At 45.4% G+C, this 144,179-nt stretch overlaps 1 protein-coding gene and 1 long non-coding RNA gene across 7 annotated transcripts; one reads left to right on the plus strand and one right to left on the minus strand.

The window, feature by feature from the left end:
- Positions 1-26,088: 26,088 nt before the first annotated feature.
- Positions 26,089-95,532, minus strand: ZBTB40 (zinc finger and BTB domain containing 40). Of its 6 annotated transcripts, none has more exons than XR_010383946.1 (19): positions 95,354-95,531; positions 61,332-62,083; positions 60,744-60,877; positions 52,932-53,124; positions 52,168-52,310; positions 48,345-48,540; positions 46,509-46,645; positions 45,895-46,096; positions 45,394-45,527; positions 43,607-43,775; positions 42,826-43,293; positions 41,931-42,137; positions 38,311-38,475; positions 35,412-35,626; positions 34,019-34,181; positions 33,274-33,360; positions 31,825-32,051; positions 28,967-30,104; positions 26,089-27,044 (listed from the first exon to the last, which is right to left on the minus strand). XR_010383946.1 is itself a non-coding variant. In XM_010979827.3 (18 exons), exons 2-18 carry the CDS (start codon positions 62,008-62,010, stop codon positions 29,910-29,912), a joined length of 3,669 nt encoding a protein of 1,222 aa, XP_010978129.2. In that variant the 5' UTR covers positions 62,011-62,083; positions 95,354-95,531; the 3' UTR covers positions 26,089-29,909. The 6 variants fall into 6 exon arrangements, 2 of the variants coding, with proteins under 2 accessions (XP_010978129.2, XP_010978128.2); XR_004140629.2 differs by having other exon boundaries at positions 27,212-30,104; XM_010979827.3 differs by having other exon boundaries at positions 26,089-30,104; positions 31,870-32,051.
- A 156-nt stretch (positions 95,533-95,688) lies between these two features.
- On the plus strand, positions 95,689-105,583 carry LOC116156782 (uncharacterized). The gene is made up of 4 exons (XR_010383948.1): positions 95,689-95,765; positions 97,537-97,623; positions 103,914-103,990; positions 104,081-105,583. It is a non-coding gene; the product is annotated as an uncharacterized LOC116156782 (long non-coding RNA).
- The last annotated feature ends 38,596 nt before the right edge of the window (positions 105,584-144,179 follow it).

Genomic DNA, 144,179 nt, shown 5'->3' on the forward strand with positions numbered 1-144,179 from the left:
GTTCTCTGTCAGAGACCTGCTCCATATCCCAATCCTCTTGAACAAAATAAGAAATTCATTTCACCAAATGTCCCACAGGCTAAAAGCAGCTTGCTTTTAGTTGTCTCCTGACGCCTCTGAAACGCCCAGGGCCCCAGCCCAGGTGTTTGCTCTCCCCTGAATCTATCCAGGAGAGAGAGTTCTCCCACAGCTTCCCCTCTGCCTGTCCTGTGTTTCCTGTGTTTCAAAGTACCAAGTTGCCAATCTGCCAAGAAGCCATTAGCCCCTGCTCTTAGAGAAATGGGCATCTCTCCAGGAGCTCTGGGGAGATGGTGCCTCCTGTCCTCCCTTGAGTGGTCAAGCGGCGGCGGGCAGCTGAGGAAGGCTTTCGGTGGGCCGGAGGTGAGGCTCCCCCAACTTCACTCCACCTGTAGCTGTCACTCACTGTGCACCTCCCAGGCTGGACTCTGCATCCCTCTCTCAAGGAATCCCTGCAACTCGGGATTCAATCCCTGAACTTTCACTTCATTTTAAAGACAAGGAGAGTGAGTTTGTGAGGACTGACTGATGGAGTGGGAAACTCTGTGAGGTGTATGAGTAGGGCCCGTGATGGTGGTGGAGTTTGTCTCTTCTCCTGACTGGATTCTGAAGGTCCACGGCAAGGTCCTGGCTGGGTGCCGCTGGGTCCTCCTGGTGCACAGTACTTGCTGCTCCGGGAACATTCGCTGAATGATTGAGCAAGTGACGACCAGACGTCCAGGGGCCCACAGCCTGCTGAGCCAGCTCTGAGACTATCATTGCTGGAAAGCCATTACTCAGTTACAGGACAGCTTGATTTCTGGATTGCTGCACAGCTGTGCTGGCTGGACCTGCTACGTGAGCTTGACCTCAACTCTCCGGGGGTGCATGTGAATAGCGCTCACCCCCTCCCATCAGCACACCTGCACCTCGGGACCTTGCTGTGCGGAGCAAGGTTGGGGTGGGGCGGGCAGGGCTGGACTTGGCCAAGAGGGGTGGCCTCTGAGCCAGTCCTTTCCCACCTTAAGCCCTTCTCCAACCCTTGTCTTTTCCTTCTGGGAATGGGAAGGGGAGCAGCAGGAACATCAGACAAGCCCCCATTATGTTCTCCATTTCCAGGGAGAAATACCCTCCCAAGAGTATTTCTTCTCACTTCACCTTCTGAGCCTCAGTTTCCCCCACCTATAGGAGACGAAAAAGGAGAGTGCATACTGAGGATGTGCCACCAACTCAGAGGGCTGCTGTGAGGCTCAGGTGAGTGCAAACATGCTTGAATACCTGCGAAGAGAGCTAAGATTCAGGGCATTTCTGTATGTTAAAGGAGGGGCTGGAGTAGGGCTGCCCTGCATCCTGAGGTATGAGAGCTGAGCAGGGTGCCTCTTTGGGCACAGGTGGAAGAGGTGTCCTGGCTGGAGATAGGTATGGTGAGTGTGCAGGGTGTGGGGCAATGGCTAGTGGTTAAACCTCACTCATCCTTGAGTCACCCTAACCTCTGCCCTGGGCGTCTTATTGCCCCAGGCTGTCTTACTCAGGGCCTAGACTCTGGCAGAGAAGCCCCCACCCCGCAGCCCCTCTCACCCTCCGCTGGTTTGTGAGGGGACTGGAGGGGCGGGTGCTCCTTGCAGGTGCATAGAAACGGCTCCTTTCCCCTTGCTGTTGGGGAGCCACTGAAGATCGTAGGGAGAGTGGATTCCTAACATGAGGCCCATGTGTTTCCTCACTTCGGGTCTCAGTCTTCCCTTCTGTGACATGCCTGCTCTCCCTGTTTTTAACATGCATGAAGAGAATGTGGCACTGGTGCTCCTGGGCTGGTGCTGGGGTTCCCAGCTCATAAGATATGACCCTGCCCGTGAAGGGCCCCCAGGCTGGAGGGGAGGCAGCCCCCCAGGAACGAGTGAGGAAGTAGCTTACTCTCCACAGGAGAGATTCACCCGGACCACTGGGAATGTGTTTAAACTTTGTGAGCTGGCACAGGAGTGCCTAAGACAGCGTTATCAGATAGAAATATAGTGTGTGTCAAATATATAATTTAATTTTTTTGTAGTAGCCATATTAAAAAAGTAAAAATAGGTGGAGTTAAGTATAATAATAAATTTGTTGAGTGCATGTTGCCTGGTATGTAATATTAACATATTAATCGAGTCACTAATTCAACAGCTCTGTGTTGAGCCCTGCTGTGGTGCTGGGTCAGGTGCTGGGTATAAGGCCGTGTGCCGCACAGGACTTCAGTCTCACAGGGAAGCAGATCATTAAATAGGTGATTACAAAATCCCCTTCCACATAAGAGAATATTTCAGAAACCGTAGGCACCAAAACTTAAAATTTACGATTTAAAAAATATATGTATTTAAAGTCCTCTTTAAACAAAAAATACTGAATGCCGTTTAGCCCTTCCTCGGGGGCTCAGAGTCATCCCTGTGAACAAAGAGTCACTGAATCTTGATGTGGGAAAGGACCTAGGGGTGAGTTAGTCAAGCCGTTGCTTGTGGGACAGTAGGAAACAGAGGTGCCTTCAGGGCCGCAGAGATAGGTGGACTTTTTTCCCTTATCCACTAAATGACCTTGGGCTTCTCTGATTAACAGTGTTCCTAGCTCCTCCCTCTCTCTCTCTCTCTCTCTCTCTCTCTCTCTCTCTCTCTCTCTCTCTCTCTCTCTCTCTCTCTCTCTCTCGGGCTGGGGCTGTATCAGCTGCCTCTTCTCTCTGCTGTAGGGCTCTTGCCTCTGAAAAGTTCACAACTGCCTTCTAAGTTGCTGCTTCTAATCTGTTGCAGACTTAAAAAAAAAAAGAAATGCTAATTAGCATTGTATGTAAAGTAAGAGTCAATGGGTTCTAAGTGAGTAAAGAATACGAGTTTAGTGTCAATGGTTGTGGCTGTTCTGAGGTCCCTTCTGTTTATTCCTGGCTGGTCTCAGGATATTTGTTCTCAGGTTGGAGGGTAAATGAGGTGTTGTTATAAATACAGAAGAGGCTTATTAATGACCAGGCATGCACAGACTAATTGCTTCCTCCTGTTTACATATAATCAATCACTTCCACAGTTTGGAACCGCTGGCAAGCAGCAGAATGGAGTGGGAAGGTGGCTAGATTGGGATGGGCGTCAAAGGTCTGGGCTGCTCCACCCGCCCTGCTCAAGTCTTTCCTGTCCTGAAAAAACAAAACCAGCCATCCCTCTATCCCTCAGCCTGCTTGCCCACCCCTCTCTCCTCCCGCTCCCGGCTAACTTCTTGAAGGAATCATCTGTTCTCAGGGACTCCATTTTTTCCTCTCTCTGTCCCTCCTCATCCATGATCACCTCCACAGCCCCCCAAACACCACCTGCCTAGACCCACACTCCATGATTCTTTATCCTGCGCCTGGTCCTCCACTCGGATGTCCAAGTCAGGAATCAGAACTTTATCCCCCTTCCTCCTTCTCCATCAGCCGTGTAGACAGGACATCCCAAGACCTCTGATTTTACCACCAAAACATATCTTCACCCCATCCACTTCTCACTGCCAGCAGCTGGGTCAAGCCCCCATCAACTCCAATGGGGACAACTGCGGTGGCCACGTCACTGTCCTCCGTGCACACTCTCTGAGCCCCCGTCACTGCAGCCAGAAAGACCATTCAGTGCAAAATATCGTGCTCAGGTCCTGTCCCTATGCCCTCCCCTCCCTTGATTGGAAACTTTCCAGAGCCTTCTACTGTTCTCTCTGGATAAAGACCCAAATCTATACCATGCCTGCAAGGCCCTGTCCAGGTGGTCTGGACCCTGTCACCTCTCCAGGCACCACCCTCTCCCTCTCTGTACTTTCTCCAGTGCCTGGTGCCCCCTCCCACACGCAGCCTTTGCCACTGCAGCTCTCTTCGGGACACCCGCCACCTCCAGTAACCCCTGCTTGTCCTTGGAGAAGCCATCCCTGAGCCTTGGCCTGAGTTAGCTCTCTTGCAGAACCTTCAGCACTTGGCTCAGTTTGGAATCCAACCTGCACCTTCCTGTGAGAGCAGTGACCACCTCTCTCTTGCAGGGCACCAAATCCTCAATATCTGGCACGTAGGCAGCCTCCATGAGGACTTTTTGCCTTGGCCCCAGCACCCTTTTGAAGCCTGGCTCAGTCCTGGAACGGGGGCTAGATTCTCGTTGCTACTACCTGCCTTTGTGACTCCAGGCAAATGACGTTACCTTTCTGGGACGCTGCTCAGCATGGGGGAGGCTTCTGAGGGCTCTCAACACCTGGGATGATGTGGCAGAATATTCACTATTCTTGTTAATCTTAATAACAGCCCTTTGAAGTAAGTTCTATTATTATCTACCCTTTATAAATGGGGAGAATCAGGTGGGGGCAATTTTTTCCCAAGATGCCACAACTACGAAGTGGCAGACCTGGGATTCAACCCCAGATCCGTGGTCCCAGAGCCCACGCGCTTGGTCCCGAGGCAGCTGGGAGAGGGGAGAGCAGCAAGCACTCGGCTGAGTGGGAAGTCTGAACTCGGGGTTGGTTGGGGGCGAGGGAGAGCCGACGCCACACTGGGCAATGATTTGTGGGTTCCCCTTTCCTGAGCTGTGTGTCTTTAGGAGGTCACTTCACCTCTCTGAGCCTCAGGCCTCAGTGTGGTAAATGGGACACCACCACCTGCTCCATGTGTGCACTGTGTGTGCCTGGCCCACCATGGGCCCTTGTGCATCACAGCCCTTTGCCCACTGCTCCCCGCCCAGCCCTAAGACCTTCCTTGGGAGCAGGAGGGCTTGGGCTGTGGCTCATTATCTGAAAGAGGAGCGTTAATATCCCTGATATTAAAAAATAACCTTATCTTCATTCTGCTTTGTCGGGAGGAGATGAGCCCACATCAGCATTCTGACAGATGGGAGCAGCTCTCTGTGTTTGCGGGTGTTTGCGGGAGAGTCAGAGAAGGAGGGAGGGAGAGATGCAGAGAGACAGAAAGAGAGAGAAAGAGAGACAGTGTGTGCGCGTACGTGCGTGTGTGTGTGTCTGTGTGATTATGAGAGAGAGAGAGAGCGAGCCTGGGTGATGTGACTTGCTGGGGGTGTGTGGGGGTGGGTGGGTGATGGCACCTCTCCAGAGCAGGGAATAGCTTTAGAAGGGTGACTTGGTAATACCCAATATTGAATGTATTGAAATGCTAAGCAGCTCTAAAGATCTGTGTCTGATTTTCATTAAAGCCGCTGAGGCAGAGGGTGTGATGGGAGGGGCAGTGGCTCCCTCACTGCCTGGGAAGGTCTGATTACAGAAGCTGGAGCCAGGGTCATGACCAGCACCGAGGCCACTCCCACCCACACCACTGCTGCCACCTTCCCTTCTGCCACAGCCGCTACCGTCACCACCATCACCACAGTGCTAGGGAAGCCCTGGCCGTACGTTTCTTGGTTGCTGGGCAGCCTCAGTCACTGCTGCTACAAACCAAGGGATGCCTCCCGTGCTCCACTTGGCACATCCCCCTCTGCCTGCCCCCTGGGCTCATCTGCTCCTCTGTCATACGGGCAAAGAACCCTGTCTCACCTCCATCCCATTCTATCCATCCACATTTTCTGAGGCCCAAAAGCATGAGGATGGGGGTGCTAAGCTGGCTGTGGGAAACACATCAACTGCCCTTTGGGAACTGCTTGTCTGATGGTACAGATAGATCTAGAATAGATCATTTTATGGCCATGGGGTGGGAACGCCAACAAGCTACTGAAGGGCCCAAAGAAGGGAGCGCTAAACAGTCTAAACAGGGTGTTGATAGTGTACATGTGGGGCATCATGGGCCCAGAGAGGGCAGGTGATTTCCCCAAGGTCACACAGCCAGCAGCAAATCTGAGAACAGAACCCAATCTCCTGGCTCCTTGTCCAGTGCTATCTCTGCAACATGAGGCCATGGATTTGCTCACATGTCAGCTGCAGGGAGAGGTGAGATGGGTCTGTGAGCTGCTTCCCAGCAGGGCAGGGGAAATTAGCAGCCAGGAGGGATAGTCAGTCGTGAGGTGCACGCTGGGGGCTGAATGCTTTGCAATTCCCCTCTCCAGTAACCCCACACCAAGGCTGCATGAGTATCATACTGTTTACAGGAGGCTCCCTGGAGGCTCAGAGAGGGAGAGCAAACCATCCAAGGTCACCCAGCCAGGAAGCAGCAGAACTGAGATGTGAACCCAGGGTTATCTGACTCTCAAAACCCATGTACATCTCAAACTCTGGGCCAGGCAACTCCCTGGGGCGGGGGTCTTGGGAAGGAGGCAGAGTGTAACTCAGAAGCTGGATACCATCAGTGGCTGGGGTCACCTAGAAGGAGCTCCCAAGAGTCTAGTTTAATTTGGAATAGTCCCCAGTGCAGACTGACTCCCTGGGATGCGCCTGCAAGAGGGGGTGAGAGCCCAGGGCTGCCGGGGCCCAGGCTGCTTGAATTCCGGCCAAGCTGTTCCCGGCCCTGGCCCAAGGTCATTTGTTCGGGGAAGAAAGGCAGCTTCTCAGCCCTGTGCGCCCCGCCCTCCCTGCTCTGAGCTGGGAGCTGGGGGAGGCTGAAGGACGATGATTCTGGGGAAAGCAGATTACCCAGTGAGGGGCCGGCTGGGCGGGTGGCACCGTGGTGACAGGTCCATCAGGCGCCTCGCCTCTCGGAGGGGATGTTTCCTGGGGCTGCTGGTGACAGGCCCGGGCTGCGGAGGGAGTGCTGATGAGGTGGAGACAGGCTGGCCCCTTGCCTGGAGATAGCGATGGGCAGGGGCTCAGCTTCTCTGATGCCTCCTCCCGAGAAGCCTGAGGAATTACCCGGCCGCCAGCCCTGTTCTGGTTTGGGACCATCCAGTGACTGTCCCCCCCTTTAACTCCATCACCTCCCTCTCTCCTTGCCACAGCCTCCTGGCGGGTCTCTCTGCCACCAGGTGACTCACCTCTAATCCTGCAGGCAGGGTAATCTTGCCAAAGCACAACACTCCGCGGCTTACCACTCGCAGCGACCCCGCTGTCCCAGGAGAAAGCCCCGGCTGCTTAGCCCGAGAAGCGAAGCGCTTCATGGTCTGGCTTCCGTTCTTATAGTCACACCCTGTGCTCTTCTCCTGTCTGCTCTGGGCCTTTGCACGAGCCGCTCCCCTAACCTCCTCCCTTCTCCCTGCCACATCCCCGTGGGGCCTAACTTCTACTTCTCCCGCAGGTCTCAGCTTGGACATCACCTCCTCCTTGAAGCCTTCCTGGAACTGAAGCCCGGAAGTCTGGGTCCGGTGCCCCACAGTGTCCCCGGCACTTACCCCTTGAGCATCCTCGTCATCCTAACAGCTCGCTGTGATAGATTCTCAAGGTGTGCAGGGCGTGTGCTAAGTGGTGTGTCCACGTTGCCTCATTCCACCCTGCACTGACCGGAGTGTGGTAAATGCCTGTTTGTCCACCTCACCCACCTTATGATTATCTTGAATGCCTTATGATCACCCACTTTATAAAGGAGGAAGTGGGGCTCCCAGGGGGAGCGGTGTGCTCAAAGGCACCAGCAGGTGAGTGGCTGACGTGAGCCACGAATTCAGGGATCCTGATTACCTATGTTCTGTCTCACATCCTGCCCTTGATACCTCGGCTTCTGGGGGCCGGTCCCCAGTCCTGGCTGAAAGCAGCTCTGGTAAGTCAGACTTCAGCCAGGTCCCCCCTCCCCCAGCATCCCTGGGCCTCTGGGGCCCTGACAGCGCTGAGCAGCTTCCTGTTGGGGGCATGGAGAGGCTGTTCCTCCCAGTGCCGCCAGGAATTCCCAGGCCTCTCCTCTGACTTGGCTCCATTTCTGCAGTCCCTCGGCTGACTCTGGAGTTCCTGACTCACCCAGTTGTGACCTCCTGGCTTCCGACCTCACCTCCTGCTTGCACCCCATCCCCATCGCCTCCTGGCTTCCGACCTCGCCTCCTGCTTGCACCCCATCCCCATCTCCTCCCTCAGATCAGCCTCCGGCCCCACCCCACCTCCAGCCTGCTGGTTCTATGTCTGCAGCTGGGGATAAGCCTGACCCTGGACCCTGCCCTCGGCCCTGCCCCATCATCAGTCTGGGCTCTGGGCTTGTTCTGTCAGCCTGTTCTCCCACCAGAACTTTGAACCCCATTGTGGGAGCTCAGCGCTCTGGCCCCGCCTCCTTTCCCCACCGCTGCTGAGGGGCTGGGGGGCTGGGGATGATGAAGTCGTCTCCGAAGGAAGAAGCTAAAGATGTAAACGAGACCGTGAAATCCCCTATGACAGCTGTGACCACTGTGGCTCCAGCCATTAAACACGGAGCTTCAACAGCCCCCGAAATACACCTGAGGCACTTGTCAGCAGCTCCTGCTCATCACACGTGCACACGCGAGCCATGCACACGCATGCAAACATATGCATGCATGCACAGGCTCAACGAGCAGCACAGAAGTGTAGGATAGGGAACCCCAGCAGATGGTTCCAGCAGTCTCCTTGGCCTCAGGATGGGGAGAGTGGGGTCCAGGGTGGGGGCCCAGGCATCCTTCCAGTCTGCATCCCTCGTGGCCTCTTCCTCTTTCAGATTGTACTTTGTATTTGCATAGCACTCACTCATCCCCTGCATCCTTCTGAAACGGCTTTGATGTGGGTCTGATGCGATCTGATATCTTCCCCTCCCCTTGTCCTGCAGCATAGCCTCCAAACGTGCAGCACGGTGCCCGGCATGCAGCAGGCACCGGGAGGGGTGTGTTAGCTGAATACATTCAGTTGCAGCAGCCATCAAGGAAATTCCTACCCAATACCCTTGTGTTTTGTCTGAGGCACACTTGGTTGAGTTGAAAGCCCTGGATGGGGAGTCTGGGCTTTGAGTTTGGCCTTGACACTAACTCCTGTGTGTCTTTGGCCTCCTGTGTGACCAAGGCGTCCCCCTTCTTGCTGTCAGTTCCCCTATCTGAAAAGCCTTTGTCCTAGCCTGGTCCTCGGAGCATCCATGATGGCTGTCTGAGTCCTGTGGTGAATGCTGGCCGGCCTGTGGTCCCTGCAGCCTGGCCAGGGATGCTGGCCCCGAAGCTGTGGGAGCTCAGAGCCTATAGGCCCTCAGGGCTGAGGAGGTGCTGTTAGGGGTGTTTCCTCCGCTGACGATTTTTGTTCTCGCACTAAGCCCGCAGCACACAGTAGATACTCAGGGAAGTGTGATTAGTCTGAACTCAGCCACCAAATCTTGTAAGAGTGAATTTTCAGGAAGTGTTTGGAAATCCCTTCTTCCATGTCAGTTCCCCACCAGGGAGTTCTGTGTCCTGGCCCTTGCTTACCTCTTCAGCCATGGGACTCACCACTCCTGCTTCCCTGCGCTAAGCAGTAACCATTCTGAACTTTGTTTCCCCGGCCTGCTGGGGTCTCCCCCCCATCCGTCGGCTGGCACGCTCCTCTTCCCTGTGCCCTGTCCCTCTGCCTAGTGGACACAACTTCAAACTACTCGAGCCTTAGATGTTGAAAAAGCCTTCCCTGGTTCCCCACATCTGGGTTGGGTGTGTCCCCAGGCTGCTCTTCCTCCTGAATGTCTGCTGTCACAGAACGTACGACGCTGACATGTCCCTGCCGGGTGTGCCTCCTCCAGGCACCTTGAGGGAGTTGGGGTGGTGTCTTCTCCAAGGGAAACGCAGGGTTGGCTGGTTCTGCCTTGCACTCCCGTGGCCCCGCTGGTTCCCACCTCACGATCTTAGCGTCTACTTGGTTCTTCAGGCACCAGAGGGCCAGTGGGCTCCACCCTTTGTGCCACAGGCCCGCTCAGCTGGGGACTGTCCTTCCAAAGCGCCAGGCACAGGGCTGGTGCATGGATGCCCGCCATTCTCTCCTGGGTGCCTTTTCCAAATGCAGCTGGCCCCTCGCTCACGTTCCCAAAGGCCTCGGACCCAATCTTCCCATCTCAGCCTCGTGACTTTTGCTCTTTGCAGGGGTCGTCTTTCAGAGATAATGGGAAGCAGAGTCCAAGCATTTTTATTTTAAAGCTCCTGAGCAGAAAACTGCCCGTCCTTGCCGGTGGTGGCCTGTGACAAGACCAAACTCGAAGGATTATCTACAGTAGAAAAGGTCAGACTTGGGTAGTGGGGGACAGTCACGGTGGAAAAGCAGGCAGGCCAGGCAGGCATAGGGAATGGAGACCCGCCTCGTCCAGCCAGACACTCATCAGAAGGCAGGCGGAAGGTTGCAGGCCGTTGGCGAAGGGCAGGCTCAGGACAGACCCTGGGGTTGGGGACACTGGAGTGCCAGCCGAGGAGGGCAGGGGAGAGCCTGAGCGAGCTGCTCAGCTTCTCTGGCCCCCTTTCCTCCTCTGTGAAGTGGGGGTGATCCCAGCAGCTCCTCACAGGGTGGCTCTGAGGAGGAGATGAGTCGCATGGTGCAGCTGGTGGAACCGTGCCTGACATGTGAGTTTGCCGCTATAGGGATGCTGGCTGACCATCCACGTCCTATCCTGGCTTTCACTGCTGTAGAGCGATGGTCATTTACAGAGCAGCATCCAGGCACCAGTCATGGGATGACTCACTCTTCAGTACACCTCAGGGGTAAATACTCCCACCCCGGCTTGTGGAGGAGGCTTGAGGCCTGAGGCCAGCTTTCTGGGGTCACACAGCGAGGGAGCAGCAGAGGGACGGGCCTGGCAGCAGAGTCTGTGGAGAGTGGAGAGCCCCAGTCAGACCTCCCCTCAGGGCCCCAGGCTCCCCGTCCAGGGTTCCTGCCTCTGATTCTTGCTGCCTCCGCACAAGTCCAGGGTTGGGTGATATCCGGGGGGAGAGGTGGGGGGCCTGTGGGGCTGCGGGCCCTCAGCTGAGTGAGGCAGGTGGCTGACCTAGGGAGCCCCCAGGAGGGACCATGTGGCAGGGCCTGTCTGGGGGTGGCCCTGGGGGAGGCCCCCCATGCCCAGGCCCTGAGATGGTGGCCCTGCCCAAACCCTCTGCCCAGCCCTCATTTCCAACAGAGACTCATTTAAGACCAATGACCAGCTTGCTAGGGGACTTCAAAGATAGTATTTGATGAGTTTTAGCAGCTTCAGCAAAACTCTAATTTGAATTTCAGGCGCTGGTGTGTGATTTCCTCGGTGACAGCTCCGAGGGAGGCTTGGGCTCAGCTGTCATCCAGTGGGGCCTCTCGCTGGCTGCCACCACCGCCGCCACCCACCTTCCCGGGGAGGAGAATCTGGTGGCTGAGAGGAGCCGGGGCTCTACTGAAGCTCAGGGAAGAGGGGAATAAACAAGTGACAGGAAGAGAGGGGAGTGAGAGGGAGGGGGCTGAGAGCAGGGACAGGAGCACACAGTGGGGAGGAGGAGGGAAAGCAAGTAGGAGGATGAGGGTGAGGTTAGAGACCCCGGGAGAGACAGCATCCCAGAGAGCAACCCAGAAATGAGGGGAAAGATAAGTCAATCCAGAGGGGGAAAGGGGAGAGGAGGGGAGTAGAGGGGAGAGAGAGAGAGAGAGAGAGAGAGAGAAAGAGAGAAAGAGAGAGAGAGAGAGAGAGAGAAAGAGAGAAAGAGAAAGAGAAAGAGAGAGAAAGGGACCGAGAGCAGGCGGACAGGCCAGGAGCTAGGCTGAGGGAGGGAGGGAATCAGAGGCTCATAAAGAGCCTGAGGATGGGGTGGAGGTAGAGACCATAGGGGAGGGCAGGAGGGACGGCTGGGAGGACAATGGGAGGGGGCGAGGAGCCCCGAGAAATATGCTCATTCACTAAGCACCCTCAGGCCAGGCCTAAGGGCCCTGGGATCCCAGTGAACAAGTCAGGTAGATCCCTGGGGTGGGGAGGGGGCCTGGCTCAGGGCACTGGGTGGGGCAGGAGAAGAAAGTTCCGTCTCCCAGCCTCCCTTCCCCCTCCCACCTTAGCTGAGGCAGGGAGGTGAAGTCCTGTGTCTCCTGATTCCAGAGTCCCACTCTGAACCATCCCCCACCAGCTGCCGTGACCCCCAGCAACGGGGCAGCTTGCAAGCAGGAATGATAATATCCAGTACCAAGGCCGTGGTGGGGTCCCATAGCCCTCCACCACACACGTGCGCGCACACACACACACACACACACAAACACGCAGACACACACACACGCACACGCACGATGGCTGGGAAGGGTAGAGAAACGGAGGGGCAGCATGAAAGAGCGAAGGAGGAGTGAGGAAGGGTCACTTCATCTCTCTAAGCGTCAGGTTCCTCCTCTGTAAGAAATCGGGATCAGAATATCACACATCTCACTGGGCTCCTGGGAGGATAAAACATGATTTATGTAAAGGGTGGAGCCCAGCACTTGGCTCAATTGAATCTGAGCTGAAGGGACACGTTCCCAAAAACGGAACCCTGGTTCTGAGATATATATTCCCATGATGTCATCACCCTTCCTGTGGAAGAGGAAGGCAGGGCCCTTCTCCCCTCGGTCCTCTCCTCCCAGGCTCAGCGGGGAAGGGGAGCCTTACGGCACTCACACACCTTCAAGGCCACATAGGACTCCCCCAGCCTCAGAGCTGAGCGCTTGGTGTCACGGGCCCTGCAGCTGCCGTCCAGACTGGCCCTCGGCCAGGTAGGGAGGGAAGAGGAGAGAGGGGGCAGCCCACAGGCCTGGGCAGCGGCCACAGCTCTCCTGGGTGCCCGAGAGCAGAGGCTGGGAGACAGGACAGGGTTTAAACTCAAGCACAGCGCGGTCTGATACGACAGCCACCAGCCACACGTGGCCGTTGAGCACTTGATAAGTAGGTAGTCTGAAATGAGATGACTTAGTAAGAAAAAAATGTCAAATATCTCATTTAGTATTTTTATATTGATTTACATGTTAAGATGAAAATAATTTGGAGGTATTAGGTTAAATAAAATATATTGTTAAGTTAATTTCACCTGTTGTTGTCTTATCCTGTTAATGTGGCTATTAGTAAATTTTAAATGACACATGTGACTCCTGTTGTATTTCTATTGGTCTCAGGACATCTGAGTTGGAAGAACCATTAGACATCCCGTACTCCGAACCTCTGTGGCGCAGGTGGGGAGGTTGAGGCCCAGGAGCGAAGGGACTTGCTCCAGGTCACACAGCCAGACAGCAGTGTGCAGAAGATGGAACTTAGGTCTCAGGGACACAGTTGGGAAGACAAACACCAGTCTCCTCTGGCATTACCCAAGACACTAGCTCATTAGCACAGGGTGAGAAGACATAATTTTTAAGAATTCTAACAACTGCGAGGTGGATTAGGAGCTTAAAAAAGGCTCCTACCAGGGCTGTCAGAGGATCCTGACCTCAGGCTTGAGGCCCTCACCACGGCTGGGGGCCAGAGAATTAATGATGCCACAGCCGCTGAAGGAATTTGAAAAGGAAAAGAAAAAAAAAAGGCCAAATTGAATTGTGGACAATTGTGAAGGCTGCAGCCCGTACATACTTGATGGGAGGCATCACAGGAGGACTGCAAAGAGGACCTGCCTGGGCCTAAGGCCCCCAGGGGCCCAGCAGAGGGCTGTGCCAAGAACCAAGCCCCCGTCTTCAGGCAAAGCTGGGTAGGGGACCTGGGGCCTGTCCGTTCGCCTCTCTGGCGCCAGCTTCCTCGTCTGTGGCCTAGTATCTAAGAGTGCAGGCTTTAGAATCAGGTGACCCTGGCCGCTGGCTCTGCCACCTACCAATGGCCCTGAGCAAGTTCTTAATCTCTCTGGGGCCCCTCTTGCTCATTTGAAAAAAAACATGCCTAAATCCTACCCCCAAGGATTGATGGGAGGGTGGGTGGACGACAGATGTGAAGGGCTTAGGCCCTCTGGGCACTTGGGCACAGGAAGTATTCATTTGTTTAGCAAATATCTTCTGGGCACCTGCACTGTCCTAGGTACTGGGGATCCTGGAGTGAAGCAGACAGACCAGGTTCCACCCCTGCGGCGCCTACAGTGTAGGTGAGGACACAGACCAGCGAGTAGAGACCTTTATACAGATTTAGACGGTGACAAGTGCTCTGAAAACTACTGAAGGAGGCGAAAGGACAGAGAGCGGCAGGGACAGTTTGGGCAGTGTGGGCAGGGGAGGCTCTCTGAGAAGGTGACATCTGACCTATTATTAAAATGATTAGAATCTGAGAGCCCTGGCGCTGGGGAGGTCTACGAAGACCACAAAGACCACAGATCACACAGCCCTCCGCCTCCCGGGGCCCCTCCAGGCGTGTGCTTCCAGGAGAGCGGAGATGTCAGCTCTGACATTCGACTTCTGGGTTCCAACCCTAGTTCCACCTCCTAGTGGCCGTGTGACCTTGGCTAAGTTCCTTTGCTTCTCCAAGACTCTATTTCTTCACCTGTGCAATGGGGATAATAACACAGAATGAAGCTGTGCTGGCCTCTTGCGAGGGCTAATTGGGCAGTAAGTCCACCCATAGATGTGGACTCTGGCCCGGCCCTTTGCTGGCAATGCAGACCTGGAGACGGCTGCCTTATGGCCCGAGCCCCAGGGTCAAGGAAAGGATAGGGTGCAACAGAGGCATGAAGGAGGACTTCCTAAAAAAGCTGACATCAGCTTCACAGCTCACAATGTCCTCAAGCAGAAGCAGAGTTGCCTGGGAAAAGGGGGCACCAGCATGCTGGCCTGAGGGACAGCACAGGGACAGCAGAGGCTCAGGGAGCAGGGGCCCCCTCTTCCTTCTGGCCCCAGAAATGGGCCAGGCACAATGTATGGGGGCTACTGGCAGTTTGATAACCAGGAGAGTGAGGTCTGAGGCCAGAAGTCGTGAGTGACGGGGCCGGTGAGGCCGGCCAAGGCCAGATCGCGGAGAGCCCCGTCCGGCCGGCTGAGCTGCCAGGACTTCATCTTGGGTGGTATGTGTGTGTAGCAGGGGAGCTGGAGCCAGGGCACAACGTGATCCCCTCCGTGCCCTAAGCAGATCCCTCTGACAGCTGAAAGGTCTGTGAAGACAGCTCTGGGGCCCTGTGGGCCTTCCCTTTTCTGGCCTGGGATCTCCAGGGCCTCCAGCCGCCCCCGAGCCCATCTCTTCAGTGTGTGCTCTGCTTGTAAATGGCTCCCAGAAGAGTGAGGGGTCGTGGCTCTCAGATGGACAGCCCAGGCTACCCACGGGAAAGTTGAGCACAGAGGACCTGGGGGCCTTGTGCATCTGCCCCTCCCTAAACCCACCCCTGTCTGTATCTTCTCACCCAACCCATGCCTGCTTTCAGCCAGTGGGTTCAAATCCTGGCTCCTCCACTTACCGTGTGGCCTTGGGGAAGTGACTAGCTTCTCTGTGCCCCAGTCTCCTCACCTATAAAATGGGGGGGGGGGGGAACTGCCTCATCACAGGGTGCACGTGTGTGAGTGAGCAAATGAGCTCATGTCTGCAGGTTGTGACTGATGGCTCTTATGTGCCTCCCCCGTCCAACACCCTTGTGAAGTAGGCCCAGGAGGAGATCACGCTTCTCTCCCATTTTAGAGATAGGGAAGCTGAGACTGAGAGGGAGGTGGCTTGTCCAAGGATGCTGACTCAGTACATCAGGGGCACTGCTGGCACCAGGATTCAGGTATTTTGGCACCTGGTCTGGAATTCTTTCCACTCAATCAGGTTGCCATCATGAGCAATATTTCAGGTTGAGGGATGAAGCTCTAATGGGAAGATTCCAGGCATCCTCCAGAGGAGATATGCTATTTTTGAGCTAAGAATATGAAAGAAGGAAATTCTTAGCCTCCCCTCAACCCACTCTGTACCCCATTTACCCAGAGGAATCACTATGTAGGCATCTGCTCACTCTGCCCCCAGACAGCGAGCTGGGGTCCAGTAGGCTGGCCTCCTCACCCAGAGCTACCTAGTCACCCGTCCGGCCCTGCTTGGCCAGTCTCTGGAGCCTTCCTGATGCTCAAGCCCCACCCCTCTCCCATCCCTGGCCCCAGCTCTCATCTTTGAGTATAATGATTGCCTAGGGTCTTGCCTGCCCCTCACTAGATCGTAGCTTAAGGGCAGTGCCTGTGAGCTTGGCCACCTCTGTCCCCAGCACCAGGACTGAGCCCTGTTACTGTGTGGCCAAATGAGCATGTGCTCCCAGCCCTGACCCTCCCCTCCCTCTCTTAACCTGGTGCTTCTCACTCTTTTTTTCAGGATTGCTCCTCAAGGAAACTTTCAAGACATTTTCTCCCCTCATCTCCACACGTGTGAAATGTTAATACTGTAGATTTACTGTATATTTCTGTATGTACCGTACACCTATCTGTACTTTATACATAAAAAGAGTAAGATTTTTTTTGCCCTCCGATTGCCAATTATCACTCCCCTTAATTTTAACCCAAGTCATTCATGAGTCCTGTGGACTGCAAACCACACTTTCTAGGTTAACTTAATTGCTTCACCACAGTTCAACACTTCTTGGAGGAACACAAACACAGCAAAATTTAGGTTAGGACACATGTGTTGGTCAGATGGGTGTTTTGGGACCAGGATACCAACATGGACCCCAACCCCAGCTCCATGCACCCCAGCTGTGGGGGCCCAGCTCAGAGGAGGGTGACGGCACGTTGGCCTCATGAGGTTATAAGAGGTCTGAGTTGGTAGGGCCCTTCAAGATTGTCTGGTCCAAACTGATTTTACCAATGGAGGGATTGAGGCCAAGGGAGGCATGGAGAGTGGGAGACCTAGAGAGTTTGTAATGAGACTGTGAGCCTGTTAAGGGGAGGATGTGTCTTGCTAATTTCTGTATCCCTGGCACCTGACACTGTGTCTGACACAGGTTAGACATGCAGGGCATGGTGGATAACCAGATAAACAGATGGATGGATGGATGATGGGTGGATGGATGAACAGACGGATAGATGGACAAAGGAAGGGCAGATTGTGACACCTAGGTCTCTGAAAAGCTCTGGTGATGCCAGGTGCCAGCAGGGCCTCAGAAAACAAAATAGGAATGCTGGACAGGGTGATCTCTGACATCCCTGACTCTAGACTTACGCTTCAACTGCCTACTCCACATCTCTCCTTGGGTGTTCGACTGACATGTCAAACTTAACATGCCCCCCACTGAACTCCTGTTTTCCTCCAGAATCTGCCCCTCACTCTGCTCCCCACCACAGCATATGGCAACTTCATGCCCTTACTTTCAGACCAAAATCTTGGGGATCATCCCTGAGTCCTCTCTTTTTTTCTCAGCTCCCACACCTAATCCATCAACAAACTCTGTCTACTCAGCTTTCAGCATCTGACCACTCCTCACCAGCATCCTGGTCCAAGCCATCATCATTTTCCTTGCTTAGCTAACAAATGAGCCACTCAGAAACTTATTTAGGTTGCAGCCTCATTTTAATTTTTAATCTTTATGAAAGTCTTCTGTGATGAGACATTGCAATAACCCTTAAGTAATCTCCCAGCATCCACCCTTTCTCCCTGTGTTTGTTCTCTGCACAGTGGCTGCAGCACTTGCTCAAACCCCTCCACTGGCCAGATCCTGCAGTGCCCCAGAAGGTCCTCTGTAATCTGGGCCTGATTACTTCTCTGCCTTCATCTCCTACTGCTCTCTCCCTTGTCCACTCTGCTCCAGCAACACTGGCCTCCTTCTGAACTCCTCACACAGGCCACGTGCACTCGCCCCGGGGCCCTTGCATGGGCGGTTCCCGCTGCTGGGGATGCTCTCCTGTAGCCAGTCACATGGCCAGGCCCTCAAAGCCATCAAGTCTTTGCTCGAGTCGTTTAATAACTGAGGCCTTTCCTAGCCACCCTATCTAAACCTCCACCACGCCCCCCTGCCAATTTAATTTTTCTCTTTGATGCTTAGCATTATCTAGCATAATATATACTCATTTATTACCTGTCTTTCCTACTAAAATGAGTCCAATGAGAGCAGGGATTTTATTCTGCTCTGTTCACTGTGTGTCTCCAGCACCTAGAGCCCTGCCTAGGCCACCCTGAGTGCTCAATAGATGCCCGTGGAATGAACAATTGTAGGAGGCCAGTGCTGTGAGGGGGCATGGCAGGGGACCAGGCCTGCCCAGGAAGCCTCGGGCATTACCTTTGTTCTTTGGCTCCTTCGTTTGCCCCTTTCACTCAGGCACTCAGTAGGAGCATAGGGCTCTATGGAGGGTTAAGACACAAACACACAAACACATACAAATACAGTGTAGCTGCACTTCCATGAGAAGCCTAGCCGAGTTCGGAGACAGGGAGCAGAACGGTGGTTTCCAGGAGGACGGGGGGATGGGAGTGATGCTAACAGCAACGGGGCTTCTTTCAGGGGTGATGAAAATGTTCAATGGGTGCAGGGTTTCCATATGCAATGATGAGAGAGTTCTGGAGATGGACAGCGGTGATGGCTGCACAACTACGTGAATGTAGTTAATGCCACTGAACTTTACACTTAAAAATGGCTAAAATGGTAAATTTTATGTCATGTATATTTTGCCACAAAAATATTAAAAAAAAAAAAGACATGAACACATATTACCACATGCTCGATATTGTGGGTCATACAAGGTGTCAGAAAAGTCCAGGGGAAGACACTTTTGGCTGGGGTGACTTTCTGGAGTGGGAGACATTTGGACTGGGCTGCGATGGATGGGGAGAAGCTGGGCAGAAACGGCGAGCAGAGTGGACGACAGGGACCGCTTGGGCCAAGGCCTGGAGGTAGGTTTGGCCCTGAGTATGTACGCTTGTTGGGGTACACAGGGCCCAATGCTGGGAAACTGAAACCCTGCCCCAAGGCAGCCTGGGTGTCAGCCCTCAGGAAGGCTTGTGGGGAAGCTTCTGACCAGGGGATAGGGGGCAGCTGTGGAGCCCAGGGGATCCTGTCTCTTCAGGCCTCCTGAGTGGTGGGTTGAGGAAGGCCCCCATATGCCCGGGGTTCTGGTCTCGATTGCCCAGCCAGCCAGCCAGGCCTGGAAGACACAGGGCATAGAAGCACCAGCCTTCAAGCCTCTCCTCTCTGCTGGTCAGGGCTGGGCTCCTAGCACGGACGCCCTCTTCCTGCTACCCTATGCCACCAGAGTCCAGATATGAAGCACAGCCTCCTCCTGCACCAGCTGGCCTTCCTGAGGTCAGGCCCAGCGGAGCTAGCAATAACCATTTACTGAGGCCCTTCTCTGCCTGGCACATAAGGGCCTTCATGGGTATTATGTTATAATCCTAAGAAGCAGGCAAGGACTATTATCCTCCCCATTTCATAGATAAAGAAAATAAGGCCCAGAGAGGTTAAGAGGTTTGCCCAAAGCCAGAGCGCTGGGCAGTGGCAGGGGTGACATTAGACCGTCTGACTCCCCAGCCCTGACTCTCAGCCCTTGGGCTGCCCCGGGCTCTAGGCTTGTTTCAGGGCTCCCAGGGACGGCAGAGACACTGTCCTCATGCCCCTCCCTCCTCCTGGGGCAGCTCTTCCCCACAAGTTCCAGGAAGCTGCCCTCTTCCAGGCCTAGATGCTTTGGTCACATGTCACCTGTCCCTGCCAGCTCCTCCAGCTGTGCCAGGTGGGCCCCGAGGCCCCAGCCCCTACTGAGGTGAGGGAGGCAGGGCCGCACCAGACGGAAGCTGCCTCAGGAGGCTCTCTGGTACAGCTCTCAGCACTTGTGCTGGCATCTCAGCATCTCGGCCGTGCTCCCCTCCCACCCGAGAGCGAGAGCAGGGTGACAAGGTACCACCCGAGAGCGAGAGTAGGGTGACAAGGTACCACTGGGTGTTGTGCCTGCAGCACAGAAGCCCATCAGGGCCTCCCCGTGCACTTGCCATGCGGCAGCCCTGTGCCGGGCTCAGTCCTCACGACACTGTGGGGGCAGCACCATTACAGACGAGGAACCAGAGGCTCAGAGATCCGTCACACACATCAGCATGAAAGTAGCAGGGTCAGGCCCAGAATCCTGATTTCTCTGCTACCTGTGCTACATACGGAATCACAGAATACTGGAGAGGGTTCTTAGGGGTTATCTAATTCACTCGCCCAGGTGGGGCGGGAGAGACCTGTCCAAGGTCACACAGCTCATGTGCGACAATGAATTTAGTATTCCCATGACTCCCATTATAAATGTGCCAGCAGGTTACCACAAATCTTGTCATTTCCAAGATAAACAAAACTTGCATTTAAGGTTGTGGCAGGATTTTTAAAAATGTGTTTAATTGAGGCAAGTGCCTTCTACTACAATAGTTGTCAGAAAGCCACAGACACACGAAGGTGAGCCTGCCTGCCTTCTACGTGGACAGCGGCTGGTGCCCTGGCTGCACACTCAGTGTCATGTCTTCTCAAGGACAGGGAAGGCACAGGGCTTCCGGCTGCCCCTGTGGCACCTTCGAATTTCAGTTTCGCTCTGGTCTGGAGCTGAACAGAAACAGGAGCAAGAATTGGGCCTTTTGGCATAGGGAACTATATTCAGTATCTTATAATAATGTATAATGATAAAGAATATAAAAAAAAAAGTGTAACTGAATCAATATGCTGTACACCAGAAACTAACACAACACTGTAAATCAACTGTACTTCAATTAAAGAAAAAAGGAACTGGGAATTTTGTATTTGCACCAGTGTGATTCTTCCAGCAAAAGATCACCCAGCTTGGACAAGTTTCTCAACCCTTTAGAGAGTAAACGTACTCATCTGTAAGGTAATTATTACTCACTGAAGAGTAATTATGAGGATCAGCCACAATGGACGCGGAGCCCCCGGCACAATAAATGGTACCAACGATGACGAGGGTGAAGATGGAGGAGGGACAGCAGTGATGGTACTAGCCGTACGAGCATAAAGCAAGGGATGGCCTTATTGAATGAAACTAAGTGTTCTGAACCTTGCAGCCAAGGTTTACCACGCAGGTGCATTTCCCTCCTGACACTGGGCATCAGCGGAAATGTTGTGGGGTTCGGAATCTGACAGATCTGGGTTTGAATTTAAGCTCAGCCACTTCCTGTATGATGCTCATCCCTGAGCCTCCATCTAGTTCTGTGCCATCCAAACCGATAACCACCAGCCATGGGCAACTACTTAAATTAGCATTTAAAATTTGGCTTCTCACACTACGTTTCAGGTGCTCACAGCCACATCTGACTAGTGGCTCCCACGTGGGACAATGCGGAATAGATCACTTCCCTCATCACAGAGTCCTGCTGGATGGAGCTCAGCTGCGACCCGAATGTGGACGTGGTACCTGCACTTGGGACGCTGCACACACGTGGCCTGGCCAGGGCAGAGGGTGACGAGGGGAGCGCTCAGTCTGTCCCTGCTGTGAGACTCCGGCTCAGCCCTGAGTCCCCTCGCTCACCTGGTCTCCCTTGCAAAGCGGATGTGATGCTGGGTCCAGCTGCTCAGACTGCAGTTCTGCTGCTGACTTACCAGTGTGCCAGTGACGTCACCTCCTGCAACCTCAATTTCTTCATTTGTAAATTAATAACTCATGCCCCTCCAGCCTCAGGGCAATGCTGCCAGAGTTGAGCAAGTAAACGATCGTAAGTGCTCTGAAATGTGGGGACCACAGAGTTACAGGGACAGCAGAGTGACGGGGGAAAGCCTACATCCGGTGTCAAAAGCAGACTGCAATTCCCCCTCTCCTTAGCTGAAGATCCCTAAGTCCTCAGAGGAGGCTGCATCCAAACTCCTTCACTGTAAAAGGGTAACAATGAAGATACTTGCTCTAAACTCTCATGTTACTGTGAGGATCAACGATGCATATGGAAGTGATCTAAAAGTAGCAGAGTGCTGCTCCAGAGTGAGGCATCATGGGAGTGCTGCTCTGTCCAAAACGAGGGAGGCCAAGTTGAGCCAAGCACAGGCCACCTCCTCTCCTTTCTGTGCTCTGCCTGCCTAAGAGCCTTGCTCCCACCAGGTCAGGCCTCTCCTGCTCCAAGCCAAGGGATGAGGTTGGGGCAGAAACGGGGTCACCAAATGGGTCAAGACAACCTGTTCTGATGCCAGAACAAGACACCAAACCCACTGGGGCCACACAGCCAGGACCTTAGGGCACTGTCACTTCCAGGAAGTGCTTCTGTGACATGCCCCCTGGGCTGTAGGATCTGGCTCTAGGTGGCTCCTCAGTGCAGCAGAGAGCAGCATGAGGAGCATGGCCCCCAGCATCCAGACCCCAGCCCTGCTGCTTTGCTGCTCACGAAGTCATACAGCAGGTGTTCCCTGGACGCCAGGGAAATGAGGGCTAGAGAGACGGCTAAGACCGGGCGGGCCATCACCTATACCAGAATCTTATATGCATCACTTTTAATCTCCACAATTACCCTAAGAGTTTTTATTACCTCCTTTAGAGACAAAAAACAAAATCAAGGTAAAGAAAGTTAACATGCCCCAAACACACACCTAACAAGGGACAGAGCAGGGGTTTGAACACAGATCTGAGTAACTCTAAAGCCGGGCTCTCAACCATTACATTTTATATTGTCTCCTGATCTGATACTCTCCAATAAAATTGCTGTTATTCTAGAAAACGTCTTTTCCTTCAGGAGCCCAGGATAAGGGGAGATGGGGAAGTTGGAGAGGCCACCATGCTTCCCAGAGCTGCACGGGTGGGGGACCACCCTTGCACACCCGTGTCAGGTGCCACGCTGGGCTCAGCTGCCCCACGGGTGCTCAGGCAGGACCTGTGGCTGTCCTCTGCATGCTAAGGAAGAGCCCAGATTGAGCTGACAAGGGTCGACCAAGGACAGGTGAAACTGTGAGGGCCATCATGGGTCCCCAAAAGTGACAGTTCCTAGGCCACAATCTAGTACCCAAAACAGGCAAAGGACACAACTCTTGCTGCTACTGGACACATTTCCAGCTGATAAAAGCAGGGTTTTAGGCCTGGCTGTCTGTCTCAGGCAGGATGGACAGAGGAGAAGAGAAAGGTGAGAGAAGGTCTGTGACAACAGTCCAGGGGGCACAGACCAGGCGGCTTAGGGACTGGGAAGTATGGCTGACCAGGTCGCCCCTTCTGGCTAACTGGGTTATTAAATGCTTGAATGTGGCTTGGGGTTTAAGAGCCAACTCTGGAGTCAGGCAGCCGGGGATGTCACCCAGCTGTGCTGCTCACTGGCCACGGGACTCGTCAAGTGGCTCCTCCGGGGTAGGTCTCCTTGCCTGTGACTTGGGGTGACAGCACCTACATCAAGGTGTTGGTGAAGTAAGAATTACATAAAACTCTTCGACCGGTGTCCAACATGTGGTAAGCACTTAATAACACTGGTTATTAATTATGAGGCTACTTCTTAAAAACATTAACCCCCGCCAACCCCACGAAAAAGACAAAAATAAAAAAAAATAGCATTTGTAGGTATTTAGGTCTTGTGTTTGGACTGGCAGGATGTTGGTACCCGTTTCTCATATGTAATCCTTGCTTGGCCAACCGGGCTAACAGTCCCCGAGGAGCAGGCATCACACACTATTTTAGACTGAGATGGCCCCAACCTCTACAGCATCGCATGGAACAAAGCATCATTAGGACCTCGGAAACTCCAGAACTTCTGGTCTAAAAGACACCTGATGTGCCAGGCTAACTGTGTGTGTGTGTGTGAGCGCAAACAAGAAGGATAACACACAGTTCTTGTCCTTGAAAGGGTCACAGTTTAGTGAGGGAGGATCTTAAGTCATCCTGTGACAATCTAATAATCCCATGCTCCCAAACCCGCACGCGCTCTCACCTGACATCTCGCTCACCCCCACAGTCATGCCTGCATGCACACTTCGCTTCAGTTCCCTGGCTCACAGGCAGCTCTAGCCCTGGCCTCTCTGGAAATGCTGGCTCTGGTCTGGACCCTGTGTGGAGCACAGAGGTTTCAACCTTAAATGGAGTGAAAAGCTGTTCGGTCCTGTGCCAGCCCCATGGGCCCCTTTCCCCACCCTACCCCCCGCCCATTTTTATCAGACCCTCCTGATGGCGGGTCTATGAAATCTCCCCTGGAGGGGACCATGGGTCCCTGGACTGACCTTGTCCTGATGTGTTTGATCAGCTGTTTCTGGCCTGCGCTGGGGGAACCAGTGCAAGAGGAGCCGGCAGGAGTGGTGTTTGATCAGAGCAGCTGGGGAGCTCTGGGCCGGGCTAGCTGCAGTTAGCCTTCTGCTAATCTCTCCTCGGAGGACAAAGAAAGGAGGATGTTCTGACAGCCCAGCCCATAGGTAACTTGGGGAAGGCTCGCTGGCGGGGTCGGGGGAGGTGGAAGATGGGTTCAGCCCCAGCCGCATGAGGGTCCACACGAGGGGCACTGCTGGCTCCCGGCCGAGCAACAGCATCTCCTGAGCACCTGACCTCAGTGTCTGGTGCCAAGTCTGGGGAGGAGATAACAAGCGTCTCAGTGAACATGGGCCCTACGCTCTGGCAGCCCTGTGTGACAGGACAGAAGAAAGGACACAAAAAGCCTGGAGGACACTCACAAGATGAGCTCGGCCTCTATGCTCATGTCCTAGATCCTCTCTTCTCAGTGGAACCTGGAGCCCTGGGGTGTTTCCCAACAAAGGGAGGAGACTCCTGGTCTAGGACAAGTCCATGTGGAGCCATAGGTACTTCTCTTTTTTCACCAAACACACACCCAAGTACAAGCTCTTGGAGGGTGAGATAAACCATGAATAACACGAAAGCTCCAGAGGCAGGGTGGGAAGGCGGGAAGTCGCCACATACTCAGTGTTTCTGTCTCCCTCGCTCTCACTGGATGTGCTCCCACCTGACACCCGGTCTGTGCTGTTGCTCAGACACAACCCCTCGGCTGTGTTGCCGAGGAACCAACTCTGAGAGTCTGGGATCCAACCCGGGAGGTCGGTCCCTTTGCTGTCACTGTTCACCCTGGTCTGGGGCAGAGGCTTGGGTTCACTGTATGAGCTCCATCTTACCTCGGTCAGGGGCTCCCCTGCCCTCCACTCCAGACCCTCTATCTCAGATACATCAGGCATCCTCCTTTCCTGCCCACATCTGCCCTCTCCCCCAGGTTCTTTTAAAGTATAAGAAACATTAACAGGCACCATTTACAAAGCATTCATAGTCTGTTAGACATGTCACTAATGTTGACTTTCCTCCTCATAGTCATTGTTAGGAATGACAGCCCAAGATCACAGTCCACTCAGAGGTGGGGCTGGGAAGCTCCCGAGTCCATGGCCTTTCCACTGTGCTGCTCTGCCTCTTGCAGAACCCTGCCCAGGCCCCCGGCCTGAGATAACTACACCACCAGGGAATCACTCGGCCCATTTGCTACTCTGCTCAACCACTCCTGACCCGGAGCAGCACTTCACCTCTGTGCACATTCACCTTCATGGCTGGAGCCCAGCCGCATGTTAGAATTACCCCTTGCAGCTGCCTGGGACTCTCAGGATTACTGTCCCAGATATGACAGACAACTCTAGCTTCTCTCTCCAAAGGCACTGCTTCAAAAGACCCTGTGGGCTCCGGGCAGAGGTCAATTCGTGCTACTCCAGGACTGTCCCAGGTGAAGTGAGCGCAGAACCACCTCCACCCCTGCTTTCCCAACCTCAGGGCAGACCTGAGCTTAGGGGGCTGCAGGGTATGATGATCCTCCCACCCCCGCCGCCTCACACGCGGGACTCTCATTGCAGAAATTATGTACATCCTATCCGTGTGTCTGCCTCTCTTGTTTCCTTGTTGGCTGCCAGCAACATGACATTTTCAGCTGTTTACCACGAAAGGTTTCTCCTTATTTTATAGTTATCTACTCAGCACTTTGTGCTCTGGGGGCAGCTGAGATTCAGGAGATAAATGAAAAGTGGTCAGTGTTATAAAGATCCCTATGGTTTCAGAGAGAGGGAGGAAGAGGAGAGACAAGTAAAGGCACAGGAATGAACACTCTCCCCAGTACTAGACAGTGCAGGGAATGGCTGACCTGTATATGAAGGGCTTTATTGATAACAACTAAAATGTTCAACACCAGATTCATTAAATCCAGGCTTTTAGTTAGTACCACAATTGTGTGTGGTAAATACAATAATTTCGTCTATTTGTGGATGGGAGCTGGGAGGAAGGCACTCAGAGAGGGTAAGTATCTCACCAAGGTCACACAGTCACAAAGTGGCATAGCTGGGATGTACCCGGGTTGGACACCAAGGACTGTCTCTGAAAACCTGCAGCACATTCGTTGCCTGGGAACGAGGGTTTAGAAAATGAGACTTCACATGACAGGAGAGCTTTTTGTCCTCCCCAGGCCATGCTAGTATGGCCCAAGGGTATACAGTAGCCCCTAGGAAATCAGGCCTCTCAAGCCTGGTCCCATCCGACAGCTGCCCAGAACCAAAGAGAAAACAGTCTATGTCATCAGTCCATTTGAAACTCATGTAGCACTAGTTTTTGCAAAGTACATATTTTATTTATACAGAGTAGTGCAAGTTGAACATGAAGAATGGTCTGTAGTCCAGTTTACACAGCACCGTGTGCTGGCTAGCTGCCCTGACCATGGGTGGCAGCAGGTGTGGCTGGCCTTTGTTAAGGGAAACGATAAAACATTTCTACCATCTGGAAGCATCTAAATTAGCTTTATGGATAATCCGCCCTCCCCTCCAATGTAATCCCCATAGCACAGCAGCTTCCCCATCTCACAGGCTGAGTCATAGGAGCAGCAAGTGCCTGAGATCTGGCTGTGCTTCTGAGCTCCTGGCCCAAGTGCCACCAGCTCCAAGGCTTTCCATGGCACCAAAACACTCCCTTCAACTGCAAATCTTTCTTTCACTCCCTTTGTCTCCCCACCTCCCAAGTAAGCCTGCAATGCACTGGGCCAAGTGCAGCAGGGCTGGGGCTGCTGAATTCTACCTTTGGGAGCATTATTTTCTCCATCGTCCAACTTTCTTGTCCCAATTTAACAGAAATATTGCTTGTCCCCTAGAACCATTCTATGTAAGGCTGGCAGTTCCTCCATCCCTTGGTCAGTTCACAGATCTCAGGCACATGAAATGTAAAGGCACCCCCTACCCCCCCACACACACATCAGTAAGTCATCAGCCTATGGGGACCACAATGTCTCCTGGGCTGAGGGAAACTCTTCGGGCCCATCACATCCTTCTCCACAATTTAGACCCTGAGCAGAGAACAGAGTCCTCGTCCCTCCAATCACACTTGTTGGACTGGGTCTGTTTCATCCTCAGCCCCTGACTACCAGGGCTCCTTCCCGGGGGCATGGGGCTGACGTGCGTTCCTAGGATGTGGGAGGGGAGACTCAGAGGGGACCTGAACGACCAGGGGAGCCGAGTATTCACACTGCAGACCGTGGTACTCCCTGGGTTCAGTGTTTTCCAAACATAAAGCTTCTGAAACAGAAGAGTAAGGCTTTATAAAATAAATGAGTAAAGACCCTTGTCTCTGCCCCTTTGCCGCCCATCTAGTTCCAGGTGTTCTGCTCACATCCTTGGACAGCCCTGTCCTCCCACGGCAATCCTTGCTGTTGAGTCATCTGTTTGCTGTCTGTCTGACTTACCTGGGATGGGCAAATGCTGTTTCATAAGTGGTCTCTATTATTCTCATGGAATGAAACTCCAGCTTGGAATCTGCCTGCCTTTTCCTCCTCACCAGCTGCTTCATAAGCTCTGGGGCAGAGAAGGATTGGGGCCCCACTGAACAAGTCCAGCTGTTACAAGAAGCCCACAGACTCCTCCACGCCACTGCAAGTGCCCCCGGGTTCAGTCCTGAGGCCAGAATGGCAGCACCCATGGCAATGAGGCAAAGAGACCACCACTGCCACATGAAAGCAAGCGACACGGATAAGGGGACCATGATAAACAATGCCCTCTGTGGCAGCAGTTCAGGTCTCTTGGGCAGAAGTGGGAGAAAAGAATAAAATGACCAAGTGGAGCTAGAAAAAGTCCTTCTACAATAAAAACCAGGTGTGGGCATCTCTAGGGAGCGACACTGTGAAATCATGGCCAGTGCGGCATCTTGCAGAGGTCCGCTGGGAGCAAAGCTAAACTCAGGACAGACCTCTCCCTCACTGTGGACTAGACCCAGCCCAGGGCTTGTGCCTCCCGCCGGCTGTGCCCGGGGGGAGGGGGGAGAGCGTAGCTGGCAGCCGCCCCCTCTCTGTGCTCTCGGCAAAGCGACTTGTGAGTCTGGTGACTGTGAAGAAAACGAGTGTCCCGCCACAATCTGGGTCTCCGTGGGAAACCTGAGAAGGGTTTCTCAGTACTTGAAAGAATCTGAAAGTTGGGTTTAAAGCTTATAGACTTCTTTATTCAGAAGACTCTTGAAAAAGAAAAATCACTTTCCCCCATAGGACCTCAGCAACTAATTCTTAAGTGTATTTTGTTTCTTGGCGGAAGAAGCTCTGACGGCGCTGCGATTCCCAGCCACCCATGGCCTGTGTGGAGCTGCACCCTCACCTGCTGGGCTTGGCCTCCACGCCCTGCGAGCATGGCCACGCCACCCTCCTTCTGTGGGTCTTATCTGGTGCCAAGGGGAGATTCAGTGCCACTGCATCACTTGCAGATCAGCAGCTCTCCTGGTCTGACAGCTCCCAGGACTGAAGAATCGTAAGACAGAGACAGCCTTGGCAGAAGCAGTGAGGGCCTCACAGGGAGGCGAAGTCTTAAAGGTTTGAGCACCATCTTCTGGTCAGTTATTGGCTTTTGAGGCCAATTTGCCTCTGAAAACTTCATTTATTTCGAATGGGAAGAGCCCTGAGCTGACAAGCTCTAGTGATGTGCGTATCAGAACAAGCACACTACTGGAGCAGGAGCAGCTGCTGGGAGAGCTGGCCTGCTGCCTACAGGAAGCAGGAGGGCCAGCCAGAGGACATACTGCCAGAGTCAAGGATCCACCCCCCCAACTTCCAGCAGAGTGTGGTGGTAATAAAAATACCGACCACGACCCAGATCAACTCCCTCCCCTGCTTGGACCTGGTGATGTGAGGTGTGCTTGGAAAGAAGGGGTGGGCTTGTCTTCTGCCAGCCTGTATTCTGAGGGTGACTGGTCAAACGGGCATTGCGCTCTGTAGGGGTCAACCATACAATGTGGCAGGGAGCTGTGCTTGGTGTGTGAACACTGCACTAGCAGACTTCAACCTTCTGGCATCAAGGAAAGGAAGATAAATGCTAGTCATTCCCTCCGAACGGCGGGAACCTACATCCCTCTAATTGCACTTCATAATGGATTCCATAAACCATTAATTATCAGATTATATTTTAGGAACTGAAGATAAAAAAGCTTTGTGAAATTCAGACTCCAGAGGATCACTGACCTGCAGTAACAGCGGAGCCTGGAAGAGCTCAGACAGCAGGCCACTCACAAGGCATGGAAGATCGCGGCAGGAGAAGAGCCAGGGGCCATCACGGGCGCCCCCCTCCCCACTCCAGCCGGCGCTGGTTCACTGGCTATGTTACATGTATTACATGCGCCAGAGGGAGGAGGCGAGGCCTCCAGGCTGGGTAGAAGTTTCAGGCTTTGATTAGGGACCGGGGATGAGGACAACATGGAAAAGCTGTGGGAACCAGCCTCAGGTGCAGAACACCATGAGGAATTTCCTGGAAAGGCAGAGATGGTTTGCAGCTAGATGGCCTCACACTGAACACTTTCAGCAGGAATACTCCAAAGGCTTCGCTGTGGGAAGGGGACTCAGCATGTAGATGAAGCCCTCCTGTGCTAACATGCTGCCACTTGTCCTACTGCCAACATGGGGGGCGGGTGCTGGAAGGATGATAGAAGTGAGGAAAGGCCAAGTGTGCTCAAGCCTGGGGGTCCCAGGATGGTCTGTCGGTGCTTTTCTCTCATTTTAAAAAATGGCCAGAAGGCACCAGCAGCGTCTGCAGCCTCGCTCTGTGGCCACGGTCTGCACCCTGAGGGCTGCCGGCAGCTCACACCTCTCTGGTTACTCTGGTCACCAGCTCCTATCCTTTTGCTCTTTCAGACCCTATTTCAGAGGCTACACTCCACTTGGAGATGGACAGTCAGAGGCCGCAGCAGCTGGCCTGTGGGGAATAGATCTGCCTGCTTTGGAGGGCAGTAGTGTTGATGTTGATGCAGATGTGGGTTTTATAACAATGATGCTTCTGTTTTCCAAGTGAGACCATTCTGGTTGGTGCTAGGCTGAGATGCTCAGGTTAGCCAGGGAGGAAGGGTGAAGGGCAAGCTGTGGAGCTGTTCTCTCTGCTGCAAACACAGGACCCTCCACAATGAGCAGCCACTCACTTGGCCTCCCCGCAGATAAGGGTCACCGTACCGTCCAGCAAGTCCTCCACGGTCACCGCCACCAGCTCAGAGCTGGTCTGAGATGTCTGTGAATCTGGCAATGTCACAAACACCTGTGAACCAGCAAGCTGGGTCTCCTCCAAAGTGATCACCTGCTCCGCTGGGGCCACTGGCTCTGGGGTTTCGATCACCTGAAAGAGAAAGACCGTGAGGCTGCTCTGGGCAGTGTCCACAGCTGGCTCCCCAGAATTTACATGGTTTTCATCTCATGCTGTAATGATGGTATTTATGTTCCCACCTGAGGAGAGCAATTACATGTGCCTAATGGGAAGAGGCAAGCCTAACACACCAGTGATGCAAAAGAGAAGGCAGGCAAACAATTTAAATAACTGTGTGCTAAATTGCTATAATTTAGCTCAGTACGCTGTCTCAGGGCGCCTGGACTCTATGATTACACACCGGTGAACGCGGGCTCAGTTTCTCACACTGGGTTTTCTTGTCTTGAGGATTACACCGCAGAGGGAAGTGCTGTGTGAAAGGAACGCCACTGAAAGTGGTGAGTCTCCTGCTTGAACCAATGGTTTACCAGAAGCTTCAGCCTGCCAAAGGTGGCATGTCTGGACCTCGATTAGGCTAAGAGCCTTACCTGGGGGGGCTACATGGCTACAGAGCTAATGGCCACGGGAGGAAGAATGTGGGCAGGACGTGGCGTCTATCAGCTCACTCATGCGGCTCACCAGGCTGGAGGGCAGGCACCGGCTTCTCTCCTCTGAATCTGCGTCATCTGTTAAAGATGACCTTCCCATCTCCCATCAGGGAGAACTAGTCCATGGTTAAGTGCACTCAGTTCCTGCCTGAACCTCCAAGCTGATGCTTCTGAGCCATGGAACTCAGGACAGCTGGATGCTGTCAACCAGAGAGCCCACGGTGGGTGCGGCCACCCTGGCTCCTGCGAACTGGCCGAGAGTGGAGAGCGTGCTCCACTAGACCTGGGTAGGCAGGCGTGGGGATGCCAGGCTCAGCCATGTCTGTGCTGCGGGAGCGAAGAGGCCAGTTGTGATGTTCAATCAAATGTTGTCTAGGATAGCAGTTTTTGGAACTGTTTTTCTTGTAGCAATAGAATCTTTTTTATTCCCCCAAAGGACAGCTTACCAAGAATTCTGATACATAAAAAAGATGAAAGCAGAGCTGTTCTCACTGACATGGCAGCAGGAGTAGTACCCAGAGGCCTGTAAGAACACGGCTGTAAGGGACAGCTCCGTGGGACAGGGCAGTGGGGCGGCCCAGTCGGTTATGGTCCCTCTCTAGTCCACCCACAAGTTTCTATTAATCGACAGAACTGAATTTCTTATCCTCTCCTGCCCACTCACTCTGGAGAAGATAGGAAAAGGAGCCAGAGAACCAGAGACACAAAGAGGGGCTAGAGCAAGCATAGCTGTTAAACATCAGAAGAGGCGGGCCTTTCATCCAGGTAAAGGGGAGAGGCCCTGACACTCAAATGTGCCCAGCCCAGCCCAGAGGAGCTATCAGAATGTTTCCACTGAAGGTGGTCCCAACAAAGAGCTCATCCACCCGTCTCCGAGGTTCCCTGCAACTCTCACTACACCCCATAATGTTTCGCAGGTGGGGAAGCATGAGAATTGGGAGGAGAAGCCAAGGTCATTCTGCTTTTGGAAATTCTTATTCCAGCCTCCCTCTACCCAGGGGCCACCATGTGACCACCAGGAGGCCAGGATTTTCTGTTCTGTTTGGTAAGAGGTCCAGAAAGACTCTTCCACAAGACTCTCTCGGTCACGAGTGCATCACTCACAGGACCTTTGAGAGCCCCGGAGAGAAAGGCTGGATGTTGTGGCAGAGCTGCCTCTAGGAGCCCCGTGTTAGCACCCTCCTATCTGACAGTCCCAGAATCACCTGCACCACCTGTGAGGCGGCTGCTCGGGTTTCAGTGCCCATCACCTTTGGGTGTTCAGATTCCAAGTGGCAGTCCAGCTGGGCCTGGGAGGTGAAGAGCTCCCCACAGAGCTCACAGGGGAAGGTGCTCTCCGACTGCTTGAAGTGCTCGGTGGTGACGTGGTGCTGCAGTGCTCCCGGGAAGCGGAAAGTAGCTGCACAGTACAAGCAGCGGAACGGCTGCGACCCTGGTGGAGGGGACACAGACCGGACTCACTGAAAGAAATGAGAGCAGGGCAGGGAGAGGAGGGAGCCAAGAGGACTGAGGCATTCGGGAAGATCCGGAGCCAGAGCTTCAGCTTCTGTGGGGCCTGAAGCTTGCATAATTTGGGGAGCCTGCCTTAGGAAAAATAATACTAAATTACACACACAGGATTAGGGGTAGAGCTTTGGAAGGGTCCTACCAAGTGAGAGGCCCCTACCAAGTGAGAGGCCCCAAAGCCACAGCTTCATCAGCATCAGATTCAGGCTAAATCTGGCTCTACCGAAGCCCATTTTTCATTCAAGTGTAATGATGCTGACAATGCCTATTTCTAAGAAAAGCACATTTTAACATCTCTGAAATGGGATCAATGGCGTCTTACTACTGCTACGGGCCAGGTGGAGTCTGGGTGTAGTTGTCAACACTGCACGTGCGTGAACACCTAAAGGGGCAGCACTACGACTTGCAGGATGCAAGTCCACAGCTCTAAAGAAAAGCCCTGAGACAGGAGCGGTGCATGTTTATAACTCACAGGAACTAAATGGCTTAGGGGGGAGGAGGCAAGGGTTGGCTGCTCAGTACTTTCCCTAAGTGGGAAGCAGAAGTAGACCAGTTTTACATGATGCTCAGGAGACCAAACCCACTGGCCTCACTACGTGCTCCACCACCAGCGCTGTTGATGCCTGAGCACAACACCGTGTGGAATAACACGCATGCCAACGATCTGAACTGAGAGCTACTCTGAGGAGCCGGATTCTAACCTTAATCAACTTATTCCCCCTTTTCTGAATGCATACAACAGTGTGTAAAATCTATGTCAAATTAAGTCCAAAACAGCACTTAGGATAACCTGCAAATTCTAGGTAATAAGAAAGCACAGTTTAACTGGCAGCAGGTTTTCTTCTTAAAGGTTCGTTAAAATGGTGCCTCTCGTGGGCGGCACTTTAGACTTGATGAGCTGTTACAGGAGCGATGATCATTACAGGCAAGAGGTGCTCACTGGCGCCTGGCCGCAAGCGTTTCCTGTGCAGTAACGTGCCCAGTAACGTGCGTTACCCTAGGAAGTAGACACAGCTGTCCCTGATTTGCAGATGAGGAAACCGAGGCAGGAGTTAGTTGTTACTTAGCCTGGGTTGCAGAGCTGGCAGCAGTGCAGATGAGAGCCACTGCTGGGCGCCCCAGCCTGGGCGTCTGGGAAGGGCACTGACCTGAATGCTGGCACTTGATGTGGACCTGCAGCAGAGCCGGCGTGGGGAAGAGCTCCTTACACTGGTCGCACTCGTGGAACTTCGTATCTGCGAAGCACATGAGGACAGAAGTGGTGGGAAAGAACAAAAGGAAGGCTCTCTGAGTCTGGGGAGTAACAGGGCTAGGGGGCAGGATGGTGGCTCACACCTAGCAAGCATCTGCCAAGTGCCAGGAGCCTCATACCCACAACACAGTAGCGCAATCTGTGGTAAAGAGCACAGATCTGGATCCAGAATGCCTGGATGCAAAGAGGACTGTCGTGAGAATTAAATGAGAAAACACTCATGTGGTGCTTAGTGTAGCGCCTTGCACTGGGGAAGCGCTTCCTAACTGCAAGCTGTTGTGATTATCCCCCAATTTACCTGCAAGGTAAGTATGAATAACTGACTTTCCGAAGAGAAGGAAACAAGCTGTGGAGTCAGGATTTCCGCCCTGGCCTGTGCCACCCTTCCCTGTGCCACGACCCAGGGCTGGTGGGAGTCCCATGGCTCCAGGTCTCCAGGTCAGAACCAGTGCCAGTCAAGCTAGTGTTACTGGTGGGCTGATGTGGCGTTCTCAGGTGTGCTGGGTGGAACAGGTACTTACCACTGCACATCGACTGTAGCACTGGAAGCCAGGACTTGGGGACAGAATCTAGGATGCTATGTCACCAAACCCCTCCCACTTATCAGCTCCCACTCCCCGTCCAGGGCTCCCCAACTTCACCTGCGTGCTCTGCTTTGATGTGCTTCTTGTGTTCGATGGTATTGGAAAAGGTTTTGTCACAGGAGCTGCACTGCAATGATGAGAACTTGGAAGACCGATGGTTCTGAGCAGCAAACACATCAGGGTGGTGGGTCCGATTGTGGTACCACAGACCAGACAATTGCTGAAAGGAATGTGCCAAAGGTTAGGTCTCAGATGCTCCAGTGAGTCGGAGAGTGGGCAAGACCTCATGAGCCAGAAGAGCATTCCCAGGGGAGCTTATGGATCTGGAACCATACTCTTACCTACCACAGTGAGTGCTGACACGAGACGGGGGGTGGGTGTTCACGGGAACAAGGCACCCATGTCCCTACTGAAGCCACTACCGAGCAGGGCTGAGTCCTCCAGAAACCCACTCCTCACGAGCAGCCTAGGAGGGAGGTGTTAGGATCTTCCCAGTGAGGTGGAAGCCAAGGCACAGAGGGGTTAAATGACTTGCCCAAGGTCACGCGATTAGTAAACAGTAGGACCAGGATTCAAACCCTGGCCTTCCAATGAAAATCTCTCTTTTGCCACCGAGCTGTCTCACTGCCTCTCAGAGGCCCAGGGCGCAGCAGAGGAACCTGCTGAGAGGGGCATGTGCTGTCCCTGCTCTGTAAGCAAATGTCCCCCTCCTCCCGATTCCACAGCAGCACTGATACACTCTCCCTACAAGTCCACGGTTTCCTAGAGACCAAGCCCAGGTCTTACTCAGCTCTGTAACCCTAATGTCACAGCACAAGGCTTGGTGCAAAGTTAGCTCTGTTTTTGTTGAACTGAAGTTAGGTGCTGGGCTTCTCTGTCTGTGCCTGAATGTTAGAGATCCCAGCAAGAGCCCTTCTCTTCTCTGTGGTTTTAGAGTTTCTCACAGAAGTGATTTCTTTTTAGATCTATATGGGGTTTCACTTTATTTACATACCAAACTCTATGGGAAAAAAAAGCAGAGTTCTTCCCCAGGAGTTAAAAAAACTCACAAAACACCAATAATTGTGCTGAACAAGATTAATTCCAGGCAGTGTTATACACCCCATTGTCATTCCCACATCCTTTGACACATGGATCAATAGGTTCTAAAGAATGTGAGTACCCAAGGGGACAAGCAGCTTCAGTCCAGGACAAGGCTGAGCTCTAAGAGAATTGCAAGACCTGTCCACTCCAATCAAAGCTCTGCCACTGCGTCACTCTGACCGGGTCACCGCAGAGCATCTGAGTAACTTACAAGCTGCATTCTTCATGAGAACCAGCCAAATGGTCAAATCCTGGAGACAAGATGTGCCCTGCAAGCCACACACATGGAGGCCAAGGAAGACCAAAGGGAGAGTGGGTCAAGGACCCAGCTGGGGGAGGAGCTCCCGCAGAACCTGAGCTCGCTCACCTGGTAGGCCTTGTTGCAGATCCCGCAGCTGAAAGGCTTCCCTCCCACATGGGTCACCATGTGCCGCTCCAGCATGGAGGGGGCGCTGAAGATCTTCCCGCACGTGGGGCAGGGGTGGTACTCCTTGGAGTGCACCTCGTGGATGTGCTTGCGGTGGTCCTGCAGCGTTGGGAAGCTCATCCTGCACTTCTTGCAGTCATAGGGATCTTCTATGTCTGGTTCCACGAGAGGAAAGGGGAGGGGGGACACCACAAGAGTCAGTCAGTGAGAAGTGGTTTGTTGGGTACAGCTCCAGAAGCAAGGCAGTTTAGAGGTCAGGTAGGGCCACAGACTCCCAGGACTGCATCCATGGCTAACTACCCCCACCTTCCTCCTGGGAGGTGGGACTCCTCTGAGGCTTCTGGATTAACCACTTCTGCAGCATCAGATAGTTTCCCTCAGTCCCCCATTTTACAAATCTTACGAGTTACATTCTATTTCACTGCTTCCCACGGAGCATCACCCTTGCTCTTCTCCTGCTTGCAGTGGGCGCTCTGGAGTATTCTAATTCTCTATAGAGATTTCCAGCCTACTCCCCAGAGCTTCAGCATGACTACTGAGTGGTCAGTAGTACAACTCAGAGGAGGAGTGCCTCCTTGATCCCACTTTAGATTGAACAAGAACTTTTCCTAAGTAATGTTTAGTAAGTGCTATACGACAGTACATATATTAACTCACTTACTCCTGCCAGTCCTGTTTCATAGATTAGAAAAATCAAGGCTTAGAGAATGCCCAGTGTCACAAGTACGGTGTTGCTGCGCTGGTAACAATCCCAGCGTTCACTCCCAGGGCTATGTTCTGAGCTGCAGGCTTAACTGGACAAAGCAACTCGTCAGTGGGACCTCAGAAACAAGAACTAGCACTGATGAAGAATACAGTTGCCATCCCTGTGGCAGGAGACTTCCGTCTTTATCTGAAAGCAACAGAAACTGAAATGTTTTAATAATAAAATCCTTTGCCCACAGAAGAGGCTCAGCCCACAAGCCAATCTCATGCGTGCAACGACTCAGGTTAATTCAGGAGTTCTGACATACAAAAGCACTTGGCATCATTAACTAGTTTCCCTGTGGACACCAGCTCTTGAAATCCCGGTTTTGTACTGTCTTGTAAGATCCTCTGACGCAGTTCTCCGTAAGCAATGATGAGCTCCTGTGAAACGGGCGAGGGACTGTCAGTCAGCAGGAGAGGCCCTGGGAGCTGGGCCTGCTTCAGATGATGCACTCTAAGGTATGGCAAAGCATTTCAGGTCCTCTCCATTCTGAAAACTGGCAATGTCTTCTCTCTCCTGACTCCATGCAATGCTACTGGGAGAAGGAAACTGAAGCAGAATATCACTGAAAGAGGCCGAGGGGGTATCAAACTTGTGGCACTGGACCCAAGCCAAATCTCACTCATCCGGAAGTCTACTGCAACTGGATTTTTTGGACAACCTCGCAAACTCCTTGCAGGGAGGGGCAGCACTTTATGTTTCTCCTGTGTTGCCCAGTGTCCAGCCACGTGCTGGGCACATAGAAGCTTTCGCCAAGTCCCTTGCTGGTGGGATGACAACAAGCTTGAATGTGCTGACAGAAAGCACATGCTGGTGAGACACTGTATTCACCGACACTAGAAACTGGTGCGTGGGGAGCAGAGGGAGGGAGGGGAGAAGTGTATGCAAGGTGCATGGCATGAAAAAAAGATAGGTTCTGACGGTGACAGATGGCCCTGGAGAGGGCTGCTCTTGTCACCACAACTATCTGGCATTGATCGAGCATTTTCTAGGTGTCAGGCACAGAGCTTCATGCTTCACATGTGATATCTGTTTTAGTGAAACAATCTAAGTGGTAGCATTACTATGTTCTCTAGTTTACAGAAGGAGCACAAGAGGCTTAGAAAGGTAAAGACATCTGTTTGAGGCCTCAGGGAAGTAAATGGCCGAGTCAAGATTCAAGTCCAGGCCCGTGTGATTTCAGAGCCCACGCTCTTAGCCCCTGCTGCTGTGCTGTGCTGGCCACACACCTGCTGTGTAACAAGAACAGCTGGAGAAGATGTGATGTGACCAGCCAGATGCCACCCTGGCGACTTCCTGATGACTTCACGAGGAATCACAAAATCTTTTCCTCCCCTGTGTGTGTGTTGAACAGAAGCATGTTTCTGTATAAGCTTTAGTAGGAGTGGACAAAGAAGGGAGCAGACCCTACTGAGTGAACACCATGGCATTTGGAAGAGAATGCTGGGCAGGGCACAGCTCAGTGGCAGAGTGCATGCCTAGCATGCATGAGGTCCTGGATTCAAGTCTCAGTACCTCTATTAAATAAATAAATAAACTTAATCATCTCCTCCCATATTTAAAAAAAAAAAAAGAAAAGAAAAGAAAAGAAAAAAGAAAAAAGAAGGCTTTTAAGGGAGTATGACGAGGGACCACTCACAATGGTACACATTAACTCAGAAAGTGTCCGGGCTGCTCCAGTGGGGAAAGGCAGGTTATGACCACAAGATGAAAAGTGGGAGAGGCGGAGTTGGCGTCGAAAAAAGAAGCTCACAGACAAATGGAAATATTCTGGTGTTCTACGAGCCTGTCTGTTACAAAGGCTCTTTCCTTCAAACATAATTGGTCTCTGTCAGCCAAAAAGAGCCAGGTGGGCTAAAAAGGAAGACAAGGAAATAGCCTGGACAGAGAAACAGGCATCACACAATGACACGTTAAAGTGAGATTCTTCTTGAAATAAGAATGAGACTGGCCCTTGCAGGGGTAAGGGGAGGGGACGGCACTGTATGGGGCCCAGCTCTGGTGGAGTGACAGCCTCTGTTATGACAGCTGCACGCCTTCCCAGGGCCAGGCTGGTGCTGAATGCCTGACATCCACAATCTCAGTACGTACTGTGAAAGGTGTGCAGGTGGATGGAGAGGCCATTGGCTTGCCGGAAGCCCTTGCCACAATCCCTGCAGACATACGGCTTGTCCCCGGTGTGGGTCCTCACGTGGCGGGACAGCTCGATGGACTGAGCAAACACCGCATCACAGTACTGGCACGCATACATTTTTCCTGGAAATATACATGAGTTTACTAGAGCCAGAACTAAACATTTATGGCACTCCTAAAAACAAAATCACATCCTAAGGCACAGGGGAGAGAAATATAATCTGGGAGATGCTGTTAAAACATCAGGCAATTTGTAATACACTGGGTGAGAGGTCTGAGCTATCCTGTCAGATGGCACTTCACAAACACAGCTGATCACACAGAGAGGGTATCAGTGTGGTCTTCCTACCCTGAGGGATAAGGACAGAGTTCTCATCACACAAGACTACCCATCTGTTAGCCTGGCCACCATAAGTATGGAAGAGCTCGTTCCATTCCCAGGAAGCAGATACATCCTTGTGCCCAGAAATAGTGGAGTCTGGATCTGTTGAAAAACATACAGGGCAGAGATGCAACTGCACATAAAAATGAGAGACATGGATTTAGAGAAGAAAGCAAGCCTTTCCCAGTGACTTGCTATAAGGATTCTCTTGGCTTCCCTATTTTCTCATGCACATAATGAAAATATAATGATCAGACTGCTAAATACTGTTTAAAAATATAGGTAAAGAGCTAGTCTGGAAAACTAGCATTTGTGGAAAAAAATGCCAGACCAACTGTACCTCTAATCTCCCTCATGGGCCAATAGAGAAGTGGGGAGATCAATAAGGTGAGGGTCCAGAACCCCCAGATCCTAGGGCTGGCCTCAACAAGAGCAATCGACCTCATTTTCATTTTTCACAGGCCACACTTTGGAGTAAGATTTTGTTAGGGAAAACAGAGAGCTTCTTGAACCAAGAGTTGAAGTGACTGAGAAGCCAGGACCCAGCCCTCAGCCTTCCCTAGCCCCACTGCTCTTATCTCAGAGCCTCATGTCCCATCTGTACACTAACAGCTCCCAGCTTCTCCCAGAACTCGACTTACACATCCAACTGCCTGCTACTCTACTTCCCCACTTGGAGGTCTGACAGGTATCTCAAATCGATCCTGTCCAAACCAGAGCTCCTGATTCTCTGGCCCCACCTCCCCTACAACCGCCCCCCCCCCCCGCCCCCACACACATGCTTTCTCCACTTCGGTAAATGGCAGCATCCTTTACCCAGTTGCTCATACCAAAAACCCCAAAGCCATCCTTAATTTCTCACTTTCCCTCACATTCCACATCCAATCTATTATTAATCCTGTCACTTCCACTTTCAACAATATATCCTCAAACATGAACATTTTTTACAACCCCTCCAACACAGCTCTAGTTGAAAAGTCTGTCACCTCCACACTAGACCACTGCAATGCCTCCTAGCTCCCTGTTTACACTATACTCTTATCCTATTAAGGTTTATTGTCTAGAGCAGCCAGAATTAACTTTAAAAAATATAAATCAGATCTTATCACTCCTCTGCTCAAAACTGTCCCTCAGCTTTCTGTGGCAGACAGAATAATGGCCCCTCAGATGTCCACATCCTAATCCCTGACACTGGTGAATATGTCACCTCACATGGCAAAAGGGACTCTGCAGATGTGACTGAGGATCCTGAGATGGGAAGCTTATCCTGGATTACACCAGTGGGCCCGAGGGAACCTCAAGGGTCCTTCTAAGAGGCAGGAAGGAGAGTCAAGGGGGAGGCATGATGACGAAGCCGGGACTGGAGTAGTGTGACCACCAGCCCAGAAACGAAACAACCTCTCGATTCTGGAAGAGGCAAGGAACAAGTTCTCCCCTAGAGCCCCTAGAAAGGATACATTCCACCAAAACTTTGGTTTTAGCATCGTAAGACCCATTTTGGACTTGTAACCTCCAAAGTGGTAAGATAATACATTTGCATTTTTTAAGCCACCGTTCTGGGTAATTTTTTACAGCAGCAACAGAAACTAACACATCTTACATAAAAACCAAAGTCCTTACCTGCGAGGCCTTCGGTGACCTCTAACTGCATTGCTCAACACTTCCCCTCGTTTACTGTGCTTTAGCCCCTTCTAGTTGTCTCTGGCCTCTCAAACAGGCGAGGCTCGTTCCCACCTGGGGAAGGGCCTTCGCACTTGTGATGGTCTCCCGGATCTTTCACGGGTTCCACCTCTCACTGCATTCAGGTTTCCACTCAAGTCTCACCCGCCTCCTCTGATGATACAAATAAACGGCGCCCACCCCCGCCCCTGCTCACTCATCTACTTGTGTTCACTGCATGACTGCTGTCTAAATTAGCACCACACGTTTATATGTGGTCTGTTTATCCACTGGAATGTAAGTAGTGCCTGGAAGAATGCTCAAAAAATTTATTCACTCAGTAAATGTTTATTGAGGGCCTGCAATTGCTAAGTACTGTTCGAAGTTCCACAGATATCGCAGTGGGAAGGGGGAAAGAAAAGACCCTCATGGAACTTGCATTCTAACAGGGAGAGACTATGAACAAAATAAATTACTGCAGTAGATTACAGATCATATGATAAGCAATATGGAGAACAGTAATGCAAGGGAACTAGGGCTAGGGCGCTAGGATTTTACACAGGGTGGTCAGGAGAGGCCTCGTGGCGACAGTGAAGTGTGAGTAAAGAGCTGAAGGAGGTGAGGAGGTGAGGCGTGGGGCATCTGCAGGGAAGGCATCCAAGCAGAGGAAACAGCAAGAACACAATTCCTAAGGCAGGCACCCTGCAGGTCTGGGGCCTCGCAAAGAGGCTGCAATAGGTAGGAGAGGGCGAGTGAGGGGAGGGCAGTGAGAGGTGAGCTCAGAGAGGTATGGGGGTTGATCACGTGCGGCCTGGCAGGCTGCCGTTCACATTTTACACTGAGCGAGATAAAAAGCCTTCGCAGGGTTTTGAGCAGAGAAGTGACCTGATACGGTTCAGAAGGACCACGTGGACCTGTGTATTAAGAATATTGGTCAGGAAAGGGTGAGAGGAGGAGACCAGTAGGGGGCGACAACCACCAAGTAGGCAAGAAGATGGTGGCATTAGTCCTTACACGTAAATGCTCCAAACAACACACAGAGTCCTCCGAGAAGCCTGTCCTGACGCTGCGCCTCCTCCTTCCGACTGCACTGGAGGCCCCTACTTCATTCTTCCACATCTCCTCGTAATGGTGCTATTCCACACCACACCACTGATGACTCTGCTCTGTAACTGTCTCTGTCTAGAGACACCCTAGACCGTCAGCTCTGCGAGCACAGGATTCCAGCTTTGTCACTGAGCATCTGCCACTGCCCGATCCACAGCAGGTGCTCAACTAAGGGTTTTCCTGTGCTTGAACTACACCCCAAAGCCCAAGGCATTCCTGGCTTCATGCAATTCTCTAACTATAAAGTCATGATGTTAGGTGAACCAGCCTCTCTTCAGAAACTCTCAGCATCTTACATGTCTGTGCACACATGTACTCTCATCACATGTGCACCCAGAGAGGCTCTGCTCTGTTTCCATGAAATGGGCTGCCAGGTAACTCACATTGTGAAAAGTCTGCAGGAAAAATGAAGCAATTCCCCTGGCCTCACCTTCTGAGTGCTTCTTCTTGGTGTGGTAGGCGAGGGCAGAGGCCTGGGTGAAGGTCATGAGGCAGTGCTTGCACATGAACGGGCGGTCCCCAGTGTGAAGGCGAAGGTGGTTCTTCAGGGTAGAATTGGCCGCAAACTTGGCCCCACACTCTTCACAGGAGAATGGCTTCTCATCAAAGTGCTCTGTCAGTTTGTGGTACTGCATGCCTAGGGAAGCCGTGCCAAGGACCAGAGATACCAGTGATCAGTGACATGAATCCAGCAAGACGACACACCAGAGCACCGTCTCAGGCCAGGCCTCAAGAGGAAGCACAGCGGGAAGGACAGGACGCCAGCATGCCAGGGCACCCCGGACTCCCCACTGGCCGGATCGGGCGTGCAGTGCTCTGGGCTTATCTTTTCTATCCTCTCTCTCTCTCTTATATAGGAGCCAGTCACCCAGAAAGAGTGAAACAGAACTCATTTTTCTGTTTCATTAGGTTTATCCAACATCTAGGGCAAGGAAAAACAATTCTGACTCTACATCCCCTGGTTCCTCTGACTCTTATTTACCATCAAGAAACAAGTGGAAACCTAAGAAGTATTAAATAGCTCGTCATTATTATGAATAATAATAGCCGCAATTTACTGAGGACTAACTCTATTGAAGGCACTGTACTAGGTGTTCTAGCTGTTTTAGCTCACATCTTCCTAACAATCAGGGAGCCTATTTAACAGAGGGGCAATTAAAGCTCAGAGAGCTGATTCCGAAACACTACCGAGCCTCTGTGGGAACCTGCTCTACCTTCTAAGCCCTTCCACGCTCCTTACTGCATACAACTGGAGGCAAGGCCTGGAATCCAAACCACAGTCTCCAGAATTATCATCCTCTATCACTTCACCTTCTTGAATGTACCTGAGGCATGAGCAAATTCTCTTCCACAGAGGTCACATGTCACCGGGAGCCTCTTCTTCTTCTTCTTGGGGACGTCAGGCTCTCCACCTGCACCATGAGCCTCCAGCTGATGCTTCTCCAGCTCCTTCTTAGAATCCTTGGTCTCATTACACTCCTTACACTGCACCTGTTTGCTCTTGGCCACCCGACAGCGCTTCATGTGCACCTTGAGGCGGCAGTAGAAATGGAAGCTTTTGTCACAGGCCTTACAGATGAAGCTCTTCTTGGCAGAGTCTGGGGAGGCAGAAGTGTCTTTCTCTTGTTGCTCTGGCAAGGAACCTGTCTCTCCTTGACTGTTCTGCTTCCCAGGCTGGCAGTCTTCTTCAGCTGGCTCAGCTGTCTTTTCGTCTGCTTTGTCCTTGGCTTCAAGGTGAAATTTACTACTCACCGCCCACGTTTCCTTCTCTCCCTTTTCCTGAGTAAGGAAACCTGCATAGGAGAGAGATTTCATGGCTCTGGGAATTCTCGAAGTTTCTACTTTGCTTTCTAACTTTCCTTCTTAGGGGAGAATGGAGACTACCTGGGATCCTTATAAAACTCTGAAGTAGTATCACTGTCATCTTTAGTCTCTGATAAACACAAACAGCATCAGTTTACATCCATGTCTGACTTTTCTAAGTATTGAGAGAACATAAAATAAATAAGGTAGCGACAATGAACTCTTCCATGAACTGCTGCCTCTTCTCTCCAATAAGGAAACAACTGGGGGACCTAACAGGACCCCACCCGCTCTGTTTCTTACCAGTGTTTGCTAACTCCTTCATGACAGGCTGTAGGCCTGGGAAAGACCTGTGGACGCTGCACAGAAGCTGACATATTTCAATGGCTGAGATGGATTTTTCCATGGCTCTGCTCAGCAATGCTCTCAGGGAAGCTTCAGGGCTGGTTGTCTCAGAGGAAATGCTCAGAATCTAAATGAATACCATGAGACAAAGGTTTATGGTTAATATCAGCAGATTTCTTCCATGGTTTTCAATTAGAAAACAAAGCTAATTTTAGGGATGCATTGCTCCAGCTATAACAAGGATGGATTTCTTGTGATAAATATAGTGGAGACCACTCCTTCTCCAAGAACAGGGAAATTAACAAAATTTAAACGAGGAGGCACACGTGAAGACAAATGTGCAAACACAAAGAAGGTGCAAGCGAGGTAGCACTGAGGGTTTTCTGCAAGTATCTTCCCAGAAGCCAGGAGTCTTCCAAAGACCTTTCCTAGATCTTAATATTAAAAGCTTAAAAAGCTATAGGATTTGGTTGTTGGCATTTCTGTTTTGAAGATCAAGATAATTTTTCATAATATATAACTGTCTCAACTTCGGGAAGTAATTCAGCACGATCAGTGGCTTCACATTTTTAGATACTTAGATGTACCCTTTAAACATCATTTTCTTTCATAAAGAAACTCAGCTTTTTAAAGAAGGTTCAAATAGGGGCTTTAAAGAGGCCAAGAATATTATTTCAAAGCCATCCTCTCAGAATGTTAGAGCGATCAGCAGAAAGAGTCAGAACACTGAGAAAATAAAGCTAAACCATCCACAGATGGCCACATGGAATTTTCATTTTGGAAGATATTTTATTTCTGCTCTTTTCAAGTCTATCTAAATAAACCCGATGTCCCTGGAGGCAGGCATGAGACTAATTAGTGAGGCTAAAACTGATCAACTGCTGAAGCCCCATCTCTGAAGTACGAGGCACGCTGGAGAGAGTCTAGCAGATGAATCTCTCCTCTGAAGCCCCCAGAAGAGTGCACCATCGTCCTCCCATCTGAGAGTCAGACCAAGGCTGGGCTGTCACCTGTGGATCGAGTTAGAAACCAGACCTTCCATACACCATCCGTGTCTACTTGGATCAAGAAGCACGACAGGTGAACTTAGTTTAATTTTATGTTCCTTTATGATTCTTTCCCACTCAAGATGCACATAATCCTGGGATGAATTCGTGAATCCCCCCCCCCCCCCCCAGTCCCCACCTGGTTTTTCTGGGATGCTGGCCACACTGTGAGAAGCCTTACAGAAAGTGAATTGGCACAATTTGCTACCCCATATGGGCAAAGGCTTTGTTCTTTCTATGTTTATTCTGGCTCTTTCTGGAAGCCAGAACAGAGCATGTAATAAGACCAATTTTACTTTTATTCCTCTGGAAAAAGTTGCTTCTTAGAACATGGGAGAGGGCAGTGTCACGGTTCCCTCTGAGTTTCCTAGGTTGAGACAAATGCAGTAAATCTGGGTTTGAGTCACATAAACCCGAGTTCAAATCCTGGCTGCTTCCCCGTCTAGCTGGCGCGTCCTAGGTATGTTGCTGAACCCCTTGATGCCTGAGCGCCCTTATCAGTAAACTGTGGACGATATCAGATACAGTTAAAGCTGGGAGGATTAAAAGAGCTGAAGTATCACAAAGCATCACCTAGCCCAGGGCTTGGCCCACAGCAGCCGCCCCGCGGAAGCTGGCTCCTCCCTCAGGAGTGAAGACAGTTCCAGGCATCAGCGTCATCAAACTCCCCCAAACGCTGCATCTTTATTCCCACCACACCTCTTTCACTGTCTCTGCCAGCTGCTCCTCCTCTGAGGTCAAGCACCTGAGCTCAGCCCTTCGCTGGGCAGCCTCTAGGATCAGTCTGTGATGCCTCAGGATGGTTTCAAAGGCAGCACTTTCTGGTGTGGCCACTGAAAAAGGAGGGATTGAAAAGTCATTAGTGAAACTAAGAGCACCATTTTTTTCCTTTCGCTTTTTCTCAACTCAGTTCTTCATACTGAGAATATACCTCATCTATCTGCCACCTGGGGCTGCAGTGAGGAAAGTGGCAAGGAGTGCTGTAACTGGAGTATAATTGCTAACGTAAGCTTAGAATGACTGCTGCATATTTTACTTTAAAAGGTTTACAAACCTCATGTCCCTGAACAAAATCGCCAGTCCTTACTTCTAATGGTCGGGATGTGGAAGGCCACCGTAAGAAAGCTCCCTCTGTTTTCTGGGAAGACTGACGATAATCACCGGTGGGGGCAAAGCCACCACAGAGGTCAGGGAGCCTACCTGCCCGGAAGAAAGCATCGGCGCCAGGCTCCCTTCGTATTTCCTCCAGGAGCAGGTTCAACGGGCAGGTCTTTGTCTCCTGAGCCACCAGCAGCAGTTGCCAAATGGCTGTTGCAGAGAGAGCCTGCTTTTCTAGAGCTGCTGACATCAGAGCACTGAAACCACCCGAACCAGAGTCACGTTTCACGAGCTTCTCCATGACCTTCAAGATGCAGCACAAACATACAAGTAAGGGACTTTCTAGTCACTGGCCCAGCTGCTGAGCTGCAAGTCTGAGCACTGGATTTTAGTGAATGTATCTGGGGAGGAGTTTTTCAACATCCTTCACTTCTTTCAACCGAAGAGATTTTCATACATGACAAAGGCAAAGTTCTTCGTGCCTCCTTTTGAATGTGTTTCCTTACCACTGCGGAGATAGCAACTAATCCTACTTGTCACTCTGCCTTAGAAGTTAGATCACCTATTTCTCCTCCGCTGCTGATTCCTTAACATTTCTCAACATGGCTGGTTTCGGCGTATGTTTACATAAAACATAAACATATATTTTTTAAATATGTGTTCATCTCTTTTCCTTCTTTCATTTTACCCACCCTCCCTCCCTCCCTCTCTCTTACCTCTCTTTCTCCAGGGGCTAAACTCTTCACGTGTGGGATCATTTTTAGTAACATCTGGTTGTCTGTGAAAATCTCAGAGAGGTTTTCATGATACCGTCTCAACAGCTCAATCCCATAATCATCAGGGCTTGCTTGGACTGTAAGGATATTAGCAAAACAATAATGTTTGATACAGCAAAACCTCCTTAAGGGCTTCTCCTACAGAAAACGAGAGGAGTTACAAATGAAGGCAGGAGAGCGCTGTCTCCTCTGGAGAGCAAGTGCAGCTCCTGGCTTGGGGCCTCACACACATGTGTTCACATCTCCTTTGGTCTACACTTAATCACTCAGCGCTTCAGGGTCACAAAACCACTACCACTTTGAAAGTTAGTGCCCGGTGGTAGAAGCTAGTGATTGCTCAACAGGGGGGTAATTAGAAGGCTGCACTTGTAAGAGATTCAGATGTACAGATTCAGGGGATATTATCCGTCAGGCCTGAGGTAAAGGATGCATGTGGCGATCCAAAATACAGGCAGGCATGAGTCAGGACTGCTGACCTACTGCTCTTCTGTTTATATGCCCTCTGAGCCGATCTTTTAAAAGGTCATATTTATTTGAAAGTTAAGTCAAAACTATCAGGCATTCCCCTTAGCTCTGCAGATATTTAAAAATTTATTCTCCTCTTTGGCCCAGTAACTTCACTTCTGGGAATCTAGCCTTAAGAAATGATCTAAAGGTTAAAAAAAAAATCTGTGTACAAAGATATTTGCCTGTGTATAATTTGTGATTGTGATGATGAAGATAACAGCTAATGTTCACTGAGTGAGTGCTTACTATGTGCAGAGCACTGTGCTAAATATTTACATATATTATCTCACAGTAGCCATAAAAATGAATGTGATAGGTATCATTCTTATCCCTGTCTCACAGAGGAGAGAATGAAGTTCAGAAGGGTTAAGTCACTTAGTCCGGGTCACACAGCTACCAAAGGAGTCAGGGTGCAAATCCTGATAGTCACGACAGTCTTAAGCGTCATGCCACATGTGCCCCGGACGAGGGTAAGAGTGATACAGCATACGTGTCCTTATGATGGAAAACTGCATGGCCTTAAAAAATAGAATGCTAGGGAGTATTCTGAAATGTGGAGAATGTTTATGTCACACTGTTGAATGGGGGAAATTATAAAACATGGTAGTGTCTCAACATTGTAAAAATAATGTGATAGATACAATACATCAACGTATTAATATTGAAATAATCAAGTGGTGGGATTTGAGGTTGTTTTCTTCTTTATTTTTCAGATTGTTCAAGGTTGTGTAAGTATACATTATTTTTATAAGCCAGTAAATAAGTTCTCTCATTTCCCAAATACCCTTTTTCTGAAAACCACCTGAGTCTCCAATGCACCGAGATGGGAGAGGGTTGGCTGGAGTTGGGCTGTTTTTCTAAGAAGTGGGACATGGACTCATTTCCGCAGACTGGATTGACACGAGGGGCAGTTAATTCGGGGACTGCTGGTGCTGGAACCACAGCACTCAAGTGGGAATGGGGACATCAAGGTGTGAGCTTCCGTCCACTCCATGGGCAGGTGACATGGGACAGCGTGGGAAAGCCACACATTAATAAACCCTGAACCATGGGAACACTGTGAGGGAGCTTAATGGAGAAGAGCAGTTCTCAGGTTTCAGAACTTAACTCCAGAAACACTGAGCCTCACTGATTTGTGAGCTAGTTTCTCTTTCGTAATGGCTTTTCTTAACACTGTCTTATCTCCCCAGCAAGGAACCAGAGGGTGTTTCAAGCTGCAATTTTTTGGAGGGGTAGTTCCAGTCCAGAGAGTCAATAATTAACTAATACCTGTGGTGCTCGGCAAAGTGGCTAATTTCTGCAAATTCTCCAGCAGAAGGCCCAAGTTTGGGAATGTCATCTTCACTGCCTGAAGGAGTTTTACCAAACTCTCAGCACTCAGGGTCTTCTCTTCAGACATTCTGTACAACAAGTTTTCTATTGTCTCCTTGGGTGTTGTTCCGCCCTCACAGCAATTCAGAATCACCTGCAGTGGCAAGCAATCAACCCGACACCAGTTACTGGCAATTCTAAATGTATCTGACGCACCACTGGAAACCCAGCAAGACAGCATTACAAGACGCCTGCCTCCAGGTCCTCTTCTGCTGGTCTCTAGTGCCACTTTTGTCATAGTCTTTTCCTTATTCTGTTTCAATAAAAATCCAAAACATTCTCCAAACAGCTCTATGAAAATCTTCCCTTCTCAATTGCAGGTTGCCTCCAACATTTTGCATTTTGTGAAAATATTCTTAGGCTGGCCAGTATGACACAGTGAGTAGCTTACATCTAACCTGGTTCTTTAGATTGAGTTTGTTCAGACAAGAAAATTGAGAAACAGCCTGGCAATTAATAAACACAGTTACAATGTTTTTCAATCTTTGTTCGTTAGGTAAAGTACATGACAGTGGTAGATGTTGCAAGTTCAAAGCAATTCTATTATTTTACTTTCTTTTACTTTATTTACGTAGCAATTTGAATACCCAGATACTTCATACGCTTGTCTGTGGCCTCCAAAATAATAGATTTAAAGTGCATTTCTGGATTATTTTTTCCTGCAGACTCTGTATTATCTATCCTTCTCCCTCCCAGTGGCCACATGTACCAGCTCCAGTCATCTTCCCAGAGTTCTACTCCCTTGTTCTTCCTTGCTGTGCTAGAGGGCTTTCTGAGTCAAGAGGGCACAGGCCTCTAGCAAAAGGTTGAAAATAAAACACATGACAGTTACTTTATAGATATTTTCCTATTATAATCAAACTATTTCTTAATGAATTGTAATTTACTATGCATAACTTGGCTCTTATGGATAAGGGAGGGGATTACTTCAATACATGTAATCTATAGATTCACAGTAACTGAATTTTGAGCTTTCCTTTGGGAAGATGCCAGTTCTCAGGAGAAAGAGTCAAGCAGATCAGTCATGGTAGCATGCCAGAGGACACCATTATCAAATTAACTCCCATTTAAAAATAATAAATTGAGCCACAAAACAAAATTGGTTTTATATATGGGGAAGGAATATCTATACTACATAAATATGGAAGGAATATGTATATTACAAATTAACTTGTCATATTCGTTGTCAGTGCAGAGCACAGCCATTCTCTTTGTCTAAAGTATAATATGTATTAGATTTCTACTAAATGAATCATAATTTAAAACTCAAGAGCTTGTGTCTAAAAACCATACTGATTTCTGTGCTATCTCTTATTTCCTAAACCATCATCTGATACAAAATGAGGCAGCCAGACAGTGAGCATGGGCTTTAAAGCCACGCAGGCCTAGTTTGAATCCCAGTTCTAAAATCTATGGCCTGTATAACCTTGGGAAAGTTATTAAATTCTTTGAAAAGAAGGTAACAATATCAACTCTTGCACAGTTGTTCTGAGGATTCTCTAAAATGAGGTTGCTGTTTATAGAGCCAAGTGTAACTCCCAGGACGTATGTGATTGTTAATAAGTGACAATGGTTACTGATATTATTAGGAAGCCGGATGCACAGTGGTTAAGAAAATGTGCTTTGTTTAGAACTCTGAATTCCAGTGCTGATACCAAGCAGCTGTGCCTTTGGGTGAGCTGCTTACCCTTCTTAAGCTTCTGTTTCTTCATCTTTAAAATCAGGATAATATCCATGACTTCATAAAGTTGCTGTGAGGGTAGAATTTGGTAATGCTTAAAAGGTCCTGAGCACAGTGCTTGGCACACAATAAACAATAAATTAATGGCAGCTATAGCAATTACTATTTTTGTATCTGCTCCCAGTCCTGAAGCAGAGAAATTCCTATTTACCACTTCTTACAGAACCCACAGTGTGTATACACAAGGGTCAGGGTACCTAGCTAGCATTAGCAACACTCCATAAGAGAAAAAGTTCCCAATGGCCTGGGAGCACGTTCCACATGATGTCAAAACACTGTGACTATTTGATCAACATTCACCTCTACACTCCTGCTTTATTATTTTGCTTCAATTTTCGTGAGAAAGAGTAGCTTAATGAAGCTCTGGTGGATCCCCAATCTTAAGAAGTGTTTTTGTGACTTATAACTAATTTAAGTTCTTTCTGCTTCAGCCCTTTCTGTCAAGTAAACTGAAAGTGACAGAAGAAAATGACAGTGTGGTCTGTCTTGCTGCAGAGAATAAGGCTGAGTTTGGCTCTACCTATAAATGCTGTTTTAGCAAGATAATGAAACAGTTCAAAGGACAGATTCAATCTAGCTAATAAGGAAAAAGTTTGAATGAGTAATTGAAGGGAATCACTAAATAAGGAATTAGGTACTTCTAGAGCTATAAGCAACTTACTTAAACTGAGTGCCTAAGTTTCCACTTAATTTGAAGACTAAGGAGAAAACAGGGCTTTAATTTTATTCTGTGCGTATATTATCTTTCTCTAAGAAGTTCAAGGAAGGTAAACTTTTAAAAACATAATCTGCAAAATATAATTTTGAGATTAAAGGCTATTCCCATGTTATATGAAAAAGTAGCAATATAAGATCATTGAGAAGAAGGAAATCTAGGGTCTGGCCCTCACTATCCACCTAGTGCTTAGCCATCACACCAGCGGTTTCCAAACGTTTTCTCTCCTGAACATTGAAGTCACTTCCCACAGTTCGATGCCACAAAAGTTCTCTGTCCCTATTTCTTCCTTCCAGATAAAAAAATATTTTTAGCACAAAGTTGAAATCAATAACACCAACAAATACAGTTATCTAGTTGACTTGAGAAGTCATGCTAGCAGTTTTATGAGGATTTTAGCAGCTGGCTGGTGGCAGAGTAAATCAGTACAACCTTCCTGAAAGGCAATTTGGCAATATATCTCAAACACTTGAAAAAATTTATACTCTCTATTCCAAAATCTCACTTCTTAGAAATTATTCTGAAGAAATAATCTGAGAAGTATGCAGAAATTTGTGTGCAAAATGCTCCCTGCAACATCATTTATAACAGCAAAATATTGGAATAGCAAAAACTTAGGAAAAAATGCCCAAGAATAAAGAATTAATGAATTTTAGTATATCCATTAGACAGAAGACAATATAGCTACCAAAATCTGTATTGTAGGTGTGGAAATGTATTCACATGTACTAAATTAAAAAATAAAGTTATAAAACTAATGATAACCCCATCCCAGGATGACTCAAATGAGAAAAAGTGAGAGCACATGCTCCAAAATGTTAGCAGTGATCAGCTGTGAGTGGTGAGACGGTGGGAGATTCCGGTTTTTCTCTTTCTACTTGTTTTCCCAATTTTTTAAAGATGAACAGTGTATCATTTCTGTTAAGAGGGAAAAAATGTGAAAACAGTTACAAATGTGCCTAAATACTTTAATTCTTGGGGCAAATGTTTTATATTAAAATCTCATTGAGTCAGAGCAGGAATAGCCTTCCAACCATCCACGCATCTAAAGCTTTAATGTCTGACTACCATGTGCAGGGTGCTCAGCAAGCTGCTGCAGGGGATGGACACACAGAGGCATGAAGCAAGAACCTGAAATTGCAGGTGCTTACTATGTAGTCTGTGAAAAACCCTGCAAGATAAAAAGTGCTCTGGGCCACAAAAGAGGTTTAAAAAAAAGTGCTATATGAATTCAGAAGGGAGGAAGAGACACTTGACACAGTTACCCTTTTCTCAGTGCCAGTCAGGAATTCCTCCTTGGCTGTTTCCAGGAACTCCATGATAGGTCTCAGCTGTGTTACGCACTGGATCAGGTCCTCTTTGTGTTCTAGTAACAGAACAGACAAGGTCTTTCCCTCCTCTGTGCTCCCTGGGGGAGAAAGAGTTAGAGAGGAACAAGAGAAGCTAGTCAATTTGAAGGAAATGACAGCATGGTTTGTCAGGAGAGATCTAACAGAATAGTAAAGTGATTCCCAGCCTGTTCTGAGCACTAGAATGCAGAATCTCTTTTTGGAGAGGAAAATACTTTATTATTCTGTTTAAACTCTATGAAAGAAAAAATGTTTCATTTATCTTTCGAAGCACAAAGCTGTAGAGCCAGCCAGAGGTTAACTTCTGGTTGGCAAGGCCACTGCTTTGTACCGAACCCAAATGAGAGAAAACTTCAGTCTTTAAGTGCTGTCAGCAAACCAGTTCACCCTGGGCACTCAAAACATTGATTTGGATGTGTGGCTTTTTGAAGGGCAGGAGAACACACTGATGGTATTCTCCAACTTCAAGGTGTCAGATTAGTTAACTAGTGGGTAGAAGAAATGAAGACTCTTATTAGTTTGTATATATTTAACATGCAGCCTCTGAAACTACAGGTAGGATTTATGCGAAAATCACTTAACAATAGCTAAGCCACTGAAGAAATGCATCACTGGAGCAAACTTTACAGCATCTTCCCAGAATAAAACTCAGCCCCTCAGGTGGATAAGGTTTCTCCTACCTTTTGGCTGTGCTGCTTCTGCGTCTGCGGGCTTTCTGTCTTGCAGGGCTGACTTTACTGCAGGATTAGAATCTTGGTACAGCCTCAACAGGGACACAACAGTCTGAACATCCAGGCTCTCATTTCTTACTTTATCCAGGATTCTCTGGAATGCTGATTGTCCTTCTTCCCCCTCAAGACATCCCATTAGGGTCTGTGAAACACAAGTGCCCAGAAAGAGAGATCAGCCAGCCACAGGAACCCCGTGCTCCTTGGATTTGCAAGGAGGCCCTCAACAATTCAGTCCCCGCCTACTTGACCTTTCCATGGCGTTTGATATTCCTGTTGCCTCTGCACCACAATTCTCTGACTTCTTAACACTGAAGCATTTTAGACCAGAACTTGCCTTTCTAATGACTCTTCTTCTGCCTTCCTCACTGGTTCTTCTTCCAAATCCATAACCAAAAGCAGCTCTGGTTTCAACTATTCCCCCCTCCACTTTATATATGCTCCCTTTTGAAAAGCTCTCACATGTACAGCTTTAACCATCACCTCTATGAAGATAACCCTGAAAACTAGCTCTCTAATCCTGAACTCCAGAGCCACAGTTTCTGTTAGATACGCCTTATCCTCCAAGGGTCTCAGCACCACATGCCTAAAACCAAACTCACCATCTTGACTCTTTGAAACCTAGAGCACTAAAATATCAACAACTCCATGGGGTAAAATAAGCAAAATTAGCATTCCTTTCTTTGGTCTGACAGAGCATCTCTCTCACAAATGGGAGGAAGGCCAACTGGAAGGCAGAATTAATATTTCTATTTCAGCGGTAACGAATGTATTCGAAAAAAATCTGGGAATCAAAACTTAATTTCAAGTGGAATGTCTTATGTATAGTCTTTATATCCCTACTTGGCAAATCTACCACCTACTTTTGATGTTTTGTAGTGTTGATACTATAAAAGAAAACTGTTTTCTCATGGGAGTATTTAGAGAGCAAAAAGTTCAGGTTTTCTAGACACACACAAACATGCACACACAGTCACATATACAACACAAAAGGATCTCATGAATATGTACACTGGCGAAGTTCACCTAGACAGCTATTATAAATTCTGACAGTAATTACATGTTTACAATTGTTGTTTAGAGAGATTTTATCTTCTATGCTCTTCCCAAATACAGAGGATTATAATGAGTTAGACTTTGTTTCTTGAATTTGCTCTAGCTTGTTTTCTGATCAGAGAGGACTGCTAAAGCTAAGTTAAACTGAAAACAAAAAAGTTTCTATGTTTTTTGGTCATCTCCCAAAGTAAACATAGTAAAACACAATTTAATAATCCACATTAAGATTTTACTGGAATAAATAACTTTTATGAACATAAAATAATTCATCTTGTCTCTATTTTTAAAGTAATAAACAAATGAGATAAAGATTTCAGTTGAATGCTTATTTCCTTTTGGCCACATTTATTCAACCTTTCATACTCTCCTTAGTTGGCCTAAAATCTCTTTAGAATGCCTTTTCCCTGACAGCTGTAGGGACCTGAGGTAGGCAGCCTCCATAGTGGCTGCTTCCCAGCATGCCTGCCTCCAGGTTTCCATGCCGTTGGGCTGAACCTAATGCCTTGCTCCTATATGGCAAAAGTAATGGGAACCACCAGTTAGGCTAGGTTACTGAGATTTCCATCTTGCCTACGTGTGAGCTCTCTGAGTGTCTTTGCTCTGGGGGATGCAAGCTGCCATGTTGTGAGGTGCCCTCCAGAGAGGTCCACGTGGCAAGGAACTCACGTCCCCGGCCAACAGTCAGTGAGTGAGCTTAGAAAGAGACACTCCGCAGCTGAGCCTTGACATGTCTGCAGCCCAGGCTGACACCCTGACTGCAGCCCTGTGAGGGACCCTAAGCCAGGGACTCAGCGAAGCTATGCCTGAATTTCTGACCCATAGAAACTACGAGGTCATAAATGTTTGTTCTTTTAAGTTGCTAAATTTTAAGGGTAATTTGCTTAACACAGCAATAGTTCATTCATAAAGACCCACTATTGCTAATGCCCTAAGTTTTAAACCTGGTTCTTCCCCTTTATTTTTCCTTTCCCTCCTTCCTTCCTTCTGCGGATCTTAGTCGATACAGCATACAGCTATCTCATTCTTAGGCCAGTTTTTGTTCACCCGAAGCTCTCCGAGTATCCCACAACCACCTCTCTCAGTTTCCCATTTGTCTGGCATTATCATTTGAGCCAGTGGGGAAGAGAAGCTTTCATCAGTGGCGGCATCTGATGCACTTCTCATTATCCCCTCTGCTGTCTCCTCCTCTGCAGAACTGCTCAGCAGTGAAATTAAAACATTTGTTAACTTCACTGCTCAGCAGTGCCACCAGGGTGACCATCTGGGAAGAGAAGCAGGGGTGGGCTGATGAAAGGGCCAGGAGGGAGCAGTCGGCTGCCTGGACAGCCCTGCTCTCTGCTCTTTCTTTCAGAACCTACTGGGGACCTGCACCAGAGCCAGCACTGTAACTGTTACTCTGTCAGTCCCCTAAGATGCCTGGGGCTCTACACTGGAGTGAGCCCTTTTCTGAAACAGTGTTATCTGCCTAAACAGAAGAGTGTCACATATTGCAACAGCCTGGAATTCACTGATTGCTATCACGTAACAGAACTCTAAGAAATGGACCAAAACAGAGTTCTGTGCTTTAACCATAATTTGAAACTCTTTTAACTCTTAGAGTTAAAGGTACTTTAATAAATTCATATCAAATCATGGTCACACAAGGACTCAAAGAACTCTTATCTATGAATTAAATATAGGTCAATATATTTAAAGATGGGACAGTTTTCTTTCCATTATATGTGAAAAACCATTTAATCTTTCCTTTACACTCAGTCTTCTAATTGAATTTACTTATTTTCCCAACTGTTTGTTTGCTTACTGCCTTCGGATTTGTCTAGATTACATTGTGTTCTTGTTTGCTCATGCCTTCCCTGAATGTCGAGGACCAGACAATGGCAAGAATGACACCACAGCAGCTCCACACCATCCTAGATACTGTGTATACGTGCCATCTACTTTACTCTCCATCTCAGACCTTGGAGGCATTACTATGACTACTTGAAGGAGAGTCAGAGAGGTGAAGTAACTCGCCCAAGGTTGCATGGCTAGTGAGCAGAGTACCCGGATCAAACACTGAGCTTATTCCACTTATTCCATCAAACACTGAGCTGGCACCCCCTTCATCCAGTTCCAGTTACTTTTAGTGTAACCAAATCCATTTCACTGGATTCTATTGGACTTACTGGAATCAACGTCACACTGAACACTGGGTTCAATCTCTGTTCAACATAGACAATCTAAAAAATCTGTACGATTCCTCCTGGTCTCAGTGATTAGTGTAGAGACTGGTATACAATAGGTGCTTAATAAATGTTCATTTAACTGAATGAAATTCCCTTCCCATACAACCACTAGCTCTTCTAGCTACAGCTGCATATCTTAGACTTAGTAATTAGCAGAGAGGGGATCTGAAAAACCAACAATTTATTTCATCTCTCATAGACCTGACAAGTGAATCCTATCAACTCACTTCTCAAGATTACCCTATACTGTCAGTGAACACAGTCCACAAAACACAGACCCGCACTTCTTGACAAACCTCCGAAGCAATGGCACAGTTGAAAATATCAGATTCAGTAAGAGCCTTCAATTTTGTTTGCCTTTGAAACAAAGTTGAAGGGGAAAAAAAGATGCTACCAGGTCTTCAGCTTTGGGAGTCTTTCTAGAACTTTAGGTAGAAAGTGGATCAAACAGCAAGGAAATCAATAGCAGAAAAAGTTATCTCCTTATTCTAGTCAAAGACTCACTTTGCTATATACACAATTAATTAAAAGCTGGGACATGGCTAGGAATAAAGAGAACAGACAATTAAAAGTTCTAGCACAAAAGCTGAAAAGAAGTGTAAGTCTGCCTTTAAGTATAAGTTTTACTCAGCTCAGTCACAAAGCCTCTTAGGTCAGTACCTGATTTTTCTAATGGGTAAGGGATATCACACTGAGATAAAGACAGGCGGAAGACACTCTCCCACCCCAGCACCCAAGAGATTTCTCCTTAATCAGTTTTGGCTTTGGTTTCACACAATTCAAGCAGCCCAGCCTCTTCTCATGTTGCTGCAATCACTGCTCAGGGAATGGCTTTGCCACCTTTCATCATTCATCTCAGGAAATAAAATAATCAGGACACTGGTTCATGGTGTCCTCCCTAAACTCAATCCAGGCCAACTGCATATCTCATGTCTGTTTTTCAGAAAAGGAACAGGCTGGTCCATCTCAATCAGAACATCACTCACAAGCCTTAATAGGCTTCAAAATTACACATCTAAGTGTAGGTTATTTTTAATGTTGAGCTGTCTTTTTAATATTATGATAATTAACCAAATAACAACCAACAGCAACAAAAAAATTCAAAGCTCTCTGGGAGCTAAAAATATGTAAACAGAACAGCAATAACAACAGACAAAATCCCCAAACAACCTTTACAATTGTAGCTGAAATGCAGAATGATGTTCCAAGTGAACAGTTTTTAAATACATTCAGCACTGAAGTCTTTTGGGGATTCCTGCAATCGGGTGACTTCTGTGCATACTTTCCCCCAAATTACACGTGTGGCAGGATTTCTTTCCTCTCAAGACATTCCATAAGGATAGGGAGCCAGTCTTATTTATGTTTATTTTCCTAGCAATCAGCTCAATGCCTGGCACAAACCAGTTGCTCAGTAAATATTTGCTGAATCAAAAGGAAAGCAAAGAGTAATGCTTGGGAAAAATGGGTATTTAGCAGCTCCTTAAAACATTGAGAGCTGTCAGCATAGACATCGTGACATCTGCCATCATACATTAAGAATTTTGTAAGCCATTAACTTTTCCAGCAATGCTTCTCAAAGTATAGTCTAGAGATACCACAACAGCAGTCCATGGGGAAGTTGTTAAAGATGGAGATTCCCAGGTCACAACCGAAGAATCAGACTCTTGGGAAATGCCGTCTGGAGATGTGCATTTTAACGATGGCACCAGATCATTTTTATGTACACTGAACTGTTGTTCTGGAGACTAATGGTTTTGTAGGAGACACCAATCCTGCTGTGCAGGAAGCTACTTCTAAGTGTCATGGTACCTATTTGAAAGCATGATTTGCAAATTAAGCTTAAACACTAACATGTTTAACATTAAGAGAAACAACAAACCTTCTTGTGTCAGAGTAAGTGATCGTGCTCTCGAATATTTATAAGGCATCATGCAAAAAAGGGTTTCAAGGCTAAGTCTGAAAGTCCTGAGTTAATGTGTAGGCAAACGATAGCAGTCATCGCCTACTGGGCTCCTTCTATGTGCCTGGCATTTTAGTATAAGTTTTACATAAATCTTAATTAATTTCACAATGACCCTGTGATATAGGTGATAACATTCCCAAATTTTACAAATTAGAAAATTAAGCATTACAGAGATTAAGCTTCTGCAGGTCACAATGCTAGTGAATGGTAGAGCTGGATAAATAAATGATATATCCGTACAATGGAACCCTGCTCAGCAATTAAAAGTAATGAACATGCAACAACATGGATAACACTCAAAACAGTTATGCTGAATGCAAGAAGCCAGGCCAAAAAGAATACAGACTATATGATTCCATTCATATCACACTCTAGAAAATGCACATTAATCTATACACAGAGAAAGCAGACCAGTGCTACCTGGGGAAGGGCGAGTGGAAAGGGGAGGATGGAGGGATTACAAAGGAACGTAAGGAAAATTTAAGGGGTGAGGGATATGTTCACTATCTTGATTGTGGTGCTGATTTCAGGTTTCACAATTTATCGAACTGTACAACTTTAAACAGGCACAGTTTTCTGTATGTCAATCATACCTCAATAAAGCTGTCTAAAAGAAAGTGAGAGAGAAGGACAAGAACTAAGTACAAAGCAGTACCTCCCCAACTCTGTATTTTATTTAATTTAATCTTATGTTCTCAAGGTATTTTTTCCCTTTTTCTTTCTGTAGCTGAACGATATATTATGGAATAAAACAATCAGTTTTAAATACAGCCATCAAGTGATTTGTAGAGCTCTTACACTGACCTCTAAAACCGAGGAAGAAATAACATAAGCCTATAATGATCACCAACAGTGAATCAGTGCTATTGCAAAGTACTATTAATGTTATTGCCATCAAAAGATTAGGACACAATCTGGGGGCAAAATGTTGAATGAATCCATGTACAGCAAACATTTCTTGAGCATCTGTTATCTGCCAGACACTTTTTGGTACCAGTGTGAGGAAAAAAACGCATAAGACACAGTTTAAGGAAGTACAGAGGTGACACTAATAATTCCAGTACTGCTGATTTAATAGTTTGAGTATTGTTCCTCTGCAACCAAAGTTAAGTGGAGAGGAAGTCTTGAGAGAGAAAATGAAGAGGAGTGTCTATAAGCTACCACGGTAACAAACTAGTGACAAAAATGATGGATTGAACATTTAAGAGAACATCCAAGTGCAAAAATATAAAACCATAATATCCTTCAGCATAATTAGTACAAAAACGATTTACAAGTTGAAACCTCCCCTAAGGAAGTCACCAGGGTTAGCCCAGTCTTGTAAACAGCTTAGCTCTCAAGAAAACAATTTAGAGCCAACAACTGATTAGCCATGGCTAAAAAAACACTTGACCTTAAATTTGTTTTTTTAAAAAAGTAACTTGCTATGAATCAGGGAAATATCTAAATAGTAGAAGGCATTTATTGCTTGGATTAATAGTAACTAGCAGACACTAAACTGTCTGCAGCAACATTGGAGAATGCCCCACGTGACCCCTCGGATCCGATGAGCAGGCTGCAGGGACAGTGCCTGCACCTCTCAGAATGGGAGGCATGGCTGGAAGAAAGGGGAAGCAAGGGGAGCTCCGAAGGGGCCTTGCAGGGCCAGGTGTGAGGAAGCAGGCAGGGAGGGAGCCCACAGGTGGGGACGTGTCTCACTGAGACTGTGAAAAGGAGAAAGCATCAGCTCGGAAGCAGAACATGATAACCACTGGGCAGTTACCTAAACATTTATACAGACATGAAATACATGTATCATTTCTCACCCTATTGGGAGGCAGGAACTCAATGGTAAGAGAAGAGCTCTGAAGTCAGAATGCTTAGGTTTGAAGTCTTGCTCAGAGTTTAGTTTGATAAGCTCTGCAACCTTGGCCAAGTTACATCAGTTCTTTGAGAAAGAGCTTCTCACCCATGAAACAAGGCTAAAAACCAAAATAGTATCCACCTCAATGATTTCTGTGAGGATTAAGTGAGATAACATATGTACCAAGAGCAGCACAGTAAGTATTCAACCAGTGTTCACCGCCATTGTCTTCACGTCTGAAAATGGCCACTGTATTCCTAAACATCGATGCAATTCACTAGTAAGTTTATAGTGTTTTTGGTACCATGTTTTGAGTATTTATTGTTGTTTTGTTTTTTGTTTTTATTATTTAATGCCTGATTTGGGGTTATCCATGACTACCTTCTGCCTCATTTTATCCCTGATTAAGCAGAAGGAAACAGTATGCTCAGCTAAGTATCCTGGATCAAAACTGGCTGTATACTGGGATTCACCTAGTGATCAAAATATAACTTCATTTTGAAAGTATCTTCTCTAGCACTTTTGCAAGACTGTCCTTTAGTGAATAAATTTTTTTTTTAAGGTTGAACAAAATTGAGACCCTGGAGTATTTTGCATTTTTGTGTTTCTGTCCCATATGGGAAGTTGATTTGCTATCCTGAGACACTAAACCAGCAAACAAAACTCATGGTACCTACCTCCTTCTGTGTGCCTTTAATTTCTGAACATTCTTCTAGTCTTTTTAAAACATCCTGGGTAATCAAGAGTGCATCTGAGAAGGTATTTTCATTTTCTAGAAGAAAATTCAGCTGGTAATGTTTCCCCTCATACTCTGAATGTAAAACAAAACAAAATTTTAAAAAATCAGTGACTACTTGGAATGATTTTTTAAAAGTTTAAGCTGAGAACCTTTAGGTCATATACTACACTTATAACTGACATCTAACATATCAATTACAAGTAACAGAAAACCGCTTCTCTAACAGCTTCCTCTTTTGTGCCTCCCTCATCCTGGTTAAAATAATGGGTAAGCATCAAAAACGGTACATCATTATTTCAATACTGCTTTTCTGCTCTGTGGCTCATCTTCAGGCTTCCAACACTCAAAACCACTTCTTTTAAAAGAAGAATGCCCTAATATGACTATTATATTGGATTCTGGTTTCCCACCTAGCAGTGGTCTTTGGTAAATTTATCAATGAAACAAAAGAACTCATAAAGATCACTGAATCTAGTAACTGACAACAGAAGGACAGATTACAGAACAACTATGAAATGAGTATCACCTGGTTCTGTGCTGGCTTCCTTTGCCCCACTAAAGGTCTGCACAACAGGGGAGGGGGAACAAACTTCAGCTGGGGTGTCTGCATTGCCCTGAATCTCCTGGGCAGTGGAGGGATCCACACTCAACTCTTGTGCAACCGTCTGGATTGCCTCCTCCATCTCAGCTTTCACAGGGCCCCCTGGAGGGGTGGAAACCTCCAGAGAAGAATGAAGCTCTCCAGCATCCTCGGAGGAAAGGATTTCTACTTCGGGCTTCTCCGACTCCTTCTTGGATGACTCCAGGGATGGTGTGGAGGCATCCCTCACCACCTGACCCTGAACAGAGCAGTTTACAAGGCTAGTCAGAAGATTTTTACAACTGACAGCCACATCGAACATCTGCAGGCTGTCGGCTAAAGAGATGATTTTGGAGAAGTTGTGCTTGCCCACAGGTAGCTTGCCTGTGTACATCATTTCTAACAAGAGGGCAAACTCCTCAGGGCTCACGACAGAGGCATCAATGGAGATGGTGTCTGTGTTGTCCAGCAGGGTTTTGAACAGCAGGCTGGCAGCGGCCAGGACAAGCTTGTGGGCCCTGAAGTAAATGGTACCAATGGAAATGGTGCAGTCACAGAACTGCTGCTCCTTGCACAGGGTGTAGAGCTGCTGCAGCAGCTGCCGGCTGTAGTTGGGGAGCTCCATCGCATCAGCTCTGCCCGAGGACTTTTCTTCCTCTCTTCTTTCAGAATCGCTTTGTGAGGATCAGTATTAGATCCTGGAGAAACCCCAAAAATGCCATGTTAATACTTCACAAGCACACAGGGCAACGCCCCAAATGAAATGTTAAAATGAACAAGCAATTCACTGGTTCATTCATCAAATGTTGCTGAACAGGAAGAGGCACTGTGCCAGGGAGACTAAATTACTAATAATGATAATAACTGCCATGTGTTTAACTGCATGAAAGGGACTATGCTTAGTGTTTCACCTGGATGCTCCCATTTGGTCTGCACAACCTCTCAATGGAAGAGATACTATATTCTCCCCATTTTACAGATGAGACTGAAGCTCAAAGGGACTGAGAGAACCAGCCTAAGGACAAACAGCCATCAAATGGCATTCCTGGTACTGATTTCAAGGCTGTAAATAACTACATCGCTATATGCATTCCTGCTCCCGAGTTCCCCGCCAACTGAAGGAGACATATATATAAACGGAGATTTATAATACAATGTCCTCATCTTACTCGGGCTCTCTGCAGCACTGCATGCAGGCCGTCATTCCCTCCCTCTTAGAATGCGTTTCTCACTTGCTCCTGTGCTCCTTGAGTCTCCTACTATCTCACCAGCCACGCGGTTTCCTTTGCTGGTCCTCCGCATCACTTTGGCCTCCAAAGTTTGCAGTGCTCCAAAACTGTCATCTCACTTCTTATCTTCCCTCTCATCTGATTCCATAGTTTTGAAATATCTAAATGCTGAAAGCTTTCAGATTTATATCTCCAGTTCAGACCTTTCCTCTGAGCTCCAAATGCGTACTTCTAACTACCTACTGAACATCTTCAGCGGGAAGCCTGACAGGTTTCTTAAACTTAAATCCAAACTCTCCTGCCACCTTCCCCATTTCACAGCAATTCTGTCCTTTCCAGTTGTTCAGGCCAAAAACCCAGAAATTACCCTTGATTCCTGTTTTTTCTCATACTCCTTATCCAATTCTTTATAAATCCAATTGGCTCTACCTTCAAAGTCTATCCAAAATCCAATCACGTAACACCACTTCCACTGGCTCTACTCTGGTCAGCCCAAGCCACCATCACCTTTTATCTGGATGACTGCAGCAATCACCTAACTGGTCTCCAAGCCTCTGCCCCTTCCCAGCACTACCCCTACCCCACCTATCTGTAACCCAGCAGTCAAAGTGATCTTTTTAAAAAACACATAGCCAGATACTGTCACTTTGCACAAAAGCCTCCATGGTTTCTGATCGCAGGGTAAAAGCCAAAGTCAAAATTCTTACACAGTCTGCCATTAGCTCTCAAATCTCATCTTCGGCTTCACCCCCTCTCACTCATTCTGCTGTAAGCACCGCACCTTCGTTGCTGATCCTGGAGCACACCAAGCACACTCACCCGCAGGTTTCTTCACGTGTGTGTGTGGGGTTCACTCTCACTCCCGCCAGGGCTCTGCTCAAAGGCCACATTATCAACATGATCCCTGATCATGTTCTTTAAATAGCAGCCTCCCCTCCAACCCAGAACATTCCATCCCTCTCATTCCATTTTTCATCAGAGCCTATGGACATATATTTTTACTTATTATGTATCTCCCTTCACTAGAATATAAACTCTATTAGGAAAGGAAATTTTTTTTTCTTTATCATCTGTTGTATCCCAGTGCCCCAAATTCTGCCTAGCACAAACATTGCTGGTTAGTTGCTGGAATGAATAAATGAATGGGAGGAAATGTAATGACAGAGATTTGTACCTAGAAGCCCAGTTTGGGGAGTAGGGGTATCCAAGGGTTAGAGTGAGTTCTGAGGAGGAGCTAACAGCTAACCTCCTTAACAAATGAGTAGGCACTAATGAGGTGGGAAGAGTGGGAGAAAAGGCATTCCTCTGTGAGGCACATAGTTAAGAAAGTATAATGTAGTGACGGGAAGGAGGTTTAGGAGGGGGAATTATAAGAAGTTCCATGATACTGGAACATAAAAAAGGGGACAGGGAGTGTCAGGAGATGAATCTGGAGAGGCAGACAGAGGTTCTGGCCACAGAGAGATCCACAGACCATGCTCAGGAGCTTGGACTTATCCTAAAGGCAATGAGGAGTCAATGAAGGGTTTGAAGGACTTTAAGCAGGAAAGTCATATGGTCAGATACACATTTTAAATATATCATCCAAGTGACATTTGTACAGAATTTAAAGGAGATAATGCTAGAGACAGGCTCTATTACTGCAGGAGTTCAGGGAAAAAATCAATGAGGGCTTTGACCAGGAGAAGTGGTAATAGAAGAGAGAAAGAAAACAGATAAAAATATTTAGAAAAGTGTTAACTATCATGATTTAGGATCTAAATATATGTGAGGGAAGTCAGAGACAGCTCCCAGGTTCCTGGTTTGGTGAGTGGGGGTAGATGATGAAATGATACAGATAACACAAGAAAAAGATATTCGAGGGGAGGAGATATCTCGTTCCATTTGGGTTTGAGGATCTTATGATGATAGCAAAACTGTATAATCTCATTTGTATAAATTAAAAAAAAAACACCAAGGATGGAAAGACATATATCAAAATAACACTGCTTGCCATCGTTAGAAGGATTATGATTCCCTATCCACTCCACCACTTCTTTATTTCCCCAGATTTGAAACTGACAAATAAAAATAAAAATGAAAATATTTCCAAGTTCTGGTTTCCAGGTTTCTGGTCTGGTATGTAAAGAGCTTAAAAAGGAAAATGGGAAAATCAACAACCCTTCTGAGATCTGTCAGAGGAGTGAGGTCACAGGGCAAAACTGCTGCCCCCCCAAACTGGAGAGACAGGCAGATACAGAGACTCACAACTGCTCAAGCAGAAACCCACCAACAGAAACGCACAGGAACCAGGGCCAGAATAGAAGAACTAAACTTAAGCTGATGAACTGCTGGAGGCTCAGGGTGGACAAATCTGAGTGTTAAAAACTCCAGAGGGACTGAGTCATAATTTTGTGAGTTTTACCTCCACGAGCTCTACTGGGTTCTTGCAGTGAACACTGAAGAAAAATTCCTCTCTGCTTCTGGCAGGCGAAAGGAGAAAGTAACTATTTTTAAATACGACAGAACATTCTGTTTTTCTCAACAAGGACTAGAATCAGAAGAAACTATTCTACAAGAGTCTAACCTAATTGGAGGAAGGGAGGGAAATACCCTATTTCAGCTCACTGTAGCCATCCTGCCATGCTGTACCACTTGCAGGGGGGTGCAGGGAGGGGGGCTGAAAAGCATTGGTGAAGTTCACAGGCCAGGAGCACAGACTTACCAAAAGACTGAGACCTAATAAAAGGTCTATAAAACACTTCCTTCCTCCACACCTTACCGTCTCATCACTACAGGCATACTTACCACAGTTCCTTTTACCCAGTATTTTATGTCTACCTTTGAAAGAGAAAGTACAAGGCATACTAAAAGACAAAAACACTTTGAAGAGATGGCATAAGCATCGGAACCACAGTCAGATATGTCAGGAATTATTAGACCAGGAATTTTTAAAAAACCATAATTAATATGCTAAGGGATTTAATGGAAAAAGTAGACACCATGCAGGAACAGATGGCAATGTAAGCAGAGAACGAAAAAGAAAAGCTAGGGGCAAAAACCACTGTAACAGAAATAAAGAATGCCTTTGATGTACTCATCAGTAGACCAGATATGGCTGAATAAAGAATCTCTGAGCTTAAGGATATGACAATAAGAAACTTACAAAATTGAAAATCAAAGTGAAAAAGGTCTGAAAAAAACAGAATAGAATACCCAAGGACTGTGAGACAATTACAAAGGTAAAACATATGTGCAATGGGAATATTTGAAGGAGAAGAAAGAAAAAAATAGAAGCAATATGTGAAACAATAATTACTAAGAGCTTCCCCACAGATGCAGAACTGTAGACATGGAGGGCCCACTGTAAAGTTACGTGCAGATTTTTGACTGTGCCAGGGGTCAGTGGATAACCCCTGCATTGTTCAAGGGTCGGTCAATTCTATATGCTTATGGGTAAGTGAAATGAATGACAGCAGTGATACAGCGGACAGAAGAAGAGAAGAATTAGGATTATTTTATTATTATAAGTACTTGCACTTGTGAAGTGGTACAGTATCTTTTGAAAGTGGATGTGGATTAGTTGTAAATGTACTGTGAACTATAGGACACTACTAAAAAAATGTAAAAAGAAATATAACTGATATGGTAAAAAAGAAGTGAACGTGGAATCATGCCAAATGCTTAGTTAAAACCACAAAAGAATGAGATTTCTGGTCAAGATGGCAGAGTGGTAGGACCATGAGCTTGCCTCTCCTTGAGACTACAAGGAAACCACAACTGAATGCTAAACAACCATTGAAAAAAAGGCTGGAACCTAGCAAAAAAGATCTTCTGCAACTAGAAACATAAAGAGGGAACCACAGCGGGACGGTAGGAGGGGTGTGCTCACGATATAATTGGGCCCCATACCCCTCGGGTGGGCGACCCACAAGCTGAAGAATAGTTAAGTTGCAGAGGCCCTCCCACAGGAGTGACAGTTCTGAGCCCCACGTCAGGCTCTAGCCTGGGTTCCAGCATTGGGAGGAGAAGGAGACCCCAGGACATCTGGTTCTGAAGGCCAGCGAGGCTTGGCTCTGGGAGCCCCACGGGACTTGGGGAAATGGAAACTTCATTCGCTTGGGAAGCGTTTACCAACATACTTCTAAGTAACACGTAAGTCAAGGAAGAAATTTCAAGACAAATTCAAAAACATTCTAAACTAAATGAAAATGTAAATACAACTTGTCTAAATTTGTGGGATGCAGGAAAAGTAATGTTTAGAGGGAAATTTATAGCACTGAATGCGTATATTAGAAACAAAGAAAGATCTAAAACCAATAATTTAAGCCTCCACTTTGGGATACTAAAACAAGAAGAACAAAGTAAATCCAAAATAAGCAGTGGAAAAAAATCAGAGGACAAATAAATGAAAATGAAAAGAGTAGATCAAAAAATAAAAATTCAACAAAACCAAAACCTGGTTCTTTGAAAAGATCAACAAAATCAATAAGCCTCTAAAGAGGTTAACTAAGAAAAAAGAGAGAACACAGATTCCTAATATCAGAAATGAAAGAGGGGACATCAGTACAGATCCCTTGCACAATAAAAGGATAAAAAAGGGATAATATGAGCAACTTTATGCCCACAACACTTGATAACTTTGGTGAAATGGATCATTTACTTGAAACGCACAGTCTGCCAAAACTCATACAAGAAAGCACTAGACATCTGAATAGGCCTATTATCTATCAAAGATACTGAATCAGTAATGAATAATTTTCCAACACTGGAAGCAGCAGGCCCAGAAGGGTTCACTGGTGAATTCTACAAAACATTTTAGGAAGAAATTACAGCAAGTATCCACAATCTCTTCCAGAAAATAGAAGCAGAAGGAATACTTCCTAACTCATTCTGTGAGGCCAGCGTTACACTAATACCAAAACCAGACAAAGACATTATAAGAAAAGAAAACTACAGACCAAAATATAAAAATCTTCAACAAAATGTTAGCAAATCAAATTCAACAATGATAAAAAGAATTACACACCATGACCAACTGGGACTTATCCCAGGTATCCAAGACTGGTTCAACATTTGAAAATCAGTACATGTAATCCATCATATCAACAGGCTAAAAAAGAAAACTCTCATGTTCACATCAACAGATAGAAAAAGCATTTGACAAAATCCACAAAATTCACGATAAAAACTCTCAGCTAACTAGGAACAGAGGGGAACTTCCTCAACCGGACAAAGACCATCTACAAAAGCCAGTAGCTAACATAATAGTCAAAGCTTTCTACCTAAGGTCAGGAACAAGGCAAGGATGTCTCATTTCACCACTGCTTTTCAATATCATTCTGGAAGTTCTGGCTAGTGAAACAAAAAGAGAAAATAAAAGCTATATGGATTCAGAAGGAAGGAACAAAACAGTCTTTGTTCACAGATGATATGACTGTCTGTGATGAGAAGATATGTAGAAAATCCAAAAGAACTGACAAAAATAATAATAATAAGCAACAACAGCAAGGTTGCAGGATACAAGGTAAATATAAAAAAGTTAATCACTTTCCTATCAGCAATGAACAATGGAATTTGAAACTAAAACATTACATTTAATTAGGACCCCAAAAAATGAAATTTAAAAAGTGAAATACTTAAGGATAAGTCTAATGAAATATGTACAAAATGTACATGAGAAAAACTACAAAACTCAGATGAAAGGTATCAAAGAACAACTAAGTAAGTGGAGAGGTATTTCCATGTTCATGGATAGAAAGACTCAGTGGTATCAAGATTTCAATTTTTCCCAACTTGATCTATAAAGTCAACACAATCCTAATCAAAATCCCAGCAAGTTATTTGTGGCTATTGACAAACTGTTCTAAAGTTTATATGGAGAGGCAAAAGACCCAGAATAGCCAACTCAATATCAGGGGAGAAGAACAAAGTAGGACTGACATTACTCTACACTCAACTTCAAGACTTATCTACAAAGCTGCAGTAACCAAGGCAGTGTGGTATTGGTGAAAGAAAAGATAAACAGACCCACAAAAATACAGTCAACTGATCTTTGACAGTGAATTAAAGACAGTACAGTGGAGCAAGGACAGTATTTTCAACAAACGGTGCTGGAATAAATGAACATCTACATGTAAAAAAATGGATCTAGACACAGACCTCACAGCCTTCACAAATTTAACTCAAAATGAATCACAAATCTAAATGTAAAAGTACAACACTGTAAAACCCCTAGAAAATAACATAGAAGAAAACCTGGATGAACTTGGGTATGGCAATGACTTTTTAACTATACCACCAAAGGCATGATGCCTGAAAGAAATAAATGATAAGCTGGACTTCATTAAACTTAAAAACCTTTTGCTCTGAAAGATAATGTCAAAAGAATGAGAAGACAAGCCACAGACTGGGAGAAAAATATCCTTCTGTGGCAAAAGACACACCCTTAAAGGACTATTATCCCCAAAATACAAGGAATTCTTAAAACTCAACAATAAGAAAACAACCTGATTTAAAAATGGACCAAAGACCTTAACAGACATCCCACTAAAGAAGAGATACAGATGGCAAGTTAGCATATAAAAAGAAATTCAACATCATATGCCATAAGGGATTGCAAATAAAACCTATTATAAATGCCAAAATCCAAATCACTGACAACACTAAATGCAGGTGAGGATGTGTAGCAGCAGGAACTGCTATTCATTGCTGGTGAGAATGCAAAATGGTACAGCACTTTGGAAGACAGATTAGAGGTTTCTTATAAAACTAAACATACCCTTATCATACAATCCTGCAACTGTGCTCCTTGTTATTTACCCAAACTGAAAACTCACGTCCGCACAAAAACCTGCATGCAGATGTTTATAGCAGCCTTATTCATAATTGCCAAAAATTGGAAGTGATCAAAATGTCTTTCACTAGCTAAATGGACAAACAAACTGTGGCACATCCAGACAATGGAATATTATTCAGTGCAAAAAGAACTGAGCTATCAAGCCATGGAAAGACATGGAGTAAACTTAAACGCATATTAGGAAGTGAAAGAATCCAATATGAAAAGGCTATATACTGTATGAATACAATCATTTGACATCCTGGAAAAGGCAGAATGATGGAGACAAAAGATCAGTGATTGCCAGTGGCTGGGGGCAGGGAGGGATGACTAGGTGAAGCACAGAGGATTTCTAGGGCAGTGAAACTATTCTGTATGAAACTACACTGCTAGATTCATGTTATTACATCAAAATCCATAGAATGTATGATACCAGAAGTGCACCCTAATGAAAACTATGCACTTTGGGTGATAATTATGTATCAATGTAGGTTCACTGATTGTAACAAATATATCATTTTGTTGTGGGATAGTGGGAGAAGTTGCCTGGGGACAGGGTTACATGGGAACTCTGTACTTTACTCTCAATTTTGCTGTGAACCTAAAACTGCTCTAAAGAATAAAGTGCATTTATTTAAAAAATATTTCCTAAAGCAAATGTAAAATTTTTAGTACATCACCCCAACTCCCATCTATACCATAGTATCATGGATTCATTTAAATTTTTTTAAAGTTTACTCAAAGAATATCTTTGAGAACATCTATGCTTACCATCTAAATAAAGCTTGTTTTAATATCTGTATTATATGCATTTTTAAAAAACAGATAAATTGAGGTCTAGGAGCTAACTGACTCACTGTAATAGTAGTAGCAATAGGAGCACGATTGGAAATCTCCTGGTTCTTGTGGAAAACAGTAAAAAAAATTCTTTTAAGATTTAAAACAGGCAAAAGTAAAAAAAAAAAAAAATGAAAAAGTAGAAGTTATCTTTAGAGCAAAAAAATTAGGTAATTCTGAAAATTTGTAAATTAACCTATTTTAATATCTGATGAAAAATCAGAAAGAATTCAATTTGCAAATAACAGAAAGCATAAACTACTAAACAGGCAATGATGTAATTTTTCTAGAGAACAAATGATACCTGGAGAATGTGATTTTTTTTCCCTAAGACAAGGCATAGGCCTTATGGATTACAGTAAATCAAAAGACTTATCTGAACATAAATCTTTTCAAACATTCCTATTAATTATGAACAAGTTATTGGGATTAGATTTTCAGGACAAAATAAAACTTACTTAAAATGTTGCTTTGGGGCCATTTTTGGACAATCTTACATCGATTAAAAAATACAAGTATCTACCAATGATCCAGAAGGAGGTATTTTGAGCACTAACTGCAGGATTTTGTGGTCATAGCCATTTCATATTTTTGTTAACAACAAATTAGATAAGAAAATAACAGAGTAACTATAGCAGAATAAGCAACCGAGCAAGGTTAAAAAAACTAAACCAAATTATGTGACTTACCAATATACAGATACTAAAAATGTGGTTATAAAGTTGAGCAACAAAAGGAGAAGGGGGGTAGCTTAGGCAGAATACATTCAAGGGTGATCAAGGGCTACTTAATGAATCTAAGTTGGTAATGCTGAAAGTTGTAATTTTGCTGAAATTAATAGGAATACTAATTTAAAGCACACACTCTTGGCAAAATGGCACACTGAACTGATGTAAATGGACCTTTTCCTCCTACTTCACATACATAGAAACACTGGATAAAACATACCAAAAATGCTTTTAAAATACATAGTCAAGCTAAAAAAAAAAGGAAATCCCCAGGCACCTGAAATGAAAGTGACATCAAAATCAAAGCTGGAACAGTAAGTGGGAGTTGAGACCATGGTGGCCCATAGGGTTTCAAATTCCAATACAGGCCCTAGGCTTGGAGGAGAAAGCATTAATGCTCACATGGAGACTGGAAATAAAGCTTCAGGCATGTGGAAGCGGGGGTTGGAATTGAGACCCTTGCACAAAGCCCAGAGCCTCAAACACCTATCCCTCCTTGATATGCAGTCTGAAAAATCTCTGCTCAGTGGCTCAGGGAAATAGCAATAAAAGTTGCTAATTACCTGGGCCTTGAGTAGGGGAAAAGACACGCACAAGAAATCTAAAATGTAGGCCTATGACATACAGAGATGAAGGATCCAAATGCATAAAGTGTATCATACAAGAATCCTGAGCTGAGAAATTAACATAAAAACTTGTCTTTGACATGCAGGGGAACAAACCAGAATACTTTCATAACCCAAGGCACAGAGACTTATATAGGGATAAAGAAAAAACACAGAAGAAAGAAAAGAGCTCACTATTACAGACCATATGAGGAAGACCTGAATGTGAAAGGTAAATTTATAAAAGCTAACAGTAGAAAATGTCAGAGGGTATCTTTGAAGCAGGGGTAGGGAAACTTCTTAAACAGTGCCCCAAAAGCCAAAAAAAAAAAAAAGATGAATTCGGCTATATTGATATTAAAGGTTTCCGTCAGAGAACTCTGGAGTCTACAGACATGATTAACAGACAGTGGACAAATGGCAGAACTAGGAGACAACTCATGCAAAGTTTAAAGGTAACAAGGAATTAACACCTAGAATATATAAGAAATTCCTGGAAACCTTAGGAAAAAAAATCCAAGAGAATGGGCAAACGATATAACTAGGGAATTCAGAGAAGAAGCAGCTTACTTAGTTGGCTAATAAGTAATGGTAGCTGTTATAATAGCAATAAAAACAGCTAACATTTATTTGGTATCTATTATATTCAGGAATATGCTTTACATATATGAACTTATTTTATCCTGTTAACAACCTGATGAGGCAGATGCCCTTATTATCATTCTGTTTTACTGACGGGTAGCCTAAGGCCTAAAGGTAGAGTAACTCTAAGATCTTATAGTGACATGTGGTAGAACATGAATTTGAATCTAGGGTATCACTGGTGGTATATAAATTGATATAGCTATCCTGGAAAAACATTCTGATAATATTTAGTGAAAATTTCTTTGGGCCAAAGAATCATATTCCTGGGTACATTTCCTAGAAAAATTCTCACATAGATCCGTAAGGAAATATGGCCAGAAAGATCATGAGGGCATTATTTTTGTAGCAAGGAAATGAGAGATAATTTAAATGTCTATCACTAAAAGAACGTAAGTAAATAGGCAAAATGTACACTATGGAATATAATGCATTAGAAAGAAGCAACAACCAGCTATTCAGACAGAAACACGGATAGATCTTAAACAGCCAGCTGAGTGAAAAAATAAGAATCAGAATAAGATTTAGAGTTAATACCATTTGTGTAAGTTAAAAACATATAATCAATAATAATAAGATAAAGCTACATTGTAGCCAAAGACATTTTATCAAATATATCAGAGTCGGGGAAGGGGTTGGAGAAAAAAAATATCAAGTAAGGGCCTTGCCAAGACAGAGTGCCACAGATGGGGAGCCTTCCTGTGCCACCCAGAAGGCAAACATACACACAGAAAATCACATGAGGAAATGAATCACCATGAAGGAAGGTCACTAGATGCAGGAAACAGCACAAACAGTATCCCCAAGATTTGAAAACCATAAAAATTACAGAATACTAAGAAGAATGCTATAAATTTACTGTTTCATTTTAATGAACAGGCAAAATGAAGGGAAGCCACAATGAAAGAACAAGATAATATGAAAAAAGAGTAGGCAGATGTGAAAAAGAACCAAAAGAACTTCTAGAAATAAAAGTTGTCACTGAAAATTCACCTGTTGATGAATTAAACAGATTATCTAAATAGAAAATTAGTGACTAAGAAGAGAAGTCTGATAAAATTACTCAGAAGGTATCAGAGTTAAAAAAAATAAACATGAAAATACAAGGTGTTGTTATCATTGAAAACAAACAAACAAGGAAATATGAAAAAGGTTAAAGAACATGGATAACAGAATGGGAAGGTTTCACATGCATCCAAATAGGCTTTCCAGATAGTGAAGAACATGTGGGAGAAGCAATTTGAAGATATAATTTCTCAGAATGTTCCAGAATTAAAGTCAGACATCAGTCTTCAGAATAAAAACTTCAACATATCAACAACACTGAGAAAAAGAAATTGTAAGCAAACCGAAAGAAAAAATCATAGTTAGCAAGAGAATGACAACTGGCCTGATACAGACTTCTCCTTAATAACAATAAGTATCAGAAGAAAATGGAGTAACAGTTTTCAAATATTACGGAAAACACAATCAACCAAGTATCTCGTACAGGCTGAAATAAAATCACCTTCAAATAAAGGTAAGAGACTCAGAGACTGTCATGGAAAGAATTACTGTAAGAAGGAAACTGAACCAGAAAGAAGGGATAGAATGTAAGAAAAAATGGCAAGTAGCAAGCAAGGAAACTGCTAAACACACCCACCAGAAGAGTTTATAAAGTCACAAAGGCTGATAACGCAAATGTTGGTGAGGATGTGGAAGGACTAGAACTCTCACACATTGCTGGTGGAAGTGCAAAATGGTACAACTACTTTGAATAACTGCACGGAGGTTTCTTATAATAAGAGATTAACCACTGATAAATGCAACAACATGGGTAAACTCTACAAATACTATGTTAAGTCAAAGAAGCCAGGCACAAAAGGGTATAAATATATATATACCCATATATATATGACTCAACTTACAGGAAATAGAAATACAGGCAAAACTAATCTACAGTGACAAAAATCAGATAATAGTTGTGGAGACTGTCGAGGTGGTGCAGGGGAAGGAACTGAATGAAGAGAGACACAAGGAAACTTCCTCAGGGAATGGAAATGTTCTACAACTCATTTTGGGTGGTGGATAAAGACTAGATATTTGTCAAAACTCTTCAAATAGAACTCACTGTACTGTATGTTAATTATACCTTAATAAAAAAGAACTTAAGAAATACATTGGTATACCTAAAATACATGGACTATTTTAACATGGATGTGGGAAGGGGAGGTAAAACAAAGGAGAATGATGACAACCATAGCAGCTACCCCTTACTGAATGCTTACTATGTGCCAGGCATTATTCTAAATGCTTTGCATCTATTAACTCATTTAATCTTTTCAACAACCCTGTGAAGTAGGTACTCTTATCATCCCCATTTTACATATAAGAAAACTGTGGCACAAAGAGGTTATATAACTTATCTAGGGTCACACAACTAGTGTGTGGCAGACCTCAGGTCCAAATTCAGGGAGTTTGGCTCTGAGGCCTATATTCTTAAAAATCCACTGTCTCTCTGAAATTCAAAATCAACAAGAACATAGAAGATGAGTGAAGGGAAACCAGAGCTAGGATGTTCTAAGAGTCAAAGGGATGACAAAAATAATGCCTAACTTTAGCCTTCAGCCCGAGTGAAGTATGTACGTTAACAGGTAAGGATGTAAGAGAACAGAAGCTAAACAAATGTTTGCAAACAAAAGGTATAAACGGGAATAAAGAAAATGTGGTTAATCCAACAGCAAGTGGAAAGAGGGGGGAAAGGGAAAGAAAGTGTGGTAAATAGAAAACAACCTAAATTGGTAGAAATAAGTCCAAATGCATTAGTAATCACAATAAAGCCGATTAAACTTTCTTGTTAAGTGGCAGAGAGATTCTCTGATTGGATCCTTTGGAAAAAAAAAAAAAAAACAGCCATATGTTGCTTATAAGAGAATTAATGTGTGGGTGTGTTTACACCGAAAACAGTGTCTAGCACATAGTAAATACCACATGCGTTAGCTGTATTATTATTATTACCAAGAGAGACGGTGAGTTTTCTTCATTAGTTTTTAAACTAGCCATTCAACATGACAGCTAAAGTATCTATCTGCAAAGAAACAATTAAACTATATAATCTTTGTAGACCACTTTCAGGTACAGAACACTGTTATTAAATAAATCTAGTACATAATCATAAGGGATACACTAGCGATTTGGGGGCTACTGAAATGTACTACAGAGAGAGGCTAAACTATACTCTGCAGATCTCACAACTAAAATGTTAAAAGCCTAAAAACATATATTTTACTGTTTTCCCCTAACTCCCTTTGCAAGGAAGTGAAATGGAGGGAAGAGAATATAGCATGCTTTTCAGAGCCAAGAAACTATAGTGGAACATGGCATGTTGGAATCTCTAAGTGAAGTCCTGTAGATTCCTGTACAGAGGCAACCTAAATTACATTATTAAGCACTTACTGAAATTGCTAGGCTTGGGAAAATTGTCAGAGGTCCCAAGGGAAGAACATTTAAGCAACAAAAGAGCACCAGAAAGATGGATGTTCCTCAAAGGAACAATATTAGAGCTTTAAGAAAAGACTATACTAATATAGAATAAAGATACTTAGAAAAAACTTAATTGGCTGAACCAAGTGCTGCATAATGACCCAAAACACAAATGGGAATTCCACACAAGGTGGAAAGTAGGCCAGCTTTCTAAAAGGAGCACAAAGAATATTTATCTATTTATTTATTTATTTAAATTTTTACTCTACTTCCAAAAAGGATTTGAAAATTCGAGGATTCTTTAAGTTACAAAGAAACAACAGTCACACACTAGGGGAAAAAAAAAGGCAGAAAAAGCATAAGTGAGAACTAAGTCAGAATTGGTAAGAAACATGTGGAATCCTTCTAATGAACAAGAAGGAATATAACACTAAAGACTGACAGTCTCGATATACATTGCTTAATTAAATAAAGTAGATGTTCTGAAATCCACAATTGCTGGCAATGCCCTCAGCAAGACACTCAATCAGTGGCCTTTGCTGCCACTGCTGGGGAGTAAGAGACTCTTCTGGGCCTCAGGAACTGGACCTGCCATCCCCCAATTTACTGTACTTATCTCCCATAAGTCTTCAGCCAGCAATACACACATGTCAACCAGTAACTACTTATGGGTCAACTGTCTCCCCTTTGCTCAGCACACTGCTAGGTGCTATGTGGGAGCCAAGTGAAATATAAAACAAGGTCCTTGTCCCCAGGGAGTTGGTAATAAAGTTGATTCAATACTGGAATGATCAAAAACAGATCTCTAAAAAGGACTCAATCCACAAGAGACAAGAAGAGGGAAAGGAAGAAGAGGAGAGGAGGTTAAAAACAGATTGATCTCAGTGAGCGGAAAGGAAAGGGAAACGGCTAAAGTTGGTAAACGCGTTAGGTACAGTGTCAACAGGCAAGGATGAAAAGGGAGAGAGAAGACTCTGGAATAAAGATGTGTGCAACTGACAGTGCACCCACTGGAAAGGCCTCCAATTAGTCTCTGCCATCATTATTAGGGACACAGGGCTGGCTAGGCGGGTCTCCAGTAACACCCGTGTAAGAAGAAATGTGGAGCACTAGGCTGCCTAAGTTAGGGAGGCCAGAAAATGAGTAGGAGAATTTAACCTGCTTTGAGAGAGGAGCTTCTGAAATAAAAATAGCACAGTTAAAGCAGAGCTTTTCCAGGGACAGATGGCAGGGACTAACAGGGAAAAGTAACTAGCAATGGGAAGGAAGAACAAGCATCCTATATTTGTCTAATAGTAAATAATTAAAGTTCCATGGAGCAGAAGTTGGACCCACATCTGCCTGGATTTCTGTATCCCAACATCTGAGAAAGAAAAGCCATTCTAATACTTGATGAAGGGTCCTCTTTTCTCGTTCTCCTAACAATTCTGCACTCTCCTTTGGGCACATCTATCTCATGGTCTGAGACATCTCTCTTAAGGTTTGGCTCAGTGCAACTGAATCTGTGTAAAGTTGTTGTTGTTATTGTGTGTGTGCATGTGTGTTTTACTGTTGCTACTGATAATCCCTATCTCCAGAACAAAATCTTCTGTCTCGATTTCTGGGCTCTGCTGGAACTGGAGAGCTGGAAAGGACCTTGGAGAGCCCTATTCATTGCTTTCAGCAAACAGAAGTCATTACTTTATCTATCACGGACTCTTGTCGCATGACCAAATGACCTTAGTCCAATCTCTCCCCTTTTAAACGGAGGAAGCTGAGGTCCTGAGAGGCTGAGTTGCTCTTTGATCCAAGTCGGCTTTCACCCCAGGGCTATTTAGTATCTCACAAACAACCAGAGTCAGGTGAAATAACAGGCACTCTCAACATAATTAGAGCAAAGATCACACATTCAGAGACAAGAAATGGGGCATTTGCTACACACAAAAAGATGATTTAAAATGTAAGGTATCTAAGGAATCAGCTAAGTTAAAAGAGAACCACTAGCAATTATTTCTGAGAACGCAAGGAGGATTGGTGAGGTTAGAAAAGGGTGACTGTAGCTTTTAGCGGGCCCAGATTTCTCAAGTTCAAAAGCAGTTGTCATTTGGTCTCTTACACCGAGGGCCTGAAAGGCAGCAACATACAGTGTAAGGGATGGAGATTTTTGTATTTTGATACTCCTGGGTTCATGGTAGTATCTTTTAATATATACTGTCATTGTTTTTCTAATGTTATTATCGTCACTATGATCATCATTCCATCCCAAATGCTAGCCTGCTACTTTTCCAATCTTTGAGATGCGGAGCAATCAATACCTGAATGGCCTGTGTGCTTTCCTAAGGTACATTCTGGTCACTGGGAAATCCAGGTAGTCAGAACAGCTCTGAAGAACTCCAGTACTGAAGACTCCAAAGCAGCTGAACCAGGCGTAAGATTCACCTTTGGGGATTTGGGAAGCTGTCTAGTGAGCTCTGCAGTACATATCAAGTAGGGATGATAATACCTTGCTATGTATTGGGGTTTACACCTCATCATTCCATTTATCTTTGTTTCACAGATGAAGACTAAAGCTCAAAGATGTTAAATGGCTCATTAAGGGCCACAGAGCCAACAAGGGGCAGAACTGAGCCCAGGTCTCAATTCTCTTCTGTAATGTGAAGGCCTCAAAGGATGCCAAGACTTAGCTACCACTTCTACAGATAATTCTCCCGTCCAAGAGCTCAGCAGGCATTAAGAAGTATAGCTGTCAACTCTTGGTTACGTAACAAGTACACTTATAGCCTCACCTTGAGGGGAACTAGTTAATGAGCCAACCACATCCACTGGCCCGTCTGCTCAGGAGATCAGAGTTTTCTCAATTACCAATTCATGTCTCATGAACAGTTATCCCTAATGATATCCTGCTCTCTCTCTTCATATTTTATCAAGTTATACTAGGATACTATTTACCAAATAACCACAAATAAGGGCTACTAATAAAGTACCTCACTGTGTTTCTAAGCACTTTTTGCATGTTACCTCCTTTCATACTAATAACCCAACAAGATAGTTAAACTCAATTTACAAATAAGTCCCAACAGTGGAGAGGTTAAGGAACAGGCCCAAGATCACATAGCAAATCAGTAGAGGAACTGAAATTTTAATCCAGGCTGCGTGAGCCTTTTAAAGCTCATGACCTTCTATCCACTAGAATAGTTTCTCAAACTTTAACATGTGTAAGAATCGCCTGGAGATCTTGTCAAAGAAAAGATTCTGATTCAGAAGGTCTTGGGTGGGATCTAAATTCTGCATTTCTAATAAGCTCTGGGTTGATTCAGATGCTGTTGGTCCAAGGAACCCTCTTTGAATAGCAAATCACTATACAACATTGCCTATTCTCAAATCACATTTTCTCTACATCGAATTACTATCAAATGTGTTTTAAACAATCTTCGCTTCTAAAAAGTCTCAAGTCATCCTCAAATCCTTCCCTTTTGCCCTTGCCTTGCTCCAACCAGAAAAACAAACTCCAGAATAGCTCTGGGAATAAAACCTAAAAAGTACAAAGAATTCTTATCACCAGGCCTTAGGTGAATAGCTCTGTGGCTTGGCACCAACCCAAACCTCTGTAGAATGCATTCCAGCAACCTGGTCTTCCAGGGCTAGATAACCTTCCCTGGCTGCTGCCAAAGTCAGTGGAGGCCAGATTGCTCCTGATCTAGAGGGAAGTGGTCAACTGAACCTGGTTAAGTCTTGGAAGGGCCTAGGATGGTACAGTCAATCAGCAAGTGTATGCTGAACTGGATACAGTGAAGAGACCTGGGCTCATGACACTACATATGACCTCCTGTGACATTTCTGTTCTACACATTATACCCATCTGTCTTCCCCCACAGAATCAGACAACTCAACTTGTCACCCACAGCCTTCTATTCAGTCCCTGAAAGCTGTATTAAACAGCATTTCAAGACCTAGATTCTCTTTTGTGGTATAAAGTCTAAAGATTAAGGCTTAATGTTATGTGCTGTCTTCACATCTGGTAAAATCAGGAGGGCCTCAAATGGCCTAACCACGAATTCCACTGTCCACTCTGCTCCCATGGACAAGGTCCCCTAGCCAAACAATCCTCCTTATCAGAGGAGCCAGGTACTATTCCTGTTTATTTCTGGGTAGTGGGTTTCAGTTCCCTGTCAGCCGCCAAAATTATTCAAACAAGCCAATCACATCCTCTGGCATAAACCAGAAGGCACCCACGTCCTTGATACTACAAGCCTGCCTCCCACAGCCCCTGGTTGTTCACTCTGCTCCCAAGTACACCCCCCTGTCCTCCTCTGGGGCTGTGAGTATATGTGACTCACAAACTGCTATCAGTCCCATCTGCCAGTGTCCGGTGTTGTGTGCTCAGCCATCCCCACAATCCTAGGATAGGAATCCTTCCCTCATCAATGACAGAAAGAAGAGGTGATTAGAACATTTTTTTTTTTTTCCCAATCCACTGGTCTCTGGTCTTTTTCCTATCCTTGAATTTCTTAAATGCCTTTGGCAAGGTCATCACCTGCTCTATGACGGTAATGATGTCCAACATTTGTTCTAAGCACTGTCCATGCGCTTTCCCATTTAATTCCCCTAACATCCCTTTGAGATAGATACCATTATTATCCCTAATACACAGATGAGGAAACTAATGTCCAACAATGTTATGCAACTTGCCCGTGACCACACAGCTATTCAGTTTGAGCAGAGTTCAAATGCAGATCTGCCTGGCTACCTGTTCTTAATTACCATCTTGGTCTTGAGAGGATTTCTGGGCTCAATGCTATCATTCCTCAACCTCTTTCACAGACAGATATGTGTCGCTGGATGGCCTGGCAGGATCACCTGCATGTGAAGTACCTTGTCTTATGCCGTTCTCTGCTAAAAGTTGGATGGAAATGTGTATCTGAGGAAAAGTGTTGTTGGAAAAGGCCAGCTCACTGGCTGGCAAGGAACTTCCCTTGATGGCTTGAACTTAATTTACCAAAGGTCTAGTCTGGTCATCAACCCAGCAGATACAAACAACCTATCCCGTAAAAGTCTCACTCAGATTTCGGAAGTTTGGATAACACTGTCTAAACTTACAAGAGAAAAAACATAAATCAGAAAGTCAATTTATTAGTTTGTTTATTAGTGAAACATGCCTACTCTTTGCAGTCATTTGTGAAAAAATTCAAGCAGCAAGGTCAAGTATAATCATAAAGACTTTTAGGAATCACAGAAGAGACTGCATCTCTCAGCATTCAGTGGTAGCCTGGGGTATCTGTCTTTGCCGAAGAAGTAAACCCTTGGTCCCTAGACCAGACAGGTAGAGTCTGAGGGTCAGTGTACACTGCATGGGCACTGTTAACTGACATCCTGTCTTGTCCCTTCCAGCACTGAGTTCCTGGACTCTTCTGTGGCTCCAGCTGCTCTTCTGATACAATTGAACTCAGCTTTGCCTAGGAGGTAACCTTGTGCAGTATCTAATAGCACTGACCATGTGCTGATTTTTCGGCCCCGAATGTAAGGAGTGCCATTCTGTTGCTCTCGCTCACAAGCTTTTCTTCTGGTGCTCCAAACATCTATCCACAGCAGATCAGAACTATTCTTTCAAGGAGCCTAAGCCCAATGAAGTGCTCAACTCCGAATTTGTCCACCTTCTAACTTCCATCTGGGTCAACTACCTTACACCAGCTATACCAGATCAGTCCTTAGTCCCTTTCCCTCTGTTCCCTCATCTCCTCCTTCCTCCCATGCACTTCTTTCACCTATTACTCTGCCTTCCTTCAGGCCACTCTGCCACAAATCACTAATGAAAACTTAAAAAAAAAATTATTTATCAATAACAAACAAACATGAATGATTCCTGATCAGAAGGATAATAAAAATCTGAGAATTCTGCAATTAGAATTATCTTTAGAGACTGTGTAAGTCAACCCTATCATTTTACAGATGAAGAAATTGATAGAAATCCAGTGTCTTGCCAAGTCACATATCTAGATAATGGTAGGGCCAGACCCAGGACCCAGGTTTCTGGGTTTTCAAACCAGCACTTGAACCAAAATACCAAACTCCTAAGTATCTACAACAGGCCCTCAGAGGGGACAGACTGGCAGCCACTAGCACTATGCATATTATATGGTTTACTATGTATCTCACAGACTGGCAGCCACTAGCACTATGCATATTATATGGTTTACTATTTCTTTCTTTGAATACTGATTAAATATCAACCATTGATAGCTCTTTCAATGAGACAATAATTACCCTCAAGCCATAAAACTTCCCAAAAGTATCTCAGGGAATATATGGTTGTAAATTTCCCAATCCACTGTCATTAGTAGAACCATAAGGTGGATTTATGACTTAACAACAACAACAACAACAAAAACCAAACAAAAAAAACCTTAAGTGATTATTTAAGATATTTAAAAAATATATTAATGAATAACTTAAAGGTCAGGATGGAGAAGGCCTTTCAATGCATAAAGGAAACAGAAGAAATTCACAAAAGATCAACAGTTTTTCTACATAAAAATGTAAACTTCCCCCCCAAAAACCACTAACAAAATTAAAAGATAAATGATAAACCAGTGAAAACCTGAAGTGAAAAATGAGCAGTTAATATTAGAATAGAATGATCATATAAATCAATAAGGAAGATATTAACATTTAAATTTTTCAAGTGGACAAAGAAAAGCAGGTAATTCACAAAAAAAATAAAGTCAATAAAACAATAAAAAAAATTCACCCTCATGAATAATTAAAGAAACGCAAATTAAAATATTAATACAAATTAGGGGTAATCAAATTGGAAAAGTTTAGCGATGATAGTATTTCACTGGGAAGCAGTAGTTTTATTAGACCATGGACTCTGATTTCGCAGACTTTGTAGCCTAACTTGTATACTTACTCAGTGACCTTGGGCAAGTCACTTTAATCACTGTAAGCCTTAACGTTTTTACAGTTTTGCTGTGAAGATGAAATGAGATAATGTATCTGAATTGTTTTATCAAAGTGCCTGTCAACAGTCAATGCTCAATAAGTGTTAGCTGCTATTTTGATAAAAATAATACTGGCATTAATAACGCAGGGAAGGGAGCAATGAGACAGGTACCCACACAATGCTGATGGAAGTGCAGACTGGTGAAAATCTTCCAGGGAAGTAACTGAGTAAGTAATGCTCATCTAGAGCTATAAAAAATGTCCCTGGAGAGACACATGGGAATTTGGGGGGATTGGGGAGATACACTTTATGTGCATTGTATGAGTGTTTTACCAGGATATGTTTTACAGAATATATCTGTAATATATATCAGTTGTATAATTACAGATTTTTTAAAAAGAATGAGAATCCTATGATAGTAGAAGAAAAAAAATTTTTTAATGTTTATGCCTTAAACCAACTTCTAGGAATCTACCTACGAAGAAAGAGATATAATGAAATATTTATACACACTGTACACAGAGCAATAGACTTCATGGTAAAGAACTGGAAACTTACATGTATAATAGGAGATTTTTAGGTAAATGTGGTATATAGGCATATTATGGACTCTTATGCAGCCATTAAAAATCAGGGTCTCTATATGATACAAGTAACCAAAGAAAAGAAAGTAAGTTGGACTTCATCAAATTTTAAAACTTCTGTGTATCAAAGGACACTATCATGAAAGTAAAAAGACAGTCCACAAAATGGGAAAAAATATTCTCAAATCATATCTGACAAGAGTCTGGTATCCAGAATATATAAATACAGTATATCAGACTAAGATATCCAGAACTCTTAAAACTCAACATAAGAGGACAAATAAGCCAATGTTAAAGGGGGCAAAGGATTTGAATAGCTGTCTATCTCTCCAAAGATATACAAAATGTCAAATAAGCACAGGGAAAGATGCTCAACAGCAGCAGTCATTAGGGAAATGCAGATCAAAACCACAATGAAACATCACTCCACACCTACTAAGATGCTATTAATCAAACAAACAGCAAACAAACAGAAATTACAAGCATTGCTGAGGAGGTGAAGAAATTGGAAACCTTCTACATTGTTGGTAGGAATGTAAAATGATGCCTCCCCTGTGAAAAATAGTTTGGCAGTTCCTCACAAAGTTAAATACAGTGTTACCGTATGACCCAGCAATTCCACTCCTAGGTATATACTCAAGAGAAATGAAAAAATATATCTACACAAAAATTTGTACACTAATGTTCATTGCAGCACTATTCATAACAGCCAAAAAGTAGAAACAGCTCAAGTGCCCATCAACTGATAAATGGAAAACAAAATAGTGTGTGTTTGTGTGTGTGTGCGTATCTCCATATAATGGAATATTATTTGGCCATAAAAAGGAAAGGAATACTGACAGTGCTACAACATGGGTGAGTCTTGAAAACATTATGCTAAGTTAAAGAAGCCAGACACAAAAGGTTACATCGTGTATGATTCAGTTTATATAAAATGTCCAGAATAGGCAAATCCATAGAGACAGAAAGTAGATTAGTGATGGCTGGAGGCTGGGAGAAGGAGGGATTGGGGAGTGAATGTTAATAGGCTTGGGGGTTTTTTTTTGGAGTGATGAAAATGATCTAGAATTAGAAAGTGGTGATAGTTACACAGATTTTGAAAACTGTACACTTTAAAACAGTAAATTGTATGGTATATGAATTATATCTAAATAAATTTTTTCAAATTAGGCTCTCGAAGATTTTTAATAATGTGGTGAAATGCTCTCATATACTAAAAGGAAAACACCAGCATGCAACTGTATATATAATTCCAACTTGGTTTAAAAATATATGTACATGCATATATACATTTGCATTAAAAAAGACAGAAAATATATTAAAATGCTAACAGTGGTTATCTCTAGGTAGCGTTGCCATGCTGGGCTTGTTTTCTTTTTCATACATTGCAAATATTTCTATGGTAAACATGCATTATTTTTACAACCAGAAAATTTAAAAACTCAGGTAGGTTTGTCTGGCTTCAAAGCTAGTGTCATTTCCAACATACTATATACTCATTAGACATTTATTTAGGTCCTACTATGCACCAAGCAAACTTAAATAAGATATAATCTCTGTCCACAAGGAATTTACATAAGTCTAGGGTTTGAACCCAAGTTCATGGACAGGAAAGGGGAACAGGAGTCTATATGTCTTTAAATTACTGGACACACAATATTGTTCACCTGTACAGTTTCTGGGAGAGGTCATGAGCAGCAGTGGGCTCAGCAGTTAAAGGCTAAAGCTAGAACCAGACTACCTGGGTGTGAAGACTGAATGCCAATTACAAATCTTGGGAAAATCACCTAAGCTCTGTGGGGCAGTTTCCTCATCTACAAAATAGGAGCAGTAATGGCACCTCTCTCACTGGGTTGCCAGAAGATTAAATGAGTTAATGCTATATGCTAGGGACATTTCAAGGGTCAGCACATTAAGTAGCTGCTAGCTGCCATCAACATCAGCAGCATCATCACCTCTACCACCACCTCACCACCATATTCTCAAGGAGGTAGAGACACAGCAGATTAAGGACCACTAAAAAGACTGTTTTTCACATCTCAAAACTGGCAGCTAGCACCTGATTCTTGATAAGCCTATAATAACCATTACATTCAATGAATTTCTTTTTCCAGATTCTCTCAATCTCTGATGAAACTCTTCTTTTGAGGCATTCTATAAAATACAATGAGGCAAAACATCAAAATGTTCGGCATAACAAACTGCTTGTGTCCTCTTATCTTTTGACTAATTCATAGAAACAAGTGATTTTTCAAGGCTATTGTAATGGAAGGAGGCTTTGAGAGACTTATCTGCCTTTCCAGGCCAGGCTGCTCAGATCCAGTAGTTCTTCCAAGATGACTCTTCAGAGGTCAAACTGCAAAATCTCCTGAACAACACATTCATCTAATGAGTGACTAGGGATTGTGACTGCATTACACCTAATGCCGACTCTTCCATCCTGGAGTCAAGAGTCTCAGCAAGCAATCCTCACTTCAGTGCTTTCACATTCAACCTCTTAAGTGTTACAAAAGACCCTTGGCTTTGTCACTGGTACTGGTACTTTTGCCCTGACCTGGAAATGTGGATGAATTCTCAGTTTTCACCAATCTGATTATGAGAATACACTTTTCTTCAGCAAGGAATAAATCTGGACTATGCAGTAGCAAATTCCAAATTCAAAGATACCCATGTAATGTAAAAAGCAAAGAGCTCAGACAACTAAAGAATACCAAAACAGGCCTTGTGACTCCAAAGGCAGTGTATTTAACAGTAAAGGTTTAGAGCACAGGCTATAGAGACAGACAGAGAGAGACAGACAGACAGCTGCCCCTCTTACCAGCTGTATGACTTTAGGCTAGTTGCTTAGTTCTCTGGGCCTCAGTTTCCTCATATATAAAATGGGGATAATATTAGTCTTATCTCATGGGGTAGTTGTAAGCATTAATAAGCCACTGCAAATGAGTCAATACACATAAAGGACAATTTTTAATAACATTATAAACATTCACTAAACATGAAAAGCAAGCATAAAAATACTGCTGCTAAGATTTTTTTTGTTTTTTTGTTTTAGGGGGAGGTAATAAGGTTTCTTTATCTTACCTTATCTTATCTTTTAGTGGAGGTACTGGGGATTAAACCCAGGACCTTGTGCATGCTAAGCACGCATTCTACCACAGAGCTATACGCTCCCCCTAAAATATTTGTTTTTACAGTTTTTGGTTATGTGGTCAGTTCACACATGTACTTATATTTAGTCATGCTGCCTCATCACTTATTTAAGTTACATATGTATCTTCTATATACTGTGTGTCAAATATTACCAAAAAAATTTTAAAAGTCTGTAGGCATTGCTAGTTTCATACAGCTGAGAGTCAACTAGGAAAGGGAGAGGGTTAGGCCTCTCACAACACAGTGCTGGACTATAATCTGAGAGATTTCATACAAAGCCTTAAATTCATTAAAAATTAGTAGGAGATACAAAGAACTTCAGAAATCACCTGTTTCAACCCCCTCGTTTGCAGATGCAGAAAGTGAGACCTTGAGAAGTGTTTTAAGGTCTTTGGTTTACTAGTGACAGGAACAAGACTCTTCCATTACCTGTGACTCAGATAACTCTAGGTGGAAAGCAATGAAGAAGACATTATGGAAAGGCAAAATAGAAAGACACAGTTTGGAAGAGTTAAGGTAGCGACCTAACGATGGGAGCTAACATTTTGCAAAGGTTTACTACGTCCTAGATACTGTGACAAGCATTTTGCATGGGTGGTGTTATGTAATTTTTGCAAAACCTGGGAGGTAGTTACTATTATTAACTCCACTTTCAACTGAGAAAGTGGAGGCCTAGAGAGATTAAAAAACTTGCCCCAAATCACAAAGCCGGTGAGCGGTAGAGTCAGTAAACGAGCCCACGCTGTCTGACTCCAGAGCCGGAGCCTTTACCACCGGATACTGCCCAAGACTGGGAATTTAAAAGCAGTGAAGCTCTTGATCCTTGAGTCTTTCCCCTACTCTTTTGATCACTCTCTGTTCAGAGGCAGTGCAAAGGTACACAGTAAATCAGGTGGTTTTTAAGGAAGAGCAGATCTCTACTTAGAGTCTACTATTCCTTGCTACGTGAGGCACCGCCCACATCACTCTTGCCGCCTGACTTGTCCAAGGCCACGCAGCTGGTGACAGTGCCGCTGAGGGTGTGGAGCCCGTGCAGCCCCAGAGTAGCTGCAAGGCCCTGTTTCCCAGCCTAGTCAGTAGGCAGAGTGCACTTGTCTACCCAGCAGATCTTTCCTGAGCTCAGCCAAATGCCCTTAACTGGGTTGGAATGACACAGAGAAGAAATCCAGCATACTCCCTGCTCTCAAGGAGTTTATGGCACAGGTGGGAAGAAGAGACCCCTTCCAGCTTACACTCCTCTTCTCATACTTTGTGGTCAAAGCTTACACGCCTCTTCTCATTCTTTGTGGTCAAGCAGCAGAAGCACTGAAGAGACTGTGGAGCCCCAGCTCCCTGCAATACTGTCCTGTTACACTACTCAGCTCCCCCACCCTTCAGGACCCCTCTGTGTACACTGCACAGATGAAATGCATTCTACTCTCCTCTCAGTGCTGTAAAGCCTTTTCTTTTGTCTTTGAAGAAGTGGGAATTACTTTCATCTCCATCACCAGGGATTATGACAAGAGGGTTAACTTGAGGAGCTAACACACACATTAAAAAACAAAAAAAGGCAGAAGAGGGTAACTTCTCTACTGCCTTTAACTTTTGGAAAGAGCCTATGGGATTCCACAGTATTTGCTCAAAAATGTTCAAAGGAAGACATGGAAAATTTCCTCCTCAACATTTTGCTGTCCAGGAAAAAAAAAAAAATCCAGAACTCTAGGGGCCAATTATTCTGCTGTCTTGGACTCTGACCTTAGAAAGTCTCCCTCGGGTTTGAATCTGACTGGAGCTGAGGACAGCTGACAGTAGAGCGCCAGCTATGAGAGCAGCCTGTGTCAAGGTAGTCAAGTTTAATGACTGCCAGGGCTTCTGAGCAGCATTCGTAAGTTATAGCACCACACCAAACCTATGGGCTAAGCAAATTAGAGCAGCAAGTTTCACTGTTATTTAAATGTGTAAGTACTTACTATGTTCCCAACATCATGCTAGGGGGTGGGTACTCAAAACAGTGACAGGCCTTTAAAAACCAACTAATATCGGATTGCACTAATAAAACTAGATAAAGAGAAGGCAGAGAGAGAGCAGAGAACGTAAGAGAAGCAGTAAAGAGGGAGAGACAGGAGGGCTTACTGTTTGCAACAATAGAAGTGAGGGAAATATCTGTGATGTGATTAGAAGGGAAGATGAATATACTGCTACTACTACCAGCTGGAGCTTAGAAGAGTGGCTCTGCACTGGCTCCCTTGCTTCTGCCTCACCCTGGCCAGCTGGAGTTTAAAAATTTAAAGACAACCTTAAGGAGCTAAAAAGAGATGGGCTTTAAATCTGACTTTTGCTCTGTAACCTTGAGTTACTTAACCTTACAAAACCTGTTTTCTCAAGTGTAAAATGGAGTGAACATGTATACGGGAGCACATAACACTATTCTCACTTTCACATGTTTGAAATTTCCATAATAATTTTTTAATATTTTTTATTGATTTATAATCATTTTACAGTGTTGTGTCAAATTCCAGTGTACAGCACAATTTTTCAGTTATATATGAACATATATATATTCATTGTCACATTATAATAGTTTTTTAAATGGGGATAATAGTACCTATTGCTTACTTGCTATGAGGATTACAAGAAATAATTATGTAAAACACCCACCTTTTAGGTGTTCAGTAAACGATTATTATTATCAACATGGTATTTACTTTAAAGTTCTGGGATGGGGATGAGGAAAACAAAATACTACGAATCAGTGAATTAAGGCTACAGGCTGCAGGCTTAGGAGTATCTGACATTTGTAAAAGGACAACCTCCCCAAGGAGAGGTCTTATAGGCTTCTCACTCCTTCATTTACTTTCCTCTTCCCCGTATGCTTTATTCATTTCATTCAACAGATACGTGCTGACTGCCTACAGTATGTAGGACACAAGGCTAGATACTGAGAATGGGAAAGGAGTAAGGGGTTTTGAGGGGACAATATATGGGGATGGGCTTTTGGAGAAGGGTATTTATGAGCCATCAGAAATGGTATGCAAAAAGTTTTGAGTATGTGGATGTGCACAACTTCTCTGAGAAGTTCTGGAGGGATTCTAAAAGGAATTAATTTAATTTTTTTATAAGTTAAGAATGAAAGTCTAATAAACTGAACAAGAAGCATAAAAAGTTTATATAAGAGAAAACATAAAATACTCCTAAAAAATCACAAAAGTAGCCTTGAGCAAATGAAAAGATAGATCATGATCTAGCATCATAAAAGAAAGATTCAGCATCATAAAGATGTCAGTTCTCCCCAAGCTAATTTATAAACTTAACATAATCTCAATAAAAATATCATCAAGTTGTTTCATCTGAAAATTAGACAAATTATAAAGCTCATATGCAGAATAAACATGCACAACAGCCAGGAAAACCCCAAAAAGGAGCAATATGAAAAAACCAGCCTTCCAGATATTAAAACAAATTACAAGCCTCTAAAATTAAAGTAGTTTTGTAATGGCAGGAATTGACAATTAACCAATGGAACAAAATAGAAAATCCAGTAAGAAACCCAAATGCATGTAAGAGTTTAGTATCTACTCAAATCAGTAGAGAAGAGATAACAGTTTTTAGTAAGCAGTGTTGGGACACTTGGCTGGCTGTTGGAAAAAAGATAAAATTGGATCCTTCCTCACACCAAATGCCAAGATAAATTTCAAATGGATCACTCTTAGATATTTAAAAAGAAAAAAAAGTGAAACCATATATGTACTAGAGGAAAACATTAATGAATTCCTCATAAATTGAGTGGTGCAAACTTCCTAACTCTGACTCAAAATCTAAAGCAATACACTGTAAGACTGATAATTATGACTATATAAAGATGTAAAACTTGTGTATAGCAGTAACACAACATATGTAAAGTCAGGCATGTGACAAATTGGAAAAAAATACTTTTGCTACTTATACCACAGACATTGGGCAGATATTCTGTATCTCATAAAAGGAGAAAACAAATTTAAACCATAATGAAATGTTACTTCTTACCTAACAGATTGACAAAACCCCAAAACCCTGGCAGCAAGACTCAAGAGAAAGAGAAGAGGGGTTAGGCATGACATAAAAACTTCTGTGAATGTAACTTGTTATATGGTTTTGATTTTGGAACCACATAAATGGTTTTTATAGTTAAAAACAAAATTTGATTTCTAAAAACAATTCTCAAAATTTAAAACAAATGAGACTGTTTATCAAGTTGGTGGTATAACCACACAGAGAAAAGAATTACATCAGGAGACTTTAGGACAGTGTTTGACCATACATTTCAAATAGCATACATTCTAAGGACAACAGGAACCACACAGAAAACTAAAACAACATTCAGTAATCTAATGGTCAGTACATATAACAGCATTGCTACCAGCCTGGTTAATAACATGGCCAGGGAAATCCAAAGAGAAGGAACAGCCCAAAAGTCCCAGAGCTTAGCCCACTGGTCCAGGAAGAGTGAAGTTCCTTTTGGCCCACTGAGTGTCAATGACTGGTGCTCAAGTAGCAGGTTGAGAGGGGAGTAGAGAGACTGCTAAGAGTTGAGGCTTGAGACAGGCTCAGCCAGAGCTTGAGGGCAGCCCAAATCAAGCCAAGGAACTGCGCTATCCTGAAGACAGGCAAGGCATCCTGGAGTTTTAGCATGGAGAGTGACATGTTCAGATCTGTGCTTTAGAAAGATTACTGGCAACAGTGTACAAAATAGATTGGACCAAAACATTCATGTGACTCACTTCATTGCCATATTTACTTTACTGCAGTGGTCTGGAACTGAACCCGCAGTATCTTTGAGGAAGGCCTGTAAATGGGCCCTCTTCCCAGAAAAAAATGGCATTCACACAAATTTGCAGACAAATTCAAAGGATTCGTGGATGCCTTGCAACTTGACCATTTATTTACCCCAGATGAACAAGCTGATGTGGATCAGCAAAAACATATTTACTTTATCTATGGAAATGAAATACTTGATGTCATGATTTTGAGGATATGGAGTTAACAACATGAAGGAAATTTAAGGAAAGACAGTTTCCTTCCTTCACCCTTCCCTCCTTCAAGGACTGTAGGAGTCTTAAAACTACATGCTCTGTACAAATGAAATACTGCACCCTCTGCATGACTTAAAGAAAGTGACAATCTCATCTCTGAATTTAAATGCCCTTAATATTTAATTCTTTCCTTTATGTGGTTATAGCTTGCTTTCTCTATGTTGTCAGGACGATGGCTTTAGAAGGCAGGCTATTGGAGATCCAGAAAACCACATATCCCAATTCAATTTCCTTGTGAAAATCAAAGAGCTCACTCTCTTGAAGAGTTGAAAGAGGCTGAAGGGTCACTGCCTTCCCTGGTGTGCTGGTACTCCAGAAGGGTAATGCAAATACTCAGCAGAGGCAACAGGGCATACCAATTTGTTTTCAATCTATTTTATTTCATTCAGAGCATCTTTGCAGACAGACAGTCCATGAAAACAAGCCACACTTTGGTTATACTCAGTCTTCCTCAATCTCCAGAAGCAGGTGAGTATTGCCAAAGTGTGGCTCGTTTCCCTGCACTGCCTGTCTGCAACGATGCTTTGAACTGAAATAAAATAGATTGAAAAACAAATTGGTATGCCCTGGCTCTTCCTGCAGTTTTATATTATCCTTCAAAGCTAGTGTTACCACCTACTCTTTACTGGAACCCAACAGACCCAAATCACAGAGTAAAACTGCAATACTTTAAATGTGAAGGTCCCACCCAAACCTAAAATAGCAATTTAATTCAGGGCTTGTTGGTTAACATTGCATTAACGTGCCACTCTCTGTCTGGTTCCTTGCTCCATTTGCTAGGCTGGATTACATCTTCTGATGACATGTGCAATATGGTTGCTGGATACAGTTTAAAGCAAAACTTGACACTGCTGATCTTCCTATATAATTCGCTCAATTTATTATTGCCTCTGTAATTTTTCATGTTTATGAGCCCAAACATTATCTTATTTTTACCTATTCAAAAAATCTGCTACCTGCTTTAAAGCATTCAACGTATTGCTTAAAGTATGCATCATTATTCTGAAAACTTTAAGAGGAAACCCCAAATCATTTGCAAACAAATTCTGAAATGACTACCAACTAGAAGAAGCCTATGGTTTTCTTAGAATGAAGTAACGCAAATGGTTTCATGCTTAAAACACGAAAATGATGAAAAATGCTCTGCATAAATAGTTGTATAGTTTTGTTTCAGAAAATAAATCCCATTTGGAAAAGTTCCTCTCTTAACAGAAACACTGAAAAAAAAAAATCTGGTCCCTTCCCCTTAAAGATAGAAACACACACACACACACACACACACACACACACACACACACACACACCCCGTCAAATTCATCTGTAACATATTTCTGAATTTTTGTTATTATTTAGCACTTTAAATAAGTTTCCATTTGGGGATAAATTTGGTTAGTTTTCTCTCACTGGAATTCAGCAATATGTGTATCAACAAGAAACCACATAACAATCCTTTGAGAAGGTACCCTTATCCACATTTGACAGATTAGACAATAATCTGTTAACTGGCCCAAGAGCGTGCAGTAAAGCTGGGTGCAGGGCCGGGTCTCGGAGCACAGGACTGAACCACAGCACAATTACCGGCTTCTTTCAGCTCTGTTCTGGAGAACACTCCAAGTTCTTGCCAGCTCAGTCTCTGAACTTACTGAAAAGTTCTTCTGCCCCATTCCTCTCCCTTTTCCCTTCCTGCTGGACTGAATCTGGTCACTCAACAAGTTTCAGCTTCAACTACTCAGAAGAGAGGCCTTTGGGGGCTATCAGCAGTCTCCAGGTCGGCACTGTTGTTTCCTCTATTGCAGCACTGCCACAATTTGGAATAACTTTGTTACTGCCTTACTGTGTGAGATACCAGATTTTAGGTCCATGTTTCACCCTAGTAATCACAGGGCCTACCACAGTGGTGCCTGATACACAGCAGGCACACAAATATTTGCTCAACCAATGGCCTGGATTTATTTAATATTTACCAAATGTAAGGTTGTGGGCACTGGCTGGTAGCTGACACAAGAACAGGTAAGGTGTGGTCCCTGCCCTTGAGGACCTCCCAAATTAGCAGGAAAGATAATAAACAGACAGCATAATATAGGGTGCTGAGTGTGATCAGTTTAGGTTCAGACAGATCCCAGGTCCCTTAGGCACTAACTATGTAACCTTGTACATCTCTCCTGACTCTGTTTCCTTATCTTTGAAATGGGAATATTAATACTACCTACATCATAATGTTTGTGTGAGGATTAAATAAGCCATGGAAATGAAGCACATAGTGCAGTCCTTGCTGCACAGGAATCACTCAGTAAATATTAACTACTGATTTTATTAGTATGATGCTATGATAGCTGTACATGAAATTATCTTTATTTACCTGTATGCCATCTGTCCAAGCCCCTACAGAATTTAAATTCTGTGAGAGGGTAGAGATCGTGTTGATCTTGTTCACCACTATATTTCCAGGGATTTGAATCATCGCCAGTAAATTGTACGTGCTGGACAAATGTTGAACGATTAACATACATGCATGTAAGCATGGGGTGTTCTATCTATTGTTACTAAACTAGTGAGGAATAATTAGGTTCGGGATCCCCAACTGCTATAAAGGAGCAACATCTAAGTTAGAAAGTGGGGTGTGGCAGAAGTTTGATGATATAGGCAAGTAGAGAAAAATTTCATTTTGAGGTTGTAATTAAATCTCCATAAACGATACAAAGAGTTGGATTTGACTTCAAGGAAGAACCAATAACTCCAGGTTTAGAGCTCTGAAAGAATAAAGTCCAAGCAGTATGATGTGGGTCCCCAGGCAGGGGGCTCCCAGGGAAGAGCTCTATTTGCCAGACCTACAATCTAGTACATTTTGAAATAGCTTAACCTCTCAGAATCTGGGCGTCCTCCTCATGCAAAATGGACACATGGACACTCATAAAGAGTTGGTACAAAAACGCTGTGTATGAATATAAATAAGCATCTGGCTTACTGTAGACACTGGGTGAATGGTATTTTTGTTATTCAAAGTAGGAGAAACAATTTCACTCTGAATAATAAATCAGTAAGACCAGAAGAGGTAATGAAAGCCAGAGTGGTCAATTAAAGCTCTGGGTGCACAGAGCAGCTATAACTCGAGTTCACCACTCTGAGATGGGACCAGCGGAATCCCTCAATTCAGCACAATACTGACCCAATCTACTTGTGTCCAGAGCTGGGGCCGCCACACTCTTCCTGCGAAAAGCCAGGCAAAAGTAAAAAGTACTTTTCGCTTTGTGGGACAAGGGGTCAAAGCCATCCGATATGTGTTGCAACTACTCAACTTCTCTCTTGTAACAGGAAAGCAGCAACAGACAATACATAAACAATGAACATGGCTGTGTTCCAAGAAAAGTTCGTTTATGGACACCCGAATTTGATTTCATAAAACTGTCACAAGGTTTGTGAAATATTCTTTTCTTCTTCAACTATTAAAAAAAAAGTAAAACCTTCTTAGCTCCCAACAGACAAAAATGGAAGGGAGGGGTAGTGAAAGGCGGATTTTGCCCAAGGCCATACTTTGCCCAGGCCGGTACCGGGAGTTAGCGGGGGGGGGGGGGGGGGGCTGAGATTTCGAGAAACAGCTGCGAAAAGAGGCCTCCAATCGGGCCGAGTACCTGGCGATGCGGGACGAGGGCAGGCCCCAAGTGGGGACTAGGCCAGGCCCCAAGTGGGGACTAGGCCCTGCCGAGCGCCCCCGCCGCGGCCCCGGGGCCTCTCCCCGCCAGAGAATAGAGCGGAGCCTGCGCTCGGAAGTGTGGACCGCCCCTGGGGGTCCACGTCCCGGGGCGGGAGGAAGCGGCTGGGACTTGGCCAAGCCCTGCGGGGTTTGCCACGCGGAAGGGTCTCTGCGCGCCCCTCATTCGGGACGCCTCTCAGGCCTCAGCTGCAAAAGGGGTCTCAACGCGGAGTCCCAGCCCCGTTTCTATGGTTACCTGTTCAGCACCGATTCAAACTGCCGTTCTTTATTGACAGCGCCATAGAGGACACGAACACTCCTGACCGAAGGGAACAATAAAGCTTTCTCCATTCAACAGCGCCAGAAACGCCAGAAGGCGGCCATTTTGAGGCCGGCGCGGAGGGGTATAAGCGGGGAGGGGGCGGCCCGGCTTGCCTGGCGCGCCACAGTCACGTGCTGGGGCCGGGCCTCGTCGGGGCGGGGCCTGCGTCACGCGCGCGCTTTCCACCAATGGTAGGACGCTAGGGCCAGCCGGTTGCTTGCCACTTCTCTGACCTCTGACCCTTGACCACTCCCCCCACCCACTCCCTTCGGAAACTTCTAATGGATTTCCACTGCCCCTCGCTCGGGCAGCAGTAAAGTTGAGATCTTATTTCAAGCAATGGCAGGTAGGCATAAAAAATTTCTTTCCATTTTTCCGAAACAACAAGTTCACGTGCAAGGCGGAGACGTGACCTAGGATGCGTCCCCAGACGCATTTTCATTGGTGGAGAGGCTTGGCGCCTCTTGGACGTAATAGGCTAACAGACCCGTACCAACCAATCGTGGCGTTTTGAAGGCTTTTTGATCCCGCCTCTCCTTCCTCCTCATTTTAGAGTTTAGGGGGCCGGGGGTAAAAGTGTTCATAGTTTTCTTGTGCTTATTTTCCTGTCACACGTTTTGTGGCACACTGTGCGTTCCATGTTGGAGCTCCTCTTGCCGCCTTCACACCGCCAAGCAGATGAAGTCATTTCCATACAGTTTCAGGCAAGTTAAGTCGCATCGGCTCTGGCTCACTGATCCTCACCAGTGTCACTGTGTCACTGACACGCAGCCAGTTTTCTGTCCCTGCCAGTCCTGCCATTCAGATCCGGTTGTCTCAGTGCATTGCCGAGTTCTCACTTAGGTTACAGCTGATTACGTCCATAGTGTCACTATTCAGTCGTTCTGAGAGATGTCATTGTCGGACTGACACCTATTACCGTTTTAATCACAAATCACTCTACTGGGCAGAACTGTCATTTGCATTGTTGCTGTTATCCGGTTTATCATTTTTTACTGTCACTGTCCAGTATGCGACCACGACCACGAACTCCAAACGGTTCTGTACAATGTAGCAATTGGAATGTGTGCCCAGCTGTCACCCTTTCAGTTGTTTTCACCATTATTGTCACTCAGCTATTTTCATTGCCGCATGCTCAAGCCAATATTTAGTAGGCGCCTACTGGGTACGGGACCGTCTTGTTACTGCCTAATTAGTCACTTTCAGTATTACACTCATGTCACTGTCACGCTCAGGGTCAGATTTATATAGCAGGGGACATTCAATCAGTTTTATAGTCACTAGAGTCACGGTCACAGCTATTGTGTCTCCTAATTAATTTCCACCATTTCTACATTCTCGTTTAGTGGGAGCCCTCAGTACAGTGTTGCCAGATTTAACAAACAAACCAACCTGTAGAATGACGCTTGGTACTTAATAGGTGCTTGAGAAATATTTATCCAATCAGTGGATTTTTAAAAATCAATATTATTACCAATGTACTGTGTGTGTATGTGGATGGCTTGAGGCTTTATTGTTCCCAAACAATAGGAATAAGTGCAGAAACGTGTCCTCTCTGTTTAACTTAACAAGATTCTGCATCCTATTGGGACAAGGAGAAAGCAGGGAAATGAGGCTACCCTGAATTCCTGGGACCATGGTTATAAAGAATAGGATGGTGTTTTAAAGTTTTTATTTCTTATTTTAAAGGAATATACGTTGGTTGTAGAGTGTTTAGGAAATATAGGAAGGACTGTTTCCTTCTGAAGGATTGTTTGAGACATAACAAAGAATGCCATCTCTCAACACACTCACACACAGTCAATGGAAAATGGCTGCAGTTTCCCTGTAATTGTTCACTTGACATTTTGCATTATTGGAAATTCTCATGGAAATGACTTGCCTACAAGTCCATGAAGAGCAGCATAAGGTGATGGAGAGCAGTGGCCCTGGCTTCTGGCTGGCCATTATATGGGAGAATAAGAAACCAATGGTGGACCCTCCAAGGACCTCATCTTGGGAAAGTCTCGAGAGTTTTGGAGAAATAACTTGTGCTTCCCAATCATCAAAAGGACTCATTCCTTGACCATAAGGGGAAGGTGCTTGAGATCTTTTCACCTTTTTTTCTACCTCAACAGAGAATGTTCCCAAGCCAATGTTTGAGGTGACTCCAGCTAAACTACCAACTGTTTCCTGAGTGACTACTACATGCCAAGAACACTGAGGTAAACAGAACATAATCCTTGCCCTAGTAGGAAATAACACAGCCAGGACCACTTCTATGGCTAGTAATAAGTCATTATTTGTCTTCTTCTTACCCTCTGCCAGACCCCATGCCAAGCTCTTCCTGGACTGTCTCATTTAGTTCCCATAACCACCGAATGAAGTAGGTAACATGATTACCCCCTGCTATACAGGAGAAAACAGACTCAGAGAAGTAAATAATTTTCTCAAGGTCACACAGCTATTCATTAGCGGAGTTGGTATTGAAACTTTGGAAGTCTGACTCTAAGGGCTTAACTTTTTTCCCCCAGAATAGTGACTTGTGGTTTTTACAAAATATATGTGTTCATTATAAAGAATTCAAGGATTACAAAAAAATACAAAGAGAGTTAAAAACAGAATCACTCTAAATCCTACCACTTAGTGGTAACATATCATTACAGATGAGCATGTCTCCATCTCTGGGCAAATATATATGTTGGTAGGTAGATGGAGAGATAATAATGGTAATAATGACAGTTTCCCTTCAATAAGCACTATGAAGTGGACACTGTTCCAAGCACTTTCCATGAATTAACACATTTAATTTACTCAGAGAGATGGATAGACATAATTTTATTAAAATGAGCTCATTTAACATATTCAGGGTTCATATCAGCAGCCAACCACCTGGTGATGTTTTTCCCCAAATCTGGTTCTTTCCTCAGTCTTTGCTGTCTTCTCTCCGCCTTCCAATCAAATCCTAAGCCCAGAGTCCTTGGGCTGCAAAAGCCGAGTCTTTAAATAGCACTCTCTGCACAGCTGCCGCCTGGTCAAATGTCTCTGCTGTTTCCCAAGGCGGTGGTGTTATTTGTAGAAGTGAAGTTTGCTAGAGGCTCAGCATATGCTTTTTATCTGCTAGAATAGGTATCTGGGCCTTAGCATTCTTTTTCCTGGCTTTCTAAGTGTTAGAATTTCACTACTTTTCTCCAATCCAAATGAAGCTTAGTCATCAGATCTTACCCCTGTGGAGACCAGAGAGTCTCAGATGTGGATGCTGTTGGAATTTGCCAAATGACTCAGAAAGGTCAGCTTGTTCATCCATCCGAGATGACAAAAGACCAGGAGAAGGGAGAGACTACCTCACTCCGAAGGGGCTCCCAGCCAGTGAGAGTCTAGAGTCCTTCTGTGGGTCTGATCCTACCCATATCTTATATTGTGAATGAATCCCTTGCCTCAATTTCCCCCAAGACAAAAGGCTCTGTTGCATTCAGAGTAACAGAATCAACATCTTTGGACATGGCACACAGCCCCATCATATCCATCTAATCCAAAACAGAAGCTGTAATTTTCCAGCCAAGCCTGCTTCTCCTCGCCAGCTCCCCAGCTCAGAGAGGACAGCCCACCCACCACTCTCAGCCTCATTGCTCAGGTTAGACAGCTGGGAGTTGTCCTTGACATTTCTGTCAGTCACCCTCAACTAGTCACCAAGTTTTGTTGATTTTCTCTCTAAATATATGCTTTTTATTTTCACAACCAAAGTCCAAATGGCTTTTACCTCTCACCTACTGTGTATCCTCCACCTGCAGCCTCTTTTACTATCTTTTGCTTTGCTCTGCAGACAGCAAGCCAGTGTAATCTTTCATTTCATTTAGAATCAGCTTTATTAAGTATAATTTACATATGAGAAAATGTACTCATTTAAATTGGCGTTTTGGCAAATACGTACACCTATGTAATCACCACCACATCAAGATATAGAACATTTTTATTTTTTAGGGTCGTTTTAGGTTCACAGCAAAACTGAGAGGAAGGTACACAGATTTCGCATGTTCCCCTGCCCCCACACACGCATAGCCTTCCCTACCATCAACATCCTTCCACAGAATGGTACATTCGTTACAACTGATGTACCTCCATTAACAGATCTTTATAACCCAAGTCCATAATTTATATTAGGGTTCATTCTTGGTGTTGTACCTTCTATGGGTTTGGTCAAATGCATAATGTGCATCCACCATTATAATATTATACAGAGTAATTCACTACTCTAAAAGCCCTCTGTGTTCTGCCATTTCATCCTCCTTGTCCCCAAACCCCTGGAAATTATTGACCTTTTGACAGTCTCTATAGTTTTGTCTTTTCCAGAATGTCACATAGTTGGAGTCATATATTCTGTAGCCTTTTGAGATTGGCTTCTTTCACTTAGTAATATGCATGTTCATTTCCTCCATGTCTTTTCATGGTTCGGTAGTTCATTTCTTTTTAGCACTGTGTAATCTTCCATCATCTGGATGTATCACAGTTCATTCATCCATTCACCTGCTGAAAAACATCTTGGTTGCTTCCAAGTTTTGACAGTCATGAATAGAAATGCTATAAACATCTGTGTGCAGGCTTTTGTGTGGGCATAACTTCAATTTGTTTGGGTGAATACCAAGGAGCAAATTATTGGATCATATGGTAATAGTATGTTTAGTTTTGTAAGAAATGGCCAGACTATTTTCCAAAGTGCTCTACCATTTCGCATTCCCACCAACAATGAATGAGAGTTTCCATGGCTCCACATCCTCACCAGGATTTGGTGTTGTCAGTATTCTGGATGTTGGCCGTTCTAATAGATGTATAGTGGTATCTCATTGTTGTTTTAATTTGCATTTCCCTGATGATACATGATGTGGAGCATCTTATGATATTCTTACTAGCCATGCATGTATCTCTTTGGTGAGGTGTCTGTTAAGGTCCTTGTCCCATTTTTATATCAGGTTCTTTGTTTTCTTGTTTTTGACTTTTAAGGGTTCTTTGTATAATTTGGATAATAGTCCTTTATCAGATATGTCTTGTGCAAATATTTTCTCCCAGTCTGTGGCTTGTCTTCTCGTTCTCTTGACATTGTGTTTCACAGAGCAGAAAAGTTTAATTTTAATGAGCCCAGCTTCTTTCTCTCTCTCTCTTAAATGGGGGTATTGGGGGTTGAACCCAGGATCTCGGTATATGCTAAGCATGCTTCTAACACTGAGTTATACCTACCCCTGAGCCCAGCTTATAGATTCTTTCTTTCATGGATTGTACCTTTGGTGTTGTATCTAAAAAGTCATCACCATACCCAGGGTCATCTGGATTTCCCCCTATTTATTTTCTAGGAGTTTTACATTTTACATTTAGGTCTGCGATCCATTTTTATTCAATTTTGTGAAGAGTAAGGTCTGTGTGTAGATTCATTTGTCTGCATGTGGATGTCCAGGTGTTCCAGCATTATATGTTGAAGCTATCTTTACTCCATTGTATTACCTTTGCTGTTTTTGTCAAATATCAATTGACTTTGTGTGGGTTTATTTCTGGGCTCTCTATTCTGTTCTATTGATCTGTTCTTTTACCAATACCACAATCTTAATTACTGCAGATTTATAGTAAGTCTTGAAGTTGAGTCGTGTCAGTCCTCCAACTTTGTTCTTCTTCAATATTGTGTTGGCTATTGGGTCTTTTGCCTCTCCATAAATACTTTAGAATTAATTTGTCAAAATCTACAAAAATTATTTGCTGGGATTTTGATTGGGATTGCATAGAATCTATAGATTGAGTTGGGAAGAACTGATATCTTGACAATATTGTCTTCATATCCATAAACATGGGATAGCCTTCCATTTATTTAGTTTTATTATTTCTTCCCCTCTGTTCCTAGTTTACTGGAAATTTTTAATCATAAATGGTTGTTGGATTTTGTCAAATGCTTTTTCCTGCATCTATTGATATGATCGTGTGAGTTTTCTTCTTTAAGCTGTTGATATGATGGATTACATTTATTGATTTTCAAATACTGAATGAGCCCTGCATACTTGGAATAAATCCCCCTCAGTTGTGGTGTATAATTATTTTAATACATTGTTGGATTTCATTTGCTAATAGTTTGTTAAGTATTTTTGCATCTATGTTCATGAGAGATATTGATCCCTAGTTTTCTTGTAAGGTCATTGTTTTTGGTATTAATCTAACACTGGTCTCAAAGAGCAAGTTAGGAAGTATTCCCTCTGCTTCTATCTTTGAAAGAGATTATAGATACTTGGTATAATTTGTCTTGTTTCATTTTCTTGATGGTGTCATTCAAAGCACAGAAGCTTTGAATTTTATGAAATCCAATTTATTAGTTTTTCAGAGGAAAACTATTAGCATGGTGCATCTACTTAATGGGGAAACCCTGGTTCATTCCTCTCAAAGTTAGGAACAACACAACCATGGTTTCTATCACTACTTATTTTTTTAACATTTTTTATTGATTTATAATCATTTTACAATGTTGTGTCAAATTCCAGTGTTCAGCACAATTTTTCAGTCATTCATGGACGTATACACACTCATTGTCACATTTTTTTCTCTGTGAGTTATCATAACATTTTGTGTATATTTCCCTGTGCTATACAGTGTAATCTTGTTTATCTGTTCTACAATTTTGAAATCCCAGTCTATCCCTTCCCACCCTCCACCCCCCTGACAACCACAAGTCTGTATTCTCTGTCTATGAGTCTCTTTCTGTCCTGTATTTATGCTTTGTTTTTGTTTGTTTGTTTGTTTGTTTTTGTTTTTTAGATTATCACTACTTATTTTTAACATTAAGCTAGACGTATTACTTACCACAATCAGATAAGAGAAAAGAGAGAGAATAGAATATACACCTGGAAAACCCTAAAGAATCAACCAAATAACCTATTATGAAAGAAAGAATGAGAAGAAGAGGGAGAAAGACGGTGGGGGTGGGGAGAAGGAGGAGAAGGTGGTAAAGTAAGGTGAAGCTGGAGAATTAAACAAATATGCAGAAACCAGTTAGAAGAGAAAGGCCGTAGGCTGTGGGCTGGGAGATCTAGCTCAGCTCCCCCAGTTCTCAGACCTTTGGAGTCAGGCTGAATTATACCATCAGCTTTCCTGGTTCTTCAGCTTGTAGATGGCACATCAAAGCATACCTCGGTCTGTAATTGCAAGAGCCAATTCCCATAATGTATCTTCTCTTTTGTAGCTATATGTGTCCTATTGGTTCTGTTTCTCTAGAGAACACTGACTAATACACCAATGTATAAACTTTACACAGAAACGTTGTACAACTAGAAGAGATAATGCAAGAAAAGACCATATGTAATATAAATAGCAACAGAAATAAATTATTAATACATTTTAAATATAAACTTAAAATATTGGTGCGAAATACAACAGAAAACTTGAGTGGAAAGACATATATTTTTAAGTTGAAGTATAGTTGATTTATAATGTTTCAGTATAGCAAAGTGATTCAGTTATGTATATATATATTCTTTTCCAGATTCTTTTCCACTGTAGGTTATTACAAGATACTGAATATAGTTCCCTGTGCTATACAGTAGATCCTTGTTGTTTGTCAATTTTACATGTAGTAGTGTGTATCTGTTAATCCCAGACTCCTAATGTATCCCCTTTGGTAACCATAAGTTTATTTTCTATGTCTGTAAGTCTATTTCTGTTTTGTAAATAAGACCATTTGTATCTCTTTTAGATTCCACCTATGCAATATCATATATTTGTCTTTCTCTTCACTTAGTATGATAATCTCTAGGTCCATTCATGTTGCTGCAAATGGCATTATTTCACTTTTTATGGCTGAGTAATATTCCATCTTCTTTATACATTCATCTGTTGATAGATATTTAGGTTGCTTCCATGCCTTGGCTATTGTAAATACTGATGCTGTGAACACTGGGGTGCGTGTACCTTTTCAAGTTAGGATTTTCATCTTTTCTGGGTATATGCCCAGGAGTGGGATTGCTGGATCATATGGTAACTCTAATTTTAGTTTTTTAAGGAACCTCCATACTGTTTTACATAGTGGCTGCACCAATTTACATTCTTACCAACAGTGTAAGAGGGCTCCCTTGCCTCCACACCCTCTCCAGCATTTATTATTTGTATACTTTTTGATGATGGCCGTTTTGACCTGTGTGAGGTGATACCTCTCTTGTAGTAGTTTTGATTTACATTTCTCTAATAATTACCAATGTTAAGCATCTTTTCATGTGCCTGTTGGCCATCTGTATGTCTTCTTTTGAGAAATGTCTGTTTAGGTCTTCTGTGAATTTTTTTATTGGATTGTTTGTTTTTTTGCTATTGAGCTGTACGAGCTGCTTGTATATTTTGGAAATTAATCCCTTGTCAGTCGCATCATTTGCAAATATTTTCTTCCTTTTGGTATGTTGTCTTTTCATTTTGTTTATAATTTCCTTTGCTGTGCAAAAGCCTTCAAGTTTAATTAGGTCCCATTTGTTTATTTTTGCTTTTGTTTCCATTACTGTAGGATATGGATCCAAAAAAATATTGCTGCAATTTATGTCAGAGAGTGTTCTGTCTATGTTTTCCTCTAGGAGTTTTATGGTAAGTGGTCTTACATTTAGGTCTTTAATCCATTTTGAGTTTTTTTTTTAATATGGTGTTAGAGAATGTTCTAATTTCATTTTTTTACAGGTAGTTGTCCAGTTTTCCCAGCACCACTTATTGAAGAGACTGTCTTTTCTCCATTGCATATTCTTGCCTCCTTTGCTGTAGATTAATTGACTATAAGTGTGTGGGTTTATTTGTAGGCTCTCTATCTTGTTCCATTGATCTATGTGTCTGCTTTTGTGCCAGTACCATACTCTTTTGATTACTATAGTATTGTAGTATAGTCTGAAGTCAGGGAGCATGATTCCTCCAGTTCCACTCTCCTTTCTCAAGATTATTTTGGTTTTTCGGGGTCTTTTATGTTTCCATATAAATTTAAAATTTTTTTGTTCTAGTTCTGTGAAAAATGCCATTGGTAATTTTATAGGGATTGCATTGAATCTGTAGATTGCCTTGGGTACTGTGGTCATTTTAACAATATTGATTGTAACCCAAGAATATGGTATATCATTTCTTAAATAGCAAGAAGAATGAACATCATAAAAATGTTAATTCTCAGCAAACACACCAACAGACTTTCTGTGGTTAGAGAAGCTGATTATAGGATTCAAATGGAAAAATTAACAACAAAGAATATAGAGAATCAGCCCTACCAGATATCAAACTATATTCTAAAGCTTCAACAATGAAAATAGTGAGTAATTAGCTCATAAACAGACAAACCAATGGAACAATATAGAAAGTCCGAGAATAGACCAAAATACATATAGAAATTTAATATATTCTAAAGGTGTGAGAGTAAAGATAAACTTTATAATTAATGGTTTGGGGATAATTGGGTAATCATTTGAAAAAGGAGTTTTATCTATACCTCACATCTTTCGCTGGGATAAACTAAAAATAGATCAAAGATCTAAAGCTCAAAAATTGTAGACATTAAAGTACTAGGAAAAAAATGGGCAAATTTCTTTGTAACCTTGAGGTGGTGAAGGACTTTCTAATTGACTCAAAATCCAAAAACCTAAAAAGAAAGATTGATCAATTTAACCGTATTTTTTAAAAACCCGTAAATAAAGTTTCAATATAAATGGCAACCTGGGAGGATATATATGCCACTCATATTATAGTTAAAGGACTAATTTTCTTAATACATGAATAGCTTCTAGGAATTCATAAGAACAAGACCAAAAGTCTTTTGAAAATTGAAGAAAAATGAGCAAAGATGTAAAGAGGCAGTTCACACACACATAAAAAGACATGAAGATGACCTCTAAAAACACAAAAATATTCTCAATCTATTCATGATGTGAGTAGTACAAATTAAAACTACTCTGAAATATCTTTTTTTTAGCCTATCAAATTGGGGAAAATTCTAGAAGTTTGACAATGAGATGGTAAACAGGCACTCTCATTGCTGGTTGGGATGTAGATTAGTACAATCCCTATGTAGCTTAACAATTTTTCTGTTGTTTTTTTCCTTTTAGGTTAACAATTCTTATCGAAATTTTAAAATGCATTTTTCCCTTTGATCAATAATTTCACTTCTGGGTATTTACTTTGTATATATACCTGCATGTGTACAGAATGATGCATATACACTGAAATTCTGATATTTCACTGAATTCACTGATATTTCACTGAAATAATCCTTGAAATAGGAAAAAATGGAATTTAAACCAAAGGAACAAGATTAAGTATGTTGCAATGTGTCCACTCAAAGGAATATTATACAGCTTCAAAATAAAAGAATGAGGAAGCTCTAACATCCTTATAGGGAAAGAACTCCAATATATATTGCTAAATTAAAAAGCAAGATGTAGAACAGGAATCAGTAAACTTTTTCTTTGTAAAGGACCAGACGGTTAATATTTTCAGCTTTGCAGGCCACGCAATCTCTGTTGCAACTGCTTGACTTTCAACTTGCCATTGTAGCATGAATGCAATCAGACAATACAAATGAGTGTGGCCAGATTTAGCTGAATTTGGCCTGCTGGCAATAGTTCATCAGACTTCTGCTTTGTATACATAGTGTGCTGTTTTTGTGTAAATAAGTGTATGTGTTGGGGGGAGTAGAGATAAGAATGTATATATGTATTTGCTTATATTTGCATAAAAACATTGAAGAGATACATATGAAAAATGGAGTGTGTGTTATCCACGGGCCAATCAGGAGATAGAAACCAGGGAAATTGGAAAAGGAAATAACATAAAGACATTCACTAGTAATGTAACTAGTATAATGTTAATTTGTACAATGTAAAGAATTATTTATTAATAAAGGAGACTGACTCCTAAGAGGAATAGACACTGCTAAGGCAGCACTGTCCAATAGAATGTTCTGCAGTGATGGACATGTTCTATGTCTGCACTGCCCAATGCAGTAGTTACTAGCCACACGTGACTATTAAACACTTGAAATATAGCTAGTGTGACTGAGGAACTGAATTTTTAATTTGAATTTATTTTAATTAATTTATATTTAAATCTAAGTAGCTACATTTGGCTAGTGGCTACCACATTGGACACAGCCGTGCGGAATAGCTGCTACCTCTAACAGTGAGGGCGTACAGTCAAGGAGAAACAAACTTGAAAGAGCCCCTCTCCTGCAAAGCTGAGATTCACACCTCATTGGGGAAGGTATGGCTATAAGCCATGGGATGCTGGAGTGTGTGTACCACTGGGTTTCCAGCACACCTTTGACAGAGGAGCCACCTGCTAGCAAGGAAGCCATCTGCTAGCAGCCATACTATAGACGCCAGAAAGAAAAGCACCAGAATCAGAAGATAAGCCCTTTCCTCTTGTAGTTTCCCTCAACACCCTCTATTTGACAAGGTCTAGCAGTATGCCATCTGCCAAAGGAGAAATAGTGACAAGGTCCAGTTCCAATATTACAAAGCAACATAAAGAAGAGTGAATTTAGAACTGAGAGGCAATAATTTGATGACTGGCACAGGGTGGATGGAAACTGGGTTAAAGCAAAACTTTTCAGTGTATGCCTTTAAACATCATTTCAAGTTTGAATCATGTAAACATGTTACTTAATCAACAGGTTAAAAACAAGAAAATGAAAAATATATACAAAGCCAACACAAATTAGAAGAAAGCTAGGACATCAAAGCATCCATACAGACAAAAAGGGTCACAGATATCAGTAAAACGAACTTTATACTGAGGGCATGTAACAATTACAACCACATATGCACCTAATAATATAACTTAGAAATATTTTAAACTGATAGACTTACAAGGCAAAGTGGGTGAATTTAAAACAGTAGTTGGTGATATTAACATATACCTCTAAGAAACTGATAAAGCAGAGAAAATAAAAGCAAGGATATAGAACTTTTAAACAATTAATGAGTTTGAGATAATTTATATAAATGCATCCACAAAGCCAGAATGCAAATTATTCTCAAAATCACATGAAACATGGGAAAATGGATCATATACTAAGCTACAAAGGAATGATTAATAAATTACTAAGAATTGACATCATTTTGAACAGTAAAATCAAATGCAATAGAAGCAGAAATCAATAACAAAAGGGAGAACTGAAATATGTCTGAAAATTAAAAATCGTATCTCTAAACAAGCCATGGGGTAGAGATGATACAAGAGAAATTAAGAAATACTTAATATTAAAGACAAAGGTACTTAAAAATCAGTGAGCTGCTGCTAGAGCATTTCTTATGGAGAAAATTATAGCTTTAAGAACAAGGAAGTGCAAATAAAAGGAGGTAAATATTAAAGGAGCTTAAAAAAAATAACAGAGTAAATCTCCCAGAAGAGGAAAGGAAATAGTATATATAAGCAAATATATCAGCAAATAAACAAAATACGTAATAAATAGGAATAAATAAGTGTGGCTACAGCAGAAGAAGAAATTTTAATTTAACTTTAAAGCTATTAAAATAAAACCAAAAAGCTACCCCCAAAAAACTGTTGATGATTTTTGCTATATCAGGATGCTTTGGGCTGCAAATAATAATAAAGAAACCTTTCTAAACCAATTTTAAGAATAAGAAATTTATTATCTTATATAACAAGAAGCCCCAAAGTAGGGTAATTCAGGGACTGGTTAATGGCACCTTCATTAAGTCATCAAAGTCCAGTGTCTTTCATTTTTTTTTACTTTTCCATCCTCTGTGCGTCAGACTCATCCACAAACTAGCTCCCCTCCTGGACACCAGATAGCTGTAGCAGCTCCAGGCTTCACACTGTCACAGCTACATTATAGGCAGAGTGTTTCTTTCTGTGTTTCCCATTTTGTCAGAGAAAAAAATCTTTCCCCAAGTGCCCTCATTCCCTGCTGTATACTCTTCTGCCTCATTGCATCATAAACTCACATCTAGGCTAATCACTGACAAAGAAAAGGGGACCACAATGTTTGGCTTGGCCAAATCTGGGTCACTCTCCAACTCATTCTTTAAGGTTCCAATGGATTGTACTCTACCGAAGTATATGACTGAGTGGGAAAAAAATGGAGAAGTAGGGAAATGACTGCTGGGCAGGCAGTCAACAGTGTCTGCTATCCTTATGAATAACTTTATATCAAAATTTTGAAAACCTAAGCAAAATGTGTAAGTTCTTGGAACAATAAGAAATGCCCAGAATGGTACAGGAAGAAGAAAAATATTTAAATAAAATATTCATTCATGCAATAAATAATTATGGAGTGCTATTAAGTGCTAGGCACTGTTGAAAAATGTGATAGTAAGCACCACTGCCGCTTACCCTCCCCCACCCCCACCTCCAATTAAAAATCACCAGACCAGGATGGTTTTGTAGGTAAATACTACAAACTTTTAGAGAACAGCAAGTTTCTATATTCCTCAAGTTTTCCCTGAGAAGAGTGGAGGGATAATTGCCCAAGCAATTAATGAGTCTAGTTAAATCTTGATATTATAACCAGATATGAACAGTATGAGAAAAAATCATTACAGGACAGTTTTGCTTGTAATTATAGACGCATTCCTAATTCAAAAAACCCCAAGTAGGATTTAGTTTAGAAAAGTACAGATGATTTAGCATCAGATAAATCTGTCAACGGTGTTTCAGATTAAAGGAAAAAAATATAGTATTTCAATAAATACAAGCAAAACATCTATTTGTGATTAAAGTAGCTTTCTTAACCTGATAAAAATTCTCTATCAAAAACTTATAGCAGACATTGTATTTAATAAAAAGACATAGATTTCCAATTAATATGGAAACCACACACATATATTTCCCAATACCACCATTGTTCAATGTAGTACTGGGAACCTGGTATACAGTAGAGATGGTATCACAACGCAGTGAGGAAAGAATGAATTACTATTTAATAAGTGGTGGGGGGAGGATTGGCTCATAATGTAAAGAAAGTGTAACCTCCTAAAGTAGCCTCCTAAAACAAAACAGGTCAAAATACCTCCAGATGGATTAAAAACTTAACTTGAAAAAGCAATGCTATAAAAACTATTAGAAGAAAATTGTAGGCAAATGTAACTGTGACTTTGGGATCAGCAAGAATTTCTTAAAGGGGAAAACAGATGAATTGACTACTTCAAAATCAGACTTGTGCTTGTATCAGTTAGATTTAGGTTTAGCTCTGTGAGAAATAAGCAATCTAGAAATAAGCAGTACAGTATTGGCATCAGGAGCCCGGTCCTTCTGTCATGGTTTCTCCATCCTCAGCACATGGCTCCCAACTCAAGATCCAATACCCCAACTGGTGAGGAAAAGAGGAAAAAATGGAGCTCTATCTCTTTAAGACTATTTCCTGCAAATTTCCCATAATACTTTCTCTTATATATCCTACTGGCCAGAACTTAGTCATGTGGCTACACCTGCAAGTAGTTGTTACGCTAGGAAGACTTGTGTCTGATTAAAAAATCAGAGTTTGTTTGAATTAAGAAAGAAAAGTTGGAGGAAAGGGTATAGCTCAGTGGTAGAGCACATGCTTAGCATGCATGAGGTCCTTGGTTCAATCCCCAGTACCTCCTCCAAAAATAAATAAATCTAATTACCTCCCCCCAACCAAATAAAAAAATAAATTAAAAGAAAGAAAAGTTGAGCATCAGAGACAGAGTTAACTGGCAATTAACTAACTGGGAGAATATGTTTTCAACATGTATGACTGAAATTAATGTCTGAAATGTGTAACATAGGAAAAAAGAAGGAGAATTTTTTGTAAAAATGTGAAAAGTAGAGGATATGGGCAAACAATTCACAGAAGAGAAAACCAGAGATCAGAATGGCCAAAAAAAAAAAAAATTTATCCTTAGTGATCAGAGAAATGTAAAATAAATCAACAAATAGCTACTATTTTACATTCAAAGATAGATATATCAAAGTGCCAAAGATGCGGAGGAAATGCAACTTTTATGCACTGCTGGGGCAGTGCAAATTAGTGCGGTCATTTAGGATAGCAATTTGGGAGTACTTAGTGATATAGACAAAATGCATATCATTTATACTGCAAATCCTGTGTCATGTATAAATACCAGAGAAATTCTTGCATAAGTATGTAAAGGGATATATATGTTTAAGGATGTTTATTGCAGCATTATTTTATCATAACAGAATTGGAAATAAATGTTCTTTACTAAGGAATTACTAAATAAAATATAATGTGTAAATGATGGAATATAATGCAGCAGTCAAAAAGAAGACTAGATCTATGTTAATCAGCATAAAGAGATCTCAGAGAAGCAGAATGAGATATATAGCAATAGATCACTATGTACATTAAATATGCACACATAGCAATACCATATGTTTATAAAAATGCATTTGTAAGTGTAAATAAAATGGACAAAGAACCTGAGAACAGTGCATATGGGAAAAGGGGAATGGACTGAAAATGGGAGAAAAAAATTAAATTGAAAAATGAAATAGTAATAAATAGCGTAAAAATAAATAGTAAATATGTGCTAACCTGGGGCCAGATTGAAGTTCCTTGAGTTAGATCTGGATTCAGGTAATATTTCTAGCCACGAAACTCCCCGTTTTATAAGCAGTCGGGTGCTCCATAATGTTTCTTGAGTGACTGGTTGACTATTCCCCGAACAGAAGATTGCTGCGTCTGGTGCACTCTAACATGGGATTTGTGTAATGATTCATATGAATATTTCCCTTTTTGGGGCTTGCATCATTTGCCTCCAACTGTTTAATCTCATCAAGCCGCGCACTCACAATTTCAAGTTATTTCTTGTGAGGCCATTATCGTTGCTGGGTTCTTTTGTTTTTCATTTGGAATTGTGATTCTGAAGCATCTCTTTCCCTGCAGGTTTAGAGCCATCTGTGATAAAGGAGGTACTTAAGATTTCAATAACAACAAAAACAGATTAACTAAAGGTTTTCCTTTCATGTGGAGTAGATTTCTGTTCAACTTGCAGGTGATGCACTACAAAGAGTCTTTTATTTTGTTTCAGTCGATTGAAAATGAGGCCAAGGTACTGGATGAAATGCATTCATTCTCTTTTCAACTGTTTCCAAGTGTGGAAAGCTCTTCCATCAGACATCCACGTAGCTTCACTCATGTGTCTGCTCAAATGTCATTTTTTGGAGAGGTTTTCACTATTGATACCAGCATCTCCATTACTCCCTAAATCCTTTCTTCTGCTTTATTTTTCTTCATGGCTCTTATTATTATATCATATTATATGTTTATCCGTTTATTATCTGTCTCCCCACACTAGAATGTGAGCTCTGTGAGAATGGAGACCCTGTCTCCTTTATTCATCGCTCTATCCTTGCATTGGGAACAGTGCTTGGAACAGAGAAAGCACATACTAGATGTGCATTAACTGCATGAATGAGGAATTTTCTCAGGAGTTTTGTAAAAACCTCTTCATTATACTCCTATTGAGTCCAGTGTATTTTAAATAATAAGCCAAATAAGATTTCTCCCTGTTGCTGTTAATCTTTCTACCCTGTCTATATATTTATTCTTCCAAAATTATTGAGCTCCTACTATGAGCCAGGCACTGTGCCAGGTGCTGAGGGATTCTGTGACAGATGACACAGACCACATCTCATAATTTGGGGTTTTGCTTTCAACAATGACAGTAACCTCACATCCCTAGAACTGGCATGCGCTTATTACAGGTTTACTCCATGCCAAGCAAGAGTGGACCTCATTACATCCATTATCTTTTTCAAGCCCCACAACAGTCCTGTGAAGTCAATATTATTAGTGTGTCTCAAATTTTCTTCCCCGTAAGCATGCAGTTTATGAGCAATAAATAAAACGACAGAACTGTCTTGTCAAAGCTGGACAGAAGTTTCCAGGGAGTGGTGTACAGGGCGCAACTACATGGAGCAGGTGCAGAGCCCCGCGGCCATCCCCCTGCTCCCCAAGCCTGTTCCCCGGGGGCCCTCGGTGCTCTTTGCACATCAAGCACTCGTTGCCTTCGACGTCACAGATCTGTTTAGTGACTATCTTATCACTCTAGGCTTTTATCCAGAAGAAACATTCATGCATGATCAGGAGGGTTTTAAAACATATTTGAACATGATGTCGAACATATTTACGTAAATTGCCCTTTCCATCCCACTCTCATCACTGCCCCTTCATGAGAAAGCACTTTTGAGACACTTTAGTATTTTTTACATCATTTTAGAGACAAGGAAATTGATGGTCAGAGAGGTTAAGAAACTTACTCAAGGTGAGTAAGTGACCAATTCAGGATTCATACCCAGGCCTGTCTCCCAAACCCCTGTTCTCATCCACTGAGCTGTGCCCACTCCTGTGGGATCATTTTTACTCAATGAGGAGACAGGAGATCTGGATTCTAGTCCTGACTTTGCCCGTTATTTACTGTGTGACCTTGGGCTGTGTGTCTTCCCCGTCTGACCTTCGGTTTCCTTATCTGCAAAATGAGAAGGGAAAGATGAGCATTTTTCATATTTGAAAAATAGCCCCTTTCTTCAAACAAAATCACATATAGAAACACAATCTGCAAATATGTCAAACAAGTGGATGGGGGCTTCTCTAGTTGAATCTGGGGTTGGGGGTTCCGAGCTCTGTCCATGCGGTCCTCCCCCATCACTGGGGAGAGTCATGGACAGGCTTCAGGGAACCTGTGAACATCCACAGTGGTGTGCTGAACTGTGTGTGTGCACATGCACATTATCCATCAGTCTCGAAGGTATCCATGATCCCCATTAAAAAGTGATGATGATGATGGTGATCCCAATCATGGTGACATGACCTGGAGTCACGCTAAAGCATGTTACATGAGTGAACTCATTTCATCTTTACAACAACCTGATTAGCAGGTACTAATGATAGAATCTCCATTTTATAGATGGAAAAAAAAAACAGAAACAGAGTGGTTAAGTCCTTTACTGAAAGTTATATAGCTAATAGACACTTTTCTAAACATCTCCTAGGTTTCTGTAAGGATGGCCGACCTACTCTCTTTGGCTGAGTTTTATACACTCAGAAAATGTTATACCGTTTCCTGCAGGATCTTGTGCTTCATTATCTATGATATTTTGCACTCAAGTTGTTACACTTTTTACCCAGTTTTTGCCCAGGACATCTTGTGTAGCTCTGGGCCACTATTTAAATCAGGTCTCCGCTCAAACATCCGCAGAAAGGCCTTCCCTGTCCACCGTAGTGGCCATTCTCTCCATCACTGTCTCCTCCTCTGGTTTGTTTTTCTCCCTAGCACTTATCACTACTTGACATCTATTACGTGTTTAGTGGTATATTTCTTAATACACATGCAGTAGAGGTAAATGCTATGAAGGCAGGGTCTTTGTCTGTCTTGATGTATTCCTAATATAATATAATAATGTTTGGCACACGGGAGACCGAATATTATTTATTGAAGACGTGAATGACCAATTGGATGAATGATCACGAGGCTTTTAAGTAGGGAGATCATATTCTAATTTTAGAATGATCTCTCTAGTTGTAGAACAGCAAACAGATCACAATGGGATGAGATTGCAGGCTGCTGGGCAGGCTGCTAGGCTGCTAATTCGGTGCCCAGGCTTGGGATGATGGTGCCTTTGACCAGAGTAGTAGTGAGGGGTGGTGGAGAAAGGGGGCAGGGAGAGGCTTGGGAGGGAAGTAGCTCCAGGACTTGATGGCCAGGGGGGCTGAGGGACAGGCAAGAGTCAAAGATGCTCTCCATGGTTCTGCCTTGGACAGCTGGCCTGGTGGCTGTCACTGTAGCCTGCTTGCAGCCAGAGATAAAAACTCAAGCCCATGAGAATGACCCTGGAGCTGCCCTGGTGACTCCAGAAGACACTGACTAAAGACTCATGTCGCCTTCAAGTCCACCACCATCTTGTCCTAGGGAGCGGAGGCGGGGATGACTCCCAGCAGCAGACGGGAGACAACCCGCAGTGGAGGGACTGCTGGGCATAGTCAACGATTTTAGCAGTGCAGGCATTTCAGACTTCCTGGCATTCACGCAACTGAGGCTCCCTTAGGACCCTGGAAGAACTATCTCCCAATAACCAGCAGATACACCTGCCCCTTCCCCCCCACCCCCCACCCCGAGATGCAGTGCTGCCAATAACCTTGGTGGTAACGACATTCAGAGGAAGGTTCTGGTGAGCATAAAGCCCGTTGGAGGAAACTCCCCAACCCAGGGGCTGTAGCCACACCGACTTCAAAGTGCAGGGCTGCCCGCCTCTCTGAACTGGTGGCAATTAGAATTATTCTTCGGCATCGAGCACGCCAAGATGAAACAGGTGGAGATTTGCTGAAGATCCGCACCCAGCTTTTATTCTGGTGACTCCCGGGATGCTGTGTGACACCTGGCCTCCATTTCAGGTGCAGTTACCCGATGGTGGTTGAATTCATATTCACGACAGCACAAAGGGCAAACACAAGCCTGTCTCCAAGACAGAGTCTCTCCTTAAATGTCATTAATCTGGGTCCTGCTTGGCAGTTTGGGTGAGCAGTGGTTTTTTAATGACATGAGAACATCTTTGGCTTGACTGCTTCTTAACCATAGGACAGTCATCTTACTGGAGGGGGCTTGCTACCCTGCCCCTGTCCGGGCATTGTAGGGAATATTTGGTTCACCCACATCCCTTGCCTCTTCGTCACTCCCCACTAATTGTCAGGTGTCCCTCCTCTGGCCTCCACAGGCCCTGGGCTCCCCACTCCTAGTGCCAGTCACACCAGCATCTCTTGGTATCTACTTGCTTTTCTAACCTGTATGCCTAACACAGTGTCTGGCATGTGCCAACTCCCCAGTAAACGTTAGTGGAGACAATGAAATGAATTTACACTATTGTATTGCTGAAAAAGATTCAGAAGATTTAAATTATGTCAATAACCTCAGAAGCAGTAGGATTCCTTTGTACCACCTGTCATGGGAGCAACCAGGACCGGGAGATCAAGAACTGACACACAATGAAGATTTCTCGCTTTTCTTTTGAGATGGACGTCCCATCCTTTCATTTGGAGACCTGGGATTCTGAGTCTGCTTTGCCACTCACATGCTGTGTGGCCCTGAGCAAGGCAATTCCCCCTCTGGGCTTCGGGGGTCTCCTACATGAAGTAAAGTGGGTGGACTACATACGCAGCGAATCTATATTTTTGGATGCTGGCAAGTGCCCAGCGCTGTTCAAAGTATGGTGTATGTATTACTTCATTTAATCCTTACAACAACCCTACCATGGTAGGATTTCCTCATATTCTTAATGGGGAAAACCAAAGCACAGAAAAGTTAAATAATTGCCCCAAATCTCCCAGCTAGGGATGGATGGAGCTGGGCTTTTACCCAACCATCAGTCTGTTTGCAGAACCCACATTTTAACCCCAAAGCTGAACTGCCTCTCAGCTGGATGATTTATAAGACCCATTCCTATTTTGGAATGGAAACTTTACTGTTCTCACATTGAGGATGTTTACGTTTTCTGCCTTCAGAGACCATTTTAACCAGCCACTTCCCTGAGAAGTGCCTCTAACCTGTTGATTAGGGAGGGAACTGGTGAGGATGCAGATTCAGGCCCTGGGCAGAGCTGGATTGGAATTGCAACCCCACGGCTCACTTGCTGTACATCGGGGCACATTCCCTCTTGGAACCTAGGTTACGATGCCTGTTAAAGTGGAGGCGGTTCCAGAATCTTCCTCCTCGGTGACTGTAAAGATGAAATAATACAGATAAGGTTGACAGACATGACAAACAGAAATACAGGATGCTCAGTTAAGTTTGAATTCCAGATAAGCAAGGAATAATTTTTTTAGTATAGGTATGTCCCATGCAATAAATGGGAGATACTTAGTCTGATAAATTATTCCCTGTTTATCTGGCACTCAGATTTAACGGGGTGCCCTGTATTTTACCTGACAACCTTACCTGCAGAGGAAGCACTTAGCATCTTGCCTGTCCCCTTGGAAGTGCTTGGTGAACTTTAGAAAGATGTCTGCTGAAACCTACTACTTTGCATTTCCTGGGGCCTTTCTTAGGAGACTTGGACTGTGGTTAAAATCTCTGTCCACCCGTGTTTGGATGCACCTGACTAGTCATCACTGTGAACCCCTGATTAACCATGGGGCTCGATGATCTGTGGGTTTGAGTGGACTTGACCTAGGATTTCAGTAGAGGAGGCTTGGAAGAGCCTTTCTGAAATGCATTCCCTCCTCGCCAGACGCTAGGTGGAAACTGCAGACCGCCCTGTCCGCAGTCCTGACAGTCCCTCCCGGGCCTGGCTAGGCTTACTCCAGTCGGCTCCCTAGCCAAGGGCGCCCTCTTGTGCCAGCATCTGGGTTGCCGGCCTGGTGTGTGGCTCTGAGCAGAGGCTGGGACACAGGTAGAGGCCCGGAGAGGCCAGGACGGTCTCATCCTGTCCTGTCCTGTCCTGTCTCGTCCTGTTGCCGCAGTGCAGAACAGAGCCTGCCATCCTGGATCCCTAACCTTCCTCCCTTCTCTCTTCCCATCTCCCTCTGCTGACACTCCTGTCAACCTACTAAACAACACTGTGCTGCACTGTGGAGGGTCTCGGAGAGGCTGCAAGTATGTGAGAAACAGCATGAATCAGGAGCCAGAAAACTCTAGGTTAGAACCCAGGGGGACCACTTCCCAGCTATATGACCTTGTGGGTATTTGCCCAACTCCTAGAAGTTACTTGCTTTGTAAGGTTGTGATACTAATTCCTTCCCTACATGTCATGAAGGACTTTGGGGGGAGAAGTTGGTTGTGCATGCCAAAGTGCACTGACAACTGTAAAGCACCAGAACAATGTAAGTAACTTTACGATATAATCTTATATAGCATCTATAATAATAGAGTTAGTAATAACAGTAATGACAGCGACATTTCCTGGGCCCCCTAATCTGCCCATTCTGAACCCATGGAGATATCTATGCCTCCTCGCCTCCACTGCTTCCGACTTTCAGACCCAGGATCCCCCCTTCCAGGTTTATCCTTCTGTGCTGCGTTAGGTACCACCAGCATCTGGAGGGCAGAATGACTGATGCAGGAGTGAAGAGCCCGGCATCTGCTGGCAGTTACCCAAACTTCCTGTGCCTCAGTTTCCTCATCTGTATACTGGGGGTGATGGGTACCAGCCCCCCTCCTTGTAAGGGTTAAATGAAATAATCAGTGAAGGGCCTGAAAACTTAAGCAAACTCTAAATAAATGCAGTTACTATTTCCTTCGGGTTCTGGCTGTTATTCTGCCTCGCCCCCTTTTAGGAAGCAGTGCGGAGAAGTGGAAATTGCAAGGGGTGTGTAGCCAGAGAGAAATGGCTCTGAATATCGGCTCTGTCACCAGCACCATCACTGTGAGATTCTGGCAGGTGTCTTCACCTCTCTGAACCAGTTTCCCCTCCCAGGAACTAGGGATGGAAATAGAATCTGTCTCCATGGTTGGGATGAGGATTAAACGACATCACTCTGAGGCGCGCTCTGCATGTTTCTCCCATGGCCTAGTCACCAGATAAATGGCAGCTCTTACATATTTCTTCCTTCTCTCTTAGTCACATCCATTCATCCTTCGATTAAAAGTATCTATTAAACTGCTGTGAGCCAGATCCCATGCTAGTTGCTGGGGATACAAAGATAAGCCAGATATGAGTCTTGCCCCCCAGGAATTTGCATCTTGAAGGGATAATAAGAAAAAGAATCACTTCCACTTCCTGAGCAGCTACTATGCCATGGCCACTGCACTAGACTTAACACTTACCCTCTCAGTGACTCCTCAAAAAGACCTAGGAGTTAAGTCCAGGTCAAATGACATGACCCCAGAGGCCTTGGTCTCCACCAGTGTTGTCTCTTGTCTTCTGGGATTGACTGGTCAAGTGAGTGCGTGGAACGCAGGTGAGAAGGGCTGTCACAGAGGCCTGAGGGAGGCTGGGGAGGTGGGGGCGGGGGAACAGAAGAGGCAGTGCTTGACTTCATGAGGGGAGAGTTGGGGATGGGGGGGCAGTTGGAGGGCTTGCAGAGGAGGTTTTAGACAGAGATGCTTTGGGTGGTTGGGCCAGTGGGCAGAGACTTAGAGGCACAAAGTAGCAGGATGTCTTCAGGGCTTGGGATGATTGGAATAAGGAAGCAGGGCTGGGAGGAATGACCTGGGGAGGTGGGTGGAGAAGGGGCTCAGATCATGGAGGGCCTTAGGTGTCCCTGCTCCACTGAACAGTTTGGACTCCACGCTGTAGGGGAATGCGGTTACAGAGAGAGGCATGTGGATGGAGAGGAGGTGATGTAACCACCATGGAGGCAGTGTGGAGGCAGAAGGAGGACCCAGCCAGAAGGAATTTGCCGAAAACTAGTCCTGGAACAAGAGCAGGGGCCGAAGAGTGTGGACAGGATCAGCCAAGCAAGGAAGGTGTGACAGGTTGACCCCCTTGCTCACTGAGCTGACACAAGGGAGGACATGGGCCACTTCTCCTTGGATCACTGGGTGGATGCTGCCACCTACCGGGATAGGGAATCCAAGAGGGAGAGCAGAAATTGGGCAAGGGAGGAGAATGGTGAATTTATTTTGAGTTGCTATTTAATAAGCAAGTCAAACAGCCCACATTCCATGTACCACACTGTGCACTTTATTCTGAATCCAACAGCTCTGTCCAATCCTGTCATCATTTCCACTTTACAGATGAGGAGACTGAGGCTCAGAGGTGTCAAGTCTCTTCCCCACATCACACAGCTCATGAGTGATAGGGCCAGAATTTGAACCCACATCTGCCTGGCTGCAAGCCTGATGGGAAAGAAAAGCCAAGGAGGGATTTTCAAGGCTCCCATCATGAAACTGGAGCCTGGTGGTTTCCAATTGTTAGAGCTTGGCCCTCAGAATCATTCTAGAAGCCCTGGAGTGTATTGACCATGCCCTTCAACCTAGTTTCCTTTGGCCCCAGAGAAACCCTCTGCGGTTTTAGGCTCAGCCAGGCTCACCCTGGGCCAGAGCAGCCTGCTGGCTCATGAAGGGGCAGTGTCCAGGGCACCCACTCTCCAGTCGCTGGCCAGGCCACCTCCTCTGCAGCACCTCACATGGGAGAGCTGTGAAATGCAGGTACTGGGATTCCTTTGCCACTTTGGGGTTTGGTGAGAAGAAATGAATGAGAGAAGGGAGGAGGGGAGATGTGCTCGAGAGAGCTGGTAGCCCTTCAGCAGTGAGCCAGTGAATGAGAGGCAGCAAACAAATAATGATAAAAATTGTAGCCAGAGTTACATGTTTGGGGGCTGGCTACCACCTACCAGGTGTTGTGTGACAGGCCTTTTCTATTTGACACCTTATTTGGTCCTCACAGCAACCCTGTGATGCAGTTGCTATTATTTTCCTTATTTCATAGAGGAGGAAACTGGAGCACAGAGAGGTTAAGTAACCTGCACAAGGCCACACAGCCACCAAGAGTTTGAGTACCCATCACTGACACACTCTGCCTTTTCAACCTGTCCTACTCTGGTGGGTCTGGCCGCCCTGGGGGCAAAGGGAAGAAATGCTGGTGGCGTGGGGACAGATGCAAAGATGGTAGATCCAGCGTCCCTGAAATTCCTGCCCAAGCTGAAGGGAAGGACAGGCAATCTGGGCTCTGGTCTCCATGCTGCCTTGACTGCCCATGTGACTTTGGATGTGCTGTCTGACTCTGGGTTCTCTGTGCAAAGAGAACGTTTGTTTAGGTGGTGTTGAAGTTTCTTCCCAGATTAAAATGATACAATTCTAAGAACCATGGGACAGAGGGAATATTGGGGTGTCAAGGAGCTAGTGACCCTGGCACTCAGCTGAACAGGTGAAGGTGGGAGCGGGACTGTACACCTGATCTGCACCCTCTGCTCTGGGCAGCAGCCCTTGTGAAAATTGAGGTTTCCTTCACTGCTTCCCTTGCTGCTGCACAGATGCCACTGGAGGGCGCTGTGTCCTCACAGTTCTCCGTGAGCTTCCCTCTGATGTCCCAGAACATCGACTTGAGGCTGGAGAGAACTGGGGAGACCTGGGGCTAGCATCTGGGAGGCCTCTGAACAAAGCTGGGCCCACGCAGGTCACATGGGGCCAAAAGAACTGACCCTGTGAAGGGACGTGCAAGAGCACTGACCAGGGGACGAGACCCCGAGCATAAGTCTGCTGCTGACTCACAATGAGCTCTAGACAGATTGCTCTGCGTCTTTGAACCTCAGTTTCAGCAGCTGTAAAGTGGAGATAATGCTGTCTGCCTTGTGGCCTGTTGTAAGAAATGCCGTAATGAGAGCGCACGGGCCAGTGCTTCCCAGAACTCAGATGCTCTGTGTGCCCAAGTATCTGTCGTTACTGCCCTCCAATAAATCCTGCAACAACCCTTCTCGGGAGGAGAAGGACATCTGGTAACAGCCTGTGTGAACTTAGAGTTGGCTTGGGCACTCTCCCTAGACCACCTTCTTTAAATTCTCACAGCGGCCCCACAAGGTATGTATTCTCACCATCTCCATATCACAGTTGGCAAAGCCCAGGCCCAGAGGGGTGACATGGCTTCTGCGGGCTCACCCAGCCACTGGGTGGCCTTAGTGGAACTCAAACCCAGGTCTGTCCGGCTCCACAGACTTGCTTCAGCCCCTGCCCCAATCCCACACCACTTCACGCCCAGCAGGACGGGTTCTGTACGTCTTCCTATAGTGACTGAGGTTTCAGATGCTGGTCCTTTATTTGGTCCTTTGGAGGTGTGGGCTCCCTTCCGGACTGCTTTCCCATCAAACACTGCCCTTGGGATGGGAGCACATTTCAGTTGGGTCAGGGACTCTGAATTTGCAATTTTCTCTTTCCTTGGACTTGTGCATGATTCTTCCTCCTCCCTGGGAAGCAGAACTGGCCCAGGGGTGCAGGTGGCTTCACCTGCAACTTGACCAAGCCCTCAGTATGAGTAACTGGCAGATGGTCCATCCACAGGCTCCCCGATATGTTTGGGGTGCAGGGTATTTGCTGTGGTAGAGGATCGTTCCAAGAGATAGTCTAACAGAAAGGCTTGTAGTTTTTCTCAATTTTTATTTTCTATCTTGATAAGAGAAAGATTGTGCTGTTTGCATGGTTGTAGATAAACAGACGTGTGGCTTCATTTTCACAGTTTCTGTTCTCTATCCTTCCATCAGCTTCAGAAAGGTGGAGGGGGAACAGCCAGGTGAACTCTGGAATGAATCTCCCAAACTGGGGGGTTCTTAAGGTCCCAGAGTCACAGAATCATGGTGCTGGGAGAAGCCTTACAGCCCAGGGAAGCCAGACCTCTCAGGGCAGAGATGAGGCACTGAGGTTCAGGAAGAGAACCAGACTTGCCCAAGGTAGCCCAAGGTCAGTGACAGGCTGGGACCAGAATCCATCTGCTCTCCTGGTCTCATGTCAACACATTTTGCTCAGTCACTTGCTGCCTGGAGTGTGGTTAGTTTAGAAAACTCAGACAAGGAGATGGGACAGTGCAGGGGGTGTGGGGAGGTGCTGACTTTGCTTTTTGAAAGCTCTAGTGGGGAGTTGATCGTCTTCATCTGACGTCAAGCAAATAATGGCCACGGAAAGCAAATATTATGAGAGTAAATGTGTCAACAGGGAGCTGGCAACAGTTTCAGTGTCAAAGTAGGTCGAGGACTCCAGGCTCTACCAGACCAGCCCCCTGACCTGCCTCTTACCAAATGCTGGGGAAGTAGGACCTGTCAGCAAAGATAGGGGGTGGGTCCCCCCAGTGCGTGTTCCCCCCACCGAGAAGCTGCAGTCGGGCTGAGGGGACAGCTAGGAGGGTTCTGAAAGAACTGGGAAGCAGCTTGCCCAGGGGCTGAAAGAACTTCCAGGAGCACAGGAAGGAAAGAAAACTGTCAATTTACCCAGACCCTACCAAGCACTTTGTAGAAACTCACATTTAATCTTCCCAGTAGCCCTAAGGGACAGACATCGTTGTCCTCATTTTGTAGATGAAGATGCTGAGACTCAGAGAGGTTAAGTCACTTGTCAACAGTCACACAGAAGGAGGTGGAGGAGTCGGGATCTGTCCCCAGCTCTGTCTATCCCAGGGTGTTTCCAGATCTGGACTCAGAACCTCCCAGTATCAGAATCACTGGGAACACTTGTCCAAAAGGGGATACCCAGGCCTCACTCCAGACCTACTGAATCAGAACCTTGGGATGGGCCTGGGAGTGGTCCTTTTAACTAGTTCCCAAGGAAGGGGTGGTGGTCTGTGCCGCTAAGACCTGGGGATAATTGCTCAATCGTACGAATCAGCCCACCTTTTCTGTAAACGGAGAGAGAGTAAATATTTTAGACTTTGCAGACCTTACAGCCTCTGTTGCAACCACTCAACTCTGCTACTGTCATGTGAAAGAAGCCACAGACAACACACATGTGAATGGCTGTGGCTGTGCTCCAATAAAGCTTTATTTACAAAAGCAGGCTGTGGGCCAGATTCGGCCCTGAGTACTTTGCTGCCCCTGCTTAGTCTGCACACGCAAAGTACACCCATAGCCTTTGTGTTGTGTTGTGTCCCCAGCAGCCCCGTGAGGAGGGTATGATGAGCTCCATTCTGCAGACGAGAAGACTGAGGCCCAGGAAGGTTAGACATCCACAGTCACACAGGGGGTGTGTAGCAGGGCTGAGGTTAGAACCACATCGCCTGATTCCCAGTCCCATGGTGCTGAAAAGTGTGACGCCTGAGGAGGAGGCCTGGGCCCGGGAGATTGTTATTATTTAGTGAAAGCAGCCAGCATTCATTAAGCAGTTACCCTGTGCCGGGCAGAGGCATTAGCTCATATAAGCTGCTACCCAGATGTTGAATGTCATTGTCCCTGTCACATGGGGCTGTCACAGCCTCCCTGGGAGGCAGGAAGGCATCTGCGGTGTGTCAAAACCAGCTTATCTTGAGTGCCCGGTACACCTGATGTGCTACAGCTGGACAGAGGGAGGGTGGAAGTTGCTGACAAGACATATTTGCCTTTTCATTCTTGAGTCTGCACACACATGCACGCACACACACCCCACTCTCAAACATCAAGCAGATGTGGTCATTTCAGTGATCCCCTTGTCACAGGGAGACGAACACAAACTCCAAGGCTGGGAAAGACTTGCCTGGTTTACATGAGATGTCCCCAGCCATCAGGACTCAGGAAATTGCCAGGTTTGGGGAAAAGATTGTTGGACTTCCAGTTGGCCTAGATTCCACACCACTGTCTGCCTCTGGTCTGCTGGGTGACCTTAGGTGTCATTTTACCCGTTTATAATTGAGTGTCACTTTCCTAATTCATACAATGGTTGGGAAATAGGGTTGCTCAGTAGTTGAAGCCATTCACTCATTCATCCATTTGCTTGCAGTGTATTAAGTACCTACTATGTGCTAAGCACAACTAAGATTATTTTGATTTGAAATGCCAAAGGTTTGAGATTTGATCCATCCTAAACAAGAGTTAGTACATAAAAGATAGGTCCTCTGGGTGAAGGACACCTTGGGCTAGGATTTCTCAGTAGGTATAAAGTTGATCTCTCTCCTTTGCATAAAGTAGGTCTTGGCAAGAATATAGTGCCAGTTCCACCCACCAATCCATTTATCGGTCCAACCTTCCATCCATCATCCATCTTTCTGTCTGTTTACCTACATTTGCATCCTTCCATTCAACCATCCATGTATCTCTATCCATCCATTTATCCATCCAAGTATTTGTTGAGCACTGACCATGTGCCTGGTCCAGCACTGTGTCCACTATCTCTCCATCCCCAGGAAGTCCCCACTAATGCCCACAAAAGCCTGGGGTTTGAAGCAGAGGTGATGGAAAGCTCAGAGCCAAGGTAGCAATAATTCTTCTTGCTCAGAATCCAGGGAATTTGTGAAATGCCTTCAGGCACTTTAAGAGTGTATAAGGCCAGAGACTGATCTGCTCAGTCTGCACACACACCCCCATCCAGACATGGCCCCCTCTCCTGGTTCTACACTGGCCTCTCCCATTCTGAGAACACCAGAAGGCCCAGCCCTGGGCCTGTGGGAGCTAAAAGCAATCATATGTGGATGAGTAAACACAATGCAATACATCCATTCAATGGAATATTACTCAGCCATGAAAAGTAATGAAGTATCGATACATTCTACAACATAGATGAACCTTGAAAACATTACACTGAGTGAAAGAAGTTGGACATAAAAGACCCATATTGCATGATTCCATCTATATGAAATGTCTGTAAGAGGCAAATCTACAGAGACAGCAAGCGGAGTCGTAGTTTTCAGGGGATGAGGGGAAGAAGCAATGAACAGTGACTGCTGATGACCACAGGGTTTCTTTCAGGGGGGTGATGAAATATTCTGAAATCAGTAGTGATGGTTGCCCAACCTCGTGAACATAATAAAACCACTGGATTGTATAACAGGGTGAATTTAATGGTGTGTGAATCATTTTAAAAGATGTAAAAGTTATTAGAAAACCTTAAACATTGTCAAACAATACTCCCATGTCTTATCTCATATGCTCCTCCCAACTTCCTGTGACACAGCCACCAGGGCAGGCAGTGTCAATGCTGTTTTTCAGCTAAGAAACCAGGAGCTCGGAGTGGGTGAAGGGCCTGTCGGATGGCATTGCTAACCAGTGGCAGAGGGGTGACGAGAAGCAGAGTCAGACTCGTGATCCAGGGCTCATTTCTTCACACCAGGCTGCCTGAGGAGTCAGCAGTTGCCTCGTGAGCCAAACTGGCGGCCCTGTCATATTTGCCACTTTAATACAGGGGTCCCTGCAGGCAGGGACCACAACAGTTTACGGCTGCCATGCAAGGAGTGTTCCTTGGTGCCAGGCATTGGGGAACCAGGTGTGTTGTCCTATTTTGTTCTCAGAGACTCCTGTCATGAACCTTTGTTTTTAGCTCCAAAGCCCCTTCTCATGAGCACCTGCTGATTCCTGGGGAGACCCTGGTGAACATACATTAGTGGGAGGTCACGGTCCTCCACCATGGAAAACAAAGAAGTGGGCAGGCCATAGTCATATCACTTAGGTTGGGCCATGAACATTGACTGAACAAGTGATGTGAGGGCTCAGAGACTGCTGGAGTCATCACGGTGGCTGCACCAGCCTGCACCTGGGCCACTCCCCTCGCCCTGGACTCTGTGCCCTGCTCTCCATCACTCCTTGCTTTGTGGCCACTTTCTAAGCCTGGTCTTTCAGCTTCCTGTAGAGTTCATGGGCTCCCAATAACCTTCCAGTAAATTCCCTTTTGCTCTCATGAGAGACAGAGTCAGGTTCTGTTGTTTGCAACCACTTGCTCCAACCAATATATCCCTGTGAGATACTCTTATTTTGCCCATTTCACAGATGAAGGAACTGAGGCCCAAAAAGGTGACATGACTTACTTAGGTTCCCCCAGATAATGAGTGGCAAAGTCAAGATTTAAACCCAGGTCTTTCTGAGTCCAGAGCCTAGTCACTCAACCTCTGTAAGAAGGAAAGGACAGCAGACCTTTTCTACAAGCCCGACGCTGAGCTGGGCATCCCCTCTCAACAGCTTTATGAGGGAGAGATTATCCCTAATTTAGAGACATGAAAATGAGGCTCAGGGAGATGAGGTAACTTATTTTCAGGTCCTAGAACTGAGATTAAATGAGGCTGCCTGACTGCAAATCCTGTCTATAGGTAGAAACAGAGACTCAGGTGGTAGGTCTCCCCTCTTCCCAGCTGGCAGAGTTCTGACTGCTGTGCTCGGCTCCATCAGCACCTCCACGCCAAGCCCTGAGTGGTAGAAACCAGGCCTACATTAACACAGGAGCTCAGGGGTTCAGGCAGCCCCTAGGAAGAATTCTGCCCCACAGCCCAGGTCCCCTATAAATCAGGGACTGAGGAAGCCACAGCACTGATAAATATTTACTGTTGCCTCAAAAAAAAAGTCTCATTTGGTGTATTTCATTGGTGAAAATGCAGTAAATGGCGGGGCTCAGTTACTAGCGGCTGGTCCAGCAGAGCTATAAGGATGCTCTGTCCCAGCTGGAGCTGGGGCCCCACCCCACAGCCCTGGGGCACCTCCATGTCTCTGTGTCACAGGCCCCAGGACTCAGTCAGAATGTGGTGTTTTGCTTGGGCTCCAGTGGGCTGCAGTCAAGACTCCAGGAAGAACCCATTAGGCAGGCTTGGTGGAGAGAGGCATGGGACCAGGAGTGGAAGGAAGGGGGCCCGGTCCTATTCCTCCAACAGCCCCAGAACCAGCCTTAGCCCAAATCTCAGGGCCATTCCCAAACCAGCTTCAATTATTCCTGGACATTAACATCCACCTCAAAATCCCATTCAGCCCTCATTCAGACCTGGCAGCAGCCCCAGCTCTGAGCACCTCTGTAAGTGCCCTGGCCCCAGCTCTGCCCACGGTTCAACCAGACGTCAGTTCTAACCCGAGCTCAGCTCAAGCTCAGCCAACCCCAGGCCTGACCTCAGACACACTGCAGCTACAACCATCTGAAAACTCAACCCTAAGCCAGGCCAGAATCCTGCTCCCAGCAATGCCATGCCCGGTACTAACCTCAGCCCCAGCTCTCCCTGAGCCCCACTGCTGGCCAGGGATATGCTCTGGTCAAGGGCAGAAAGGTCACCAGATGGCTTTCCTTTGCCTTGGGGTCCGAAACAAATATTTATTAAATACCTCTCATGTGCCGGGTCTTCTTCTAGGTGCTGGGGACCCTTCTGTGAACATGAACATTGTCTTGGCAGAGGGGACACGTCCCTCCTCCCTCCTTTCCCCCCAGCCTCTATCCTTTCAATCCCAGCCTCCTCCTCTCCCTAGCCTCCCTCTTGCCCCAGCCTCCCAGCTCTGAGACCTCCCCTTCCCCTCCATCCCCATCTGTTCTCTGCCCTTCTCCTCCAGGGCCAGGACAGATGTCCTCCAGTCACGTCTCCCTTTAGATTTAAACAGTTCTCCCTCCTTCTGTTCTTTGAATAAGCTTGGACAGTGAGAGAAGGGGGGCTGGACAAGCTGGCCTCGAGGTTCTGTGCCCTCGTGACCTTCTAGAAACCATCAATCTAATGCACAAAGGTCAATATCTGAGTGGTCTACAGGTGCTGATTTTATGGACAGGACTGGTGGTAAAAAAGAGACTCTGGCATCAGGAACCAAACAGTCTTCTCTCCAGTGGAGCCTGGAGATCACTCTGTCTTCCACCCAACTGAGAGCCGTGCAGCTGAAGGAGTCTTGCAGCCGTGGTCCTGTGGCCACTCACCCCTCTGACTCTCCCCCGTCACTCAGGGTCATGTCTCGGAGCCCCTGTGGTCCAGCCCTGGTCGGGTTCTGACTGCCACCTTCACCCCCGGCTTCCCGACTCTCAGCTGCTCCTGTCCCCACCGCTGTCTCTCCCACTCCCCACTCTCTCTCCTGGCATCTTTTGCTCTTTACGCGTAGTTTTTCAGTCCCTCTAATTGTCATAAGCCCCTCTCTGTTCCTCCGTCTCCCTCCCGTCTTGTCATTTTCCCCGCAGCATTTTTCTTTTCTCTGTGTTTGTCTGCCTCTGTCTGGCTCCCTTCTTTTCAGTCCTCGTTGTTTGCCACTTACAATCAAAAGAATGCGATGAAACTGGAGCATCGGATCAATGGTGGCTCAGGAAATGTGAGGAATTGTAGCCCTCGGTGTTGAAGAAATTCTTGTGATTTCATCCCAACAAAGTATATAGATACCTTTATTATCTGTGTTCAGATGGCTGGGTGACTTTCAGCACATTGTACGTTGAGGTTTATTATAAGTCACACAATGTCACCCTATCCTATGGCCCCTATGAAGAAGGCGGAGCAGCCCATGAATGTCCTGATTTCCCAGATGGGGGACTGATGCTCAGAGCAGGGCAGTGACCTTTCACGGCAGGTCAGGAGTTAACCGCTGGTCCGGTACTTTCTTTTGTCACTTTCATTACACTGTGGACTCAAGCACCCGCCTCACATACTGGGAGGAATATTTCCAGTTGATTCTGGTGTGCACAGGGGCCTTCAAAGCCGAGTAGTAGGTGATGTTTCCTGCCCAGTGGCATGATCTCCAGGTCACTGGGGCTTCTGCAGGAACCTGGGGAGAGGCAATACCCAATCCATCCCAAAAGGGAGGCTCTGAGAAGAATTTGGAAGACAGACTATGCTCTTCGAAGCCCAGAGAAATGTAACTTCCTTATGAGGAGGAGACCCACAGGGGAGAGGGAGGCTGGTAAGTGGGTCTGGGCGCGGATAAGACCGTGCCCCCCAAGGCATCGGCGCTCAGGTCAGAAAAGTGTCTGCTGAGAGAACACAGCCTGACTCAGCCTGACTCAGGACACAGGCTTTGGGTTTGAGTGCTGGCTGCCAGTGTGACCTCTCCAGGCCTCCATCTCCATAATACAAAGTGGGGATGCTCCCCTACCTCAAATCTTGATGGATACAAAAGCCCATTGTTACATGTGTGGTGCAGGACAGGTGCTTATTGTTAATAACATGGACCATTGATACTGAATGTCAAGGACCTGGCATTTAGCAGAGGTTTGTTTCCCTACTAACTCCACGCTAACCTTATGGGGTTTGTGATCCTCACACAATTTGAAAAAGCAGTGGAATTTGAATTTGATTTATTCCACCAGCTGGGAAAAAAACTGGCATCTAATAAACCATTTATTCAGATAGTCTTATGTGTAATTGGTGGCAGAAGCAAAGATATTAATTGTAATGAGTAAGCACTAATAATTGCCAGATTTTTAATTTCACTGAGTTTTTATCATCTGCCAGGAACATTTAGGCCCTTTACATGCGTTCTTCATCCTCACAGCACTGATGAGGTTAATGCCCCCATTTAACAGACAAGGAAACTGAGGCTCAGAAAGATGAGGTAACTTGCCCATTGTTGGGTGGTACACCCAGAATATGAACCCAAGCAGTCTGGCTCCAGAACTCAAATTCTTAATAACCATGCTCTCTGACTATGTGCTGAGAAGTTTGCCTACATTATCTCTTATAGCCTCATAAGAATTCTGCAGTGGCAGACCCTGTGCAAAGCACAGAACCTGCATCACTTCATTTCATCCCTGCAGCTCTGCAAGCTATCCTAGTTTTATAAATGAGGAAGTAGAAGCTCAAAAATAAGGTTCAAACCAACCTCGAAACAGTGCTCAAACGCCCCAGCCCAGCATCTGAGGCTTAGGAGGCCCCTTGTGGCCTGGCACCTGCCTCCCTCTACAGCCTCATCAGCTGTCTCGTCCCCTCACATTCAACTTTCCAGGGCTGTTTGCAGTTCTCTGAGCGCATCTGGCCGTTTTACGCTTCTCAGCCTTTGCAAACCCTGTTCCCTCTACCTGGGATACCCACCCCCTCTATACTGCCTAATGCCTGCTTGTCCTTCAAGTCTTACCTGGGGTGTCACCTCCTCCAGGAAGCCTTCTTAGATTGCTTATCACTGACTAGATGCCTTTGTTATGTTCTCTGCTCCCTTGCTCCCAGTACACTGTGTTGCAATTGCCTCTTTGCTGTTCTGCCTTCCCTACTGGGCAGGGAGCACCATGAGGGCCGGGACCTGTCTGTCACATTCACTTTTGTCTCTCTAGTTCTGACCCCAGTACTTGACTCCAGGAGATGCTCAAGTAACACCTGAGTAAACAAATAAATAAAATGCATCAAAGCAGACAAAACAGCTGAGTTCACTGAGTGCTTACCCAGTGCCAAGTGTTCTACGTGTATCATCTCATCTAATGCTAACTACGGCCTCAGGAGGTACAGACTATCATTGTCTCTACTTTAAAGATGGGAAACTGAGGCACAGAGAGCTCAGTTATTTGCCCAAGATCATGCAGCTAATACTGGTAGAGCTGGGATTTAAACCCAGGTCGCCCTTTTCCAGTATCCCTATGTCATCCTGCTTGTAACGTACCTAAAAGGGAGTCAGAGTACTTGGAATGGAGTAAACTCACAGTATACCGATCAAAATGCAGCTATAGTTGATTGTTCAAATGAACAAGTGCTTGTAGGAAAAGTGAGCTAAAACTAAAACCCTTAAAATGTTCAAAAGTCAGCAAAATAGGGGGAAAGCTCTCTAAAAGTTTAGCAGGATCCGCATCCCCCAACGTGCAATGTTGATTGAAATGGGGAGCCGGCGGAGCTGCGAGTGAGCTGGCCTCCAGGGATGCTCGGGACCATTCCCCAGTGAGGAGGCAGCAGGACAGCTCCCTGGACCAGGTGGGCGTATTCTCACTTCTCCACCTCTCCCCTCCACCCTGCTGCTGGGTGAATGGATGGGCAGCATGAGGGGGGCAGGGGACTCCCACCCCAGCTCTGCCTCAAGGATGCTTTCTCGGTTGAGCTCTGACAGGGGCATTCCAGGGCTGTTATCTGTCTGGTTTGAATTAGACGCTGGGCTCTGCGAACCCTGGGCTCATTAGCGGTTTCATCGCCCAGCCTGGCGCCTTGCAAGATGGTAACATTTTATTGTTTCCTCGCTTTTTCTTTCTTTCTTTCTTGTTTCTGCCACTTTTTCTCCCTTTCTTTATTGTTTCAAATTTCCACCTCATGCCACAAAAATGTAAAAGCTGCCACAGTCCTGCTGGGACACATTTAAGTCACCGGGATCTTTGGTGCCCAGACCGGTCACTGTGCTGCAGGAGCCCACCCAGTGCCACAAGCTACAGACCCAGATCTCTCCTCTAGGACAGGACCCGCAGGGAAGCCGGGCTGTATATTTCCCCGCTCCCCATCCAACACACAATACACCCCTGCACCTGCATTTTTCAGCTTGGCATAATGGTTAGCAGGCACTTCCAGAGTCTCTCTGCCTCTGTTTCCTCCCTTCCAACCCAATTTTGAATTCTGATCCACAACTTATTCTTTTAATTAACTCAGCCTTTTCTCACCTGCAAAATGGATGTAATAAGAATATTTATCTCCTACCATTGATGTTAGACTGAAGGGAGAATGAGCTGAGGGTGCTTATCCCACAGCGGACACATAGTAAGTGCTTAATAAATAGTAGGTTTTGCCATTGTCCTGCTGAAGTCAGGGACGGCCACTACCCCACGAGAGCACCTACCTCGATGGCTGCAGGGAAGATGAGATGAGAAGTCTCACGAGATCAGGTGTGGAGAGATGCTCGGTAAGGGATACGGGCATTCGTCATCATCATCGTTGTCATCATCACCATCCCCAGCATCAGCTCTGACTCTAACTTCTGTTACTCCTTCCCTGTTTTCTTCTCAGCAGAGGGAAGGAGACAATGAGGAAAACGGGAGAAGGGCTGAGCAGACATGGAAGAACTGTGAATTGCAAGACCAAAAAAGAGACCCTTGAAGAAAGAGATGGCTAAGTTGGGTGGGGCAGGGGGAGCAGAGGTGGATGGTGATGGGTTCTGGATGAGCAGGAAGGAGGGGAAGGCAGTTGGAAGGAGGAGTTCATTTCTGATGACCAAGGTCAGAGCGTTCATTACAGAACGTACGTGACCTCCCCTTTGGGGGCACAAGGATTCCTCCCAGGTTCTTTAGCCCTCACAGCGATCTTTGGAGGAGGGTGCTGTTCCTCCTAGGTGTAGGGCTGTCATCTCAGGTATCAGGGTTGGGGGTACGTGGAGGAAGTAGACAGTATGGGCAGGTAGGTCCTCAGGAAGTCACATCGTGCTTGTGTCAGCTTGTCCTGGGCAGGGTAGTCTCTGCCTGGTGGGGTCTGTGAGGGTTGTGCTCAGACACTGGCCAATATTTTACTGGGACCCTTTGCCAGACACCTGTGTGAGCAGAGGAGAGGTCATTGGAGGGGCTGGTGGGTCTGAGGCTGGAACAGGGAATTGGGAACTCTGGGTCTCCAGATGCCAAAGAGAAGAAGCCTCACGTAGAGTCACACATAGTTTGGCAACTGGCTGCCAAAGTGATCTCAGCCTCATCTTCCTCACCCTCTCTGCAGCCCTTGTCAAAGCTGCTTTCTCCCTCCTGCCTTAAACCCTGGCTTCCAAGGCTACACACTCTAGGTTTTCCTCCTTCTTCCCTACTCAGAGTTTCTCAGGCTCCCTTCTGGGATCTGTCTCCATATCCATAAATGTTGGAGGACTCAGGGATCCTCCCCACCTGCCCCCTAGGTGGTCTCATACAGTCTGAGGTTGTGGATAGAATCTCTGCACGCTGACGTCTCCCAGAGGTCCAGCTCCGGGCCAGACATGTCCCTTAGCCCCACTCTCTTACATCCCTCTTCCCAATTGGAGAAGTCCCACCACTCCTCAAAGCAGATGGAGTTCCTAAAACCCGCTCACCTCAGTCCTCTGCTTCTAGGTAAATGGTACTGCTGGTTGCTCACGCCCCTTGAAACCATCCTGCCCCCTCTCTGTCCCTCACATCCTGCATCCAATCCATCCACAGGTCTGGTCAGTGCTCACTGAATAATGAACCTTGACTCTCATTCGCACCCCACTGCCACCCTGGTCTTGTCCCATCAGCCTGTGCCCTGATCACTGAACTAGCCTCCTACTGTCTCCTTGCTTTCCTCTTTCCCTGCTACATCACAGCCCAGTGGTCTTTCAAAAGTGGACATCAGATCTTGTCACTTCCCCACTTAAAACTTAAAGCCTAGATGTAATACAGTCCCACCTGACAGCCAAATCCCTATGTGTGTGATGACTCCTGACTGCCTCACAGCCCACATCTCCTACAATTCCTCCTCACTGACTCACTCTGACACACTGGTCTCCTGGGAGTTCTTGGCCTTTCTAAGCTTGTTCATGCCATAGGACCTTTGCACATGCATTCTTCAGGCCTGGATTGCACTGTCACACTCGTTTCCAAGACTTCCTCCCTCACTTTGTTCAGATCACTTTTTCAAACCTACCTTATCTGAGAGGCCTTTCCCAACAGCCTTCTCTGAATGATCTACACTGGCTCTCCTGCTCAGACCCACACCCCAGTCTATTCTAGCCCTTGCCCTGCTTTCTTCCTCCACATAGGACTTACTTCCACTTTAAATGAGATCATGTACTTATTTGCTTGGCTAGTGTTTCTATCTCCTGCTCCACTGTAAGCTGAACTGTGAGGACTTTGTCTTGTTCACCCCTGTCTCCTCAGGGCCTCACACTGTGCCTGGTGCATAGTAGGTGCTAAGTGAAACTTTGTTGGATGACTGAATACATGAATACCCACCGAGGCTGGACTGAGAGAATCTGTTTGTAGGACCCCTCGCACAGTGATGTTTGTGGAAAGAATTAATGTGAGGTTGTTGTAGTTGTCTTTTTGACTGTCAGCTCCTTGAGGGCAGACCCAGAACTTGTTGCTCTTGGTATTTCTCATGATGATTTACTAAACTGTGTGACCTCAGGCAAATGACATATCTCCTCTGGGCTTCAGTTTCTTCATCTGTAAGATAAGAATCATGGTATTTACATATGTCCAAGGGTTGCTGGGAGGATTAAATGAATTAATGTATGGAAAGCTCTTAAAACAGTGCCTGGCACGGAGTAAGTGCTCATTAAACATGAGCTGATATCATGTTGGTTTCCCACATAGTAGGTGCTTTGAAAGCTAGAAGCCAGGGGACTAAGCAGATAATGAGTTTCTTTGAGCTGAGCCCAAAGAAGCTGTTCATAGTGCCCTTTACTTTTCCCATACTAGGAACTGGAGAATTGTCTGATAACATGAACTGAAATTAGAAACCACACTATGCCGTCAACTCCTGCTGAGTTTGTGGTCACCTAAACCCCACTGCCTTTCTTCACAGCCTTATTGCTCAGCTAGACATCCCTCATCCTGCATTTGTGGGTTTCACTTTATTTTTTGTGGTCTTTTGCTTTTTTTTTATGTTCCAGATTATGAAAGTAATATATGCCCACTGTGGAAAGTTTACAATGAGCGTAAAATTACAAAGAGCAGGAAAAGAGCAGGTTACAAATCAGCATGAATGGTCGGAGTCCACTTGCATAAAACATTTTTATATATTATAAAGAGGCAGATCAGAGATAGACAGGAGCACAAAGAGAGAGACTGAGCAGGGTGCCTGAAAAGACGCTCCCTAAGTGTTGGCTGTGGCCGTTCTGTACGTGGTCGCATTTCATGTGACTTTCACTTTCTCCCTTATGTATTTTCCTTGATGCTTCTTGAATTTTTATAAGAACAAACATGTATTATTTTTCAAAATGAAGTTTTTGGACACGAATTATTTTTAAATGGAAGTCAGATAATTTAACTCCCCTACTTAAAAGCTTTTAAGGGCTCTTCATTCATTCAGGAAATTTTTACTGAGTGGGCACTAAGGGTCAGGCCTGCGCTCTCTCCTCTGCCTCACTCCCATCAGACCTCATAGGCTCCCATCTCAGAATATTGTTCTTTCTAGGTTCTGGATTTAATGCCTATCCGCCCCCAAACCCCACCCCAGAACTTAACCTATGTAAAGGCAGAGCTCTGTGTAATACCTATGTCTGTCTTGTACACAGCCTTTGCCTGGGGCCTAAAATAATGCCTGGCATGTGGAATGCAATCAATAAATGCCTATTGAATGAATGAATGAATGTTTAAACACAAAAATAAAGCAGTAAAGGGAAATCTTCTATAATTTCACTAATCAGAGATTCTTGTTAGCACCTTGGTATGTTTCCTTCCAAGCTTTTTCTCTATTTTATATATGAATATAGTTGAAGACACATTGTTCCATCTTTTTCTTTTTAACCCAGTGTAATAGCATAAGCATTTCCCATGGCATTAAGAAGTATTGTTTTACTTGGATGTACAGCAGTGGTTCTCAACAGAGGGTGACTGCCCCCTCAGGGGAATTTGGTAAGGCCTGAAGACATTTTTGGTTGTCACAACTGATGGGAGTGAGGGGCATTGCTACTGGCTGCTAAACATCCCACAAAGCACAGGCCAGCTCCCACAACAAAGAATTATCCAGCCCAAAACATTGATTGCGCCAAGGCTGAGAACCCTGCTGTCTACTAGTCCATCACGTACACCTACGAGAGTCGACGTCTCCAATCCCTTCTTGTTGGAAATGACGTTGTTTCTTGTTTTTCCACTAATGCAAATAAGATCATGATAAACAGCTTCAGACATAAATCTCAACCTACATTCTATTTTTTTTTTCTTTAGGATAAATGGCAATGCTTGACATTCGGGAAGTTAAATGAAGGACAACATTGAACTTGCTTGAACTTCATTATGTCAATTTCAACTGAGTAGTCCAGCCCCTTTGGGCATTCTGTCCTCTGCCCCATTTGTGGTCTCTTTCACCTGTGAGTCATGTCAAAGGAAATATCCAGACTTTCGTGGCCAGGGTGTTTTCTGGGCTGAGGGTTGCCCCGGCAGAACCTCACCTGTCTTGGTCGGTTTGGGCTACTAGAACCAGCTGGCATAGACCGGGCGACTTAAACAGCAGATGCTTGTTTCTCACAGTTCTGGAGCCTGGGAAGTCCGATCAAGGTGCCGATACATCTGGTATCAGGCGGGGACCCTCTTCCTGGTTTGGGGACATTAGTCTTGCTGTATCCCTACCTGGTGGAGAGAGAGTGTTTCAATCTCTTTCTCTTCTTATAAGGGCACTAATCCCACTGTAGGGCTCCAGCCTTAGGACCTCATCTAAACCTAGTCACCCCAAAGCCCCACCTTCTCATACCAGCCCCTGGGAGGGGTTAGGATTTCAACATAGGAATTTGGAGGAGGGGGCACACAAACATGCAGTCCATAACATCACCAGTTAAGATTTCAAACCCTCATTTGGGAAAAGCCTGATTATAAGCATGATCTATAAGTAATGTCCATCCTGGGAGTAGAAGGGCAGAGTCTGTTACTTGCCATTCCTGACTGAAACCAACAACATTATTTTTGGAGACAATTGGGACAGCTCTTTGGGAATTGCTTTTGGGGTGGACAATGCCTTTCTTCAGTAAGAACATCATCTAAGTGGGAAGCATTGCTATATTACAAATACAGGGTGTGCAAAAACAGGAGATCCATTCACTCAACAAACAGTGACCGAGCCTCTGCTGTGCCCCACGTGCTTGTCTAGGCACTAGGGACACAGAGATGGAACAAGACAGAGCCTCTGTCCTCAGGGTACTCACATTCCAGAGGGACAGAGTCCCATAAACAAATGCTATAAAACACAATGTCCGGAAGTGATTAGTGTTTGGAGGGAAAATACAGCAGGGACAGGGACAGAGAGTGGCAGGGCAAGGAGGGCTATTTTAGGATAGCCAGAAATGAGGATGTTTTAAAGTGATCTGAATTAAGAGAAAGAGTGAGCCCTAGAAATACCTGAGAGGATGACAAATGCTAAGGTCCTGAGGCGTCAGTGTCTCAGGCAAGCGTGGGGAGTAACAAAGAGGCTGGTGTGGCTGGTGTGAAATGAGCGAGGCGGAGAGCCAGGGGAGATGCAGTGAGAATGACAGGTGGTGGCCAGATGGAGTAGGGCCTTGTAGGCCACGGTGAGGACTTGAAGTTGTTCTCCATTGGAGGGTGTAAGCAGGGTAGGAAAGAGATCTGATGTCCATTTTAAACATCCCCTTAGCTGCTACACGGAACATGGACCATAGGGAGGCAAGAATGCCAGAGGGGAGCCCAGGGAGAGGCTGTTGCAATAATGCAAGTGAGAGACGATGGTGGCTTGGAGCAGGGGTGTAACAGTACATACGGTAAGAAGTGGACAGATCCCAGGTAGATTTGGAAGGTACAGCTAGTGGGCTTGATGGACTGCTTGTTGGGAAGGAGTGAGAGAAAGAGGAATTCAAAATGACTAACGATTGGGAGTCACAAGGGAGCTCTTAGAGCTGTGAGAATTCCCTACTGGGGTCTGTGTTTCTATGACGTGCCCACGTGTGATGGAGCCCCCAAGACAGACAGCCAACCCCTGGATGGCTGGATGCTGACCAGCTGGCAGGGCCAGGCCTGCTCCAGGGTTTTTGGTTTTTGTTTTTTTTTTCAACATTGGGCTTTTTATCACTGCTAATTTGTTGCCGTGGGGTGGGTGCCCCACCCCAGCCCCATGGAGAAGTCAAGTCTTCCAGCCAGAGGACTGTCAGGACAGGGGCCCGGCTGGCTGCAGCCCAGACAGGGAAGTGGTTTGAGCTGCTCCTCTCCTGCCTCCTTGGCTGGACAGGATGAAAGTGAAGACACCTCAGTCCCGGCTTTCAGGAAAGCTGCTGTCCGCCCGGCCTCCACGCTCGCCTTGGCGGTCTCACCTCCCTCGAGCTGGCCGGCAAGATAGAGAATAAATTAACACTTCCATTAAGGAAGAAAAAGTCTGCTTTTATTGTTTGGTGATGAAATGAAATGTTTGTTTTGGTTATGGGCCCAGGAGGAAGCGGTGTGGAGAGCGGGCATCCAAGAACAGGAACAGGAACAGTGACAGGCGTCGGGGGGAGCATCTGTCAGGAGCTGCCCTCCACGGGGGATGGGAACGGATCCTAGAGGCGGGTATCTGCGCTGGAGGGCACCGAAGGTCTCTCAGTGCTTCTGGAGACTCAACTTCAGGAAGCAGCACGCCAGCCAGATCGGGGTTGGACAGAGCTGGGTTCTAGCCCTAGGTAGACATCGCCGTATGACTTGGGTCCAATCCCTGACCCTCGCTGGGCCTTGTTTCCTCACTTGTTAATGAGAGATTTAGTCGTGTTGGCCTCACAGGGGCTCCCTCACCACCACTGCCTAGCGTTCGCTCGACTCTAGGGAACAGAGCTGTCCCAGAGGTTGTTTCCGTCACCATTGCCAGATGTGCAGGGAAAAGCAAAGGGCACCATAGAAAAAAAGGGCAGTGCTTCACTCTAAATAGTGTACCTGCTGATGGTGGAAGTTCAAGCACCACTCTTCCTGCCTTGGAGAAGGTTGGGGCATGTTTAATGATGTCCCAGTCAGTTGGATGGGAACTCCTGGGTCCCTCCCAGGCAGGGAGTGCCTCTCACCCGAAGGCAGGGCAGGGTAAGGGGAGTGCAACTGACATGGGTGAGGTTGGAAAGACCCAGCAGAGGGCAGGGCTAACCCTGAGTGTGTGTGAGTGAGTGTGTGAGTGAGTGTGTGAGTGTGTGTGTGTGTGTGTGTGTGTTGGGGTGAGTCAGGGATTAACTGACTTCTGTTATGGGCTGCACTTAAAGGTTCTGATCCAACAAGAGTTTTTAGCAGGGGTTTTAGTGCCAGACATGACAGCCAAAGCTTGGCTCAGTGTGGACGCCACCACTGATGCCAGAGTCCAGACCCAGGGCCGGGACGGGCAGCCTGAAGGCGAGGACTGGGCCCTGTCCCTGGTGGGTGGTAGTAGGGCACCGTGGCTCTGTGATCAGACTCCAGACTTGGATGAAGCGAGTTCATAGCTGGCCACGACTCCCTACTGAGCTACCCTGGGCATCAGATTGCACTCTCTGGGCCTCAGTTCTCCCTCCATAAAAGGGAAAAGGAGCAGCCCACATGGTAGAGCTGAGGCGAGGATTAATAAGTGCCACTTGTCAGGGACACCTGGACACAGTTCACTATCGGCAGGTGTCATTTTCACAAGGACAGGAGGCCCATCTCTGCCCCACCTCTGGGCTTAGCCAAGTGGATTTGGGAAGAGCCTACCCCTGCCAGCTGCCCTGGTGCCTTGGGGCCTGGGGACAAACTCTAGAGGTGGACCCTGGGAGTGCCTTAGGGGATACAGATTCCAACTCCGGTCCCAGATCCTCCGAGAGCCCCTCCGGGCTTCAGAGGGCTGAGAGAGAAGACACACCAGTCCCAGCCCAGGCACAAGACTGGGGCTGCTGGCAGCTTTCTCCTCCGATGGCTTGGCCCTCGTTCTGCTCCCACAGACCCTGCCTTGTCCCCGAGGACATATCTGTCTGCTCTCCCGCCTCCCCGGCAGGGTCCAGTGTGACCAGCCAGTGACTCACAGCCCCAAGTGGAGTGCTTGGCACCTCCTAGCAGACAATGTTTGTCCCATTCCCAGGCCCTTAGAAGAGGAGATCAATGACAGGGTGTGATTGGGGGCCACCCACCCACCAAATTATCTCCTTTGTGGATGCCTGAAATTCCACCATTAATACTTCATTCTTTTGGAAGATATTAATGCCTTATCTGAGTTCCACCCTTTTAGTATAAGCCCCTGGGGATGTGTAACATACCTGAATGTGGATGAACATGTCAAAACATTTTTCTTCCTGGCAGGAGGGATCCAAGTTCTCAGGCTCCAAGTTCAGCACTCTTTCCAACACCTGGCCCTTTTAGTCACTCAACAAACAGTCAAGCCCCTACAATGTATTGCACCCTATGCCTGGCCCAGAGGTGAGCAAGACAGGGTCCTGCCCTTGAGACACATAGTAGGCATCTCACTCCATGCCTGATACGTAGTTGGAACTCATTACATGTTTGCTGAGTGAATGAAGGAAGCTCTATAGCTGCGAAAATAAACGCAGCACCGCATCAGGAGTGTGAGCACAGGCTCTACCGCCCACTGCTGGCGCCCGTCCTCTGGCTCAGCTACTTCCCAGCTCTGGGACCTTCAGCAAGTTTCCGCATCTTTCTCTGCTTCAGTCTCCTCCTTGGTAAAATGGGAATAAGAATGGCTGTTTCTAGGATTAACTGAGTTAATCTTTGTAAAGTACTTAGAACATTTCCTGGCACATAGTAAGCACTATGTAAGTGTTTGTTAAATAACGAAAACTCCACAAACATGATCGAATACACATGGAAGGGATTTGGTCATGTTTGTTGGCTGGTCTAAGGGCTACACATGGCAGGAACGATGTTTTACTTTTCTCCATATCCTCAGAGGCTGGCATGGGGTGGACATTGGTAAAAGTTGCTTTACTGGACAGATCCCATCCTCCTGGACCCATCTTTGCTTTTCCAACCAGGAGCTGTGTGTCTCGGAGAAGCTGGGAGTCACAGGAGGGCTGATGCATTTTGGCCGCCTGGATTCTTCAAGTTGCAGTCATCAATCCAGTTGCCGTCGGGTCCCCCCAGCAGGGCTGTGTGCACTGCCTGTTTGGGTGCAGACAGAAACTGTCTATATAGAATCGATCTTTACAAGGCAGAGACAGAGAATGTGTGGGGCGGGGAAACGTGGTGTGGAGACTAGTGGGAAGAGCCCAAAGTTCCCGCAACTTCCCCTGGGCTCTGGGTGTGTGACTGGCACTGGGTAAATACTCGTTGACAGTGTCTGAGCCTCGTTTGGAGCTGCCAGTCTCTCCTCGACTCCCCTGGCGAGCTGTGACGTGTCAACTCCAAGCCTTCGCCTGGGCTGATCTCGCATCACAGAACATCTTCGCCCACCTTCGTCTCTTTTCTTAATTCCTTCTGCCCCTCAGGCTCCAGCCTTGTTCACATGGCTTTTCCCTAGATCTCTGCTCAGTTTTTGTTCAATGCCTTTCTTTCCATGCCAACAACACCCCAGACCCACCCAACTACTCATCACTCTTTTCCTCGTTTGTTCCACAGACATTCCCTGAGGGCCTAACTAGTCACTCAGCAAACATTCACTGAGGCTCCGCTCTGTGCTCCACACTGTGCTGGGACCTGGGGACACAAAACTTACAGTCTCACGGGAAAACCAGAAAGTAAACAAGTAATGAAATCATCACAGTGTGCACAGGGGAGGTGGGAGCTGCTGGCGGGGGGCCACAGCACAGGAGACCTAACCCAGTCCTAGGGGTCAGGAAGGGCCTGTGTTAGGAGGTGAGGTTGAAGTGGAGGGCCCAAGAATAAATCTGAATTAGCAGATGCAGGAAGGGAGGGAGCAGTGCGGATTTTAAACTCGAGACAGACAGCCACGGGAGGTTTGAGCAGAGAATCAGATGATGGCATGTCAGTATTAAATAGGAAATGAGGTTGATGTTTTAAAATATAAAACTAGCATTTTAAAAGCTTTTTTAAAAAATCAACTGTATTGAAGTAAAATTTACATGTAATAAAATCCATCAGTTTTAAGTGTACCAGGTCAATCATTTTGGATAAGAATATAATTACAATGGTGTAATTACCACCACAATCAAAACAGAACATTTCTACAACCCATCAAAGTTCCCTCCTGCCCCTTTGCAGTGGATTACCTCCCCTCTACACCACCAGCCCCAGGCAAACCTGATGTGATCTGATTGCAAATCTATAGGTTTGCCTTGACTGCAATTTTGTATAAACTGAATCACACAGTCTGTAGCCTTCTGTGTCTGGCCTCTTTCACTTAGCACAATGCTTTTGAGGTCTCCCTCTGTTGTGTTTCAGGGGGAATCCTTTCCACTGCTGAGTAATATTCCCTTGTATGGCTGTACCATAATGTGGTTATCTTTTCACTAGTTGATGGACTGTTAAGCTGTGAGGATGCAGCTTTTAATTCTCCCTTCATCCCACCCTAAAGCACGTTGCTTTGCAGCCCTTCCACCGTGAAGAGAAGTCCAGAAGATGTATTACCTGGAGAAGGAGAGAGTAAGCATTCTTTAGAACTAAGAGGCCAGACTGGCTGTCTGAAGTTTGCAATGAGATAATCATCTTGAAAGCCAGACATGTGGAGAGAAATAAAAGGTTTTTAAAAATGTCCCCAAAGGCTTTACACCAGAAATTGACTCATTGTAACTGACTATACTTCAATTAAAACAAAAAACTGTCCATACTTCCTTGTATTCACAAGTCAGGCCTGACCAGTTTTGGACCAGAGAATCTTGCTGAGAGCCTTACATGGAAGAAATGCATATAAGATACAGGAGAAGCCCCCACCTCAGAGACAGTGGACCCTGGAGTCGTTCCTTTGGAAGGGAGGAGAGGAGGGGGTCAGCCTGGGGTGGAAAACCTATCGGGTAAGTTGAGGGAGGGGAGAAGACAGAAGCTCTTGGGCACTTCAGGGGATCCGAGGGGGACTGAGAGCATCCCGCTGGTGTTCAGCTCTTGCCGGCCCTCCTGGCTCAGGCAGACACCAAACCCAGCAAGCCTGAGAGAGCCCTGCTGGTTCTCTGTGGCCCAAGGGTGATGGACATGCGTCCCAGAAGTACCTGTGTGCCTCCCACAATAGAGGGGTTCAGAGGTGCCAAGGGGGTCAGTACAAGAGGCCACAGAGAGGCGATGGTGGGGTCCACTGTCAGTAGCAGTGGATGTGGGTACACAGCAGCAGGCCAGCGGGACCGAGGACCGCACCAGTGCATCAGCAAAGACAGAGACCGAAGCTCAGAGATAAGTGTGTCAGGACACCTGGGGTCAGCGAGGGGGACCAGAGGACACACGTGGATTGGTGGGAACTTCCTTGCCACCCTGAAAATGTGCGTGCCCCTCTGGAATGCACATGCCATCACAGAAAAGAAAGATGGTTGGGAGGAAGAAAGAATCCTTGAAAAACAGAGCATATTTCAAAAAAAGACAAAGGTAACCCAAAACAGACAATGTCACCTTTAATTGGTAAAATCAAGTTTGTTAATTTGTCAGTTTGTTTTCCTTGCTGTCAGCAGAATGAGGACACTTATGAGGAAGCTAGGATCAGTTAGAGAAAAGTTTTATTCCTCTAGATGTTTGGTGCATCTCTATTACAGTGGGTGCAGTTTTTTCCCCCTATGAGAGGCCAGTCTGACTGAAGTGTGGGGGATGGACTGGTGGGGGGCTGCCTTGGAGGCTAAGCAGCAAACTGCCACAATTTTCCTTAAAGGAGACTTGGCAGAGGGCGGGGGTTGTGGAGAGGCTGGGAGGAGCAGGGGTGAGGATGGTGGGTCTCAACTCTGGCCACACAGTAGGACTGCAACTTCTGGATGTTCAGGCCACACCCTAGACCAATCAGAATCTCTAGAGAGCCCATCCCTCTGGAATTCCATCCCCTGGTAGAGCCCTGTGCCTCAAACTCTGCTTTGGAGGAGCTGGGGCTACAAGAAAATTAGTCCCTCCTCGGGCCTCCCAGAACTCTTGGGTTTTATTTCCGGGGTTCAAACGAAGTTGGCATTAGCGTTCTAGTTAGTGTCTTCCGTCTGCTTCCTCCAACTTGCCAGGCTGTAGCACACTGCAGAGCATGTGAACTGGGCTCTTTACAGGGAAGTGCTTCCTAGGGAGAGGCCTGGGTGGGGCACGGGGTGCCTTGGGTGCGATACAAATGGGCACTTAGTATCAGTTTAGGAAGAAAGCTATTCCCATTTCTCCCCAATTTTACTGAGTTATATTTGAAGTGCCGTAATCTATACATAGTGTTTTGGTCAGCTTTGACATATATATACAAACATGAAACCATCACCATAATTGGGATAAGAAACATTTCCCCCAAAGCCCAAATCTCTGATTGGCATCTGTCACTATAAACTGTTCGCATTTCCTAGAATTTTCTATGGATAGAGTCACGTAGTATGTACTCTTTTTTCCATCTGGCTTCTTTCACTCAGCTTAATTATTGTGATTCGTCCATGCTGCTGCATAGATCAATATTTTGTTCTTTGAATTGCCGAGTAGTGGTCTATTGTATGGGTATACCACAATTCATTTATCCATTCGTCAATTGCTGAGTATACGGGTTGGGCCTAGTTTTCAGCTATTACAAATAAAGCTGCTATGAACCTTCGCACACAAGTTTTTGTGAGCATCTATATTTTCTTTTCTCTTGGGTAAGTACCTAGGAATGAAATGGCTGGGTCACAGGGAAGGTGTATGTGTAGCTACTTGAAAACTGCCAAACTATTTTCCAAAGTGGTTATGCTATTTCCCATCCCCACCAGAAGTGGATGAGTGTTTCCTCTTCACCAGTACTCGACACAGTCAGTCTTTCAGACTTCAGCCATTCTAGTAGGTGTGAATGGTATCATATTGTGGTTTTAATGATCCGTTCTCAGGTGATGAATTATTTTGAACATTTTCCATGTGCTGATTTGCTATCCATATGTCTTCTTTGCTGAAGTGTCTGTTCAAATCTTTTGCCCATTTTTGTTTTTTTGGTTGGACTGTTTGCTTTTCTATTATTT

This window comes from Camelus dromedarius, chromosome 14, assembly GCF_036321535.1.
Source record: "Camelus dromedarius isolate mCamDro1 chromosome 14, mCamDro1.pat, whole genome shotgun sequence".
Lineage (NCBI taxonomy): Eukaryota > Metazoa > Chordata > Mammalia > Artiodactyla > Camelidae > Camelus > Camelus dromedarius.

Bases quoted from the DNA above. Each gene is read 5' to 3' on its own strand.
- ZBTB40 (XM_010979826.3), bottom strand. From the start codon at position 62,010: ATGGAGCTCCCCAACTACAGCCGGCAGCTGCTGCAGCAGCTCTACACC. The intron at 53,125-60,743 runs GTAGGTACCATG...TGTGTTTCACAG, and splicing joins TTAAAGGCACACAGAAGGAG to ACCCTAATGGGATGTCTTGA. The intron at 42,138-42,825 runs GTACATTCAAGA...CGGCTTCCCTAG, and splicing joins AGAATTTGCTCATGCCTCAG to GCATGCAGTACCACAAACTG.